Here is a 115437-nt window from a genome sequence, read left to right on the forward strand (position 1 = left end):
AGTATTAATACAGTTTTACAAATGTCATGTTTTACAGTATACTAGCAGGAGATATCCATATACAGTTTCTAGAAAATATAGTATATAGTATTTTCAGAATGCCATAACCACAAAACCATAACACTCAGTTATTTAGTTATTCAGCCAGATATACAGATTATGCATATCAGTTTTGAAATGTTATGATTATTTCAATTTCATGGCAAAAACAGCAAGATAATTAAATATATATTAGTACTAAATAGTATCAGACTCTGTGGAAATATTCAGTCAGATTCAGAAAACAGAGCATGGTAATGTTGCTATTTTAGATCAGAGTGCAACCACATATCTTAGATAGCGTGTGGATTTTGTCTAACCGTACCAAGAGAGATTGCAGTCTCTCCAGAAAGCTGGGTTGAGGTGGCCGGTTTGACGAGGTAGGGTAGTAGCATGCCCGGAGAGACTGCAGTGGGCATTCTTTTTAGGTTATATCAATTGTTCCTCTACTCTTAAGACTTAAAAATTACTTTTTTTTGGCTCAAAAGTATATTACATTTATTATAAGTCTTATCATTATCACGAGATTTAAATTAAGTTATATACAATTACTCGTCCTTGGGTTGAAGGTTTTACTAGTTGAAGTCAAGTCAATCTTTGGCCGTATGATATTTGTGCCAAGCAAGCGGGAGCCTTTTGGCCAAATATATTTGTCTTTTTGCTGAGCACCTCATTGGACCGAACAGATGAGCCTCTTGTGTAGGGCTCATCAAGTGGGTGTTACGAGGACTTGATAAGCGGTGCTCTTCTGTTGTGAAAAATGTCTCTCAAACAATGCACAACGAAATATGTATATTGTGTAAAGGATCAAACAAAACCAAATGCAACAATATATGTAACGACCTCAAAATTCATACCTTTTATATATATATATATATATATATATATAAATATATACACCACAAACAGTCCTACGCAGCGGAAACATATATCATGAAACCATTTATACATAAACTGTACAATACCAGATTCTAGAATATACAGACCATACAAAAATGCCACTCCAGTATCATTTATCCCAAAAACATACACAATTCTTCCAAAAACTCACCCTATAACCAGGGTGACCAAACACTCTCTCTATCCACGAGCCTGATCTGCTCGCCTATCTGGCTCACCTGAAAAATGTTAGAATAAAGGGGTGAGTCGACGCTCAATAAGTGGAAACATGCTATTACTAGTGTGTGGCAACTAAGTTAAGAGTACTTTTTAAAATAATGACTGAACTGTAATGCAATAAATCATCTATAAATCATATCTTTCAAGCATATCTTTCTTTCTTTATTTAAAACATATTGTATCATCTGTTTTCTACTTTTCATACTGGTAATATCATACTATACTATAAAACTGTAAACATATAAATATCTGTACTTTATCCTTGGGACTCTATACGTCATGATTTGACCCCTCATGACAGGGTTGTGCGGCCCGTAGGCGGGACTCTATCTAGTCGGCCCTCTAGATAGGTCATCATACTCTACACAACCTCAGCCCGGCCAAACTACATCCTCTCCTAAGCTCGGGACTAGCTACTACCTTGTCAAATTGGCCCCCTTAACCCAGTGTACTAGGGAGCTGTATACTCTCCGAGCACGGCTGACGGTACCCATATACTATCTGAGATATATGGTTGCACTCTATCTGTATCTAGCAACGGTACCGTGCTCTATAATCTGTATCTGTCTGTGTAACTTTCCTCAAGGATCTGATACTATATTCATATATACATATACATACTCTTTTACTGTTTTCATCGTGTTTCCAAAATTACCATAACTCTGTCTTTTTGTACTGTAAACACTGTATCTGTAGCATCTTGATGCTACCTCTGTATATCTATCTGTGCATTCTGTATATGTACTCTGTCTGTGTTCTGTATGTTATGGTAATAGGAAAAACATGGCATGTTATAACACTGTATATATGTATATACCGTTCTGTAATAAACTATAATATAAAATACTGATCTGAGTATCTGTATACATGTATTTAGATATATGTATATAACCGTTTCATGAACTATTCATATAAAACTGTATATGCATGTACATTTCTTCGCGAATATAAATCTATCTCTGTATAATCTCATATGCTGGAAAACCATATCAAATGTATATATCTCTGTATAATCTCATATGCTGGAAAACCATATCAAATGTATATACTATCTATATCTTTGTATTTAGTATAATATGATGTTTCATAACCACTGTATAAATTCATTCTTCACATGAAAAGTTTACTTAGGCCACACAAACATTTATGCTCATTTTCTATAAAAACTGTATAATAGAATGACATAAAAATATGCTTATGAAATCTCTATTAACTCTATTAAAACTCCTAGCATAGCATATTTCCCTTACCTCAACTTTGAAAAATCCCTATAAAAATCTGGCTGTATACCCGCAGGATTCCTAACCCAACATCCTGAAAACGTAATCCCCTAGAACAAAACATCAACATTTCCTAGTCTACATCATTTTCTATAATTGTCAGGAAGTCGAAAACTCAATAAAAGACCTTACCAAGAATTTGGGATAAAATCCAACTTTGTTTTCTCGACGATCCGCTCCGGCAAACTTGTAGGGAATTCCACCGGGAGCGTTATGGTAGCCTCGGATCATCGATCCGGCGACTGGTGGGGCCCAAAATGAAGAGAGAAGGGAGAGAGAGTCGTAGAGAGAGAGAGAGAGAGAGAGAGAGAGGAGAGAGAGAGCTCGGAGGAAAATGATAAAAATCCCGGATTTCAACTATTTATGGAATAGGGGATTTTGTCAACGAGTCCTTCACAGATTTCGTCGACGAGGCCCTATATTCGTTGACAAAATTCAGATTGCCTCAGAACCCCTCTCGGTATTTTCTCATCGACGAAACCCTTTGTTCGTCGACGAAATTTCTTAACCACTCATCGACGAATCCCAGGGATTCGTCGACGAGTCCTTGTAATTTCTTGAATTTATTTTATTCTCCAAAATGCAATGTCGTCGACGAATGCGGTCTAGGACCTCCTTCTGTTTCTGTATCTATTTTCCTTTCTTTTTAATATTTGAATATGAATATCTTTTGGGTCGTTACAATATAAATGGTGATTATCCAAAATTATTCCACAACCACAACAAATAAACAAAGTAATAATAAGAGCAACAACACCAGGAATTATGTGGTTTGGCAAAACCTACAACCACGGGAGCAATCGGTAAAAGTTTCACTATGAAAATCAAAGATACACAATACAATGATTTTCAATGATCTTCTCTCATCATTCTCCTTCAACATACCTAGAATGACATATTTAACAACCCCACGGAGGCTTCCCTCCAAATACCCAATTGTCCCAACGTTCATATTTAAAATTTGAAATCATCCCCGTAGCCCCAAGTCCAATTGTCGATGAATAGGATTAATTCGTTGATGATTAGGGTCCATTCATTGATGAATCAGGCCCATTTGTCGACAACTTCTGAATGTCTGAATTTTTATCTCCACTCGTCGACGAATGAGACCCATTCGTTGACGAATGCTTGCTGCATAGCACCAATGACTTCAACATATGTTTTCCTTCCTTTTGTCTATGCACTCCACAAAGTATAAGCGCCACAAAAACATAACAATCTCCACCTTGGCGATTATACGCCCCTTAGGAGAACCTGAAAAACATATCTGATTGCTCCACCTTAAACTTAGAGCGTTCGGTTGGGACCGTCTCCCCACTAGCACTCGGAGACAAACATAAAGTCCAAGCAATGTTGCTTGAATGGTAGCTTTCGCTACTATCATCAACCCCAATACAGTTGTAGAAGCAACACTCGAATACTTCACCTTAGGTTTCCAACAAGAACATCCCACAACTGTAAACACAAAAATTGCTGCAAGCCTTATGTAATGTCCTGCTAAATTAATTGAGATTTTTTTTTAATAAAAATTACTGTGAAATTCCACTGCTCTGATACCTGCATATACAAAACTAACCATCCACCTAAGTAGCAAGAAGCTAAAATCACATAACCACCACCATATATAAATATGTACAATACCAGAGTGCTAGAATACTCCCAAAATATACATATAAAGTTGCACCTCCAAAATCCCTCATTTGATACTAAAACTATACAGAGAAGACCTTTCCCAAAAATACTCACTCTATCGACAGGTAGCACTGAAACCCCTCTATCTGTGAGCCTGATCTGCTCGCCTCACTGGATCACCTAAAAAATATAAGTTAAATGGGATGAGGCAACGCTCAGTAAGAAGAAACATGCTATTGCTAGTGTGTGGCAAATGAACTACATGCTTGCAAAATCTGATTTAGAAAAATATCATAAATAACATAACTGAATGAAATCTGTATACCCGCTGCAAAATACATCATACCTATATTACTTAACATAAACTGAATTTTCTGAATATCTTATTCATACTACTACTAATAACTATAAGTATGTATATTTTCTGTAAATATGCTTATATATATATATATATATATATATAGATATAATAATTGAGAAAATTCCCTAGATGGATAACTAAAGTCATGAATTAACCCCTCATGACAAGGTTGTGCGGCCCGAAGGCGGGAGACCTAACCTGGCTGGCCGTGTGATGACCTGAAAAATAATGATATTTAAATAATAAAGAGGAAGGGAAATGGAAACAGCAACAGAAGGATACAACCGACTTCGTCGACGACATTGCACTTTAGGAATAATAACTGAGGAAATTTATCAGGTTCTCGTCGACGAACACAGGGGATTCGTCGATGAGAGTACAAGAGGGCCTTGTCGACGAAGACAAGTTTCGTCAATGAGAAGATACTGAGAGAGGATTTTTGGGGAAGTCTGAAAGTCGTCGACGAAGGTGCAAGTTCGTCGATGAAGGTGCAGGTTCGTCGACGAACTTTCTATAGGACTTGTCGACGAGGTGACGTGTCTCGTCGACGAATCTGACCCTATAAATAGTAAAAACTTGGATTTAAATGCAGTAAATTAAGAAAAATCATACTCTCTCTCTCTCTCTTTCTCTCTCTCTCTCTCTCTCTATTTGGTTTCTCTCACCTCTCTCTTCGATTTCGGTTCCATCGCTCGCTGGATGGACGATCTGAGGCCACCATGACACTTCTAGGGAAGTTCTCTCCAAATCTGCCGGAGTGGATCGTTGGTGGAAGCAAGTTGGAATTCATCCTTGAGTTGAGGTAAGAGTTTTTATGCCAAATTTGGTCTTACTGTAGTTATAGGAAATGATATTCATGCGAAAATACCGAAGTTTAGTTTTGCGAGTTATTTTTTTCAGGGAGTTGAATGAGGAACCCTGCGAGTGTTGGACCATCAATTTTAGGGGGGGGGGGGTTTCTTTCAGTGTCAGGTAAGGGAATAAACTAAAGCAGTTATTTTTCATGCAAATTATTATTATTTATCAGTTAATTAATTTTTAATAAAGCATGTATTATATCAGTATATTATGAAGGAAATGCACATTTGGGAAAATACTACTATTATGTTGTAATGTATATATATATATATATATATATATATATGTGTGTGTGTGTGTGTGTGTGTGTATGAGATACCAGAAATTATGATTTTAGAATATAAAGTATGGTTTTATATAGCAAATGTGTGACATGAATACTACTATACATGAGAAGTATTATGATATGACTATGTTATGAATGAAACATGTTTTCAGGAATATGAAATATTACAGTACAAAATGATGTTCAAAATATATGATAATTGATTTATTATTCAAAATGATACGTATGAGATATTCGGTGTAAGACCATAATTGATAGCCGGCGCGAGGCCGTGTTTTACGTATGATTTCGGCGCGAGGTCGTATTTATGAAATGTTCGGCGCAAGGCCTTATTCACGAAATGTTTGGTGCGAGGCCATATTTATGAAAGTATAGAAATGCTATCAATCCATTTATGTTAAATGCTATATTATCATGTACTATATGTTATCAGAACCCGGATGTTAGTTTAGTTCAGTTCAGGAGCATGGTACCGTAGCTTATAGATTAGATATTTATGTTCAGATTGGTGCTAACCACCCCATGAGGGGGTGGGAGATTGATAGTCAATATGGCTTTCAGTGTAGAGTTGTAGACGTCCACCTGACAGTCCGAACCAGGGGTGTGGCAGGCCCATCATACTTACAGACATTTTTGACTCGGCAGTGGTCGGCCAGCCATTGTCGGGTCCTGCCTTCGGGCTGCACAACTCGTTATGGGGGGTAATACATGACATCAGCTAGCTATTCATCTTGGGTATGTTTTCAGTATTATCAGTTATAACAGACATTTCATGATTAGTATGAATTATTAGAAAATATGAAAGTATATGATTATTCTCTATGTTATGATGTATGTTTTCAGATATATGAAATGTACTGAATATATATAACTGCATTAAATATTCATGTTGTTACACAACTGTATTTAGTTTATTTTTCCTTACTGAGAAGTGTCTCACTCTCGAACATTAAATGATTTTCAGGAAACCTAGAAGGATAGGCGGGTCGTGGCCGCCGTTGAGTTTATTGAGTTACCCCGCTAGGAGCGTAAGTGTTGTGCTAGGATCATTGGTTTTGTTCTAGGATCCTAGGAAATACTTTTTGGTGTTTTTGGGTATTTTGGAGATTGTATATAAATATAAAACGTGATGGATTTTAGTTAACTCTGGTATTATGTATTCTATGGTTTTAAGAATGTGATTTATATTTACTGCTGCTTAGGTTTCCACTGTGAATGACAGGTGTCCCCATTACCCACGGGTTCAGGTTGACTATTTTATTTACTATGTTCTATTATATGATATATATATATATATATATATATATATATATATAAGTAGGTCGTTACAGGCCGACCAGGGTAAGTCAACTGAACTCTGACAGTCAGATCATGCCCCCTCAACCCATATCTGATGGGGAGCCTATCCACAACATAGGCACGACTGACTTCTGAATACCACTTATTATCTGAATAGGGGTTGCACTCTGAACTGAATATAGCTACGGTACCTTGCTCTACTGCTGAATATGGTCCATCAGGGTATGATACTATATACATAACTGGTATTTCTAAAATACTCTTTTTATCAGGATTTTGTAACAACTGAAATAACCATAACACAATAAATACTGAGCTGAATAAATTGTAATAACTGGATAGTTGATATGTCTGCATAACTGAATACTTGAATTTTTTGTTTAACTGTATAAACTGAATGTTATGGTTTTGAAATGACTATATCATAATATTTTGAGAAATACTGTAAAATACGAGTTTTTGTGCGTGTGCTGAAAATCATGGTATTCTGAAAATTATGGAAACCTTGTATTGGGCTAATAATAAACTCATGCCACACAATTAAACATTAATATTATCAGGTTCTGAAATCACACAAATAATCTGAATAATAATTTGCTGAAAAACATATAATTTATACTGAATCAAAACAAGTTTACCTAGCATAACATATTTCTCTTACCCGATTCTGGCTAAAATCCCCTACTGTATTGGGTCCTACACCTACAAGGCTTCCCACTCAACATTCTGAAAATCATATATCCCAGAACAAAATATTACTATTTCTACGTCTACTGCATTTCTTACAACTGCTAGAAAGCCAAATTTAAACAAAAAAGGCCTACTCTGAATCTGGGATGAAATCCAACTTCGTCCCACCAACGATCCGCTCTGGCAGACTTAAGGAGAACTTCCATAGGAGCGTCGTGGTGGCCTCAGATCGTTGATCTGGCGGTCGATGGCGTCGAAATTGAGGAGAGAGGGAAGAAGAACCATAGGGGAGAGAGAGAGAGAGAGAGAGAGAGAGAGAGAGAGAGAGAGAGAGAGAGAGAGAGTTCCTAGTAGTTTTCTGTGGAAAAAACTGCATTTCACACTATTTATATCGTGGCCTTCGTCGACGAGCCACGTCATCTCGTCGACGAGGTCACGAAGGATGTTCATTGACGAATACCACCTTCTCGTCAATGAAATTCAAAGTTTAGAAAATAGCCTCTCGGCATCTTCTCGTCGACGAAACATGTCCTCGTCGATGATACCCTCTTGTACCCTTGTCGATGAATCCTCTGTGTTCATCGACGAGGCCATAAATTAATTTCTTGGGTTATTACATCCAAAGTGCAACGTCGTCGACAAAGTCGACTGTCTCCTTCTATTTCTGTTTCCATTTCCCTCTATCTTTATTATTTAAATACCTTTATTCTTCGGGTTGTTACACCTTATATCATCAAAGCCCCTACATAGTCTTCAATAAAACTTACAACTGATGGTCCACTTTGTTTCCTGGCAAAACACCTCATTGTACAATTATGGGAAACCTTTGACATATCCTGGACATCACAGCTCGTTCTTGGGTATTGAACAGTAGACATTCCATAATGATTCTCTCCATAACCCCCTTGAGATAGCAAACAAAGTTTCCTTACGGTTCCATCCATAAAGCCACCCTAAGATAACACCAATCTCCCTGTAACCTTGTCTACAAAACCACCCTGAGATAACTCTAATCTCCCTGCAATTTTGTACATGCGAATAAACAAACCAAGACCCATCTTGGCCATATCCAACATATTCATGTCAAAAATTTTCAACAAAATTCCCAACTTATTAGGCTCTGTTAAAGTCTCTCCAGCCAATAACATATCATTCACACACTCGTAGGGGACGCTCTAGCAAATATTTAGTAAGGATTCATATTATAGTGAACTGATAAATTTTACGCTGATTGTCTGCTACTTAACACAATCTTCCTTTACCCGTGACTGTGTGTGAACAAATTATGATATTATTAGCATTTCTTGTTTTTAAAATTTTTATTATAAAATAAATTTGATTTTGTGTAATGAATATAGATTCAACCTTATGTGGACTGAAATAGTAATTCTTCCTCTCATAGAAATTGTAATTCGATCAAAATATGATTTTATATTTTTGCATATAAAATGAAGTAATATAAATTTATTTTTAAAATTTAATTCCATTTCAGTTTGATTACGGAAAACAAACCCGGGACTTGGGGTTTAAGTATCATTTATATAAATTTAGGGCATTTATAACTTGAAAATGTATTTTAGATAAGGAGAGAGAGAAAAGAGAGTTGAAAAATGTAGCAGCAACCATGGAGTCCGTGAACCAGGCATCAATGGGTGTATTTTGAAATTTTGATCTCAGCCTCGTCGGGGAAGATCACTTGAGACAATGGAGTGCGCTGGGAAGGGGCGGGGTACGAGGTGCAAGGGCCCGCCCTCAAGACGCTGCGCTCGCTGCGGCGCCGTTGCCTACTGTTCTGTTTCTCACCAGGTTCTCCGACTACAGTCCGTTTCTTCCTCTTGCTTTTGTTTATTTCCCTTATCCCCTTTTAAACTACTGATTTGTGGGGCTTCTCAAACTTGGATTCCAATTTACACAGGGGGTTTGTCTCCGATATGTTTAAAAAAAAAAAATGTTTGCAAGTATGATAGAGCTGCGATGAGATACTGATTCAACGCGTTCAAAATTTGCCCCTAGATTGCGCACTGGAGTGTTCACAAGGAAGAGTGTGAAAGATTTGAACAACAGATGGAGAAGGTCGATGTCTTGAATGATTTTCCCTTTACGTTTTCGGAGGAAGCTACACTTCGGGTAGAGTGGCAAGCAGCTCGATGTGAATGGGATATAATGCACTGGGCTTTCGACATTTGTATTATTTTGTTTGTTTTTTTGGGCGACTGCAGTGATGGGCTGTGCTTACTTTGCTTCATTTGTGTCAGGTGTGTGAAAAGCAGGAGACCAGGTGTTCATTTTTGGGCAAAAGGGGCATTCACCAAGCGGGAATGTGGATGTCAGAGTGCTGCTGTGGGGCTTTAGTTCCATTTCTTCATCATTCAAGGTTGTTGTTGTTGTTTGTTTTTTTTGTTTTTGTTTTCGTTCTCTATTTTTTGATACCCAAATTATAACAATTGTTAGTGAAGATATCATCTTCAGTTGGTCCTTCTAATGATGTGTATTCATGCATGAATTTGCAATAAAACACAGGGTGTCCTAGTTGCCCAAACCATCTGAATTGAAGGGAGGATTATTTTAAATTCCATCAAATTTTATCATCCGTTTACCCAATAGATTAAACCCTGTGGAAGATGAATATTGAGTCGCTGAATCAATGAAGATATTGGTTTGCCATGAACTACTCTTGCAATTTGAATAACTTATGCTGGTAAATCTTTTGCTTTGGTTTATTTTTCTTTCTAAAATTTTCCAAGCAGGTTGAATGAAGGTTGGAATCTTTCGAGTGACTTGTGCCCATGTAAAGGTATTATCTTTTGCTTCCAACTCACTTTTATCCCAAATTGACTGCTGTTTCTAGAAATTTACTTCATATGAATGTGCAGAGCCCCTCTCTCCGAAATCAAAGCATTTAAGTAGTTGGAAGGACTATTATGAGTGGAGGTGTATCCCGCTACATTCGCCTGTTGCTTTGCTTCTTCATTGGGTATGGTACATGCAATGCATTTTAGTAACTAGTGTTAAAAGTGTTATGTAAGTTGGAACACCTAATCACAATATAGATCTCCCTCTTTATTTATAATGTGTGTCATGACTCATATACATTACAATGACCATTATGCATTTGCTGATTCATGCTTACTAACACACATCAATACTATTAAGTAATTGAGACTAAATAACTAGTAATTAGTAAGACTCCCCCTTAAGCTAGAGCATATTATATGTTTTTAGCTTGTTACAATTGGATTTGACTTGATCTCCCCCCCCCCCCCCTAAAAAAAAAAGAGCTCTAGTGAATACATTAGGAAGATGGAAATCAATATTCACATGAATGATTGCAATGAGCTTTTGCACTAGTTTCTCTTGAACAAATTCATTATCAACTTCAATGTGTTTATGCTAATGGAAGACTGAGTTGGTGGTAATACGGAAGCAACTTGATTATCACACACATCAACTCCATAGGTTAAGGATGTGGAAAATCAAGTTCTTCCAACATGTTCTTTAGCTAGACCTATTACATGTTGTGTGTATCATGGTCCGATACTATGACTTAGCGCTTGATTGGGCCACAAAAATTGTTTCTTACTCTTCTAGGATATACTTGTGGGACCTTGATCCTAGTATAGGAGGCCTATCGCAATTTGCAAGTGCGCCTTTTTAGGTGTTGCAAAACACAAATGAGAACATCTCAATGGCTTATCAAGGAATCAAGAAACAAACTCATAATACTTGTTGCAGAAAAAATGTGTCTAATTGTGGGATTGTGAGGTAGTTTAACTTCCCAACAAGTTTCTGATATTGACTTAGACTAGCCAACATATCACCCCTCATTTCGTAATAATATGCTGTCAGGATCTGTAGGTGTATGAGCGGGTTTGAATCCCAAGTGCCTAGTCTCCTCTTAAAGCTAAGTCTCCGATATTGTTTTGGACAAACCAACAAATCATCCTTACTTCGTACTAATTTGCTGCAAGGATCTATAGGTGTTAGAGTAGATTTAAATCCCAAGTGCCTAGTCTCGTCTAAAAGATTGAGAATATGCTTTCTATTTAATAAGGCACTCCTTCTACGAGATATAGATAATTCCACACCCAAAAAGTAGTTTAAGAGACCTAGAATTTTAGTTTGAAACTTTATCTAGAGAAATCGCTTTAGAGTGTGAATATTTTGTTCATCATTTCTTGTAATCACAATGTATTCTATGTACATAATCAGTAAATACAGAGTGACGTATTGCACATTGCTCAAGGCCAAACTTAAGCCCAATTGCATTGAATCTGCCAAACCATGCTTTAGGAGATTGCTTCAGATCATATGAGAAATTTTTTTTAGACGAGACACCAATGCTTACTCCCCTTAATCAACAAACTTGGGTGGTTGCTCCATATAGACCTCCTTGGGAAGATCACGTAGGAAGATATTCTTTACATTTATTTGATGCAAAGGCCAATAATGGCAATGGCTATGGAGATATAATCAAAAGAATCGAGGCAAGTTTGACGATCGGGGAGAATGTGTCAGAATAATCCAAACCATACATGTGAGAGTACATCATTTAGCGACAGGACATACCTTAAGATGATCCATAAAACCATCAAGATCGATTTCACGGTATACAACTAGCAACAACCAACCAATAGGAAGATGTATGAGTTCCCTAGTGTCATTATTAGCATGCATCTTGTCAACCATGTTGTCACTTCACCCAAAATGGGACAAGGCTTTTTTGTTAGATTTGGAAATAACTACAGTCGATAGAGTACTAACGAAACAAGGTGAAAAAAACTCATAATAAATGAAACTGGAGATTGGATGCTGGGTATAGGCTTTAGTGTTTTACTTTTTGGGAAAACACTATAAAGATCAACATCTTAGGAAACTGGATCATTAGATAAGGAAACCAAAGGCATACCAGTAGAAGTTGAAGGAGACTTTCCTCCCTTGAGTCACTATTGTGTGTCACCTTCAAATTACAAATTAGGATGATCTAGGCAATTAAAAGGACTCAAACTAGATTTACGATATAGGAGAATGCTTGGCAGAGATAATAACTATAATCTTGAAGGGAATCTAGAAGGTTAAATAGAGGAAGGGAATTCATCAAGATTAGCATGGTAAAGGAATCAAAATAGCATGACACAGACTTAAAGAATATTAACATCATAAATAACAAAAAAGTGATGCCTAGTAGGACTATTATGGTGATGCCTTTCATGAGGAGCCTAGAAAAATATATTTGATAGCACGAGGATCCAACTTATCCATCCCTAGTGTTAACTCAACACCCAGGAAACACTCACCCTTCCAAAAGAGCAATGCGAGAACTTCTCTACCCGCGAGCCTGATCTACTCGCCTAGTTGGATCACCTGAAAAATGTTAAGTCACTAGGATGAGATGACGTTCAGTAAGAAGAAATATGCTATTACTAGTGTGTGGCAACTAAGTTACACATTTAATTTATTGATATAATGCTGAAATTGTATTATTAGTGTATGGCAACTGAGTTACACATTTAATTTACTTATATAATACTGAAATTGTAAAGCTGATAGTCTAGTATACTGTACAGATCACATTTATTATAATTTAAAATACAATTGTATATCTGAGTTTTCTAGTTACACATAATTCTAATATTATTATAAAACTGCTGCTGCACTGTATATCTGTATATATATATATATATATAGAAACATCTGTAATAATACCCTGGGAACTGAATGTCATGATTTAACCTCTCATGATAGGGTTGTGCGGCTTGTAGGCGGGACTTAACTCTGGTTGGCCTACCAGGCAAGTCAATCCGAATACAAGGAGTTAAAATGAGAATAAAGGAACATTTGTACGCAATAGGATAGTTTACCACCAAGAACAAAGGATGACATTTTGTTGACAAGAGAGGAGGTAGTGAGAATGGCATCACTCCATAACACTTTATGAACATTCATTTCACATATCAGGATATGAGTGATTTCAAGGACACGTGTTTTTTCCCTCTTTGCAACTCCATTTTGTTTTGGGTGTGGGCATAAATGGCTGATAAATGTTAAATCATACTAGACTTGATCATATAGGTCTTGAATTGGGTAATGATGTACTCCTTAACATTATCAAAATGAAGTATAAATCGAATTGAGTTTGTATCTTAGAACAAATAAAAGATATGAAATAACTAAGAGCAATCCATTATTGAATAAAGCCAAGTCATTCTTGAGTAGTCGTCTACAACATGGACTAACATGACCCCAAACACAAAAATGGAATGACATGATAGGACTTTCTGCTCATTTATTGACTCTCAAAGCAAATAGAGCATGATGATGCTTTCCTAATTGTCAAGATTCACACTCAAGACTAGACATAAAAGTCGTTTTTTTTACTTGTCTAACCAATGCAACAATGGATTTGAAGTGGTGTAGCAGTAGCATTATAGGTTGTAGAAGGACCAATCTTAAAGTGGTGAAGTCCACTGGCCTCATGCCCTTTACCAACCATCTTCATTGTCTTCAAGACTTCAAATATGAATTACCACATAATAAGGAAAGATTGTTACAAAACAATTCCTGGATTTGTAATCTTGCTAATTGCCATAAGATTAAAGGGAACTTAGGAGCACACAAAATAGAAGAAAGATAGACCAAAGGAGTAGGATTTACTGTCCCTATTCCTTAATGGTCGTAGTGGGTCTGTCAGCAAGTCTAACATGAGGTAAGTTTTGAGAATACTAGAGGGTGGAAAAGAAATTGGTTATAACATGAGGTGTGCTTTTAGAAAACTGGAGGGTGGAAAAGAAATTGTTTATACATGGTCAGTAGCAGCTAGATCTAAAACCCAAGGACAAGTTGGGGAATCACTAGATGATAGGCAAGCTCTAAGGTACCTATTTCAGCAAGAGATGCAATGGGGAGAGAAGTTTGGTGTTGCACTTGAACTTTGAATACTCTTCCTCTAAAACAAGTATATTAAGCTCCCTTTAATGCTTGGGGTTTTACTGCAAAGATCCGAACTTTGCCCAATTGTATGACCTTCTCGTCCACAATGGGTACACTTGCGTGGCAGGCCTCTACCTCATCCTTTTTTTTCCTCACGACCACTTGGATCACTTGAGAACTTCAACTACTACTTGGTCTAACCAGAATCACATGGTTGAAGCTAGAGGTCGAAAGACTGGAACCAAAGGTTGAGGAACAGGTGTTGGAAGAAGCACGAATGACGCATGTGAGTAAACACCAGCAAAGGGTGGTAACTCTGCACCACTGGGACCAGAATGCTTCGAATTTGGGTTTCAAACCCATTACGTCCCAAAGGATTGTTATTTGCTCCTCCCCCCTCTGCATCTTATGGACATCAACTGTTATGGGTTGCTCAATGTTGTGTTCCTCATGGATGCCCTTCATCTTTGCGAAGTACTCCATGATGCTTGTGTGTTTCGCTTGCAAATGAAGGTATTCTTGGGAGATATTGTACATACTAGTAATGTTATTGGAATAAAAGAGTGTGGCATAATTCCAAATCTCCTTGCCTACATCTTGATGCATTCACATTTGTGCAATCTTGGATTCCATTGAGTTCCACACTAGGGAGACAATCAACGCAGCTTCCTGAACCCATACTTCTTTCCATTTGTCACTAGGCTCGGATTGAAACAAGCGTTCTGATTTCCCTAAGCCTATCAAATAGATCTTGATAGCCTTTGATCACCGTGCACAGTTCTTTCCATGTAACTTCTCGACTGTAATCTATGACAAGAGGAGGGAAATCTTTTGGAATTCATGAACTCCATCCCAGAACAAGATAAACAACCAGCACAAATAAAAAACACAGCAACATAACTGTTTCAAGCCCCAATAAAGTCGGCTACCATTGACGAAAATCCTCTAGCAATGCCATACAATCATTTCCTGATTGGCATGCATGAACAACTAAAAGCTGGTTTTTTTGCACAAAAATCCATCACCAAAAACGTGATAATATGATTTCTAGAGTTATTCAAATGTCATGGCTGTATGAAGCCTTACGCACTGACATGTGGAGTTGGCACTGCCAGCCTTCAATTTGCATACGAGGGAGGCTCCAGTGATGGGATTTCAGGGCTTGGCATATTGGCAGTGTCTGTGGGTGTCTATGGTGTTGGTTTTGCAAGATCTCAAGTGGTTTTGGTGTTCCTGAACATGCAGTGTCGGTAGGAAGTTTCTCGCAACTGCTGTGTCTTTTGGTTTCTGCTAGACTGGTTTTCAGGCCTACAGTGGTGCTACTAGCTCTCCTACAATAGTAGACTAGATATGCTGAGGATTATGGCTTCTAGGGCTAGGTTTATTGGTGTCTTCGCACTTAGGGTTTAGGTCTCGGTACCATGCTAACACTTTTGTGTAAATTGGAAGACCCAATCACAGAGTAGGTCTCCCTCTCTAGTCTTTATTTATCATGTGTGTGATATACATTGCAATGACTATCATACTCTTATCCACTCATGCTTGCTAACACACAGAAATACTACTAAATAAATGAGACTAAACAACCACTAACCAGTAACAATTAGTAATACTTGGTTTTATCCAATAACGGTTGTGCATTGGATGAGTAGAGTAGTGTGGTAATTTGCAGCAAAGCCTTTCTTCAGAAGAGAAAAATCTTTTGTGTTAAAAAACACTTATTTTGTTTAGAATCTTTGATACTCATGCATAAGAATAAAAATCTTTTGTACTTACACCAAATATATGATGCTGAAAAAATGAATAAATTAGGCCGACTGTTCTTTTGGAATGCTTAATTTTTAAGATACCATTCTCATCATTGAGTGTCAGCATGCTATAGCTGCTATGTTTGCTTAATTGTTTTTGTCCTTCCTGATTATTCAGCCACTTACTATATATTGGGCCACACAACTTGCTGCTAGCAGAAGCTTGATTCCTGAGAGTAATAATGAACTGCGCATACACTATCTTGGTAAACAATCGTGTTTGATTTCCTATTGAATTTTATTTTGGAACTGTTTTATTAGTGTTACGGCTTTATACTGTATGGGCAGCTTATGCTAATTCCTTTCTATACTCAATTGTCCTCTGTTAATGTTAAGTATATAAAACACTATATACCTGTTCTGGTCTTTAAGGCAATTGAAGAAATATCTTAAATCAAATTCTCAAAACATCAATTGCAACATTTTTTTTTTCTCCGATGAGTAATAAGATTAGTATGCATTAAAGGGGATGCCCCCTTGCAAAAAAAAATCGATGTTTGAAAAATATAGACATAAAAAAATTTTAGTCCTGGATAAAAGATCTAAATGCTGAATTCTGGTGCCCCAAAAGAACAGCATCTGGGTTACTAAGTTTTTCAATTTTTGACCTAACAACTTACCTCGATAAATAATCTGTTGTTTCTTTCCCTCCATATAAACCAAAGAGGCGGAGAGGAGCCAAATTCCACAGTGTATTCTCTGAGCTCCAGTATTGCAGCATGGTCTGAATGCTGCTCAGCATGACACAATCTATTCCAAGCCACTGCGACATGAAGATCCAAAGCTTCTATGCCACTTAACAATGGAGGAGGAGGTGGTTTGAAGATTCTCCATTCTCCTTGCACATGAAGTTTCTAAGATTGTCTCATGGTAAGAATTGCCTCCCAGGTAAAGAAATGGAGGTTATGTTTGGTTCACGTAATGGCTATTCCTAGAAATAGAGTGAAATGGAATAAGAATGTAATGAAAATTGTATAAGGATGTAATAATTTAGGAAGAAGCTACTCAGGCACAAGTTTGTGTTATTCCATCCTACATGGAATGAGAAAGGAATTGCAATTCTTGGGAGTAATTCTTCCATGTTTTGGAGAATAGAAAATATATGCATTGTTATTGCTTTATAATGACAGCTCATTTTTCAGTGTAAACTATCAAATCCTTATATTATAACCATTCTTTTCTTAGGAATTGGAATTCCGTGAATCAAATGTATCATTACCCTTTTTCTTTTTTTGGAATTTTAGGGTGCATTTGGTTTGGTGGTTAAGGCTTACAAGCCTGGGTTGGATTGAACTGGATTGGCTATGATTATGATCCTGTTCCATATTTGGATGTTAACACCCATAGGATAGGCTAATTGTTAAAGGACCAAAAATCCGTTTAATTTTGGGCAATGCTGGGGACATATAGAGCCTCAAAGTGAGCATTTTGTAATTCTACATGGGGAGGTTTCTGTTTATGGTGGAGAGGCAGAGGTGTTGGGCAAGCCTAATGTGCACAATCTGCACGTCATATCTGCTGCTGCCTGTGGCATGGAGGCAGCTGTAGGATTTCATTGCATGGTGCTTACAGAGGGAGCTGATGAAGAGATGGACGTTGGCACAATTGCTGCAGCATCCAATTTATATTTGGGAACCCCAGAGACACACACAGCCTGATTTTTTTGTCTCATCAGCTTTTGCCTCCCAGTCATTGCATCATCCTTCTTCTCATTGATTTTGATTTCTCCTCCCCCAACTTGTGTTGCGATCACTTTTGCATCTGTTTTCTGTAAGTTTTGGGGTTCCTATTTTGATTTTTAGAAAGAATATCAGGGAAATGTTTCGAGCGTCAATCAGCAAATCAATTAGCAACCACTCAATAAGTCCTTGATAATGCTTTAGCACAAGAGAGAAAATCTGAGTTTTAGCATTGGAGCTTGGGTTTCTGATATTGAATTTCATCATTTTGTTTTATAGTTTGCTACTGTTTTTTGAAAATTTTTTAATATGGGAAGCAACAAGTTGAAGCTGTGATGACCGCCACTCCCAGCAGAGCTTGGCGTTTCCTTCACTTTCTTCTCCCTCTTCACTGTGCTGCCTTGCCTACATCTGCCCACCTTCAAAGAACTCCTGCAGCAATTTCTGAACCACGCCGGAGGATTTCGCCAAACCTGCACAAGTGGATTCCCTATGAATGCAACCTTGTGTTTCACCTCCATGAGGTGACAAAGTTTATGGGGAGCACTGGCATGATCCGACAATTGGGGGGGGGGGGGGCAGTTGTGCTGAAAAAGACAATCCAGGGGGCATTATCGCCCCCCCATTTTTTTTGTTGGCTTGGTCTCACCGGTGTGGTGGGATCCAACTAATACAAGTGATAAATGAAATAAAAATAAAATGAAATAGAAGGAAGAAGGGGGTTGGAAGTTGACTCTTGCATGGGGCATAAATGCTTGGTTGCCATAGCAAGCTTGCTTTCAAGGCTAACTAATTAGTCTTGGTTAATGGCATACTTGATTTACTTTTTTGCAACATGGTGGTTTCTTTTTTTACGACTCCTTGATTGATGTGTATGACCTAACTTCCCAAGCATGCAACAATATATTTTCAAAGTCATGCATTGACTTTAAAGGCAATTGTCTTGACAATAGTGACATGGTCATTTATTGGATGGTTGGATTTTATATGAATGTAGTATCTATATGAGTAGTAGGGTTTCATTGCCATATGATGAGAGAGATGGAGTAGAGTGGAGTGGGGGTTTAAGTTCATGAATGAGCAAATTGTAAAAGGTTTGACCTTGGGTTCTTCTTCCTTCACAAAAATATATTTTCTTGGGTTTGAAAAGGGTTGTGGGTTTTCACAATTATGGGGAGAGGAGTGATACTCTATTGTTGTATTTTCTCTATACCTTGATAGTAATTAAATTCTTGCCGGATTGGCCATGGATGTAGTCCTAGTGCCGAACCATGTGACTTTCTTATATTCTTTTATATTGTAATGTCGTTGTCTCTTTACCAATTAGGGTGTGGATGGTTCTTGTGGCCCAACAAAGTATCTCCACCTCATGACCGTGTGGTACCATCACCAAGCTCATATCCTCCACCTTGATAAAGTCTCCTTTGGCTAACTACCAAACCACCAAATTTACCTTGGCTTGAAACATGGAGACCCATTTGGCTTACCTTTCTCTATTGGAAATGCCATCACTTTCTCCCCAAATGAACTTTCGGTTTGTTGGCCCTGCTACCTTTCACTTACTTGGAAAGAACATTCTTTTTCCATGCACTTGAACCATCCACATCTTTCATTAATGTGGTACCAATTAACTTGTACAAGTTCCTTATCGAGATACTCTCATCACCACAAGTGCACCTTTTGAAACTTTAATACACCCACTTTGACCAATGAACCTATACCCTCTTGAATCTAATACCGAGAGTGAAATCAAGTTTTCTTTCAAGTCCAGTATGTGCATAACATTTTCAAGAGTTCTCATAACATCATTATACATTTTTATCTGCACACAACCAACTCGCATTACCTTAGATTTTGAGTCGTTCCCTATTGTTACATGACTATCCTCACATAAACCATAAGAATGAAACCATGATCTATATGAGCACATATAATGAGTTGCACCACTATCAAGAACCATTTTTCTTGGGTAATAGGATTCTTACTAGTAACGTACAATTCACCATCACAAACGGTAATGGACTCTCCAACTTGATTTGCTTCGCTCCCATGTTTGTTGTCTTCATTCTTTCAATTCCGGCATTCCTTCTCCACGTGACCTTACTTTCCACAATGTGATGCAGGGGCAACATCAAGGTTCTGCAGCCATGGAAAAATTAGAAGAGAGGAAGGAAGGGAAAGGGAGGAGGAGAGAGGAGATACCAGGGGAAAAACTCACATTCAACTTCAATTCAAATTCATTAACAACTAACTTATGATATGGCTTTCACACACTATTTACAAGAAAGCCTAAACACATAAAATTACACACGTACCCAAAAAATACATGAATTACAAAACAAACCCATAATTTACACAAATATTACAAGTAGGCCCCCAAAATACACATAATATTATACTTAATTAAACTAATACTTAATAAACTATTAATTAAACCCAACAGTCCCTTAACCCTATTCTTCTTAATTATTCTTCAACATGGCTCTTCGCCTCTTTCCAAGGTCTTGCTTCTTGTTCAACATCACAATGCCAACAAGCAAGTCAATTATTTCAAAACTTTGAATGGCTTGTCCCTTGTTTGCTTGACCATCCTCTAGTAACAAGAACTTCATTTCCACCAAATCTGGAGCTTTCTATGGTTGCACTCTTGCAAATTTCATTGTCCAACAAATGCCTTTGTCGCATCATCTAATTTGAGATTTTCCTTGGAGTAACTAAAGTTCATGAGAAGACTTCATAACTATTCGATAATGTACGAAGCAAAGTCATTGCCTTGTCTTCATCTTTAAACATTACCCTAATGCTCTCTAATTAGCTTAGAATGTCATGGAAAGCATTCAAGTGATCCAAGACTTTGACCTGCATTCATTTTCAAGTAAAACTTCTACTTTAGGAGAATTTGATTGAAGAAAGATTTAGCTTGATACCAGCTTTCTTATCTTTCCCATAAATTCACAACCGTCTTCTCACTTTTGATATGGAACAAGATATCATCTGATAAACATGAATGGATTGTAGAAACTGTTCTCATGTCCATTTCTTACCAATCATCATTGGACATTTTTTTTTTCAAAATTTTCTTCTTCTCGAGCATGGCTTTGTTTTGCACAAGTTGTACCAACATGTCATGAACCTTCAACTTCCATAGTTCTTCTTTTGCTGTCAAATTTCACCGCCTTGAATCGATTGCTCGCAACCTTCACCACCTTTTTCTTCAAGCAATTTGTCAAACTCCTCATCAATGAAAACCACAGCTTTGATACTACTTTTTTATGTCACAAGAACCAACCACACCGTAATTGGTAAAGAGATAATGAAATTACAATAAATAAGAGAATACAAGAAACTTATGTGGTTTGTTGCTAGGCCTACGTCAATGGGCAATCTGGCAAAGATTTAATTACTATTAGAGAAAATATAACTAGAGAGTATCACTCCTCTCCTCACAATTATGAAAACTCACAACCTTTTTTTAACTTAAGATAATTTGTGTAGGAGGAAGAACCCAAGGTGAACCCCTTCTACAATTCACTCTCTTATGAACTTAGACTTCCATTCCACTATTTCTCTTTATTCCTTATATAGATACTACATGTATATATATAATGTCCAACCACCCAATAAATGACCATGCCACAATTGTCAAGACAATTGCCCCCAAAGTCTCATGACTTTGAAAATACACTCTTGCATGCTTGGAAAGTTAATTCATACACATCAATCAAGGATGACCACTAGGTTGCAAAAAAGTTAATTAAATATTCCATTAACTAAGACTAATTAATTAGCCTTGAAAGCAAGCTTGGTATGACAACCAAGCATTTATGCCCCATGCAAGAGTCAACTTCCAACACCCTTCTTCTTTCCATTTTATTTTTCCAATGTGGGATAAACTCATAAATGAAATTCTCAACAATCTTCCCCTTGAGCAGAAATTTTCTCCCATGTGGGAGCTAGCCCAATTCTCTAATAGTTGCTTAACTGGGCCTTACTCTCGTGCCTTACGTGCCTTGGATTGCATTGCATGTGCCTCCAAACCAATTGTACCTCCTATATCTTGACTCTATTCGAATCCATCTTCCAGGCTTAGATAATCTTTATTGGCCTTGGTCATGCACTTTGTCCTTCAATTGTTAGCATTAAGGGTGAGCATTCGGTCGGTCGGTTAATTCGTTTAATTAATCGAATTAACTAAAAAATTTCGGTTAAAAAATTTCATTAACCGAACTGACTGAAAGTTCTTATTTAACCGAACTCAAAAAGTGACCGAACAAATTTTGGTTAAATTGGTTAATCGATTTTAACCGATTTAATATTTTAATATATATAAGATATAGATTTTTAATAAATATAAATATATATATAATTTTAATATATTTAATATATAAAAAATAAATAAAATTTTAGTATATATATATACTATATAAAATATTTCAATATGTAATATATTTAATTATTTATTATTAATTTATACTATTTGGTTAATTCGGTTAACTGAATTAACCAAATCCAAAAACCGAACTAAAAACCGAAAATCGAAATTCAAAGAAAATGAAAACAGAATCAAATCAACCGAATTTACTCGGTTAATTTGGTTTTAACCGAATTATGCTTACCCTTGGTTAGCACGTTAGGATAATTAGTGTCACATCTTGAACTTTATGATGTCATACACCCAAAGTTATGAACCATCGACTCTAATACCAGTTGTTAGTACCTAGAGAGTCCATGAATGTGTTTGATATTATATGGGTGAGTACCAGCTAGACTCAAAAGCTTAAGCCTAATGGGTGTTGGGCCTAACCATGTATATAAACACCCATCATCTACTTAGTTTTTCTAATGTGTGACAAGCTCACAAGTGGAATAGGGTCAAAAGTGGGAGGTAGGATTGGTTTGGAGGCATGTAGATAGGGCTGCAAACAAACGAAGCTGCTCATGAGCTGCTTGGGAGCTCGCCTTAAGAGCTTGTTTGGGCTTGTTTATATTTAAATGAGTGATTCCCAAGCCGAGCTTGAACACAGTCAAGCTTAGCTCGTTTCAGCTTGTGAAAAACTTGATTAGGCTTGGTAATGAGCTCGAAATTTAGTACTTAAAATATTTTATTTTATTTAAGTTAATAAATTAACTATTGCTTCAAACAAATCCACTAAACAGTAATAAACTTCAAAGTAGCTAATAGTTATTGGTTTATTTATTAATTAAACAAATGTGGTAAAGGAGACTTATATAGAAGAGGGGAGACCTAGGAAGAGTTCAATTTTCCGACATGGGATATGGAAATAAGGGGTTGAAGTGGGGAAAAAGCATGGGGGAGAGAGGCAAGGAGCTGCAGCCTACATGCTTGCGTCCCACATCGGAAATCCAAAAAACATTTTCCGCCTCAACAACTTATAAAAGTCATTGCCCAGCTCCCCTTTTCCTCCACCTTCCCACAAGGCTGTGGGCCAGCTCCATTGTGGGCTTGCTTAGTGTATAATTAAAGTTATGGGTCTCTATTCTTGTGGGTTCTCCTTGGGTATTTCTCTTTGCATTTGGGCTTGTTTACTGATGGGCTTACTTTAATATTCTGTTTTAAGCTTAGCTGGGCATGAATGACCTTTAAAATTTTAAATATTAAATTGGCCGGCTTTGTGAACTGTTCAGTTTGTGGTCTAGACTAGGGGTATACAAAAATTACTGAAAAATCGAAAACTGGACCAAAACAGAACCGTTTGACCTTTTGGTACAGTTTTTCAGTTTCAGTGCTCGTTTTGGTTTTCCAATTTTAAAAAACCGATTTTTGGTTTCGGTTATATAGGCAAACTGAACTGAAAAAACCGAAAAACCGAATTATATATTTATCTAAAAGAATTAGCCTAATTTATCACTCCTAAGTTATTAATTTTACAATCATCATTTATTTATTAAATTATATTTATGAAAATATGCTCAAGTACTTAACTTTTGCAAGAGAAATGGAAGGATTTTATGCATAAAGGTGAGGGCTTTTGTCCCATGTATTACCGATGTGGGACAATGGTCTCTTTGAGATAATGCCTTCAGCCCGCTGCCCAGTCAACACCTCCACAGCCCACCCTTCAGCTTTTACCCCATGTACTTACCGGCTGTACGCTACAACATATTTCACATGCTCCAGGCATTGCCCGCATCCCAGTCCCACATTGGTTGGCATGAGCTTTGGGAGAGCATTCTCCACTTATAACACCAAGCCTCCTCTCTCCATTCTTTCATCAATTGGGCTGCAAGCAATTCAAGCTTTTACTTGGCCCTCTCCAATAAAGGCCCGCTTAATGATTTGAAATGGGCCTTGACTATGTATTGGGTGAGGTTCAGTTCGATTAGAACCTGGAAACCAGACCAACGAATTTTTTTTTTTTTTTTCAAACCGAACCGTCAGTTTATGGTTTGGTAATGATTTTTAATTATAAAAACCGATATGTTTTGGTTTGGTGTTCGGTTTTGGGCAAAACCAGACAAAAAAAAAAACCGAGTAAATCCCTAGTCTAGATTGAGCCAAGCTTGAGTCAAGCTCAAGCCTATGATTAAATTTTCAAGGTAAGCTCGAGCTTGATTTTTGGATCTCGAATTGAACCGAGCTCAAGCACAAGCCGAGCTATTCTTCTTCTGAGCCAAGCCCGAACATGTTCAAGCTTGGCCCAGCTTGGCTTGTTTGTACTTTGTAGCCCTACACGTGGAATGCAATTCGAGGCATGTAAGGCGCGGTGGTAAGGCCCACTCGAGCAACTATTGGAGAATTGGGCTTGCTCCCACAAGGGAGATGGTCTCTGCTCAAGGGGGAAAGTTCGAATTGGGCTTGAGTGTTCATGCATGTGCTCCTGTGGATGTAGACAAGTGCAAGGACTTTCCCAGTGCTAACAAGTGGTATTAGAGCCAATGATTTATAACTCTGGGAGAAAAGTTTAAGGTGTGAAGTTAATTCTCTTGACATGCTAATTGTTGGAGGACCAAGTGTGTGATCGAGGCCAATAAGGATCATCTAGGCATAGAAGATGGATTCGAATAGGGTCTAAACATGGAAGGTATGATTGGTTTGGAGGCGTGCGGAATGCAATTTGAGGCACATAAAGAGGGGTAAGACCCATTTGAGCAACTGTTGGGGAATTAGTCTTGCTCCCACAAGGAGACAGTTTTTGCTCAAGGGGGGGAATTCGAATTGAGCTCAAGTGTTTATGCATGTGTTCTTACGGATATAGGCACGGGGAAGAGGAGCGGTGTTGAGTGGACTCCCATGATTTCGTGCCCTTTCCCATTGTTGAGTAATGGCTCCTAGTTGGTACTTGGTTGCATGACAAGTAATGACTTCCATTCAAGGGGGAGTGATTGGAACTCACAAGTGAGGGAGAGATTGTTGGGAATTCCACTTATGAGTTTATCTCACATTTTAAAAACTAAGTAGATGATGGGTGTTTATATACATAGTTGGACTCAAAACCTGATAGGTTTAAGATTTTGGGTCAAGTTGGTGCTCATCCATGTATATCAAGCTCACCCATGGCCTCCCTTGGCGTTGACATTTTTTTTCCCTTCTTTTTGTTGGCTTGCTAGGCTGGTTGATTGGGGTTGGTGGGGTGGGGAACAGCCAGCCTATCCCACATCAAGTGGCTTAGTGCCCCTTCTTGGCTAGTCTTATTATGTGTTGCCCCAAACATAGGTAGCGATTTGAATGCACCCTTTAGGGGTCCAAAAAACCTTCTTAGGAAATAGTGAAATACAGTGGCCTTTTTCACTAGAAAGTTGTAAAAAGATTTAACAGAAATACTGCTGTTCTTCTTTCCATTGTTCCATATGATAGCATCCTCTTAATATTTTAAATCTGTACAAGATGCCCAAACTTTCCATATCTTCGATCTCCTTGTCATTGCAAGCCTTGTGAAGCTAAATATCTTAAGAAATTGATTGATTTCTATGAGGAATAGTCTTGGTTACCATAGTTTGTTGGGGATGTGGCTCATATTTTGAGTGGAATGCATGCATCGAGGGAAAACATCGTGAAGTGAGGAACAAAGAGAGAAGGTTGCAGAAGGCAAACTCTCGATGGTGGCCAAAGCGTCGACGGTTTCAGGATGTTCTGCAGGGAATTGCTCTTGGGTTAAAATCGTCGATGGTTTGGCTGAAACCGTCGACGGTTACGCTTGCACACGTCACAGAATTTCGAATTGGAGATTAGTAGATTGAGAGTTTTTGGAGGATTTTCCTCCGAAGGATTGCTACAGAAGTGTTTTAGTTATAGTAGAAGTCTTCTGTACGCATAGGGTTAGTATTTAATCATTATTATGTAACCCTAGTTTGATAAGCTTTGTAAGCTTCATTGTGATAGTGAAAACAGCTGCTGCTCCCGTGGATGTAGGCAAATTGCCAAACCACGTAAATCTTGTGTCTTTGATTATTGCTTTCATTGATTCTCTTTGTGAGTGATTGCTTCTTTCGTATTGTTCATCATTGAGTGATTGCATTGCTTGTTCCGTGATTGTTTTGTGGGTTTGTCTGAGGGCTTCCACTGCGCACTCGCGCACAACAATTGGTTTATATCATGGAATCTAAATTTCCTAATAAATTTTACCCACTGTGTTGGCACCAAGTCCTATAATCAAATTTGTTGGTTTGTAATCCTGCAAATATAGGGACAATATAGCATGTACACGTGGCAAGCAATTTACAAGAGCAAAACCTCCTAACCGTATATTTTATTTAAGACAAGGAAATGCACTCAATAACATGTAGGAACACTGAAACATGAATTCTTTGTCGTTTCTGGAATGCAACATATCAATTTTAACCAGTTGACACCATTCGACTGTCAAGGTTTTTGTCATTGACAACCCTAACTGCATAGGCTGTGTTGGATGCAACTAGCATGAATGAGCCACCGACCAACTCTGTCTGCATTTGCATGGCTAGAATGTTGCCAAGTGTCGAAAGCCCACAAAACTACCCTCAGACAGGGGACTGCAAGTCAGCCTTTACAAGAAACCACCAATTAACTGCCCCACTTGGTCAATCATGTTAATCAACTGCTATGTCATTGACACTACACATGGCCTATGGATGCAACCCTTGTGTTGTGCACAATTTCCCCTCTATTATGACACACCCTATACATGAGCATGCACCATGTGACCTTGGAGCATTTGACGTACGACCGAGTTTATCATCTCAAACATAACTGAAACTAGTTAATTTAGTAATGCTGTCAAAGACCGTGGCCAAAACATGTCCATCTTTGACTATGTTGAGCATCTATTCATGCATCTCAAGATTCTCAACTAGCATGTGCTCCCTCTTTGGCAACATAGTATGTGGACCCACATGACAACCCATGACAGGCCACCCTTGATGCTGCCATGGCACATAGCTTAAGGGAACCACATGCCTTGGCAATGTCAAGTGATCAAGGGGCTAATAGTCTATATATTTTTTGACACTTTGACAGTCCATATGGGTGCATTTGTTTCATGGTTTAAGAGTTGCTAGGCTTGGCTAAACCAGATTTAGCCCATGTGTGTTGCAGCAAAAGTAGAGGTAGGAATGTCGGACACTCTCTCTCTCTCTCTCTTCAATAAGAGGGGAAAAAAGGGGGGGGAAGGGCTGCTTTGCCCATGCACATGGGGTAGAGCTGGCCGATGTCCCTGCACTGGCTACCTTATGCTCAGCGTCATAGGTTGAACACTTCATACCTCATGAAGGGCTGTGTGGCATTACTTGAACATGCTCACTAATATCAAATACTAAATATGCGATGAAGTATGAAGTATACATGAGAGTCATATAGCGCATCTCATTAACCTTTGTAGGCTACACGTGCTTAAACACGAGTCATATAGCGCACCTCATTAACCTTTGTAGGCAACATGTGCTTAACAAATTAAACAAGCTGGCTAAACACCTTTAAAATAACTAGTGAATTATATAATGTCTTTTCCAATAACTAGTGAATCATATAATGTTGATGAACACTCACCCAGGCACCCATATTTCTATAGAATTCCTACTCTAGCACAAACATCATTATGCCTGAGGAGTCATGCTCTCCTTTTTTCTCACTACTCAACATGATGGTTACCCACCAGATGAGTATAAGATAAGTGGTCATAGGAAAGCATAATGTCTTAATGCTCTTCTTTTAAGCAGATTGAATAATCGTCATTGGCTGGTCTTCACACAGATTGACCCCCTTCTCTTTGCATGAAAATTTGCTTCTTGCAATTCGTTTTTCAATTTCTCCATGCAAAATAATTCTTGTTGAAATTTTTTTCCACTTTGTAATGTCTTGCAAATTTTCTATACAACCATGCTCATGGAGTTTAGCATACAATTTTTCAGCATGGTCATGGCTATTTGAAATTTTTTGTGCAATTTCTCTTCAATTTCAGGTTTCCTACTGTAATGTTTGTGCAATTTCTTACGATTCAATTTCAGATGGTTGGGCTCCTTGTGTGACTTGTGCAGTTTGCAATTTGGGTGCATGCTTCAATTTCTGTTTGATTAATGAGAAAAACGAAATGAAAAAGAAAAGAATATCTTTGTACTTGTTTGTGATTTGTAAAACAAGGTTACAACAGAAAAAATACACATTAAGATGTTTACAGAATTCAGTTATAGAACGTATATAAATGATTCAGTGTTCTGATTTGGAATTTCAGATATTTGTCTTTGATCTTGTTCCAATATTGACTTCAGTGTTCAGAACTCATCACTTAATTTTGTCAAGCGTACCTATGCCCCCAGAGGGGGGGGGGGGGTGTTGTGTGTGTCTTCCGCTCTATTTATTCCTCCAGATTTGGACAAATTCCTCGAAGCCCTCTTTCCTAAGCCACATGTTTTCAAAATGAAATGGACTACTGCCTCTCGAAAGCTTGCCAAAGTCAACAAGTAGGGGGTAGAAGCCAGAGATTTGCTTAGGGAGGCAGGCTTGAACTTGGTCAGGCTTCATCTCCTTCCCCTCTGGAAACCCAGAATCTGTTGATCCTTGAGAAAGCTGCAAGTTCCTTGGTACTAGACCTGGTGTACAGTCCTCACTCTAAGGAAAGTAATGAATTGCAAACCATAAATGAAGGAACTGAACTTTCTCATGAGTCACGGCTGGCGTAGCTCCATTTACACTCTTTCTCTTGCCAATAGACCTGATATTTAAGTCTCCTTCAATGCACTAGGGCAGCTCCCATCTGGACATTATCAGCCTCAGGTCAGATTGCATCACTTGTGGGTGAAGGCTTATAGAGTTTAAACTTTGCTAGTTCCAACCTTCATGGTACTTCTTTAGTGCATTGAAGAAGTAAGATACTGTTAACATATGATGAAGGCTTGATCCTAATATGGAAGAGTGCCATTTTTTCCCTTCTGGATGAGAAAGTGGACCTTGTTCTGGTTTTGAATCAAATTCTAGCTAGTGAGACTAGTTGAAAAGCTGTAACTGTTGGTTTTCAAACTTATTATGTGCTAAAACTAATTTTGAGTATTTGCGTATGTAGACATGTGATTTTGAGTATTTTCTTATTAAAAAATTTTTTCATAATAAAAATCGTTGGAGTAGTTCCTCGTAAAAAAAACAAACATGTCTTAAGCCGAAGCTGCGCTTCTTTAGGAAATATTTGTGCATATTTAGTATGACATTGTGGTGATGATTACTGTATTAGATATTTAGATTTCTTCAGACTATGAGGGATTGATATAATCATCTTCTGCAATTCTTTTTCTGCGGTGCACGTGATGGATAAGAACTATTATGGTTGGAATCAGAGGGATATTTATAATTTCCAATAAAAATATCAATAGAGATTGCATCTAATGATTTAATGAATTTGCATTAGACAAGGTTATTTGAATAATGCTATGAAAAAAAAATTGAAGCCTGCCTTAGATTCAAACAAAAACCTACGGCTATTTCTATATAAAATTCTAGAAGAGCTTCTTATTTTCGTTCTTTGTGTGGTAGGATGATATTCTGAAGGAGTCTTGATATTTATTTATTTAAATGTGTTCATCATTCTCTCTTTATTCTTACAGTGCTTTTGGTAATTACAAACATGACTTTAATTTTGCATAGGGCCTGACAAAGAGCTTCTTCAACTTGCTGCCTTTGGGGAATTGTATGCACTTTTTCCTGGTGTACAGGTGCATATAGAGTTTGTTGGACCTGCAGTTCCACAATACAGGTCAGTTTCATAAAATGATGGATGAGTTGAACACTATGTTTTGGTTACTGTTGCTACAAGTGTGAGTCAGGCAAGCTGGTTTTGAGATGGGATTCAACTCAAGCCTATGCCAAGTCCAAAACAGTCAGCCTATAGCTTGGCTATGTATGCAGTTAGTTCAGATGATTAAGCTCAAAAATATTAGATTATTATTCTTGGATTTTGTGCAGGTGTACAACTTGGTTTATATTGGTTCTCTTGTTAGATCACTTCACCCTTGATTGTTGTATGTTTATAAGTATTCTGGTCAAAACAAATTACAAGGTTGCATAGGAATTGCAGGGTACATGTTTTGGTGCTAGGGAAAAATTTGAGTTGATGCTGCAAACCAAACACCGTATGAACCTTGTTAAGGTTGCAACTTCCTTCATAGAACCTTGCCTTGACTCTAGAAAAATTTACCCAAGCCTTTAGTGTAATTGCTTGTATCAGTTGAATTGTTGAGCCTGAGCTTAGATGGTGTATCTTTCCATGAAAGTATATACTGTTTGTCACCTGTTGAGGAGATCTTCTTGTATTTTAGAGCATCCACCATAGGTCATTTAGCCCTTTTTGTCTCATTGTTTTTCTGAGATTGTTGAATGGTGTTTTTTTGGCATGTTGTGATGTTGGCATTTCATCATGTCTGTCAACATGATTGTTTTTCCCCTTGAAATTTTACTCCTTAAGGATGTTATCTGCTCCTTCATCTTCCATCTTTATATTTCTTTCATGCCTTCTTTACTTTTTGCCTGGGAGCATTGATTTCTCTGCTTTGTTGGGGACAAGTTATGGTACGACAATTGCCACAACGAATTGGGTGGGCGTATTTGGGTCACTGTTTTGACAAAATCCCTTATTTAAAATTCCATAGTTTAATGAAGTGCTTAAGATCTTATGAATTAGTAAAATGACATTGTTATGGAAGTGAATTCAATGGTAATTGTGAGAAGATGATGGTAATTGTTGTGCTTAGAAATGGTGGTGGTAGTGGGTGGTGGTGGGGGCAGTGGCAAGTTAGTGGTGGTTGTGCAATGGTGGAACAAGTAGTGGCAGGGGTGGTAAGGTTGTTGTAGCAAAGGTGGGAATGGTGGATGGTGGCAACATAGCAGTTGTCATAATGGTGGAGGTCTGGTGGTAAAGGTGATGGCAAGGTGGTTGGTGGAGATGGTGATGACTGTGAGGTGGTGGTGGTATCGTTGTAAAATGTTGTTTCCCTGCTTTGGCGCAAGTCATAGTATTTTGCATTGGTCTGCATTTTTCTGGTAGGTTTGGAAGGAGGAATACACTCTCCCCTCCCTTCCCTTCAAATTCCTAGAATTTTTGGTGTTTCCAAATAGTGAAAAGTCGAGAAGGATTTTAAAATCCTTCATAGCCATTCAAACTCCACCATGAAAAACTATACTGCATCAAACTTGCGCTTGAAAGACAAGGGAACATTGATCATGATGGCTTTGCATGCTAAGTTACATGTTTTGAATTGAAGGCTTGACAAGGGAAAAGGGGAAGCCCATAATAATGTTTTTCAGGGTTGTCAATATTCACAAAAAAAACATAAATAAAGTGCCAGCATTATTTATGGCCTGTCAAGTAGGGCATAGTGCATACAGATGTCTACCTTTGACCCCTAGTATGTTATTGAGGCGTCATTGCTTGGTATTTTTTCCTTGCCGGTAGAAGATAATAGAGATGTGGCTTAGGTAGTTTGGACATTTAAAACACAGGCCAAATAATGCACCACTGAGGAGTGAGCTGGACATTGTTGTTAGTATTAGAAGGGATAGGGGTAGATTTAAAATAACATGGAATGAGATAGTGAGGAAGTATTTAATAGCAGAGGAAAATGCCCTCGATTGTGTGAATTGGTGGATAAAAATTCATTTAGCCAACCTCACCTAGTGGGACATCAGTCTGCTGCTTGTTATTGGTTAACTTCTATCAGTAATGATATTATAAACCTTATTCTCTCTCCCTGTTCATGCACTCATGCATATGTTTGCACCCATGTGTGCATGAATGTATTTGATAGTTACCTAGTTATTAGTTTGATATTTATGTATTTTGAACAGGGATGGTGAGGTGATTGATCTTCACGGGTATGCTTATTGCATTGAGACGGCCTGTATTTGCAAATCTTCAAGTGAAAATGTCAACTGGCATCTATCCACTGAACGAGCCTCAGCAGTGACACTAAGGCTTCACAAAGGTTATTATCATGACCGATGCAGTGACATAGCAAAGGTTTCTCTCTCTCTGTCCTCACACACACACACACACACAAACACACGTAATCCACCCTATCATCATTGAGTCTGCTTGCTGCTTCTTAACAATAGCCTATCATGGCTTCATGGATAGGATTCCTTCCCTCATTTAGTGATTGCTCCAAATGCTGGTATTGCTGCTTATTCAAGCTGGTTGCCAACTATTGTACGTCTGGGATACTTGAACTCTCTGTGCATACCCTGCCAAGCGTGATGCTGGTGCCTCACTAAAATGCACTTCGTGGGCATTTCAGGAGCAAATAAAGGAGCTGAATGTCCCAGCATTTTTTTCTGATTACTGTGAAGAAGCTTCCCATCTGGCAGCTTGTTGCATAAGCTCCATAACTGGCAACTCGCTCACATTTCCTGTATGTTTGTTGCTACTTCTGTCTTCAACAGTGTATAAATTAGCATTATAGTTATTTGAGTTATTTCTCTAATCTGTCTGTCTTGCAGATTCAATTAAATCCATTCAGGCAGCCGTTGGTGGCGGAAGAGAGTGCTCTGCTTCTTCCTTGTTATTCAAACTGCTTTCTGTTTGGAATGTGAACTGTTTTTAAGGTTTAAAATTTTTGATTACTTAAAACTAATAGAATGCAGGAAGCCAGGAACTCATAAATGAGAATATTCTGTTCAGCTTGGTTCTTCTGGCACTCAAGTACTCATAGAGGATTCTAAAGGTCTTCCTCCTAGGGGTTCATTAAAGTTTTGATCTGGGGTCGTGCTGCAGTGCTCTACCTATTCCAGATTCCGAAATCCTTTGTAGCAGCCTAAACCCAAATGGCGGCATCTACGAGCTTGAGACAATCCTAAGCAGCAGTGATACTAGCCATGTCCAACTGTGGGTTTGGCTGCTACAATGCCAGTTTTTTTTTTTTTTGGGCTCAGATGGTACTGAGTTACGCTTACCTTTTCAAGTTGAAAACGGGCATTAGAGTTTACTTTCCTATTCTTTCTCTCTGTAAAATTGATTTTGAATTTTTTGTTTATCTTTAGGAGGGTCTAACGATGTATTTTTCTTGTTTTCTTCTTTAAAAAATTAAATGTCATTTCAACTTTCAAGTTGACTAGGAATTGAAAGGACACCATTTAACATTGAAACAAAATTGTTCTAAATCAAATCCTTTTTCAACCAATAAAAGGAAACAAGTTTTTCAAGCAAAATGAAAATTTGGTGATATTTTGCCGAAGAGTTGGCGAGGAGATTGAAGAGGGAAATGCATTCACTAAGGTTCTATTTTGAACTTAAAAAATGAGAGAAAGGAAAAGAAAACATAAAGGAATTTAATTCTCATGTTTGGTTATTCAAGAAAATTTTTTTAAGTAAAAGTAAAACATATCAAATCAATGAATAAAAATTTGGTTTTATACACTTCGTATTTAATTTTTCTTGATTTTTTCTTTCCTTTCCTCACCAAATCTTTGACCCTAAAAGAATGAGAAAGGGGATATTACCATTGATAGAGTTGGGCAATAAGCTTTGATGCTTATTTATTTTTATACATTAAAATATTATTATATAAATATTTTAACAGTAATTTTTTGAAAAACAAGTTCATATTGCATGGAATTAATCAAATAAAATCATCCTATTAGCAGGAATTTTGAGATACTAAAAATGTAAAAGATGGTCTTCAACAATCATCAACAGCGCTGCAACTGCAAACACAAGTAACCTGGAGCTGCCTACAAAACTACAGGGGGTTAGAGGCCCGATCAGATCAGTGACCAGTCAATAGGAAGACCGGAAAACAACCCAAAAAGATAGGAATGGCTTCCGTTGCCGGGAATCGAACCCGGGTCTCCTGGGTGAAAGCCAGATATCCTAAACCGCTGGACGACAACGGATTTGCGACAGCGTTGGCAGTTTTTTTTTATCAGAATACAATAAAACACGGGATTTGAAATTACAAAGAAACGGGACAACCACAAGACGTACAGTGATTGAACCCAATACAATCACAAAATATAATTACTAATTTTTTAATGATTCTAGAAAACCTGAGGTGGTCAAGGTGTTTGAAAATTTCTATAAGGAGTATCTTCCATGCAATTAACTCATCTTTTCTTTTATTCTCGATGATTCATTCTGATGAAGATTTTTATGGACCTTGGTTGAGTAGTGAGAAGGACCAAAAGTCCTATATAGAGAAGAATTTCATTCGTGACCCAATCCAAATCCAACAAAAGCTCGGGAACATATACGATGAATATATCTTAATTAAATGTGAAACACTCCTCAATGATGCATAAATTATGAGATCTATAACTTTGGTCAATATATTTTAGGAAACTATACATTAATCATATACATGATCTTATATGTCAATAAATAAGATATTTAACTTCGATCATTATACTTTTATGCATTCATTAATAAGTTACGATAAAGGTTCATATTTAATTAATTATTAATACGTAAGCACAAACATCTTCTGCTCGTGTCCTTAACTTTTTACTAGAATTTAAAGGCGTAGGCTTGTGCCCCTTCAACATATTTGAATTAAGTCCTAAAAAAACTTACAATGACATACTCGAATTCGAGACCTTACAGAAAATTAAAGTCCCAATTACCACTTGAACTAGCTTCAATATCAATTGAGCGTCCATTCACATCACATTTGCTTAAAAGAGTTAGATAAAACAAAATGATAAAAAAATGCAAATTCAAGTAATAAAAATTCCATTTATTTTATTTTTGCCTTGTGATTGTATAATTATATAGATTGAGATTGAATTTATTACTTCATTTTTATAATTTTTAATTTAATTATTCTATTATGCAAATCGAGTCTACTATAAATACACATAATTTTTGTATGATTTTCAGATTATATATTATATATGCGAGTATAGATTTTAAATTTTAAATTTAAATTTTATAAACTTAAACAAAATTTAATATAATTTACAAATTCATATTAAAGTGTGCATAGGAATAATGTTTTTGAATATTAAGAATTCAGGAACAGCTAACACCTGAATTCAAAAAAGATGGCGTGATTTTTTAATCAATAAAATCCCTTTAATAAATCATCATCGTCACAATAATATATGGTACAAGACAGGGGAAAAATAAATAAATAAATAAAGAAGGGCGATGGAAGAAAAATTAAAGCAGATAGAGGAGGAGAGAAGGCGAGCTACGGTGGGCATGGCTGGGAGATTTAATTAATTAATCCAATGGACGCTCACCGACGCGCATTCCTTATACTACTTCTTCACGCCCGTGGAGGCCGCCGCCTTGGTTTTCATCAGCCCGTCCCCCACCTTCTTGGAGTACTTGGCGGTGGCGCTTCCGCCCCTCTTGCTTTCGCTGCCCCCCCGCCACCGACACCTGCGGCGGGTCGTGGTGGTCGTCATCGTACTTCCACTGGTCCGCCCACGACGACGTCGTCCCATGCCCTTCCGATCCCTCTTTCGTCTCCATTCTCTAATTTCGCCGCTGCTTCAATTCCGAACCCACAAATAAAAATATATGAATTTGATGGAGAAATTTGATGGAGAAGTGGCATTGCATTTATGCCAATCCTTTCTTTTTTATTAAATCAATTTATTAAATTTGAATAGTGCGAAAAAAGAAAAAAAATATTAAAATAATATTTTTAAGCATGAAATAAAGCTCATGTCGCTTGATGTTCGTTTTGAATAGATAAAAAATTCCTCCTTCAAAATCGTCCCGTGTCACCAACACTTAAATACCCTACACCTTTCTTCTTCTTCTTCTCGAAGCAATCGAGTTCTGCAACCCTAAATCACCATGTCTCCCACCTCCAATTCACCATCCCTATTTTCTCTTGCCCTCTTCCTCGTCTTCGGGGCCTGCCCAATTCTCGCCGAAAAACCCCACATCATCAACTTCCGGTCGCCCAACCTCTACCCAGAAGGCATAACCTGGGATCCCTCTGACCAGCACTTCCTCGTCGGCTCTCTCCACCACCGCTCCATCTTGGCCGTCTCCGACGCCGGCATCGTCGAAACCTTCATCGCCGACCACGCCCTCCCCGTCAACGCCAGCATCCTCGGCCTCGCCGTCGACTCCACCCACCGCCGCCTGCTCGCCGTCGTCCACGCCGCCGAACCCCTCCCCCAATTCGACGCCCTCGCCGCCTACGACCTCCGCACGCGCCGCCGCCTCTTCCTCGCCCACCTACCCCCTTCCGACCCTGCCCACCGCCCAGTCGCCAACGACGTCGCCGTGGACTTCCTCGGTAACGCGTACGTCACCAACTCCGAGGGCAACTTCATCTGGAAAGTCGACGTCGAGGGCGAGCCCTCGATCTTCTCCAGATCTACGGTCTTCTCGGCCTACCCCGTGGAACGCGACGCGCCCTACAGCGCGTGCGGGCTCAACGGGATTGCTTACATCAGCAAGGGTTACCTCCTCGTGGTCCAATCAAACACCGGGAAAATGTTCAAAGTCAGCGAAGACGGAACGGCGAGGATGGTTCCGTTGACAGAGGACTTGCCGTTGGCAGACGGGATCGCGGTCAGGGGCGACGGCGTAGTGGTGGTGGTGTCGCCGCACACGGCGTGGTTCTTGAAGAGCGACGACAGTTGGGGACAGGGGGTGGTGTATGACAAAACTGCCCTCGATGTCCCGAGGTTCCCCACGTCGGTGGCGATGAGAGGGAGGGAAAGGGCGTACGTGTTATATGGGCACGTGGAGGAGGGTATTATGGGAAATTCGGAGAGGGAGTGGTTTGGGATAGAGGAGATGGGGTCGGAGAAGGAAAGTGGAGAGGAGCATGTTTGGGCGTTTCTGATGTTGGGGTTGGCTTTTGCTTACTTCTTGTTTTGGAGATTTCAGATGGGGCGGCTTGCTAACAACATGAATAAGAAAACAGATTAGGGCTTGCTCTGATTGATTCTTATTTTTGATTTTTTTTTTTTGTCAATCTTAGTGGCTCTTGAAATGGTGTTTTGATATTCATAATTTGTTTTGGTATTTTTGTAAATTATGGCATCGTTCTGAATAAAATTTTGAATTTTGCTAATCAGGTTTTGATGTCATGTATGGCTTCAATCGATTTATGAATGAGACTACTTATTGTTCGAGACTACTTATTGTTCGAAGTTGTTTGATAATTTTTTATTTGACGTCTCAAAGAGACTTGAAGTTGTTGGATAATTAACATTTGAATAATTATCTTTTATTTATTTTAATCAACTATGAGATTATTTGATTAAATTTAATATAAAATTCAAATATATTCATGTGTTTAACATAAACGTGCATCACAAATAGGTTCATCATATAAAAATTGTACTTTTATTTATTTATTATTTTAAGTTGTGGTTACTCTTGTGATACCTGGAAGCTCGACTCAATTTTTTAAAAAAAATATTGTCAAAATAAGTTATAAAAATTTAATAAAATAAAGAACTTTAAATAAATAAGAGAGAGAGAGAGAGAGAGAGAGAGAGAGAGAGAGAGTTAGTATCCCATATGGCAGACTAATTGTGAACGATACCTAATAAATGTTAACAGATATCTTCTGATTTCTTACTGAAGATTACTAGTCAATTCTGTCACTATAGAATAATGCTATGTCATATTTCCATACAAAAATATGGACACCCACTTCACAAGCAGTGTATTGAGTAAATTATCAAGCCATTTCTAATTAGTGCAGAGGTTCAAATTGCCTTTATTTATCCTCCAAAGCGGGCTAGTTATAAAAAAAAATCAAGGAGAAACACACACCTGCACATTCACACCGACTACTGGGCTAAAACTTGTTACATTGAAAGCATAACTCAGTAGCATCTGAGCAAAAAAAAAATAGGCATTGTAGCAGCCAAACCCATAATTGGACATGGCTACGATCGCTTCTGCTTAGGATTGTCTCAAGCTCGTAGATGCTGCCATTTGGGTATTAGGCCACTACAAAGAATTTCGGAATCTGGAATAGGCACTGCAGCACGACCCCAGATCAAAACTTTAATGAAACCCTAGGAGGAAGACCTTTACAATGCTATACATCAGTCGATATGTACTCAAGTGCCTCAAGAACCAAGCTGAAGAGAATATTCTCATTTATGCATTCCTGAATTCCCGCATTCTATTAGTTTAAGATATCAAAAGTTTTAAACCTAAAAAACAGTTCACATTCCAAACAGAAGCAGTTTGAAAAACAAGGAAGAAGCAGAGCACTCTCTTCCGCCACCAACGGCTGCCTGAATGGATTTAATTGAATCTGCAAGACAGACGGTTAGAGAAATAAGTCAAATAACTATAATGCTAATTTATACACTGTTGAAGATGGAAGGAGCAACAAACATACAGGAAATGTGAGCGAGTTGCCAGTTATGGAGCTTATGCAACAAGCTGCCAGATGGGAAGTTTCTTCGCAGTAATCAGAAAAAAAAATACTGGGACATTCAGCTCTTTTTTTCGCTCCTGAAATGCCCATGAAGTGCGTTTTAGTTATGTACCAGCATTTTAGTGATGCACCAGCATCATGATTGGGTGGATAGGGTGGATTACGTGTGTGTGTGTGTGTGTGTTAAGACAGAGAGAGAGACCTTTGCTATGTCACTGCATCGGTCATGATAATAACCTTTGTGAAGCCCAGTGTCACTGCTGAGGCTCTTTCAGTGGATATATGCCAGTTGACATTTTCACTTGAAGATTTGCAAACAGAGTCTGTCTCAACGCATTCAGCATACCCGTGAAGATCAATCACCTCACCATCAAACTACAAACTAGGTAACTATCAAATATATTCATGCACACATGGGAGCAAGCATATGCACGAGTGCATGAACAGGGGGAAAGATAAGGTTTATAAGATCATCATTTATAGAAGTTGAACAATAACAAGAAGCAGCCTGAAGTCCCAATAGGTGGGGTTGGCTAAATGAATCTTTTTCCACCAATTCGTATGTACTACTTGACAGGCCATAAATGATGCTGGCACTTTATTTATTTATTTATTTTGGTGAACATTAACAACCCTGACAAACATTATTACGGGCTTCCCCTTTTCCCTTGTCAAGCCTTCAATTCAAAACATGTAAATTAGCATGCAAGGCCATCATGATCAATGTTCCCTCATCTTGTCTTTCAAGCAAAAGTTTAATGCAGTATAGTTTTTTCATGGTGGTCTACGAAAGATTTTAAAATCCTTCTCAACTTTTCACTATTTGGAAACACCAAAAAGTCCAGGAAATTTTTTTCTTTTTTTTGGGGGGGGGGGGGGGGGGGGGGTGGGGGGGGGGGAGAGCCCAATGCACAAGACTACAACTCACGCCAATGTGTCACAAGCTAAGCTTGTTAAGGGCATTATGCTTGCCTGTAACTGCTTATCTCGTGTGCTTGGGATGAGTTTCCATCATGTAAATACTAGTGTAGGGTTATTTTCTACTAGTAGTGTCTTTGTATGCCAAATAAGGCAATATGACTCCTAGGTCACTTTGATGTTTCCTAGTGTCATAATGATAATTACATAAAAACCTCTTTAGGGGAGGGTGAGTGTTCATCAGTCATTGTAAAACTCACTAGCAATTGTCAACGTGCTTAGCCTACTTGCCTCCCTCGCTAAGTACACCATTTCAACGGAGGATTTGTTAATGAATTACGTTTACTTCAATGTTTACTGCTTGCTTGCCATGGCTTTCATGAATTGATTACTTTTTCCGCTGCTATTTGAATGAATGCTAATGAAAGTACTTTGTGGATGAATGTTGGTAAACGATAGGCTAGCTAGTTAAACAAGAGTGCTTTAGCTAGCGCTGCACGACCCATTCACAACGGTGTGAAAATAGTCGGACCGTGACACAATGCAGGGTAACTACATTTTACAATGACACCACCGCCACCTCATAGTCATCACCATCTCCACCAACCAACATGCCATCACCTTTACCACCAGACCTCCACCATTAGCACAACTACTATGTTGCCACCATCCACCATTACCACTTTTGCTGCAACAACCTTGCCACCCCCGCCACTACTTGTCCGTTGCACAACCACCACTAACTTGCCACCGCCTCCACCATCACCACTACCTTCACCACCCACCACCACCACCAGTTCTAAGCACAACAATTACCATCATCTTGTCACAATTACCATTGAATTCACTTCCATAACAATGTCCCTTTACTAATTCATAAGATCTTATGCACTTCATTAAACTATGGAATTTTAAATAAGGGATTTTGTCCAAACTGTGACCTAAATATGCCCATGCAATTTGTTGTGGCAATTGTCGTACCATAACTTGTCCCCATGAAAGCAGAGGAATCAATGTTCCCAGGCAAAAAGTAAAGAAGAAATGAAAGAAGCGTAATGATGGAAAATGAAGGAGAAGATACCATCCTTGAGGAGTATTAATTCAAGGAAAAAAAAATCATGTTCACAGACATGATGAAATGCCACAATCACAACATGCACAAAACACCATTCAACAATCTCTGAAAAACAAGAAGACAAAAACGGCCAAATGGCCTATGGTGGATGCTCTAAAATATAACAAGATGGAGGTAAAAAATATTCAGACAATTCCTGCTCCTCGACAGGAGACAAACAATATATACTTTCATGGAAAGAACAAAGCATCTCAGCTCAGGCTCAACAATTCAACTGATACAAGCCATTACACTAAAGGCTTGGGTAAAATTTTCTGGAGTCAAGGTAAGGTTCTATGGAGGAAGTTGCAACCTTAACAAGGTTCATACTGGGTTTGGTTTGCAGCGTCAACTCAGATTTTACCCTAGCACCAAACCACGTATCCTTCAATTCCTCTGCAATCTTATAAGTTGTTTTGATTAGAATACTTATAAAAATACAATAATAAAGGGTGAAGCTAACAAGAGAACCAATATAAACCAAGTCGCACAGCTACACAAACATCAAGAATAATAAATCTAATATTGAGCTTAATAATTTGAACTAAATGCATATATAGCCAAGTTATAGGCTGACTGTTTTGGACTTGGCATGGGCTTGAGTTGAATCCCATCTCAAAACCATCTTGCCTGACTCACACTTGTAGCAACAATAACCAAAACATAGTATCCAAATCATCCATCATATTATGAAACTGACCTATATTGTGGAACTGCAGGTCCAACAAAATCTATATGCACCTGTACATCAGGAAAAAGTGTGTACAATTCCCCAAGCAGCAAGTTGAAGAAGTTCTTCGTCAGGCCCTATGCAAAATTAAATTAATGTTTGTAAGCACCAAAAGCACTGTAAGAAGAAAGTGAGAATGATGCACACATTTAAATAAATAAATATCAAGACACCTTCGAAATATCATCCTACCACACAAAGAACAAAAATGAGAAACTCTTCTAGAATTTTACATAGAAATAACTGTGGGTTTTTGTTCAAATCTAAGGCAAGCTTCAATTTTTTCTCATCGCATTATTCAAATAGCCTTATCTAATGCAAATTCATTAAATCATTAGATGCAATCTCTACTGATATTTTTATTGGAAATATAAATATCCCTCTGTTTCAACCATAATAGTTTTTATCTATCACCTGCACAGCAGAAAAAGAATTGCAAAAGATGATAATATCAATCCCTCATAGTCTGAAGAAATCTAATCTAATACAGTAATCATCACCACAATGTCACACTGAATATGCACAAATATTTTCTAAAGAAGCACAGCTTCAGCATAAGACATGTTCGTTCTTTTATGAGGAACTACTCCAACAATTTGTATTCTGAAAAAACTATTTAATAAAAAAAATACTCAAAACAACATGTCTACATACGCAAATACTCAAAATGAGTTTTAGCACATAATAATTTTGAAAACCAACAGCTAGCTTTTCAAGTAGTCTCACTAGTTAGAATCTGATCCAAAACCAGAACAAGGTCCACTGTCTCATCCAGAAGGGAAAAAAAAAATGGCACTCTTCCATATTAGGATCAAGATTTCATCATATGTTAACAGTATCTTACTTCTTCAACGCACTAAAGAAGTACCATGAAGGTTGGAACTAGCGAAGTTTAAACCCTATGAGCCTTTACTCACAAGTGATGCAATCTGACCTAAGGCTGGTAATGTCCAGATGGGAGCTGCCCTAGTGCATTGAAGGAGACTTAAATATCTGGTCCATTGGCAAGAGAAAGGGATGTAAATAGAGCTACTCCAGCCATGACTCATGAGAGAGTTCAGCTCCTTAGTTTATGGTTTGCAATTCATTATTTGCCTTAGAGTGAGGACTGTACACCAGGTCGAGTACCAAGGAACTTGCAGCTTTCTCAAGGACCAACAGATTCTGTGTTTCCAGAGTGGAAGATGAAGCCTACCAAGTTCAAGTCTGCCTCCCTAGGCAAGTCTCTGGCTACTAGCCCCCTACTTGTTGACTTTGGCAAGCTCTCAAGGGGCAGTAGTCCATTTCATTTTGAAAACATGTGGCTTAGGAAATAGGACTCTGAGGAGTTTGCCCAAATCTGGTGGAATAGATAGAGTGGAAGAGAAACCAACCCCCCCCCCCCCCCCCCCCCCCAAGGGCATAGGGGCCCTTGACAAAATTAAATGATGAGTTCTGAACACTGAACTCAATATTTGAACAAGTTCAAAGACAAATATCTGAAATTCCAAATCAGAACACTGAATCATTTATATACGTTCAATAATTAAATTATGTAAACATCTTAATGTGTATTTTTTCTGTTATAACCTTGTTTGACAAATCACAAACAAGTAAAAAGATGTTCTTTCCTTTTTCTTTTCGTTTTCTCATTAATCAAAAAAAAAAATGAAGCATGCACCCAAATTGCAAACTGCACAAGTAACACAAGGAGCCCAACCATCTGAGATTGAATGGTAAGAAATCGCACAAACATTGCAGTAGGAAACCTGAAATTGCAGAGAAATTGCACAAAAATTACAAAGAGACATGACCATACAGAAAAATTGTATTGCTCAACTCCATGGGCATGGTTGTATAGAAAATTTGCAAGACGTCGCAAAGTAGAAAAAATTTCAAAAAGAATTATTTTGTACAAAACAAATCCCAAGAAGCAAATTTGCATGCAAAGAGGAGGGCTTCAATCTGTGTGAAGACCAGCCAATGACGATTATTCAATCTGCTCAAAAGAAGAGCACCAAGACATTATGCTTTCCTATGACCACCTATCTTATGCTCATTTGGTGGGTAACCATCAAGTTGAGTAGTGAGAAAAAAGGAGAATATGACTCCTCAGGCATAATGATGTTTGTGCTAGAGTAGGAATTCTATAGAAATATCGGTGCCTAGGTGAGTGTTCATCAACATTATATATTTTACTAATTATTGTAAAGGTGCTTAGCATGCTTGCCTAATTCGTTAAGCAGATGCAGCCTACAAAGCTTAATGAGATGCACCACATGGCTCATGTTTACTTCATGCTTTATCGCATATTTAGTATTTGATATTAGTGAACGTGTTCATGAGGTAAGTTTGTTACAACTAATGCCACAGACCCTCATGAGGCATGAAGTGTTCAACCTGTGACGCTGAGCATAAGATAGCCAGTGCAGTGATATCAGCCAGCTCAACCCCATGTGCATGGGCAAAGCACCCCACTCCCCCCTCTTTTCCCGTCTTATTGAAAAATAAGAGAGAGAGTGAGAGAGCATGTCCGACATTCCTCCCTTTACTTTCGCTGCACCACACATGGGCTAAGTCTGGTATAGCCAAGCCTAGCTACTAACCATGAAACAAATGCATCCATATGGACTGTCGAAGTGTCAAACAATATACAAACTATTAGCCCCTTGATCACTTGACATTGCCAAGGCATGTGGTTCCCTTAAGCCATATGCCAAGGCAGCATCAAGGGCGGCCTGTCATGGGCTGTCTTGTGGGTTCTAGATGGTCCATATACTATGTCACTAATGAGAGAGCATGAAGTAGTTGAGATGCATGAGTAGATGCTCAACATAGTCAAAGATGGACATGTTTTGGCCATGGTCTTCGACAGCATTACTACATTAACTAGTTTCAGTTATGTTGTGGGATGGTAAACTCAGTTGTACGTCAAATGCTGTAAGGTCAAGTGGTGCATGCTCATGTGTAGAGTGTGTCATGGTTGAGGGGAAATTGTGCACAACACAAGGGTTTCACCCATAGGCCATGTGTCGTGTCAATGACATAGCAGTCAATTAACATGATTGACCAAGTGGGGCAGTTAATTGGTAGTTTCTTGTAAAGGTTGACTTGCACTCCCTTGTTTGAGGGTAATTTTGTGGGCTTTCAACACTTGGCAACATTCTAGCCGTGCAAATACAAACAGAGTTCGTCAGTGCCTTATTCATGCTAGTTGCATCCAACATGACCTAAGCAGTTAGGGTTGTCAACTACAAACCCTTGACAATTGAATGGTGTCAACTGGTTAAAATTTACATGTTGCATTCCTGAAATGATGAGGATTCATGTTTTTTGAGTGTTCCTACATGTTATTGAGTGCATTTCCTTGTCTTTAATAAAATATTAAGGTTAGGAGGTTTTGCTCTTGTAAATTCCTCGCCATGTGTACATGCTATATTGTCCTTATATTTGCAGGATTACAAACTAACAAATTGGATTATAGGACTTGGTGCCATCATAGTGGGTAAAAATTTGTAGGAAATTTAGATTCCATGATATAAACTACGGTAACCAAGACTTCCTCGTGGCAAACAATCAATTTCTTAAGATGTATAATTTCAAAAGGCTTGCAACAATGGGATTGAAGATGTGGGAAGTCTGGGCATCAAATGGAACAATGGGAAAAAGAATGACAGTACTTCTGTTAAATCTGTTCACAACCATCTAGTGAAAAAGGCTACAATATTTCACTATTTCCTAAGAAGGCTTTTTGGATTCCTAAAGGGTGCATTCAAATCGTTAGGCTAGGCTAGGCTAGACTAACGACTTTAGCCCATGTTTGGTGCAACACACTATAAGACTAGCCAAGAAAGGGCACTTGGCCACTTGATGTGGGAAAGGCTGGCAGTTCCCCACCTCTCCAACCCGTATCAACCAGCCCTTGCAAACCAAGAAAAACGAAGGAAAAAAAAAATGTCAATACCAAGGGAGGCCATGGGTGGGCTTGATATAAATGGGCGAGCACCAACTTGACCCAAAAGTTTAAGTCTATCAAGTCTTGGGCCCAACTATGTATATAAGCACCCATCATCTAGTTTAGTTTTTCCAATGTGAGACAAACTCATAAATGGAATTCTCAACAATCTCTCCCTCACTTGAGAGTTCCAGTCACTCCCCCTTGAATGGAAGTCATTACTTGTCATGCAACCAAGTACCAGGAACTATCACTCAACAATGGGAAAGGGCACAAAACCATGGGAGTCCACTCAAGACCGCTCTTCCATGTGTCTACATTCATAGGAACACATGCATAAACACTCAAGCTCAATTCAAACTCCCCCCCTTGAGCAGAAACCATCTCCCTTCTAGGAGCAAGGCCAATTATCCAACAGTTGCTCGAGTAGGCCTTACACCCCCTTATGTGCCTCAAATTCCACATGCCTCCAAACCAATCGTATCTCCCATGTCTAGACCCTATTCGAGTCCATCTTCTAGGCCTAGATGATCCTTATAAGCCTAGAGGATCCTTATTAGCCTTGATCACACACTTAGTCCTCCAACTATTAGCATGTCAAGAGAATTAAATTCACACCATAAACTTCACAATATCGTTCACCTAGAGTTATGAACCATTGGCTCTAATATTACTTGTTAGCACTATTAAAGTCCTTGCACTTGTCTACGTCCGCAGGAGCACATGCATGAACACTCAACCCCAATCAAACTCTCCCCCTTGAACAGAAACCGTCTTCCTCGTAGGAATAAACCTAATTCTCCAAAAGTTGCTCAAGCGGGCTTTACCCCCACACCTTACATGTCTCACATTGCATTTCACGTGTAGGGCTACAAACGAGCTAAGCTAAGTCAAGATTTAACATATTCAGGCTTGGCTTGGAAGAAGAATAGCTCGGCTCATGCTTGAGCTCGATTCAATTCTAGCTCCAAAAATCAAGCTCGAGCTCGGCTTGAAAATTTAATCATAAGCTCAGGCTTGACTCGAGTTTGACTCGATCTAGACCACAAACTAAACAATTACCGAAGCCGGCCAATTTAATATTTAAAATTTTAAAGGTCATTCACGCCCAGCTAAGCTTAAATTAGAATATTAAAGTAATCTCATCAGTAAACAAGCCCAAATGCAAATAGAAATGCCCAAGGCAAACCCACAAGAATAGGGACCCACAACTTTAATTGTACACTAACCAGGCCCACAATGGAGCTGACTCATAGCCTTGTGGGAAGGTGGATGAAAAGGGGAGCTGGGCAAAGGCCTCTATGAGTTGTTGAGGAGGCAAAATTTCCAATGTGGGACGAAAGCATGTAGGCTACAGCTCCTTGCCTCTCTCACCATGCTTTCTCCCCACCTTAACCCCTTATTTCCATATCCTACATCGGAAGATTGAACTCTTCCTAGATCTCCCCTATTCTATATAAGTTCCTTTTCCACATTTGTTTAATTAATAAATAAACTAATAACTATTAGTTATTTTGATATTTATTACTATTTGGTTGATTTGTGTGAAGCAATATTTAATTTATTAACTTAAATAAATAAAATAAAATATTTTAAGTACTAAATCAATAGCTCATTACGAAGCCTAATAAAGTTGTTCAAAAGCTGAAGCGAGCTGAGCTTGATTGTGTTCAGGCTTGGCTTGGGAATCACTCATTTAAAGAATAAAAAAGCCCGAACAAGGACCTAACAAGCTGAGCTACCAAGCCGCTCATGAGCAGCTTGGTTCATTTGCAGCCCTATCCACATGTCTCCAAACCAATCCTATATCACACTCTTGACCCTATTTTACTTGTGATTTTGTCCCAAATTGGAAAAACTAAGTAGATAATGGGTTATTATATACATGGTTGTGGCCCAACATTCAATAGGCTTAAGCTTTTGGGTCTAGTTGGTGTTCACTCATTCATGGACTCCCTAGGTACTAACAACTAGTATTAGAGCTAACGATTCGTAACTTTGGGTGAGCGACATCGTAAAGTTCAAGATGTGAAACTAATTGAAGGACCAAGTGTGTGGCCAAGACCAATAAGGATCATCTAAGCTTGAAAGATGGATACCAATTCAAGATGTAGGAGGTAAAATTGATGTGGAGACACGTGCAATGCAACTTGAGGCATGTAAGGAAAGGGAGTAAGGCCCACTTGAGCAACTGTTGGAGAATTGAGCTTGCTTTCACAAGGGAGACAATTTCCGCTCAAGGAGGAGCTTATTGAGAAATCCATTTATGAGTTTGTACCACATTGAAAAAATAAAATGGAAGGAAGAAGGGTGTTGGAAGTTGACTCTTTTCCTGGGGGATAATGCTTGGTTGCCATACCAAGCTTGTCACGCCCCGAACGCGGCAATGGGACCCAAGGTGTAATGTAGTAACCTAACCTGTCCTTGTATCATACAAAACACAAATGATACAATAATGAATGAGGGTCCGACCTAGTGGGATTCCCGCACACCCTATACACATTCACATACACGACATATACGCAGCGGAAAAGTTCATTCTATACATACATAGTACCATACCAGAGTCTATACAGATAGAGTCTAAGCTCCATAATACAAAACATAACCCAGGGTGCCAATAAATACCCAAAACGATAACCCTATTACAGTCCAAGTACTTACACTAGTACCCTACGTAGTAAATCGACCACCACGCTCCCAACACAAGGACTCTAGTTCCGGTTACTTGAAGGACCTAAAAACATGTACGTACGATAGGGGTGAGACACCTCTCAGTAAGGAAGAATCAGGTTATATCGGTGTGTGGCATATGAGTGTTATCATGACACATAAAACATACACAATTCAATACAGTTCCAGTATAATTCTCAACACCCACACACACATATGATCAAATAATCCGGTATCATCACATCCTTCGGCACGAAGCCGGCCCGCATTACACGGCGTCCCCAGCACATGGCATAGCCCTAGGCTCCCATGGCATCTTACCGGTACAACTAGTGGATCCACACCCTTCGGTGATCAGCCGGTAAGAGGCGATATTTCACGCCCTCAGATATAGAGTCGGACACTTTTGCCACTAGTAGGTAGTATTTCACACCCTCGGATATAGAGCCGGACACTCTTTCACAACCTGAAACAATTCAGAACACATGTTCCTATATCTCATTTCAGCAAACCACAACTCATACATATTCATATAACAGTTCATTCTACACTTATTTGGTAATCTCAAAATCATGATTTTCAAAATATGGTTTAAACAAGTCAAGGCACGGCCATCTCCATAACACAATATATAACATAATATATCCACGGTTTTCCAACAAAACTAGAGATGCAACCCGATGCGCCCTTTTTCCCAAAACTGTAACATGAAAATCTCATAATTTTACTCATTAGATTTCCCCAAATAAGTAGCAAAAACACACAAGATCGTGAACCACAGTTCTACCGAATCAAATTTAAAAAATAATCGACATAAACAGAATCCCCTCACCTTTCCCCGAAAAATTCAAACCCGAACTCTACGGCTCCTAAACAGCGAACCAAGTTCCCAAAACCTATAAATCACAGTACAATACATACTTACAATTCCATTCTCTAAAGGTCTACCGAAACAGAAATGAAAATCGAGTCTTACCTCGATTTTTGGGTCAAAACCCGAAAACCCTCGAAACGGAGATCTGTTCCACAAAATCACGAAGAAATTCCTTCCCTAATCCTCATAGTAATGTCGAATCGTCGATTCTAACAACAAATGGTGAAGAAATTTAGAGATAGAGTGTTCCCGCTGGTTCTAGAGAGAGAGAGAGAGAGGGAGAGTTTTGACTTTCTTAGACGAGAAGCAATGAAATAGGATATTTATAGCACCTTTGACTCGGCCAACCTCGTCGACGAGGCGGTGTCTTCGTCGACGAGTTAACTAAGAAAGTTCATCGACGTAGTGGTGGCCTCGTCAACGAGCCTAAGATTTTCGGATTTCCCAAAACCTCTCAGCTTCTCCTCGTCGACGAGCCTCTACATTTCATCGCCAAACAACAGAAAGGCCTTCGTCAACAAACTCTAGCTTCATCAATGAAGCCTGCTCAATTTACTGTTTTACCCTTTTCTTATTTATTTATTCCATTTATCATGGGTCGGGTTCTTACAACCTCCCCTCCTTACAAAAATTTTGTCCTCAAAATTTGTAATCTCTCATTTACGAACTCATCCACACAACCATATACACATACTCGACTCCAGGAAGAGCCGGCAGCTATTACAACGCAGCCCCGTCACAATACATACATACACTCGCTTATGGCGGAGGAATACCGTGGTTACATACATATACCGTCTCAGGAATTCACAATAACACATATTCCAAAAGACTAACCACCCATCACAATACAATACAATAGTAGCATCATTAACACGTACTCAACTATCTCTACTATTCAAACTACCACTCAGAACAAATGTGGATATTTCCGGCGTATCTCCGCTTCCAATTCCCAAGAAGCTTCCTCAACCCCGTAATTTCGCCACAATACCTTCACTAACGGTATATCCTTGGTACGTAGCTTCTGAACTTTACGGTTCAGAATCTGAACGAGTACCTCTTCGTACGCTAAAGTATCCTCAATCTCCAAGTTCTCGTAACTAATAACATGTGACGGATCCGACACGTACCTCCTTAACATGGATATGTAAAACACATCGTAGATCCTCGAGAACGCTGGGGGTAGTGCAATCCTGTAAGCTACCGGACCCACTCGCTCAAGAACCTCGAACGGTCCGATATACCTCGGGCTTAACTTGTCCTTTTTCCCAAATCTCATCACCCTTTCATCGGAGCGATGCTCAGGAATATCTTACCCCCCACCTTGAATTCCAACTCACAGTGGTGAACATCCCCGTAACTCTTCTGCCGACTCTGAGCCGATTTAATCCTATCCCGGATCAAACCCACCTTCTCAGACGCCTACTGCACAAGTTCAGGTCCTAAAACCTAACGTTCACCAACCTCATCCCAATACAGAGGAGACTGACACCTCCGACCATACAGAGCCTCGAATGGTGCCATCCCGATACTGGCCTAGAAGCTATTGTTATAGGTGAACTCTACTAGTGACATAAACTACATCCAGCCACCACTGAAGTCTAATACACAAGCCCGTAACATATCCTCCAAGATCTGTATTGTTCTCTCCGACTGTCTATCAGTCTGGGGGTGGAACGCTATACTGAAAGTAAGCTTTGTCCCCAATGCCTCCTGCAAGCTCCTCCAGAAACGAGAGGTAAACCTCGGTTTCGATTTGACACAATAGACACCAGTACCCCGTGCATTCTAACTATCTCATGCACGTACAAGTCTACTAGCCTACTCAAGGAGTAGCTAATCTTCATCAGTACGAAGTGAGCAGATTTCGTTAACCTGTCCACGATCACCCAAATGGCATTCTACCCGTGAAGCACTGGTGGCAATCCGGTCACAAAGTCCATGAAAATATGTTTCCGTTTCCATTTCCATTCCGGAATAGCTAAGGGCTGTAACGGCCCTGCTGGCCTCTAATGTTCAGCTTTTACCTGCTGACACGTTAGACACTACTCCACGAACTGAGCAATCACTCTTTTCATACCACTCTACCAGTAGGTCTCACGCAAATCCCGATACATCTTCGTGCTACCTGGATGTACCGTATACAAAGAACGATGCACTTCCTCCAGAATCGTCCTATTAATCTCATCGTCGTTTGGAACACACAGCCTAGTTCCAAACCTCAACACACCCCCCTCAGAGATGTTAAAATCCGCAGCCAACCCCTGCTGCACTTTCTCCACAATCTCAACCAACTCTGCATCACTAGCCTGCGCGGTTTTAATACACTTAAACAAAGTCGACTGGATCACCAAGCTAGCAATGAAAATCTGATGATCTCCGGCCACTAACTTTATACCAAGGCTTTCCAGATCCCGTCTGATATAATGCTAAGCTACAACTGCAGATACTGCCGCATGCTCCGACTTCTGACTCAACGCATCAGCTACCACGTTAGCTTTCCCCGGGTGATAACTAATAGTGCAATCGTAGTCTTTAATCAGCTCAAGTCACCTCTGCTGCCTCATGTTCAACACCTGCGTGAAAAAGTACCTGAAACTTTTGTGGTCAGTAAAAATCTCACACTAAACACCATACAGGTAATGTCATCAGATCTTCAGTGCATAAACTACAGCAGCCAATTCCAAATCATGCGTAGGGTAATTCTTCTCGTATTCCTTGAATTGTCGAGAAGTACAAGCTATTACCTTACCCTGTTGCATAAGCACACATTCTAAATCCTTCAGAGATGTGTCGCTATAAATCACAAAACCGCCATGCCCAGAAGGAATGGTCAAGACCGAAGCAATAACCAATCGGTGCTTCAACTCCTAAAAACACTGCTCGCAATCATTGGCTCGATCAAACTTCACCCCCTTCCTGGTCAATCTTGTCAGAGGCTCAGATAACTTAGAGAATCCCTCCACGAACCACAATAATAACCCGCCAATCCCAGAAAACTCCAAACCTCCTGCACATTCTTCGGTCTCACCCAATTGACCACAGCTTCAAACTTGCTAGGATCAACTGAGATACCGCCTTTAGACACCACATGGCCTAAAAATGTTACCTGATTCAACTAGAACTCACATTTCTTCAACTTGGCATACAACTTCCTCTCTCGTAGAATCTGTAGCACCAACCTCAGATGAATTTCATGCTCTTTCAGACTCCTCGAATATACTAGAATGTCATCGATAAACACCACTACAAACTGATCAAGGTATTCATGGACGGGTTCATCAAATTCATGAACACTATCGGAGCATTCGTCGACCCAAAAGGCATAACTAAGAACTCGTAGTGGCCATATCTGGTTCGGAAAGCAGTCTTCGCAACATCCTCAGATCTAACCCTCACATGATGATACCTTGACCATAGGTCGATCTTCGAAAAGACGTGCATGCCCTGTAGCTGGTCAAAGAGATCATCGATACGAGACAACAAGTAACGATTCTTCACAGACACCTTATAGATCTCACGGTAATCAATGCACATACCCATCGACCCATCCTCCTTCTTCACAAACAAAACTAGAGCTCCCCAGGGTGAAACGCTAGGTCGGATAAAGCCCTTATCCAGTAATTCTTGCAACTGCTCCTTTAACTCCTGAAATTCTACTGGAGCCATTCGATAAGGAGCTTTAGAGATCGGTACCTTGCCAAGCAGCAACTCGATCGCAAACTCCACCTCATAATCCGGAGGTAAACCGGGTAAGTCTTCTGGAAACACATCCGGGAACTCATGAACCACTCAAATATCCTCAAGCTTCAACTCTTTACGCGGTGGTTCCTTCACGCAAGCTAGGTACCCCTGAAATCCGTCCAAGAGTAGCCTCCTCGCCTGTAATGTCGATAGAACCTGTGGCGTCGAAGGCACACACAATCCTACAAACTCGTACTCCGACTCCCTAGGAGGTCTAAACACTACTACCTTTCCGCGACAGTCAATCACAGCATAACTGGAGGATAACCAATTCATTCCTAGTATGACATCGAACCTAGAAATGTCTTATACCACAAGATTCGCCGATAGCAGCTTTCCCTGAATTTCCACTGGACAACTTTCAAACATCCTCCTACAAGACGTTACACTCCCAGATGGTGTAGCTACAGATAGCCCCGTATTCATAACTTGGGTCTCAACCCCACACAACTTTACAAAGTTCACAGATACAAAAGAATGGGTTGCCCTCAAATCAAATAAAACAACAGCTCTATTTTAAAGCAATAACAAGGTACTTGTCACTATATTCCCCGTACGGTCAGCATTCACTGGAGTAGGAGAATATACCCTCGCCGGAGCTGTGTTCGCCTGGCTGGTTCCCCGAGGTATCTGATTACTACCCCGGTTCACACTAGATGTAGGTGTGTCTCTCTTCGGTGTGCGGCACTCACGAGCCATATGGCCTAGTTTGCCACAACTGTAACAGTTACTCCCAAATGACTAGCACTCACCCTCATGCCATCTGTAGCACCTAATACAACAATCACACGACTAATCCACCTAAGAACCCTGACGCTCAGTATTCCAGCAGTAACCCGAGCCCTTATTCTTCTTCTTCTATGATCCCTGACTAGATCCTGATGGCACTGGCCTCTTCTTCGGTTTCTGATCCACCTCATCCTCTCGGATGCCGATCTCGATCACAGTGGTCTTATCCACCAAAACCGAGAACTTACGGATCCGCAACATACCCACTAATCTGCAGATGTCTTTCCTCAGGCCCTTCTCAAAACTCCGAGTCTTCTCGTACTCGTTCGAGATACAACACGACGCGAAACGGGAAAGCTCTATATACCGAGCAGCATACCCCTGCACCATCATATCTCCCTATGTTAGAACAGAGAACTTATCTGCCTTAGCATCACGTGTGGAGACCGGGAAGTATCTCTCAAAGAACACTTCCTTGAAGCGGCACCATGTCATCTCTGTAGGACCAGCTATCTGCTTTTCCAGCAAACTCACCGCAGTCCACGATCGCCCAGCCTCCCCAGACAACTAGAAGGTGGCGTAGAGAACTCTCTACTTATCTATGCAGTGTAGAACCTCCAGAATCCTTTCAGTCTTCTCGACCCAGTCCTCCGCTATCATCGGATCGGGTCCTCCTGAAAATGTCGGAGGGTGCATACGTGTGAACCTCTCGATGGTACACCCCGCAGCAGTAGGAGAACGTTCGCGTCTCCGAACACTCCACCTGATTTCCCGCATAACCTGCCTCGTCAACCCTCGAGGCACAGAAGGAGACTCATCGCTCACAGTCTCCTCGGAACCACTATCCAAGTTGTTATCATTGGGCTCCATTCTGAAAAGAGAATAGGAATCGGTTAGAATCCCTATGTCATATACAGTTTACGCAATCATTAACATCTAATCATGCTAACTACCAACTCATAGGTCCAGGTCTGTCCTATCACACCGATACAAAACCATCAATGGTTTGCCGTGATTTTACTGAAATCGTTATCCCAGAAAAAACACTGAACACCGCCAACAAGTCTCTGTCTAGCAACAAAACAAACTTCAACCTATTCTACCCACTTCCTACATCCTATACCCTGGTATGTGCACATAGCTTTGCCTAACCAAGTCTACAAGACCTAACAACCTGGTTAGCTCTGATACCAAGCTGTCACATCCCAAACCCAGCAATGGGACCCAGGGTGTGATGTAGTAACCTAACCTGTCCCTGTATCATACAAAACACAAATGATACAATAATGAATGAGGGTCCGACCCCGTGGGGTTCCCATACAACCTATACACATTCACATATATGCAGCGGAAAAGTTCATTTTATACATACATAGTACCATACCAGAGTCTATACAGATAGAGTCTAAGCTCCATAATACAAAACATAACCCAGGGTGCCAATAAATACCCAAAACGATAACCCTATTACAGTCCAAGTACTTACACTAGTACTCTACGTAGTAAATCGACCACCACGCTCCCAACACAAGGACTCTAGTTCCGGTTACTTGAAGGACCTGAAAACATGTACGTACGATAGGGGTGAGACACCTCTCAGTAAGGAAGAATCAGGTTATATCGGTGTGTGGCATATGAATGTTAGCATGACACATAAAACATACACAATTCAATACAGTTCCAGTATAGTTCTCAACATCCACACACACACACGATCAAGTAACCTGGTGTCGTCACACCCTTCGACACGAAGCCGACCCGCATTACACGGCATACCCGGAACATGGCGTAGCCCCAGGCTCCCATGGCATCGTACCGGTACAACTAGTGGATCCACACCCTTCAATGATCAGTTGGTAAGAGGCGATATTTTACGCCCTCGGATATAAAGTCGGACACTCTTGCCACTACCAAGTGGTATTTCACACCCTCAGATATAAAGTCGGACACTCTTTCACAACCTGGAACAATTCGGAACACACGTTCCCATATCTCATTTCAGCAAACCACAACTCATGCATATTCATATAACAGTTCATTCCACACTTATTTGGTAATCTCAAAATCATGATTTTCAAAATATAATTTAAACAAGTCAAGGCACGGCCATCTCCATAACACAATATATAACACAATATATCCATGGTTTTCCAACAAAGCCAGAGATGCAACCCGATGCCCCATTTTTCCCACAACTGTAACATGAAAATCTCATAATTTTACCCGTTAGATTTCCCCAAATAAGTAGCCAAAACACACACAAGATTGTGAACCATAGTTCTACCAAATCCAATTTCAAAACCGATATAAGCAAAATCCCCTTACCATTCCCCGAAAATCCAAACCTGAACTCTACGACTCCTAAACAGCAAACCGAGTTCCCAAAACCTATAAATCACAGTACAATACATACTTACAATTCCATTCTTTACAGGATCTACCGAAACATAAATGAAAACCGAGCCTTACCTCGATTTTTGGGTCAAAACCCGAAAACCCTCAAAACGGAGATCCGTTCCACAAATCATGATGAGAATCCTTCCCTGATCCTTGTAGTAACGTCAAATCGTCAATTCTAACAACGAACGGCGAAGAAATCTAGAGAGAGAGAGTGTTCCCGCTGGTTTTGGAGAGAGAGAGGGAGAGTTTTGGCTTTCTTAGCCAAGAAGCAATGAAATAGGATGTTTATAGCACCTTTGACTCAACCAACCTCGTCGACGAGGCGGCGTCTTCGTCAATGAGTCAACTAAGAAAGTTCGTCAACGTAGCGGTGGCCTCATCGACAAGCCTGAGATTTTCAGATTTCCCAAAACCTCTCGGCTTCTCCTTGTCGACGAGCCTCTACATTTCTTTGCCGAACAACAGAAGGGCCTTCGTCGACGAAACTCTGGCTTCATTGACGAAGCCTACTCAATTTACTGTTTTACCCTTTTCTTATTTATTTATCCCATATATCACGGGTTGGGTTCTTATAAAGCTTGCTTTCAAGGCTAATTAATTAGTCTTGGTTATGGAATGCTTGATTAACTTTTTTGCAATTTGGTGGTCATCCTTGATTGATGTGTATGAATTAAATTTCCAAGCATGTAAGAGCATATTTTCAAAGTCATGAGAGTTTAGAGGCAATTGTCTTACAATTGTGGCATGGTCATTTATTAGGAGTTGGACATTATATACATGTAGTATCTATATAAGGAGTAGAGAGAAATAGTGGAGTGGGAGTTTAAGTTCATAAGAGAGTGAATTGTAAAAGGGGTTCACCTTGGGTTCTTCCTCCTACACAAATTATCTTAAGTTAGAAAAAGGTTGTAAGTTTTCACAATTGTGGGGAGAGCAGTGATGCTCACTTGTTGTATTTTTTCTTATAGTAATTAAATCCTTGCCAGATTGCCCATTGACGTAGGCCTAGTAACGAACCACATAAATTTCTTATGTTCTCTTATTGTAATTTCATTATCTCTTTACCAACTATGGTGGGGATGGTCCTTGTGACATTACAAAGTAGTATCAGAGTTGTGGTTTTCATTGATGAGTTTGAAAAATTGCTTGAAGAAAAAAGGTGGAGAAGGGTGCAAGCAATTGATTCAAGGCAGAGAAATTTGATGGCTAATGAAGAACTATGGAAATTGAAGTAACACAAGCCTTGCTCGAGAAGGAGAAAAAGTTGGAAAAGATGTCCAATGATGATTGGGAGGAAATGGACATGACAACAGTTTCTAGAATCCGTTCAGGTTTATTAAATGATATTTTGTTCAATATCAAAAGTGAAAGATGATTGTGAATCTGTGGGAGAGATTAGAAAGCTTGTATCAAGCTAAATCTCTCTTCAATCAAATTCTCCTAAAGAAGAAGCTTCATTTGAAGATGAATGAAGGTGCCAAAGTCTTGGATCACTTGAAAGCTTTCCATGACATTCTAAGCTAATTAGAAAGAATTGGGGTAATATTGAAAGATGAAGACAAGGCAATGACTTTGCTTCATACATTATCAAATAGTTATGAAGCGTCATCATGAACTTTAGTTACTCCAAGGAAAATCTCAAATTAGATGATGTGACAATGGCATTTGTTGGCCAATGAACTTCACAGGAGTGCAACCATAGGAAGCTCCGGATTTGGTGGAAATGAAGTTCTTGTTACTAGAGGATGGTTAAGCGAACAAGGGACATCATCAAGGAGCCATTCAAAAATCTGAAATAATTGAGTTGTTTGTTGGCATTGTGACGTAGGACAAGAAGCAAGGCCTTGGGAAGAGCCATGTTGGCGAATAATTAAGAAGAATTGGGTTAAGGGACTGTTGGGTTTAATTAGTAGTTTATTATTTATTTAGTTTAATTAGTATGATATTATGTTTATTTTGGGGGGCTTGTTTGTAATATTTGTGTGAAGTATGGGTTTGTTTGTACTTCATGTAGTTTAGGGGTATGTGTGCAATTTTATGTGTTTAAGATTTCTTATAAGTAGTGTGTGAAAGCCATGTCATAAGTTAGTTGTTGATGAATTTGAATTGAAGTTGAATGTGACTTTTTTCCCTAGTAACTATTCTCTCCTCCCTTCGCCATCCTTCCTCTCTTCTAATTTCTTCATGGCTGCAGAACCTTGATGCTGCCCCTACATCACATTGTGGAAAGAAAGGGCATGTGAAGAAGGAATGCTGGAATTGAAAGAATGAAGACAACAAACATGGGTGTGAAGCAAATCAAGTAGGAGAGTCCATTGCCTTTTGTGATGGTGAATTGTACATTACTAGTAAGAGTCCTATACTCATGTAAAATGGTTCTTGATAGTGGTGCAACTCATCATATGTGCTCATATAGATCATGGTTTCATTCTTATGATTTATGTGAGGATAGTCATGTAATGGTAAGGAACAACTCAAAATCTAAGGTAGTGGAAGTTGGTTGTGTGCAAATAAAAATGTATAATGATGTTGTGAGAACTCTTGAAAATGTTATGCGGACTCTTGAAAATGTTATGCACGTACTAGATTTGAAAGAAAACTTGACTAGTCAAGGTGGGTATATTAAAATTTCAAAAGGTGCACTTGTGATGATAAGGGATCTCGAGAAGGAACTTGTACTAGTTAATCGGTACCACATTAATGAAAAATGTGGATGGTTCAAATGCATGGAAAAAAATGTATTTCCAAGGAAGTGAAAGGTGGTGGAGCCAACAAACCAAAAGTTCACTTTGGGAGAAAAGCAATGGTATTTCCAATAAAGAAGGGTAAGCCAAATGGGTCATCTCTATGTTTCAAGCCAAGGTAAATTCTATGGTTCAGTGGTTGGCCAATGGAGACTTTATTAAGGTGGAAGATTTGAGCTTGGTGATGGCACCACATGGGCATCAGGTGGAGATACTTTGTTGGGCCACAAGAACCATCCACACCGCAATTGGTAAAGAGAACGAAATTAAAATATATAAGAATATAAGAAATTCACATGGTTTGGCACTAGGACTACATCCACGGACAATCCGGCAAGAATTTAATTACTATCAAGGTATCAAGAAAATACAACAATAGAGTACCACTCCTTCCCCCACAATTGTGAAAACCCACATCCCTTTTCTAATCCAGGAAAAGATGATTTGTGAAGGAGGAAGAACCCAAGGTGAACCCTTTTTACACTTCACCCATTCATGAACTTAGACTCGCACTCCGCTCTACTCCATCTCTTTCATCACATGGCAATGAAACTCCACTACTTATACTACATGCATATAATATCCAACCATCCAATAAATGACCATGTCACAATTGGCAAAACAATTGCCTCCTAAGTCGATGCATGACTTTGAAAATACACTTTTGCATGCTTGGGAAGTTAGGTCATACATATCAATCAAGGAGTCGTAAAATAAGAAACCACCATGTTGCAAAAAAATTATCAAGCATGCCATTAACCAAAACTAATTAATTAGCCTTGAAAGCAAACTTGGTGTGGCAACCAAGCATTTATGCCCCATGCAAGAGGCAACTTTCAACACCCTTCTTCCCTTCATTTTATTTTTTTTTAATTTTATTTATCACTTGTATTAGTTGGATCCCACCACATGGGCATGACCAAACTAACAAAAAAAAAAAGGGGAACAAGGATGCCCCCTGGATTGTGGGAGGTCTTTGAAGATGGGCAGATGTAGGCAAGGCAGTGGGGTGAAGAGGGAGAAGTAAGTGAAGGAAATGCCAAGCTCCGCTGTGAGTGGCGGTCGTCGCAGCTTCAACTTGATTCTTCCCATATTCAAAAATTTTCAAAAAACAGTAGCAAGCTATCAAATGAAATGATAAAATTCAATATCAGAAACCCAAGCTACAATGGTAAACCGCAATTTTTCTCTCTTGTGCTAAAACATTATCAAGGATTAATTGAGTGGTTGCTAATTGATTTGCTGATTGATGCTTGAAACATTTCCCTGATTCTTTCTAAAAATCAAAATAGGAACCCTAAAACTTACAGACAATAGATGCAAAAGAGATAGCAACACAAATTGGGGGAGGAGAAATCAAAATCAATGAGAAGAAGGATGATGCAATGACTGGGAGGCAAAAGCTGATGAGAAGAAAAAACCTGGCTCTGTGTATCTCTTGGGTTCCCCAATACAAATTGGATGCTGCAGCAATTGTGCCACCATCCATCTCTTCATCAGCTCCCTCTGTAAGCACCATGCAATGAAATCCTACAGCTGCCTCCACGCCCTGGGCAGCAGCAGCAGATACGACATGAAGATTGTGCACATTGGGCTCGCCCAACACCTCTGCCTCTCCACCACAAACAGAAACCTCCCCATGTAGAATTCCAAAATGCTCATTTTGAGGCTCTATATGTCCCCAGCATCGCCCAAAATTAAACGGCATTTTGGTCCTTTAACAATTAGCCTATCCTATGAGTGTTACCATCCAAATATGGAACAGGATAATAATCATAGCCAATCCTGTTTAATCCAACCCAGGCTTGTAAGCCTTGGCCACCAAACCAAATGCACCCAAAAATTCCAAAAAAAAAAAAAAAAAGTTATGTTACATTTGATTCGCAGAATTCCAATTCCTAAGAAAAGAATGGTTATAATATAAGGATTTGATAGTTAACACTGAAAAATTGCTGTCATTATAAAGCAATAACAATGCATATATTTTCTATGATCCATAACATGGAATATACAAGGAATAATTACTCCCAAGAATCGCTATTCCTTTCTCATTCCATGTTGAATGGAATAACACAAAATTTTGCATTAGTGGCTTCTTTCTAAATTCTTACATCCTTATACAATTTTCATTACATTCTTAGTATACTTCTTCCTATTTATTGGAATAGCCATTACGTGAACCAAACATAACCTCAGTTTCTTTACCTGGGAAGCAATTTTTACCATGAGACGATCTTAGAAACTTCGTGTGCAAGGAGAATGGAGAATCTTCAAACCACCTCCTCCTCCATTGAAGTGGCACAGAAACTTTGGATCTTTGTGTGGCAGTGATTTGGAATAGATTGTGTCATGCTGAGCAGTATTCAGACCATGCTGCAGTACTGGAGCTCAGAGGATGCAGTGTGGAGTTTGGCTCCTCTCCGCCTCTTTTGGTTTATATGGAGGGAAAGAAACAACAGATCATTTATCAAGGTGAGGTTGTTAGGTCAAAAATTGAAAAACTTAGTAACCCAGATGCTGCTCTTTGGGGGCACCAGAATTCAGCATTTAGACCTTTAATCCAGGACTAAAAATTTTTTTTGTCTAACTTTTCCAAACATCGATTTTTTTTTTTGCAAGGGGGAGCCCCCTTTAATGCGTACTAATATTATTACTCATTGGAGAGAGACAAAAGTTGCAATTGATGCTTTGAAAATTTGATTAAGATATTTTTTCAATCGCCTTAAAGACCAGAACAGGTATATAGTGTTTTATATACTTAACATTAACAGAGGACAATTGAGTATAGAAAGGAATTAGCATAAGCTGCCCATACAGTATAAAGCCATAACACTAATAAAACTGTCCCAAAATAAAAATCAATAGGAAACCAAACACAATTGTTTACCAAGATAGTGTATGTGCCGTTCATTATTAGTCTCAGGAATCAAGCTTCTGCTAGCAGCAAGTTGTGTGGCCCAATATATAGTAAGTGGCTGAATAATCAGGAAGGACAAAAAACAAAGCTATAGCATGTAGACGCTCAATGATGAGAAAACCTTCAAGGCTCCAAAATTAAAAGACTTATCAAATAGAGACTAGAGAGGAAGACCAATTATGTGATTAGGTCTTTCAATTTACACAAGAGTGTTAGCATGGTGCCAAGACCTAAACCTTAAGTGCGAAGCCACCAATAAACCTAGCCCAAGAAGCCATAATCCTCTGCATATCTAGTCTACTATTGTAGGAGAGCTACTAGAACCACTGTAGGCCTGAAAACCAGTCTAGCAGATGCCAAAAGACGCAGCACGACAACAACAAAAAAACCAAGCCTTAGGTCCCACTAGGTGGGGTCGGCTATATGAATCCTTTTCAGCCAATTTATGCGGTCATAAACCATTTCTTTTGACAAATTCAGGGCTATTAAATCCTTACTCACTATCTCATTCCGCGTTAATTTAGGTCTACCCATACCCCTTCTACTCCCCCCCCCCCCCCACAGTAACTAACCCACTCTCCTTGACTGGCGCACTACGTGGCCTACGTTGCAAGTGCCCAAACCATCTAAGTCATCCTTCTCTTATCTTATCTTCTATAGGAGCTACACCTAACTTATCGTGAATATGTTCATTCCTTAGTTTATCTTTCAGTGTTATACCACTTTTCATCTCGACAACTTTTACATTTTGGATATTCTATTTCTTCGTTGCCCAACATTCTAATCCATATAGCATAACTGGTCTTATAACTGTCCTATAAAACTTAATTTTTAATTTTAAGGGTATTTTACGATCAAAAAGCATACTTGAGTCTTGAAGCACTTCTTCTTTTTACTCAACCTGCTTTAACTCTATACTCACATCATCTTCAATTTCTCCTTCAACTTGCATAATAGATCCAAAGTATCAAAATCTACAAGTGCTATTTATTTCATCATCATCATCAAGTTTAACTTTATCTCCAATATTCCTCCTACCATTACTGAAATAATATTTCATATATTCTGTCTTATTTCTACTTATCCTAAAGCCTTTAGATTCCAAAGCTTCTCTCCATAATTCTAACTTAGTCTCTACTCTGCCCCTAATTTCATCAATTAATACAATATCATCTGCAAACAACATACACCATGAAATCTCATTTTCAATGTTCTTAGTCAGTTGGTCTATCACTAAAGAAAAAAAATAAGGGCTCAAAGCAGATCCTTGATGTACACCTATGCTAATTGGAAACTCTCTAGTTTCTCCATCTATAGTCCTTACACTAGTCATTACTCCATCGTACATATCCTTAATGACATCAGTATACCAACTGCATACACCTCTTTTTTTTCTAAAACCCACCATAGAACTTCCCTAGGTACCCTATCATTGCTTTCTCTAAGTCAATAAATACCATATGCAAGTCCCTCTTCTTTTCCTTAAACTTTTTCGTTAATCTTCTTAAAAGTTATATAGCTTCTGTGATAGATCGCCCAGACATAAAACTAAATTGATTTTTTGAAACCTTCGTTTTTAGCCTTAATCTTTGTTCAACTACCCTTTCCCATAGTTTCATTATATAACTCATAAATTTAATTCCAAGATAATTATTACAATTTTGAATATCTCCTTTATTTTTGTATATAGATATTAGAGTGTTTTTCCTCCATTCATCTAGCATTTTCTTAGTTTTTATAATTGTGTTAAATAAACTAGTTAACCATACAATTCCGTTATCACCTAAGCATTTCCAAACTTCAATTGGGATGTTATCCGATCCTATAACTTTACCATTCTTCATCTTTTTTAGTGCAAACTTAACTTCATTAACTCTAATTTTGCGAATAAATCTCATATTTTTAGTCTTTTCCTCATTTATCAATTCTAAGTTTAAGTCTTCTATTGGTTTTCATTAAACAACTTACTAAAGTAACTTCGTCATCTATCTTTTATGTCTTCATTCTTAACCAAGACAATATCATCATCACGTTTTATACATTTTACATTTCCTAAGTCCTTACTCTTCCTTTTTCTAGCTTTAGCAAGTTTAAATACATCTCTTTCCCCTTCTTTTGTATCCAATCTATCATACAAACTATTAAATGATTTGTGTTTAGCTTCACTAAAGGTCTTTCGCATCTTTTCTCGCCTCTTTATACTTTTCAAAGTTATCCATGTTTCTACATTTTTGCCACGTTTTATACCAAATTCGTTTTGTCTTTACGGCTTTTTGGACATCTTTATCCCACCACTAACTTTCTTTGCTATTCGAGAATCTTCTCCTTGATTCACCTAAAATCTTTTTTGCTATCTTTTTAATAAAGCTATCTAATCCACTCCAAAGAGTATTTGTATCCATCTCATCCTCTATAGTCCAATCCCCATCTTTGATCATTTTATCATTAAATTTTATTATATTTTCTCCCTTTAAGTTCCACCACCTAATTCTCTTACACTAGTGTATTTATCCTTTTTCTTCCATTTTTTAATGTATATATCTAACACTAAGACTCTATGTTGTGTGGTTAGGATTTCACCTGGATTAGCTTTACAATCCTTGCATGATAAACGATCTACCCTCCTAGTTAAAAAAAAATATCTATTTGACTTCTAATTTGCCACCTTTAAAGGTGGACGACACCGCTTGTTCAAGAACAACAAAACCCCTTGAGATCTTGCAAAACCAACACCGTAGCCACCCACAGATGCCAAGCCTGAAATCCTATCACTAGAACCTCCCTCGCACACAAATTGAAGGTTGGCAGTGCCGACTCCACATGTCAGTGCATAAGGCTTCATTACAGCCATAACATTTGAATAACTCTAGAAATCATATTATCACGTTTTTGGTGATGGATTTTTGTACAAAAAAACCAACTTTTAGTTGTTCATGCATGCCAAACAGGAAATGATTGTATGGTAATGCTAGAGGATTTACATCAATGGTAGCCAACTTTATTAGGGCTTGAAACAGTTATGTTGTTGTGTTCTTTATTTGTTCCGGTTGTTTATCTTGTTCTGGGATGGAGTTCATGAATTCCAAAAGTATGTTTCCTTCTACTTTGCCATAGATTACAGTCGAGAAGTTACATGGAAAGAATTATGCACAGTGATCAAAGGATATCAAGATCTGTTTTAGATAGGATTAGGGGAATCTAAACCCTTGTTTCAATCCAAGCCTAGTGACAACAAATGGAAAGAAGTATGGGTTCAGGAAGCTGTGTTGATTGTCTCCTTAGTGTGGAACTCAATGGAATCCAAGATTGCACAAATGTGAATGCATCAAGATGTAGGCAAGGAGATTTGGGATTATGCCACACTCTTGTATTCCAATAACATTACTAGTATGTACAATATCTCCCAAGAATACCTTCGTTTGTAAGAGGAAATACGACCATCATAGAGTACTTCGCAAAGATGAAGGACATCCATGAGAAACACAACATTGAGCAACCCATACAGTTGGTATCCATAAGTTGCTTAAGGAGGAAAAGCAAATAACAATCCTTTGGTTCCCAATGGGATTGAAACCCAAGTTCGAAGCATTTTGGTAATCTGGTCCAAATGGTGCAAAATTACCATCCTTTGTTGGTGTTACTCTCATGTGTTCTTCGTGCTTCTTCCAACATCTATCAACCCTTGGTTCCAATCTTTCGACCTTTGGCTTCAACGGTGTGATTCTGGTTAGACCAAGTAGTAGTTGAAGTTCTCAGGTGATCCAAGTGGCCGCAAGGAAAGGAAAGGGCACGGTAGAGGCCCGCCACACAACTGTACCCATTGTGGACAAGGAGGTATACAATTGAGCTATGTTGGGATCTTTGCAATAAAACCCCAAGCATTGCCAATTTCACTTTGGTTTGGCACTAGGTCACAACGCTCTCTTCAAAACGAAAGGAGCCCGCATACCCACTACTCTGCATCCACCACATGTTCTAATCTTCCCGATTCAACAAAAAAGGGAGCGTAATATACTTGTTTTAGAGGAAGAGTATTCAAAGTTCAAGCGCAACACCAAACTTCTCTCCCCATTATACCCTTGCTGAAATAGGTACCTTACAACTTGCCTATCATCTAGTAATTCTCCCACTTTTCCTTGCGCTTTAGACCTAGCTACTACTGACCTTGTATAACCAATTTATTTTCCACCCTCCAATTTTCTAAAAGCATACCTCATGTTATAACCAATTTCTTTTCCACCCTCTAGTATTCTCAAAACTTACCTCATGTTAAACTTGCCGACGGATCCACTACGACCACTAGGGAATAGGGAAAGTAAATCCTACTCCCTTGGTCTATTTTTCTTCTATTTTTTGTGCTCCTAAGTTCCCTTTAATCTTATGACAATTAGCAAGATTACAAATCCAGGAATTGTTTTATAACAATCTTTTCTCATTATGCCGTAATTCATATTTGAAGTCCTGAAAACAATGAAGATGGTTGGTACTTGGTAGAGGGCATGAGGCCAGTGGACTTTACCACTTTGAAATACCATCTCCTTCTGCAACCTATAATGCTACTGCTACACCACTTCAAATCCATTGTTGCCTTGGTTAGACAAGTAAAAAGATTGACTTTGTGTCTAATCTTGAGTGTGAATCTTGTCAATTAGGAAAGCATCATCGAGCTCCGTAGCCTCTGTTTGCTTCCACAGTCAATAAACGGGCAGCAAGCCCTATCATGCTATTCCATTTTTATGTTTGGGGTCATGTTTGTAGTAACCCGACCCCGAGAAAAAATAAATAAATAAAATTAAAAAAATAAAATTAATAATAATAATAAATAATAAATAAACATAAAATAAATAAATAAATAAAGAGATATTTTGGAGAAGATATTTTGAAAAGAGATATTTTGAGATATTTATATATAAATATCTTGGAGGAGATATTTATTTAGATTACTTAAGGGATAAGTTAGGTTTTATTCTATAAATTCTCTTATTCTCTCTCTCTCTCTCTCATTTTCTCTCTCTCTCTCTCTCTCCCTTAGATCCTTCGCCATTCGTCGTCTGTTTCCAAAAACAGAGGGTACTGCGTGGATCAGAAGAGGAAACTCTACACTTTTAGTGGATCGGATCGTCGTTTCGGAGAGTTTCAGGTTTTCCCAAGAATCGAGGTAGGAATCTGATCCTAATTTTGATAGGATATTTGGATAGCAGTAGAAAACATAGTAAGGTTATGTTCTGTGGTTTTAGGTTTTCGGGATCTCGGGTTGTCAATTTGGACCATTTTCATACGAACTTTCATTTCGAGTATAGGGTAAGGGAAATTTGATTACAACAACTATTTTGGAAAACTAAACCGCTAAAAAGCTAGTTTATGTTGTTATGTATGATTTAACTGCTTATTTGTGAAATTTTACCGAGAAAAAATGCCGGTTTGACGATTTTAGGTAAAAATGAGGATTTTGACGTGTGATCTCCAAATTTTACAAATATTGTTTATTTGTGTTTAAGCTTCAATTAAACTATGTATATTGAATTTCTATCATTTAGCGGGTTTTTGAAGCAAATTTGTGTGATATATGTTGAAATGGAAATGAATGTATTTTTCTATACTACTGATATAGAATATGGGAATGAAATTCCAATTTGTTATACTAAGAATGTGAAAAACTGAGGCCACTGATACACCGAGCTGAATCATTAAACAAAGAGGGGTAAACTGAGTGGAAAGACGCCGGTTTGAACCCGCTGGGATTATTTCTATACTATTGATATAGGGTTGAAAAATACTTTCTTTGCAGAGTTGAAATAAACTACTGTTATATGATACGGCACGATATCGTAGCTAGATGTACACGTGCAACCACACATACTAAACGATGTGGGTACCAAGATGGTCGGCTAGCAGGGTGAAACCATTGGCTGATATTGGGCCAATGGAGGCAGTCAGATCGTAAGTAGGTACTCGACAGTGCCTGCACGAACAGGGCATTGGACAAGTATCAATGCATAACCCGGGCCACGGGGTAAAACTGGCTATAGGGATATTTTGCTGTTGGTCATCTGATAAATCATTAAATGGTCGAAAGACAGATGTGAGAATTTTGTAATATGAATAATGATATACCTGATGCATTACTGTATTGAAAATATTTGATTTATATTCCAGATGTTGAATGAAAATATGCATGTATGCAATCACACACTGTTGTAACTCTTTCTTCCTTACTGAGAGGTGTCTCACCCTATCATACAACCTTTGTTTTCAGGTCCATCAGTACGTCGATCCTAATAGCTAAAAGGACTGGAGAGATTGTTTTTGGTTAGCTTACGTAAACATCTAAATCTTGTATTAAACCTAGATGAAAGTCCTATTGGAGGATTGTAATAACAATAATTTTATCCTATGTATGACTTTATGAGAAATGGTGTGGATGTATTAGTAAACTCTGGTATAAGTCTAGTAGAAATCCCAATGGATGTTTATGTTTTTCCGCAACATTTATATCATAATTATGTATGATTTACACCCGTATGTCCCTGTTTAGGGCGGGTTGTTTCATATCTTGAACAGGTATAGGTATTATGTATGAATGAGTGACGCCTGGGTCCGTATAAAGAGTTGGGTTGTTACAGTTGGTATCAGAGCCCGTAGCCAGTCGGAAGTATGATTTGATTCATGCTGCCTGGTTAGAATATGTGCTAAACTAAGAAGTTGCTAGTTGTTACAATCTAGAATATACCAGAGTATAGGACATGGATATGACCTTGAATTTTGTTTTGTATACCTGGAGACAAAAACAATTGGCAAACTTCTGTGTTTTTCTGGATCATTCAAAGGGTTCAGAAAATCGTGGCAATCTAATGATGGTGTTGTTTCCAAGTGGAAGGGCAAAACTTGAGTTAGAATGATGATGTTAAATTAATGGAGTACATCAATATTCAAGATGTGGATTTAAGGGAACTGAGTCTATAGTATGATAGTGTTAGTTGATGCTTAGGCTATTACCTTCTAATGGATTCTCGTAAATGTTTTCAAGATGGAATCCAGGGATATCACTGCCAATATAGGTGGCAGTGGTAGTGAGGGTGCCGGCCCCGAGGCTGGTAACGACTCTACTAGTGTGTTACGTGAATTCGCACAGCAGCTTATGGCTAAGGTAGTGCGTACGAATAGAGGGCAGGATCATCCCATAATTGAGTTGGGTTGCTCCATTGAGCAGTTCACCAAATTGAAGCTCTCTGCTTTTGTGGGCAATGCAGATCCAGTTCGTGCTGAGAATTGGATCCAGGAGATCGAGAAGATCTTAGATGTGTTAAACTGCACCGAAAAGCAGAAAGTCACCTTCACCACGTTTAAGTTGGCAGGGGAGGCTGAGAGATGGTGGGGGTCGGTAAAGCAAATGGAAGAGCACCGACCAATACCAATAGTGTTGACGTGGGCCCGATTCAAAGAACTCTTCTTTGAACAATATTTTCCGGCCATGGTTAAAAACGCAAAGAAGGAAGAATTTATGAACCTGACGCAGGGATCGCTGACAGTGCAGCAGTACGCTGCCAAATTCCAGGAGCTGTCTTAATTTGCTCCATTCGTAGTTCCTAATGAAGTAAAGAAAGCTTGGAAGTTTCAGAGGGGTCTGAGGAGTGAGATCCGTAAACAAACGGCGATCTTGCAGTTGCAGAACTTTGCTACGTTGGTTGATAAAGCCACGGTAGCAGAGGAGTATTTACTAGAGGATGCAGAGGTTCAGGTTACGAAGAAGAGGCCAAGGCCTCCTAATTATTCGTCTGGGGCAGGACAGGGTAAGTGGAAGAAGAACAGTAGTGGTACGTCCTAGAATGCCGCAAGTATTCCACGTTGCTCTTTATGTGGTAAGAAACACCAGGGGCAGTGTTGGTTGTCTACGGGAGCCTGTATGCGGTGTGGTAGACAAGGACATCAGATGAGAGACTGTCCAAGGCAGAGGAATGATGGAGTCACGCAGCAGCAATATAGAAGGAATGCTCCGACACAACGTGGCGATTAGCAGGGGGGTACTGCCCAGGCTAGGGTATATTCTCTGACTCCTGGTGACCCTGAGAACGCTGGTGACGTGGTCACAGGTACTATTTATGTGTTTTTTCATGAAGCTGTAGTACTTTTTGATTTTGGAGCTACGCATTCTTTTATTTCCCGTGATTTTGTTAAACTATGTGGTTTGGAGGTGCAATTGTTGGATTATGAACTGGTAATGACTACGCCGTCTGGGTCTGCAGTCGGGTGTAGTAGGTTAGCCCGTAACTTCCCTGTGGAAATTCAGGGAAGAATACTACCAGTTAACCTAGTGGTCTATGACATGCATGGTTTTGATATCATCCTTGGGATAGACTGGTTGTCGGCCAGTTATGCTAGTATTGACTACCGCAAGCGGGAGGTGTTGTTTAAACCACCAGGGGAGCAGGAATTCAGATTCTAGGGGCCGTGTGTGCGTTCTACACCACGGATCCTTTCAGCTTTGCAAGCTAGGAGGCTACTCCTAGATGGCTGCCAAGGGTATCTGGCGTTTGTGAAAGATACGCTGATTGAAGAAAATAAGTTGGAAACAATTGCTATAGTGTGCAAGCTCCCTGACGTGTTTCCAGAGGACTTGCCAGGGTTACCTCCGGACAGGAAAGTGGAATTCGCGATAGAGCTAGTTCCAGGTACGGCGCCGATATCGAAAGCTCCGTACCGTATGGCTCCAGCTGAATTGAAAGAACTAAAGGAACAACTTCAGGAGCTCCTAGACAAGGGGTACATTCGTCCTAGTGTTTCTCCTTGGGGAGCACCCGTTTTGTTTGTTAAGAAGAAGAATAGGTCGATGAGGATGTACATCAACTACAGAGAACTGAACAAGGTGACGGTAAAGAATAAATATCCGTTACCTCGGATCGATGATCTGTTTGACCAGCTTCAGGGCACGCAGATCTACTCTAAGATTGATCTACGATCTAGGTATCACCAGCTAAAGGTGAAAGCAGAAGATATTCCTAAGACAGCGTTTTGAACTCGGTATGGCCATTATGAATTTATGGTTATGCCTTTTAGTTTGACCAATGCACCTGCAGCGTTTATGGATTTGATGAACAGGGTCTTTCACGAAAATTTAGACCGATTCGTCGTGGTATTTATCGACGACATTCTAGTGTATTCTAGGAGCACTGCAGAGCATGAGGAGCATTTGAGGCTTGTCTTGCAAATGCTTAGGAATAAGAAATTGTATGCTAAATTGAAGAAGTGTGAGTTCTGGCTAGAGCAGATTGCGTTTCTTGGTCACGTCGTGTCCAAGGAAGGTGTATCCGTGGACCCGAGTAAGATTGAAGCAGTAGTGGACTGGGTGAGACCGAAGAATGTTCAGGAAGTCAGAAGCTTTTTGGGTCTTGCAAGTTACTACCGTCGTTTTGTGGAAGGGTTCTCTAGTTTAGCAGGTCCTTTGACGCGACTCACGAGGAAGAACGTGAGGTACGTTTGGACTGAGGAGTGTGAGTTGAGTTTCCAGGAGCTGAAACGGTGACTGGTTACTGCTCCAGTCCTGACCATTCCTTCAGGGGATAGTGGATTCGTTATTTATAGTGACACCTCTAAGAAGGGTCTTGGCTGTGTTCTAATGCAGCAGAGCAGAGTAATTGTTTACACTTCTCGGCAACTTAAAGAGTACGAGAAGAACTTCCCAACACATGATATGGAATTAGTAGCGGTAGTGTTTGCATTAAAAATTTGGAGGCATTACTTGTATGGTGAAAAGTGCGAGATTTTTATTGACCATAAAAGTCTTAAGTACTTTTTCACCCAGAAGAAGCTGAACATGAGACAACGCAGGTGGCTAGAGTTGATTAAAGACTACGACTGTGTTATTAGCTATCACCCAGGAAAGGCTAATGTGGTAGCTGATGTTCTGAGTCGGAAGTCTATTGATGCATCTGTTTCAGCGATTAGAGTTCAGCACCAAATTTGTATGAACCTGGAAAGGTTGGGCTTGGAAGTGGTAGAAGGAAATCATCAGGCTGTCCTTGCCAGCTTGGTGGTGCAACCAACCTTACAGGAGAGGATCCGTGTAGCGCAAAAAGAGGATCCAGAGTTAGTTGAGGTTATGGAAGGAGTTCGGAATGGTTTAAAGCCGGACTTCAGTATTTCTAGTGATGGGATACTGAGATTCCGCAGCAGGGTTTGCGTTTCGAATGATGCCGTGATTAAACGGGTTATTCTGGAGGAGGCACACCGTTCGCTCTACACTATACATCCTGGTAATACGAAAATGTACCGGAATTTGAGGGAATCTTTCTGGTGGTCTAATATGAAAAGAGAGATCGCTCGATTTGTAGAACAGTGCCTGACATGTTAGCAGATCAAAGCAGAACATCAAAAGCCGACAGGACAACTTCAACCACTCAACGTCCCTGAGTGGAAGTGGGAACATGTCTCGATGGATTTTGAGACGAGTTTACCTATGGCGATGCATGGGCAGAACGCCATATGGGTTATAGTAGATCGGTTGACGAAGACTGCACACTTCATTCTAATCAGAGTCAGCTACTCTCTAAATAGGCTGGCAGAACTTTATGTGCAGGAGGTGGTACGACTCCATGGTGTTCCAATATCTATTGTTTCAGATCGAAATCCGCATCTTACATCTCGTTTCTGGAAAAGTTTACAAGATGCCTTGAGATCGCGATTGATGTTCAGTACGTCTTTTCACCCGCAGACGGATGGACAGTCAAAAAGAACTATTCAGACGTTAGAAGATATTTTGCGGGCTTCTATACTAGATTTTGGTAATAGTTGGATACGATATCTACCACTTGTTGAATTTGCATATAACAACAGTTACCAGGCGAGCATAGAGATGGCATCTTATGAGACTTTGTACGGTCGTCGGTGTCGATCTCCGTTGTACTGGGATCAGGTAGGTGAGCGGCAGATACTAGGTCCAGAACTGATTCAGCAGACCTCTGCAAAGGTCGCATTGATCAAGGAAAAAATTAAAGCAGCTCAGAGTCGACAGAAGAGTTATGTTGATATTCGTCGGCAAGAGTTAGAATTTGAAATAGGAGATATGGTATTCTTGAGAATCGCTCCAATGAAAGGGGTGATGAGATTCGGGAAGAAGGGGAAGCTAAGTCCTCGGTATGTCGGGCCTTTTGAAATCCTTGAAAGGATATGTTCGGTTGCTTATCAAGTGGCTTTACCTCCAGTATTATCCTGAGTTCATGATGTATTTCACGTGTCTGTACTGAGGAAGTACATACCAGATCCATCGCATGTAGTAGTTACAAACCTCTACAGATCAGTGAGGCTTTATCAAATGAGGAGGTACCAGTACTGATATTAGATCGGAAAGTTCAGCAGTTACGGACTAGGGAAATACAGCTAGTGAATGTATTATGGCGTAACCATGCAGTGGAAGAAACTTCATTGGAGTTAGAGTCAGAAATATGCCAGAAGTACCCGCAGTTATTTTCGGATGGTACGTAGTTATGTATAATAGTATAGGTGGTATGGTCTTCGGGAGAGTTTTGTGTGTGTGTGTAATCTTCCGAAGCATCACATTGTAACCATGGTATTCCTCCGCCATAAGCAAGAGTAGATAATAACTTCGGGCCGGAGCTGCTTTGAGGGTGACTGCCGACTCTTCTGTAGGTCTCCGACGTAAGGTAGAGTATGCTTGGTATCAGTTGGTGAATTTCGGGGACGAAATTCTTATAAGGAGAGGAGATTGTAGTAACCCGACCCCGAGAAAAATAAAATTAAATAAATAAATAAAATTAAAAAAATAAATAAATAATAATAATAATAAATAATAAATAAACATAAAATAAAGAGATATTTTGGAGAAGATATTTTGAAAAGAGATATTTTGAGATATTTATATATAAATATCTTGGAGGATATATTTATTTAGATTACTTAAGGACTAAGTTAGGTTTTATTGTATAAATTCTCTTATTCTCTCTCTCTCTCTCTCTAAGATCCTTCATCGTTCGTCGTCCGTTTCCAAAAACGGAGGGTATTGCGTGGATCAGAAGAGAAAACTCTACACTTTTAGTGGATCGGATCGTCTTTTTGGAGAGTTTCGGATTTTCCCAATAATCGAGGTAGGAATCTGATCCTAATTTTGATTGGATAATTTGGATAACAGTAGAAAACATAGTAAGGTTATGTTCAGTGGTTTTAGATTTTCGGGATCTCGGGTTGTCGATTTGGACCGTTTTCATACGAACTTTCATTTCGAGTATAAGGTAAGGGGAATTTGATTACAACAGCTATTTTGGAAAACTAAACTGCTAAAAAGCTAGTTTATGTTATTAAGTATGATTTAACTACTTATTTGTGAAATTCTACCGAGTAGAAATGCCGATTTGACAATTTTACGATTTTTGGTAAAAACGAGGATTTCGACGTATGATCTCCAAATTTTACAAATATTGTTTATTTGTGTTTATACTATAGTAGGAGAGGCTCGAATCCTTTATTTATTCAGTTAAACTATGTATATTGAATTTCTAACATTTAAAGGGTTTTTGAAGCAAGCTTGTGTGATATATGTTGAAATGGAAATGGATGGAATTTTCTATACTATTAATATAGAATATGGGAACGAAATTCCAAATTTGTTATACTAAGAATGTGATAAACGGAGGCCGGTGATACACCGAGCTGAATCAGTAAACAAAGGGTAAACTGAGTGGAAAGACGCCGGTTTGAACCCAATGTTATTATTTGAATTTGTAAAAAAAACTGAAATTGCGCAGGTTATCATATTTGTATAAATTGAATTTATGATACACAGAAACATTTACGAGAATCCATTAGAAGGTAATAGCCTAAGCATCAACTAACACTATCATACTATAGACTCAGTTCCCTTAAATCCACATCCTGAATATTGATGTACTCCATTAATTTAACATCATCATTCTAACTCAAGTTCTGCCCTTCCACTTGGAAACAACACCATCAATAGATTGCCATGATTTTCTGAACCCTTCAAATGATCCAAAAAAACACAGAAGTCTGCCAATTGTTTTCGTCTCCAGGTATACAAAACAAAACTCAAGGTCATATCCATGTCCTATACTCTGGTATATTCTAGACTGTAACAACTAGCAACTTCTTAGTTTAGCACATATCTCTAACCAGGCAGCATGAATCAAATCATACTTCTGACTGGCTACGGGCTCTGATACCAACTCTAACGACCTAGCCCTTTATACGGACCCAAGCGTCACTCATTCATACATAATACCTATACCTGTTCAACATATGGAAACAACCCACCCTAAACAGGGACATACGGATGTAAATCATACATAATTACGACATAAATGTTGCGGAAAAACATAAACATCCATTGGGATTTCTACTAGATTTATACCAGAGTTTACTTATACATCCACACCATTTCTCATAAAGTCATACATAGGATAAAATTCTTGTTATTTCAAAAGGCCCGACATATCGAGGACTTAACTTCCCCTTCTTCCCGAATCTCATCACCCCTTTCATTGAAGCGATTCTCAAGAATACCATATCTCCTACTTCAAATTCCAACTCTCGCCAACGAGTATCAGCATAACTCTTCTGTCGACTCTGAGCTGCTTTAATTCTTTCCCTGATCAATGCGACCTTTGCTGAGGTCTGCTGAATCAGTTCTGGACCTAGTATCTACCGCTCACCTACCTGATCCCAATACAATGGAGATCGACACCGACGACCGTACAAAGCCTCATAAGGTGCCATCTCTATGCTCGCCTGGTAACTGTTATTATATGCAAATTCAACAAGCGGTAGATATCGTATCCAACTATTATCAAAATCTAGTATACAAGCCCGCAACATATCTTCTAACGTCTGAATAGTTCTCTCCGACTGTCCATCCGTCTGCGGGTGAAAAGATGTACTGAACATCAATCGCAATCCCAAGGCATCTTGTAAACTTTTCTAGAAACGAGATGTAAGACGCGGATCTTGATCTAAAACAATAGATATAGGAACACCATGGAGTCGTACCACCTCCTGCACATAAAGTTCTGCCAGCCTATTCAGAGAGTAGCTGACTCTGATTAGAATGAAGTGTGCAGTCTTCGTCAACCGATCTACTATAACCCATATGGCGTTCTGCCCATGCATCGCCGCAGGTAAACCTGTCACAAAATCCATCGAGACATGTTCCCACTTCCACTCAGGGACGTCGAGTTGTTGAAGTGGTCCTATCGGCTTCTGATGTTCTACTTTGATCTGCTAACATGTCAGGCACTATTCTACAAATCGAGCGATCTCTCTTTTCATATTAGACCACCAGAAAGATTCCCTCAAATCCCGATACATTTTCGTACTACCAGGATGTACAGTGTAGAGCGAACGGTGTGCCTCCTCCAAAATAACCCGTTTAATCATGGCATCATTCAGAACGCAAACCCTGCTGCGGAATCTCAGTATCCCATCACCAGAAATACTGAAGTCCGGCTTTAAACCATTCCGAACTCCTTCCATAACCTCAACTAACTCTGGATCCTCTTTTTGCGCTACATGGATCCTCTCCTGTAAGGTCGGTTGCACCACCAAGCTGGCAAGGACAGCCTGATGATTTCCTTCTACCACTTCCAAGCCCAACCTTTCCAGGTCCATACAAATTTGGTGCTGAACTCTAATCGCTAAAACAGACGCATCAACAGACTTCCGACTCAGAGCATCATCTACCACATTAGCCTTTCCTGGGTGATAACTAATAACACAGTCGTAGTCTTTAATCAACTCTAGCCACCTGCGTTGTCTCATGTTCAGCTCCTTCTGAGTGAAAAAGTACTTAAGACTTTTATGGTCGGTAAAATCTCGCACTTTTCACCATACAAGTAATGCCTCCAAATTTTTAATGCAAACACTACCGCCGCTAATTCCATATCATGTGTCGGGTAGTTCTTCTCGTACTCTTTAAGTTGCGGAGAAGCGTAAGCAATTACTCTGCTTTGCTGCATTAGAACACAGCCAATACCCTTCTTAGATGCGTCACTATAAATAACGAATCCACCATCCTCTGAAGGAATGGTCAGGATTGGAGTAGTAACCAGTCGCCGTTTCAGCTCCTGGAAACTCAACTCACACTCCTCAGTCCAAACGTACCTCAAGTTCTTCCTCGTGAGTCGCGTCAAAGGACCTGCTAAACTGGAGAACCCTTTCACAAAATGACGGTAGTAACCTGCAAGACCCAAAAAGCTTCTAACTTCCTGAACATTCTTCGGTCTCGTCCAGTCCACTACTGCTTCAATCTTACTCGGGTCCACGGATACACCTTCCTTGGACACGACGTGACCAAGAAACACAATCTGCTCTAGCCAGAACTCACACTTCTTCAATTTAGCATACAATTTCTTATTCCTAAGCATTTACAAGACAAGCCTCAAATGCCCCTCATGCTCTGCAGCACTCCTAGAATACACTAGGATGTCGTCGATAAATACCACGACGAACCGGTCTAAATATTCGTGAAAGACCCTGTTCATCAAATCCATAAACGCTATAGGTGCATTGGTCAAACCAAAAGGCATAACCATAAATTCATAATGGCCATACCGAGTTCAAAACGCCGTCTTAGGAATGTCTTCCGCTTTCACCTTCAGCTGGTGATACCCAGATCGTAGATCAATCTTAGAGTAGATCTGCGTGCCTTGAAGCTGGTCAAACAGATCATCGATCCGAGGTAGCTGATATTTATTCTTTACCGTCACCTTGTTCAGTTCTCTATAATCGATGCACATCCTCATCGACCCATCCTTCTTCTTAACAGACAAAACAAGCGCTCCCCAAGGAGAAACACTAGGACGAATGTACCCCTTGTCTAAGAGCTCCTGAAGTTGTTCCTTCAGTTCTTTCAATTTAGTTGGAGCCATACGGTACGGAGCTTTCAATATCGACACTGTACCTAGAACTAGCTCTATCGTGAATTCCACTTCCCTGTCCGGAGGTAACCCTGGCAAGTCCTCTGGAAACACGTCAGGGAACTCGCACACTACAGCAATTGTTTCCAACTTATTTTCTTCAACCGGTGTATCTTTCACAAACGCCAGATACCCTTGGCAGCCATCTAGGAGTAGCCTCCTTGCTTGCAAAGCTGAAAGGATCCGTGGTGTAGAACGCACACACGACCCCTGGAATTTGAATTCCTGCTCCCCTGGTGGTTTAAACAACACCTCCCGCCTGCAACAGTCAATACTAGCATAACTGGCCGACAACCAGTCCATCCCAAGGATGATATCTAAACCATGCATGTCATAGACCACTAGGTTAACTGGTAGTATTCTTCCCTGAATTTCCATAGGGAAGTTACGGACTAACCTACTACACCCGACTGCAGACCCAGACAGCGTAGTCACTACCAGTTCATAATCCAACAGTTGCACCTCCAAACCACATAGTTTAACAAAATCACGGGAAATAAAAGAATGCATAGCTCCAGAATCAAAAAGTACTATAGCTTCATGAAAAAAACACATAAATAGTACCTGTGACCACATCACCAGCTTTCACAGCGTCACCAAGAGTCAGAGAATATACCCTAGCCTAGGCAGTAGCCCCCTGCTGACCGCCACACTATGTCGGAGCATTCCCTCTGTATTGCTGCTGCGTGACTCCATCATTCCTCTGCCTCGGACAGTCTCTCATCTTATGTCCTTGTCTACCACACCGCATACAAGCTCCCGTAGACAACCAACACTGCCCCTGGTGTTTCTTACCACATAAAGAGCAACGTGAAATACTTGCGGCATTCTGGGACGTACCACTATTGTTCTTCTTCCACTTATCCTGTCCTGCCCCAGACGAATAATTAGGGGACGCTGGCCTCTTCTTCGTAACCTGAACCTCTGCATCTTATAGTAAACACTTCTCTGCTACCGTGACTTTATCAACCAACGTAGCAAAGTCCTACAACTGCAAGATTGCCGTCTGCTTACGGATCTCACTCCTCAGACCCCTCTGAAACTTCCAAACTTTCTTTGCTTCATCAGGAACTACGAATGGAGCAAATCGAGACAGCTCCTGGAATTTGGCAGTGTATTGCTGCACTGTTAGCGATCCCTGCGTCAAGGTCATAAATTCTTCCATCTTTGCGTTTTTAACCGTGGCCGAAAAATATCGTTCAAAGAAGAGTTCTTTGAATTGGGCCCACGTCAACACTATTGGTATCGGTCGGTGCTCTTCCATTTGCTTTACCGACCCCCACCATCTCTCAGCCTCCCTTGCCAACTTAAACGTGGCGAAGGTGACTTTCTGCTTTTCGGTGCAGTTTAACACATCTAAGATCTTCTCAATCTCCTGGATCCAATTCTCAGCACGAACTGAATCTGCACTGCCCACAAAAGCAGAGGGTTTCAATCTGGTGAACTACTTAATGGAGCAACCCAACTCAGTTATAGGACGATCTTGCCCTCTATTCATACGCACTACCTCAGTCATAAGCTATTGTGCGAATTCACGTAACACACTAGTAGAGTCGTTACCAGCCTCGGGGCCGGCACCCTCACTACTACTGCCACCTATATTGGCAGTGATATCCTTGGATTCCATCCTGAAAACATTTAGGAGAATCCATTAGAAGGCAATAGCCTAAGCATCAACTAACACTATCATACTATAGACTCAGTTCCCTTAAATCCACATCCTGAATATCAATGTACTCCATTAATTTAACATCATCATTCTAACTCAAGTTCTGCCCTTCCACTTGGAAACAACACCATCAATAGATTGCCATGATTTTCTGAACCCTTCGAACGATCCAGAAAAATATAGAAGTCTGCCAATTGTTTTCGTCTCCAGGTATACAAAACAAAACTCAAGGTCATATCCATGTCCTATACTCTGGTATATTCTAGACTGTAACAACTAGAAACTTCTTAGTTTAGCACATATCCCTAACCAGACAGCATGAATCAAATCATACTTCCGACTGGCTACGGGCTCTGATACCAACTGTAACGACCCAGCCCTTTATACGGACCCAAGCGTCACTCATTCATACATAATACCTATACCTGTTCAACATATGGAAACAACCCGCCCTAAACAGGGACATACGGGTGTAAATCATACATAATTACGATGTAAATGTTGCGGAAAAACATAAACATCCATTGGGATTTCTACTAGACTTATACCAGAGTTTACTAATACATCCACACCATTTCTCATAAAGTCATAAAAAAAAAAGGCCGTACCAAATGCACAAGGCTCCCACTTTGAGTGGGGTCTAGGAGAGGTGGATGTCGGCAAGCCTTACCCCCATTTTTGGAGAGGCCGCTCCCAAGTCTCGAACCCGAGACCACTCGTATCGAGGCGGAGGCACTTGCTATTAAAATCCTCCAACAGGACTTTCATCTAGGTTTAATACAAGATTTAGATGTTTACGTAAGCTAACCAAAAACAATCTCTCCAGTCCTTTTAGCTATCAGGACCGACGTACTGATGGACCTGAAAACAAAGGTTGTATGATAGGGTGAGACACCTCTCAGTAAGAAAGAATGAGTTACAACAGTGTGTGACTGCATACATGCATATTTTCATTCAACATCTAGAATATAAATCAAATATTTTCAATACAGTAATGCATCAGGTATATCATTATTCATATTACAAAATTCTCACATCTGTCTTTCGACCATTTAATGATTTATCAGATGACTAACAGCAAAATATCCCTATAACCAGTTTTACCCCGTGGCCCGGGTTGTGCACTGATACTCGTCCAATGCCCTGTTCGTGCAGGCACTGTCGAGTACCTACTTACGATCCGACTGCCTCCATTGGCCCAATATCAGCCAATGGTTTCACCCTGTTAGCCGACCATCTTGGTACCCACATCGTTTAGTACGTGTGGTTGCACGTGTACATCTAGCTACAATATCGCGCCGTATCATATAACAGTAGTTTATTTCAACCCTGCAAAGAAAGTATTTTTCAACCCTCCCGGGACTCTCAAGCTGTGGTTTCGTGTATCATAAATTCAATTTATACAAATATGATAACCTGCGCAATTCCAGTATTTTTCAAAAATTCAAATAATAGCATTGGGTTCAAACCGGCGTCTTTCCACTCAGTTTACCCTCTTTGTTTACTGATTCAGCTCGGTGTACCACTGGCCTCCGTTTATCACATTCTCAGTATAACAAATTTGGAACTTCGTTCCCATATTCTATATCAATGGTATAGAAAATTCCATCCATTTCCATTTCAACATATATCACACAAGTTTGCTTTAAAAACCCGCTAAATGATAGAAATTCAATATACATAGTTTAATTGAATAAATAAAGGATTCGAGTCTCTCCTACTATAGTATAAACACAAATAAACAATATTTGTAAAATTTGAAGATCACATGTCGAAATCCTCGTTTTTACCAAAAACCATAAAATCATCAAACCGGCATTTCTACTCGGTAGAATTTCACAAATAAGCAGTTAAATCATACATAATAACATAAACTAGCTTTTTAGCTGTTTAGTTTTCCAAAATAGTTGTAATCAAATTCCCCTTACCTTATACTCGAAATGAAATTTCGTATGAAAACGGTCCAAATCGACAACCCGAGATCCCAAAAACCTAAAACCACTGAACATAACCTTACTATGTTTTCTACTGCTATCCAAATATCCAATCAAAATTAGGATCAGATTCCTACCTCGATTCTTGGGAAAATCCGAAACTCTCCGAAACGACAATCTGATCCACTAAAAGTATAGAATTTCCTCTTCTGATCCACGCAGTACCCTCCGTTTTTGGAAACGGACGACAAACGGCGAAGGATCTTAGAGAGAGAGAGAGAGAGAAAATGAGAGAGAGAGAATAAGAGAATTTATAGAATAAAACCTAACTTAGCCCTTAAGTAATCTAAATAAATATCTCCTCCAAGATATTTATATATAAATATCTCAAAATATCTTTTCCAAAATATCTCTTTATTTTTTTATTTTATTTTTTTATTATTTTTTTTTTCTCGAGGTCGGGTTACTACAGATGTACTCACATGTATGGTTTGGATTATTCTAACACATTCTCCCCAGTTACAAAACTTGCCTCGGTTCGCTTAATCATCTCTTAGCCATTGCCATTATTGGCCTTTGCATCAATTAAATGTAAAGAATACCTTCCTACATGATCTTCCCAAGAGGTCTACATGGAGTAACCACCCAAGTTTGTTGATTAAGGGGAGTAAGCATTGGTATCTCATCTAAAAAAAAAATTCTCATATGATTAGAGGCAATCTCTTAAAGCATGGTTTGTTGGATTCAATGCAATTGTGCTTATGTTTGGCCTTGAGCAATGTGCAATAGGCCACTTCGTATTTACTGATTATGTACATAGATGACATTGTGATTACTAGTAATGATGTACAAAATATTCACAGTCTAAAGCAATTTCTCTAGATAAAGTTTTAGACTAAAATCCTAGGTCTCTTAAACTACTTTTCGGGTATGGAATTAGCTATATCTCGTAGAAGGAGCACCTTATTAAAGAGAAAGCATGTTCTAGATCTTTTAGACAAGACTAGGCACTTGGGATTTAAACCTGCTCAAACACCTATAGATCGTTGCAGCAAAGTATTACAAAATTGGGGTGATTTGTTGGTTTGTCCAAAACAATATCGGAGACTCAGCTTTTAGAGGAGACTAGGCACTTGGGATTTGAACCCACTCAAACACCTACTACAAATCTTGACAGCAAATTATTAAGAAATGAGGGGTGATATGTTGGCTAGTCTAAGAAAATATCGGAAACTCATTGGGAAGTTAAACTACCTCACAATCCCACAATTACACGTCTTTCCTGCAAAAATTATTATGAGTTTGTTTCTTGATTCCTCGATGAGCCATTGAGATATTCTCATTTGCATTTTGCAACACCTCAAAGGCGCAATTGCAATAGGCCTCCTATACTAGGATCAGGATCCCACATGTAGTCAAGGTTACAAAGATGATGATTGGGCTAGGTCACCCACTATTAGGAGATTCAAAACCAAGTATGTGTTTGTTGGTGATAAACTAGAATCCTAGAAGAGTGAGAAACAAATTTTTGTGACCCAATCAAGTGCTAAGTTATAGTATAGGACCATGGTACACACTACAAGTAATTGGTTTGGCTAAAGAACATGCTAGAAGAACTTGATTTTCCACATGCTCAACCTATGGAGTTGGTGTGTGATAATCAAGTTGCTTCCGTATTGCCTCCAACTCAATCTTCCATTAGCATAAACACATTTGAAGTTGATAATGGATTTGTTCAAGTGAAACTTGTACAAGAGCTCATTGCAATCATTCATGTGAATATTGAGTTCCATCTTCCTAATGTATTGACTATAGCTCTTTTTTTGGGGGGGTTTTGTGGTGGGGGCGAGGGGGGGAATCAAGTCAAATCCAATGGTAACAAGCAAAGAACACATAGCTTAAGGGGGAGTCTTACTAATTACTAGTTATTTAGTTTCAATTAATTAATAGTACCGATGGGTGTTAGTAAGCATGAATCAACATGTGCATGATGATCATTGTAATGTATATGAGTCATGACACACATTATAAATAAAGAGGGAGATATATCTTGTGATTAGGTGTTCTAATTTACACAACACTTTTAAGGCTAGTTACTAAAATGCATTGCGTGTACCTTACCCAATGAAGAAGCAAAGCAACTGGTGAATGTAGCAGGATACACCTCCATTCATAATAGTCCTTCCAACTACTTAAATGCTTTGATTACGGAGATAGGGGCTCTGCACATTCATATGAAGTAACTTTCTAGAAACAGCAGTCAATTTGGGATAAAAGTAAGTTGGAAGCAAAAGATAATACCTTTACATAGGCACAAGTCACTCGAAAGATTCCAACCATCATTCAACTTGCTAGAAAAATTTTAAAAATAAAAATGAACCAAAGCAAAAGATATACCAACATAAGTTATTCAAATTGCAAGAGTAGTTCATGGCAAACCAATATCTTCATTGATTCAGTGACTCATTATTCATCTTCCACAGGGTTTAATCTTTTGGGTAAAAGGATGATAAAATTTGATGGGATTTCAAATACTCCTCCCTTCAATTCAGATGGTTTGGGCAACTAGGACACCCTGTGTTTTATTGCAAATTCACGCATGAATACGCATCATTAGAAGGACCAACTGAAGATGATATCTTCACTAACAATTGTTATAATTTGGGTATCAAAAAATAGAGAACGAAAACAAAACCAAAAAACAAGAAAAAAAACAAAAAAACAACAAACAAACAACAACAACAACAACCTTGAATGATGAAGAAATGGAACTACAGCCCTACAGCAGCACTCAGACATCCACATTCCCACTTGAACACCTGGTCTCCAGCTTTTCACACACCTGACACAAATGAAGCAAAGTAAGCAGAGCCCATCACTTCAGTCACCCAAAAAAAAACAAACAATCAAACAAAATAATATAAATGTCGAAAGCCCAGTGCACTATATACCATTCACATCGAGCTGCTTGCCACTCTACCTGAAGTGTAGCTTCCTCCGAAAACGTAAAGGGAAAATTATTCAAGACATCGTCCTTCTCCATCTGTTGTTCAAATCTTTCACACTCTTCCTTGTTGAATCAGTATCTCATCGCAGCTCTATCATACTTGCAAACATTTTATTAAAAAAAAAAAACCCGAGACAAGCCCCGTGTTAATTGGAATCCAAGTGTGAGAAGCTCCACAAGTTAGTAGTTATAGAAAATTTATAAAACAAAAAATTTAAAAGGGGATAGGGGAAATAAAATAAAAGCAAGAGGAAGAAACGGACAGTATTAGGAGAACCTGGTGAGAAACAGAACAGTAAGCAACGGCGCCGCAGCGTCTTGAGGACGGGCCCTTGCACGTCGTACCCCGCCCCTTCCCAGCGCACTCCATTGTCTCAAGTGATCTTCCTCGACAACGGTGAGATCAAAATTTCAAAATACACCCAGTGATGCCTGGCTCACGGACGGCGGACGCCATGGTTGCTGCGAAATTTTTCCTCTCTCTCTCCTTCTCTTTCCAATCAATAATGAAATCATATTCATCTCAAATACACTTCGAATAAATGGATAAATTACCATTTCAATCTTAATAAACTAGAATCCATCTTCATTTCATAAAATCAAATTTATTTTACAATAAAAAAATTTTAAAATAATAATTGTAATAATAATAAATAATATTTATTATTTTATATAATAAAAAGCCAAATACTAATAATTGCTATTTTAAAAATAATTATTTTATAAAAATAATAAAAAATAACAAATACAATAAAATAGTATTTATTAAAATAATAATAACAGCAAGAGAAATAATAATAAATAAATAAAGAAAAATTAATAATTATCTTGATTTTAAGGATAAGAAATAACAAAAATAAAAAATAAAAAATTATTATTATTTTGATTTTAAGGATAATAAATATATTAAAATAGTGAAATAGTAAAATAGTAATAAGAACAATAAAAATAATAATTATACTGATAATAATCACTATTATGAAAATATTAAAAAAATAATAATCAAATAAAAATAAATAATAATAAAACTAATTTTGTTATTATTAAAAAAAATAGTAACAATTAGTAATAATTACAGCAACAAAGTTAAAAAAATAATAACAACTAATAATAATTACAATGAAAATAATATTTATTATTGTAATATAATAATATCAACAAGAGCAACAATAATAAAAAAAAAGGCAAAAATAATAACAATTATTATTTTAAAGATAATAATTATTGTAAAAATCAAAAAAAATAAATAACTATAATAAATAATAATAATTGCACTAATAACAAGCACTATTATGGAAATAGGTAAATAATAATAAGAAAAAAACAACAAGGGATAATAATGATAATATTTATTTATATCATAACAATGAAAAATAATATTAAACTAATAAAAATCACTATTATAAAATTTTAAATATATATATAAATTAAATAATTATGTATAGGAATTTTTAATTAAAAAAATGACTATTTTCATTCTTGTAGCACCCCGAATTCAATGGGGCCCAAAGTATTACAAATCTATAAATAAATTAATTTCACAATCTCTGATACCATGATAATAACGACTCGAACCCAAAGTGGGGCATCGGGTACACCTGTCTATAACTCAATTTAAAACCATGCAGTGAAAAATATTTTAAACATTGAAACTATACCAGAGTTATAATACCACCATAATTACATATGTACTTCCAAGCATTCATACTACATCCCAAATAGACAAAAACATATCTATATACATATCAGTGTCTCACAAGCACTCACCCTAAATTATAACAACTAAAGCCCCCTCCCGAAGCTCGTTAAGATCGACTCCCTATATTTCCTTAAATGTGATAAAATTATTAATGTGAGACACCTCTCGGTAAGACGAAATAGGTTATTATTAGTGTATGACAGATGAGTTTTTACATAAGTAAAACATAACCATTAATTTAACTTTAACTGAAAAATGCATTTATATACCATAACTCACATCTATGCAATTTTAAATACATATTTTCTATTCAAACATACGTTAACTTAATAGATAATTATGTTTTCATAAATCTACTTACATATATATAATTTCCCTGATGAAACTATCATATAACATCATATATAATCCCCCTTGATCGGGGTGTGCGACCCGAATGCTGGACTTAACCATGGTTAGCCTACCAGGCTAAGTCAAAGTTATTATGTCTATAGTACGATTGTCCACCCAACTTGGTCCGGACCCAGTGGGTAATGTGCTATTGCAATACATCACTTAAAGGGTCAATTGATTGCCATCGGCCTACATTTTCTTGATAGTGTGGTTGCACTGCATGTAATACTAGTTACGGTACCGTATTCTGAATCATAACTAATTCATTAGGGTTTTGCTACCATATAATACATTTCATATAATAAAACTGTAACATGATATCATTTTCATAAGTTTGTATAAAATCTTACATGTTCATAATTCTGTATAAAATCTGTCATATCATATCTCTGTATAAAATTGTCATTTCATAACTTGACATAAGTCGTTTAAATTTGGCATAAAATTGTCTGAACTATCATTTCATTACCATATAAAAATCAACATATTTAATCATATACAATAATAATTATTCTCATGTCACACGATTTAATTGACAAATCATAATACAATAACTGTATGAGAAAAATATATTTTACTGAAAACAATGGTATAATTAATTTCACCTATTCAATTTAATTTCATTATATTCAAAGAAAACCCGATATACTCTAATCCCTGTCATTTAATTTAATTATAAATTATTCCCAATAATTTGATATAATCAAATCCCTGTAATTTAATTTAATTCTAAAATATTTTAAAAAAAATATGATATAATCAAATTCATGTGGTTTAATTTAATTCAAAAATATTTATAAAAATTTGATATAAAAAAATTCCTACAGTTTAATTTAACTCAGACATATTTTTAAAATAAATATGAACATGAATATAATTAATTCCACATACTCGATTTAAATCGGACATATTTTAATTAATATAAATTTAATTAAATTCATGTACTCAAATTTAATCAGGAACATTATTAAATAAACATGACATAATCTATTCTCCTAACCTTATCCCTGGAGTGGTGTCTATGATATCCCAACAACAAATTTACTCCGATTAAAGTGTTGAAAAGCGGAGTTAGGACTCGGATATGATGTTCGTTTTTCAATTTGATCGGAAAATAGCCAAGAATTTTAGAGAAAGAGAGAGAGCTTGATGAGAGAGAGAGAGAGTGTGTGTTTAAGGAGAGAGAGAGCATGCAATTTGGCTTGGGGGTGGGGAATTGGAAATCAAATTTCAATTTTAAGGTTCTAATATTATAATATTATATTATATTTGTAACGTCTCTCAATTTCTTAACATAAAATATCACATAATAAATAAAATGGTCAACCCGAACCCGTGGGTAGCGGGGACACTTGTCAAACACAGCGGAAAACCTAGCAGCAATAAACATAAAATCTCAAACATCCAATCATAAAACATAATTCTATAGCTTTCTATAACATCAAAATACTGTTATGATATACAACCACCAAAAGTCAAAATAACACTAGGATTAAATAACAAAAACTCCCGATCCTAGTTCAATGCTTACCCTTCTAGTAGGGAAGCTCCAATCACTCAATGGCGGCTCTAGCCCGCCAGTATCACTGGATTTCCAAAAAATCATTTAATGTTCGGGGGTGAGACACTTCTCAGTAAGGAAAAATAAACTAAATACAGCTGTGTGGCAACGTAAATATTTAATGCATTTATACGTATACAGTACATTTCACAATTCTATAAACATCATCATATCGTACTGGGTAAACATATATTTTCACATATGTTAATAAATCATAACATACATAAGATCATCTGTTATAACTGTAGTACTGAAAACAAACTCAAGATGAATAGCTAGCTGGAGTCATGTATTACCCCCCATGACGGATTGTGCAGCCCGAAGGCAGGACCCGACAATGGCTGGCCGACCACTGCCGAATCAAATATGTCTGTAAGTACGATGAGCCCGCCACACCCTGGTCCGGACTGCCAGGTGGACTTCCATACTCTACTGAAAGCCACATCGACTATCCATCTCTCATCCCCTCGTGGGATGGTTAGCACTAATCTGACGTAGATATCTAATCTACACATATAGCTACGGTACCGAGCCCCTGAACTGAACTAAACTAACATCCTGGTGGTGATAACATATAATACATGATCATATATATAACATCATTACGGCCTCGTGCCGAAAATATAGTAATTACGGCCTCGTGCAGAAAACATAAATACATGGCCTCGCGCCAATAACATAAATACGATCTCGTGCCGATAACATAAATATGGCCTCGTGCCGATAACATAAATATATGGCCTCGCGCCAATAACATAAATACGGTCTTGTACCGATAATATAAATATATGGTCTCGGGCCAAAATTTTTTCAAGTATATATATTCTGAAAATACATCATTTATCACATAATCGTCAAAACCATCACAACATAACTCATATTTTCATAATACCTGAAATCATGCTTTGTTCGTAAAATCTTTCACATCTTAATACATTTCACATAAAATAATATTCATGCCACACATGTGCTGTTAAAAGTCATACTTCATATTCTAAAATCGTGATTTTTCGGCACCTCATACATACATATATATTTTAATCATCATAACAGTATTTTCCTAATCGTACATTTCATTCGTAATACATAATATAACATATGCTTTTCTGGAAATAAATTTACTCATAATTAATAATAATTTGCATGAAAATTTATTATTTTAGTTTATTCCCTTACCTAACTACTGAGAAATTCGTTAGGACGCAAAATTTTACGCCTTTGGCGCTCGAAATTCAATTTCTGAAATTTACATTTTTCCCAAATTAATTAATTTATTTCTCCAAAAATAATACTCATCTAGCCTTTCCTATACTCCATATACCTCAAATTAATATTTAAACAATTATTTAACATTCCCACTTAATTTTTTAAGTTTTGCATGCGGGTCCCAAAATTACACCCACGGCGCTCACCCGGGCCCTTAATTCTAAAAATCCTATTTCAGTCATAGATGCTCAATATTTTAACATTTTTAAATTAATGCTAATTAATTAAAAATAAGCCCCTTAATAACCGCCGCACCCCAAATTTGGGGTTTTGGTCCGACACCCCCACGAGAATTCCGTCCCACTAGACTTGTAGAGAATCATCCCTAGATTCTCGTGGTGGCGTCCGTTCGTCAATTGAGCTTATATTTTGCAAGAAATTAAAGAAAAAAGGAAAAATGACTTACCCCAAGGAATACGCTTACGTCGCTCCTACCACCGATCCGCTTCTGTAGAAATGACGGTAGCAGCAAATGGAGTCCAGTGGTATCTTCAGATTTTTTATCGGACGAAAATCCATCACGAAATCGAGGAAAGAGGGAGAGCGAGAACGTGAGGGGAGAGAGAGAGATTGCAGGTTGCAGAGAAACAGAATAAAGAAAAGAAAAGAAAAGAAAGAAGAAGAAGAAGATAAACAGGGGGGGCATTTTGAATTTTAGATGCTTCTTGAAGGAAGCTTTAATTTTTTTTTTTTTTTTTTCTTATACATATATATATATATATATATATTATCATAACCTTTACATATATATATCTATATATATAATGTATATTATTGTATTATTATTTAATTAATAATAATAATTCATTTAATTAATAAAAATAAAAATTAATTATTATTTTTTAAAATTTTAATTTAATTAAAATTTTAAATTTCTTATTAATTAATTAGTTAATTATTATTTATTTATTTTTTTTTTTGAAATCATTTCACTAATCTTTTATATTTCTTTTTGGGGTTTTTACAATATTATATCATATCATATCGTATTATTTAATTAAAATTTTTTATTAATTAAATTTAATTTTTTTTAGGATCACTATAATTCTAATATAGAATCTATTGAAAAATACCAAATGTTGTAAAGAAATTGAAATTAAATTCTTAACAATCATTCAATGTTACTAATTAAATGCAATAATTGCATTTTAAAAGCAATTTCATTTTTTATTTTTATTTTTTATTACATAAGAACTCCAGCCACCCCGATCAATTTTATTCTTGATTATATTCCTCAGTAAGAGTTATTGTTTTCAAATTAAATAGTCTTTTCTATCAATGAATAATTGTAAAATTTAATAGATTTATTTTTTCTTAGCAAAAAAACACTTAATTTCATATATATTATATGTGCATGCTCCATGGCTCCTTATTTTTAAAAACTTTTTTAAAAGTTAAAAATTAAATGGTATAAGGTTATTTGTGGATAGTTTATAAAAATATTTTAGAATAATTATGAGTAGTTATAAAAAAAAAAACAAAAGATAGTCCAGTGCATAAAGCTCCCATGTATGCAAGGTCAAGAAAAGAGGGGACCATAATAAATTTATAGTATGCAGCTTACCTTAAAAATGATAATATAAATTTGTATTAAACTCTATTCAAATTTACATGTATCAAATTGAAGATATAAAATTTTAACTTTAATATATAATTGAACAAAATATTTTCTTTTTTTTGTGTACGTAGAATTAAACTAAAAAGAGGGTGAATATCACTTCTTCTAAAGAGGTTATGATATAATTTATGGAAAGTTACAATATTCAGCTATACTTAATAGCTAATTTTCTTTATATAATTTGAAGCATAAGTGAATTCATATTCTATAAGGAAAATGCATTTAGAATTTTTAAGAATATTTTATTTATTTACAATAACCTCTAAAAATACAGCACTTTCTTAATTTTAAACGTATTAAGTTAATCTATGGTATTTGGTTGTTTTTCATAATAAGCTCATAATTAATGCTTTTAATTTGTTAAATTTTATTATTTTTAATGATATTATTATTTTCTAATTAATAATAATATATTATGGTTGATTATAAAATATTAATGATGAATTATACTAGTTAAAAACGCTATCAATGAATAATACTATTACTAACATAAATTATTTATATACAATATTATTATGTATTAATACTTGAACTGCATTAAAATTTTATAAAAATTATCGCATCTAAAGTCCTTCCTTTTGCTCCCAACCAAGAATTCCTCGCTCCCCACCTGATCGGCCTAATTTGGACACGGTGGACTGGGCCGGGAAATTGCTCTTGCACAGCCCCTAAGCAAGCCCAATTAAGCTCAGTGTTAGGGTGTGACAATGTAATGGGGAAAATGGGGGAGTGAGATACTCTGCTATAATTGTATTCTTCAGGGATTTAGAATGAATATATGAATATCTGTGTTATCGTTTGTATGGTGATTCTCTTGTAGATGAATAATACAAGTAGTTCTTTTCATTGTGGTGTTTTGTTGCCTTGGATTATGATGTCTCTGATTGTCATAGTCTTATTCGGTGTATAAGAATATATTGCTCATGTGAAATCCTATTGTTCCTTGTTTTCCTTGAGTATTGAGACTCACCTGGTGCTCGTGCTTGCAGGCTTGAACGTGTGAGAGTTGGCTGACTTGTCGAGGGAGAGCTCTCAACGAATGCTACACGGCCCTTATTTGAGTCCCATTTTAGGGTCCGTGACACTCAGCACTCTCCAATAATGTCTTGCGGGTCCCAGAGCCTGAGCCACACTGCAGCCGTCCACGTCGGCGCGTCGCAGTCCAAAAATGCAACAATCCTCCATGCAAATATCTCAGCAAAAAATATCTGCACGCATACAGCGGAAAGGTCGGCCTAACACGTTTCACGATGAACAGAAAGTTCCGGAAGCTTCCTGAACGCCGTCCCCTGCCCCAAATGAACAGTAGCATAGAGATATTTTCCTCTAGCTCTTTTTACCGTTTCTAGAAAATCTGTAGTAGCTTCCAGTAACCGCCATTCCCCCCTCCCCTCCTTTAAATATAATCATCTCTCTATTTCTCTCTCGTTCAGAACTCCGCTGCCGGAATCAATCCTCTGATAAACTGGACTATTTCTCTTTTTCTGCGTGAGAAGCAGTAGCGGGTTTGTGGCTTGCGGGTGAAGAAGAAGAAGAAGAAGAAGAAGAAGAAGAAGAGGGAGGATGGACATGAGCCAAACGGCGCTGTCTTATTACAGCGTGCTCGGTGTTGATATGAACTCATCTGAAGAAGATATACGCAGGGCGTATCGGAAGCTTGCTATGGTGTGTGTTCTTTCTGTGATCTTTCTTTGGGTGCTGGGATGAGGTTTTTTAATGTGATTTGAGACTGTTTTTGTGATTTATGTAGAGTTTGGGTAGCATTTTGGAAGGGAACTATGTATTGATTGATGAACTTCTGATTGATTTTCTTGATTTCTTGTCGTTTTGATTGTTGGTGCAATGGGCAACGGCTTTTGGTGGTGCTGAAATTGGTTGTTTGCGACGTTCTTGTTAGTTTTGATGTATTTCTCATGTTAATTTAGGTGATTGAATCTGGGTAATTTTTTATTATCGTTGTTTATTTTGTGGTGGCAGCAATGGCATCCTGACCGCTGGACGAGAACTCCTTCTCTGTTGGGTGAGGCCAAGCGTAAATTCCAACAAATTCAAGAAGCTTATTCAGGTAATAGATCATCTCAATGTTTCTTTCAACAAGAAATTCTTGGGAAGGAGAAAAAAAAAAAAAAAAGAGACCGACTTTTTATTTTTGTAAGTTGCATAAAGTTTGTTTACTGTTTATTGAAACAGTACTTTCAGACCAGAGGAAGAGAACTATGTATGATGCAGGCTTATACGACCCTGATGACGAAGAGGACGAGGTGGGTATTATGGATGCAATAAACATTATGCGTGGATTAGCTTTTCACGTGTTAGCAATAATTTGGAAATTATCTGTGTTTCAGGGCTTCTCTGATTTTCTACAGGAAATGCTCTCTCTTATGGCTGAGGTTAGGAGAGAGGTACGCATTCATTAAGAGTCTTCTTCTGATTCGTCTGTGTTTCTTGCTTGAAATTATGTGATTTCTATTGAGATGTTGGCCTTGTAAATTTGTTTTTAATTAACAAGAAATCAGCATAATCTACTATTTCCCTTGAATTAGTGTGCCCATTCAAATTTGATTGTGCTCCACCTTGCTTGAAATAGACTGGGCAGGAAGAAATGAACGCCAAAAAGTAACACCAGAATTGTTGAAAAAAGAATGGTTGTTCATAAGGGCTACCGTTGCCCTGTAGCTTCCATTACGTTCATAGTCTATAGTTTTCTCTAATGTTGGTGTTAGGAAAGGAATAGGAGGTGATGGTGAAATAACAATAGTCTTTGATAATCCTCTCCCTTGTTCAAAGCCACTCTTTTTTTTTTGGGTAAAAGAGGGCACACCTCCTAACTTTATTAGAAAACCCCTCACTTATAGCGTAGGAAAACCGTGGTTACAATTTTGAGACTTTGAGACAACACAAGCAAATTCCAAGACCCTAAAACTAACTTAACTAACATAAACCAAACCAAAAAATCAAACACCAGCAACCAAAAAATTAAGAAACTAAATCACTAAAAGTGTAATAACACAAAATATCATGAGTGTAAAGAAGGAAAACCCAACAAGTCCAATCGAATCATTCCCCTGACTTGCTGAGGAAGATCATCTTGACAACTATATGATCGAGAAATACCAGATTCACCCTGTTTAGCAAAGAAATTTGCATTTTTATTCGCCTCCCTGTAAACATGTTTCACTTTGAACTGTATGCTTCTTAATGCTAGCATAAGATCTTCTCACAATTCTCATAAGTTCCAAACCGAGCACTTCCCAAAATTTATCCACTGAACCAACAAAGCAGAGTCACATGCAATCTTCACTTGATCAAAATCCGAAATCTTTGCACAAATTATTTCCTAAAATTATCGCCTTCAATTCAGCTATGTTATTTGTTCCATAACCCAGTAATGAGGAAAAAACTGCTTTAAATAAACTTTTTTCATCTCTTATCACGCCTCTATCACCACAATTTCCTGGGTTACCTCTATAGCTCCCATCCACATTCAACTTAACCCAACCTATCTTAGGTTTACACCATTTGACTACACAAGGAAGATGAACCCTCACATTTTTTACTTGAATATCCAAAGCACGAGGACTGCAATATCCGTGCAAGAAGCAGGTGCACATTTATTTAACTTGTCTAAAATGGATCTCAGCCAATATTTAATATCAAACACACAGTTCAAAGCCACTCTTAAGTAGAATAATCAATAACAAAATATTGCAATCGATTACAAATGAAATCAACATTATAAAATCAGCAGAGGGCACCAAGATTTACTTGGAAAAGCTTCTAGTGTGAAGGGAAAAACATAGTACTGAAGTCTGCTTCTTTTTCTCCACTATGCCAAGATAATGGGATTATAATGAGTATTCCCTAGTTGAAGTAGAGGTATACAGCCACAATAATCATCAAGAATAATAAGTTCTTGGTACACAATACAATATAAGTTATCACCAATGGGGAAGATTCAAGAGAGTGATAAAATGTATAGAAGTTGCACCATAAAATAAGGTTTGCTGTTCAAGCATCGTAAAACAACTCAAGAGAGGTCCAAAACACAATCACATAGTCCAAAATGAAGGACAAGTCATGATACATTGTCGAAACAAAATTTAAAAGTCAAATTACCCTAGAAATCACCAAGAAGGTGGCTGTGAACCTCCTTTCAGCCAAGTATATTCAGCAAGCTTTTTACTCTCATTCTCACTCTTCTTGGTGTTAAGAGGCTTGAAAATTGGAGCACTTTCCATATTGTACTCTTAAGACTTTCTTGTGCTTGGAGAACTAAGTTCTCCTTAATCCAATCCAATTGAGCATATAAAATAACAGAATAGAAGAACTCAAGACAGAGATGAGAGTAAAGGCACTTCTATTGCTCACTTTGCTCGGATGATTATGAATGAGGTTCATACCCCTTTTTATACCACTTCATCTCAGAAAATGGTGAAGGTTATTTTGTTTGACAATTTACAATGAGCACCTGGGGTACTCTGTCAAATTACTTACATCATCCATACTACAATTCTCTAGATCCTTTATCAAGTAGCATGTAAAGACTGCAGGAAAACTACTTGGACATTATGCATCCACTTAGCACTTTGTAAGGGATGTGTTCAATCTATTCTTCCCTGCCTATTATGTCAATATCCTCACTATAGTATTTATGAAACTTGGCTATCTTGTTCTTGAATTGAATAAATTCTTTATGTTTCCCAACTTGCTTCACGATGTGGTTATCTCTTCCATTTCACCAAGTACTCCATATAACTTTTTACCATCCCCTATTCTAGGAGTACCTGATGATCAAGTAGTTATGGAAGTAGGAGCTCTCTATGAAAACCTTGAGCAAGGCCCTTCATACCTCTTTATCAACCCCTTGTGCAACTTCAATGCTCGAGATTGGTGAGGAATGTTGGGCTTTTGTGGAGCCTAGTTGTGTCTTAATTTGGATGACGACTTGACCTCTGTTTAATTAGAGATTTCTATCCTAAGGCTTAGTCCAAAATTTTTGGAGCCCATTCGGAACGGAACCCTAGGCGCAACATATAAAAAGGGTGCTTTTGGGTGATTAGGGTTAGAGTGGTTGTATCCGCGAGAGAGAGCGAGAGCGAGAGAATTGTATCGCCACACTCTCTGTGCTTTCTTCCTGATAGTATTGAAATCCCTGCAACTCCGTGGACGTAGGCTAAATTGCCGAACCACGTAAATATTGTCTTGTGCGTGTGATTGAATTTTTCTTTGGCGTTATTCTTTCTCCATTTGTTTCTCACAGGTTTCGGGAATTTGTTCATATATTCCTAACAAGGAAGGCAATTCACCAAGACGAGGTCTCCTTGATATTCCATGTGCTATCATTTCTTATATCCACTTAATCTTCTTGGCGGCTTGGTCAAGAATGGTTTGGCAATGTTGGTTTGCTTGTGTGAACCTTTTGAAAAGTAGTATGCTGTTGGACTCCCTGTACATCCTATAGAAATGTTGGTGGATGCTAACAATTGTTGTTTCGTGGCTAGCTCAAAAGGGCTTCGATGTGTGAACTTGCTTCTTTGTAAATTGTAGGAGAATTGAGCTATGTGAAGTAATTTCACTGAATCCTTTTTGTTAGAAGTCATATGATGCCTTAAGTGTAGCTTTAGTAAAGCATTCACCTTCTTAGTTTGGCAAATAGAGGTGTGGGAGTAAGAATATTCTTGTTGCTCACTTGGGCAGTTATAAAGAAGGTCCGTAATCCTATTTATTCTACTAAACCTCCTCAATCAACGTAAATTTATTTGATCCTGCAATTTAAAGATCATACAATGTACAGACGGCATCTAGAGTACTCCATGGAACCATCTACATCCTCCATAAATATGTGTGTACTTTTGTACTCAGCATGTAGAAGACTCTAGAGGAGAACCACGTAGATATTCCAATAATGCCACAGTGGACGTCACCTTATGGCAATGAGGTGGCAGGTTGTGACACAAAGTCATGCATAAACCAATGCTGCAAGTAAGCTTTTGCTTCCTGAAGAATTAACTTTGCTTCTCCAAAGGTGACTTCTCTTCCAAAGCAAATTGCAACTATGCTACTAAACAAATTTCCATTGCATAGTTTTTTAACTAAGAGGGTGATCATAAATATCATCTTCCCCTTGGGTATAGACTATAGACCATGACATCCAAGGGGAGCACTCCAAGTATACATGGACCGCCATCCACCATCTGTCCTCCACCTAAGACGAAACCCAAAATGTGGGACCTGAGGCCCTCCTCCATTAGGTTACTAGATGAGCTAGTGAGTGAGCTACATATCTTAAGACATTGTTCTATAATCGTCATGGCAAATAATGTTATCTCATGCTCATTCTACCAGGGTGTTATGTGCATGCATTGCTTACATTCAACTGTTTAAAAGGGAATGGTGTTTTATCTCATCAGCTTGGGATTGGCTTCTTTGCCAGCAGTCAACCATTTTTAAACAGAATCTGTTTTGTTTTCTTTCATGACTGCTCAAGTGGAATTTGCTAATGGCCTCTGTAAGAGGGATGATATTGATAGGGTCTGCCTCAGCAGACAATAATGGTTTATTTTGGCCAACCATAACAATTACTAAGCTTAAACATCTTCTGTTGTTTTAGTGACCATTTGAGAACTGAGGAGACCACAGGGTATCGGTACCAAGCGCAAAGGGGATCTACATTTATGGTGCATTTGGTTCAGGGGATTTTCTAAAATTATTGGTCTGTTTAGCTTAGCCGTGACATTTGCCAGCCCGAATCTCTGTTATACCTTTTGTTTGGGTTGAGTGCAATTTTCTAGCAGTTGCATTACCTTGGGTCCCAAGGTAAGTTTCTGGCTAGAAGTATTTCTTTCAGAGGGGAGTATCCAATCATAAAATTTGATTGTGAACGGCCATTTTAGTTGCCTTTATAAATAGTTTGGCTACAATGTTTGGGTTTCAATCTCTGCAATACTGAATTTCTGTTACATTTTGGTGAGATTGCAGGCTGTTGCTGCGACTGTTCAACTAAGACTCATTCATGGCAAGTGAATTTTGGGCATTGAATTCGGGTTTTTGTGGATTTGAGCGAATTCAAAACACGCTATTACATTTTATCCAAATCCACCCAAATTCAAATTCAAAATCTGAATCCAAGCTCTAAATTCAAATGCATGGTTATCATTCTGCATTTAATATTAGAAATTTCCTCCTGCTTTTACGTTTTTCTGCCCCCCTGCCCTTGTATGCTTATGTGCCCATCAGACATTGAGAAACTGCTTTTTCTGGCTTTGTTTTTACCTGAACAGGATAAGAGTTACAGCACGGAGGAGTTGCAGGGGATGTTGATGGAGATGATGGCGCAGGGATACGACACCCCGCAGTGGCTCTGCGGGTCTGCAATGGTGGATGACCCTGGAAAATCAAAGACAGCTATGTGGGACAGGAAAACGAATTCAATGACCGACAGAGGTTCCCCTTTTCGTGTATCAGGGTTGGAGATGTATGGAGCAAGTGGGTATTATTACAGTTAAAACTTTTGTTTTAGTTTTGTTTGGAATGACCAGTGATGAATGGAGAGTGTGAATACCACGGGTGAAAACCCTTTCATCACCCTTCAAAGCTCTCTGAATTTTGGCTGCTGCTGCTAGTTTTGGGATGCACTGAATTGCTGATGGTGATGAGCCAGGCGCCAATTGTTTGATTGATGCTAACGGTTGGTGGAAAATTGAAAATGATCCGTACTTTGATTTTCAAATAATGCACTCTATATTTGTGTTGGCAATGTATACTTGGGCTATGCGCATTAATCAAATTTTTCTTTTAATTTACTCTCCATTATAATCGAATCGATTGAATTATATTTCTTAATTGAATTATATCTGATCGAACTGAGTTTTTGGTTAATTTAGTTAATGGAATTTAATCAAATTAAATTATTTCTTAATTGAATTATATCTGATCGAACTGAGTTTTTGGTTAATTTAGTTAATGGAATTTAATCAAATTAAATTATAATTAATTATGAAAAAAATATATTTGTATTATTTGTATCTTTTCAAAATTTAACTTAATAATTTATATTTAATTATTACTTTATTACTTAATTAATTAATTACGAAATTTGGGAATTTTATGGATTTAAAGAATTATGGGGACTTAAATTATATAGTTTATATTTAATTATTAATTAATTATATAATTTGGTTAAATTGATTAATTGAAAATTACTTTTTTCATAATCAAATAAAAAATTGTATTTAAAAATTAATTGAACTGAATCAATAGGTTGGTCACCCCTATTCCGTTGCAATGAAATCAAATTTATTATTTTATTTCTTTTTTACTCATTTCATCCACAATCGATGTATCACATTTATATGATCCCTTTCATCCAGAATTTTTAAACTTTCAGTGAAAGTTTTTTTTGTTTTTTTAAAATCAAATTTTAAGGAAAATGAATGTCTTTTACCTGAAAATAAAAGGAGAGAAGGTAAGGAATGGAAAGAAATAAACACTTAATAATTGTATATATAAATGCATGAAGTTTTAAAAAATAATATTAAAATTTAAATTTTGACAAAGCCATTTGAATATCAATGTTAATATGATTTTTGAAAGAATCAAAATTAAGTAATACAAAATTTTAAACTGCATCACAATTTAAATCAAAGAGAGTTAAAAAGAAAAAAATTAGTCTCGAATTTTCATGTAATTTACTTAAAAAAATATTGAATCATTCATTTTTTTTATCATTATTTTATAATTATTATTTTTTAAATAAGGAGGGCGGTACCTTCATTTAATTATTTGATATGTCCTCACTTTTAGCAGAATAATACTGTGATTACAATACAAGTATCAGGAGATTACAGATAAAAAAAAAATTAAAGGCCTCTAAAAAACAGTACCAACAACCAACCAAAATAAGATTACAAATTCAAATAAAGTTAAATAAGAAACAAATTTAAACAGACTTATCAAAAATAAAAATAATAAAATTAAATTAAATTAAAAAATCAAAAATCTAAACTTGCCAAATAAAAAACGAGAGGTTGAACTAATGAAGAAAAGAAGTGATTCCCAACTTATCCATTCAAATGATACCTTTCAAAGAATATGGTAAAAGATGTTTTTCATAAATGACATTATTTTCCATTTTTTTTTTTTAACGAGAAAATCAACCGTACTATTATCTGTCTTATATTGATGGATCATCATGAATCATTCATTTTAATTTGTTATTTTGTCTTTTAAAAAATTAAACATAAAACCTAACCAAACGGTTTCACCATTATTGCAATCAAATTGCTTAATTGTCCTCACCAAAAATTTGATCCAACCCCATGGCCGGTCTGTTCATGATTAGTGACACACCACCACAACCAATGTTCTTCGAAAAGAAAAAAAAAAAATTTGTGAAAAGTGAAAAGGACAATCAACCTTATCTTAGATTCTGATTGACCACATTTATTTCATACTTCATACTTTATATTATAAATATGTAAACCTCCCCATAAGTGACCTCTCATATTTTGGTTACAAAAGTCAGCCAATTGTTTATACTTCTATTCTTTTTTTTGGACACAAAGTCTTCCAGTGTCTACCTATATTTGAAATGTTTACATACCTATTCATGCACCCACACACATATAGAGATTCAACAAATGGATAATCACGGAATTTCATGGTTGTATTTCTTGTATTTCTTCTTCTATTTTATCTTATTTTATTTTATTTTATTTTTATGTGTTAGGTCAAGGACATGTGTCTTTTAATCATTAGCAACAATAAAGATAATTAATTAAAGAAATGGCTGCTCTAGAACGTTCAAAAACTCCTTTTCAAATCCAATAAGGTAAAACCTATTTATATATCTAAAAAGATCTGATAATACTTGTCTATTAGTGATGAAATCAATCCTTGATTGCGGGTTATTGAAATATCCTGATTCTTCAAGATGATATTTGGAAATATTAATTTTGGAATTTGGGTTTGAATTTATATAAGTTTTGAATAAATTAAAATAGTTTTAGGTTAAATCGATTAGTAATCCCATTGTTGTTGATAAGTATAATTTGCGATTAGAGGGACACGAGAATTATTACATATACATTTGTAAGAAGGAATAAAACAGAATCAAATTTAATTCGATTTTTTATTCATCTCATACCATCATCTAATTCTATTTCGTGAGACAGTTGATTAGAGATGATACCAGGTCAACATTAAATATAAAATGTATATATATATATATATATATATAATTGATTTAATCAAAATATTAGGGTTTTTCAAATTAATCAATCAACATGCATAATGTGTTGAACTCGAAAAATACTAATAAATCAAAACGTTGGCACTCTTAAGTCTACTAAGCAAAGCATATAAGAAACAAAATTTATAAAATATTATCAAATCAAATTATAAGATCTTTTATTAAGGTTATTTATTTCGTACATATGTATTGCAGGATTTAATGCTTGTACATACATCTAAAAGCTTTTCTTTGCATTAAAGATCTTTTATTAAGGTTATCATTTTAAACTTATTGAGCGAAGCGTCAACTAAGTTTGAGCTAACCCAAACTAAACTTTAATATATTCAAGTTTGTGGTTAAATTTTTAATAGAATTGTAGAGGTTGAGTCAAGTTTAAATCAAGCTTGGATTTGCTTATCCATCCGACCAGCTTGCGATCGAGTTTTGATTAATTTTTATACTTATTCGATAAATTTATAAAATATAGATGCAAACATTCTAGTAATGTCACTATATGAACATCTTATCCGCAACAAAATTTTTTAAAAATAAATGAGTTCATCTCTCTTGTATCTAAATTTTTCGTTCTTAAGAATAAAGAATTACGACTCACGTGGTTCGGCATAATAATTAAAGTTATTGTACAAATAATTGGACACTCATTTAAAAAAAAGTTTTAATTCAGTCATCTACAAAATGCTATACATACTGTGATAGGAGATTATTTTAATAAATAAACAATATATAGTGTAAAGCTTAGTGACTTTAGGAATTGAATCTAGCTACCACTATTCAAGTTTTAAAAGCATTATAAATATACTAACATCAATCTACGGCGACGTAGGTGCTAAGCCACAAAGGATAAGCTCATGGCTGTTTTTTTTTTTTTAAATTTATTTAATAATATAAATAAATATATAATTTTAATAAATATTTTTGGGGGTTAAAATTTTTTGTGTAAATTGGATAAATGCAATGTTGGATAGGATCAACAAGCAATAATCGCACAAATAAAATACATAACCACAATATAACACCAGATTTACGTGGTTCAGTCCACTGTGACCTACGTCCACGGAAGCACATACAATCCACTATAATTGGGAGAATTATAAGCAAGAGGAGGAGACTACTGCCTTAAACTCCACTCTCTCTCTCTCTCTCTCTCTCTCTCTCTCTCTCTCTCTCTCTCTACAGCACACACCCTGCCTCATACTACTCCGCACACCACCACACTGCACTCTGCAACTCCCTCTCTCTACACACACCACAACACACAACTCACAACCTTACCCCTATCAATTACACATACATACATCACATGTATATACACAAATGGGAGGGGGAAAGTCACATAGGGTGGCTGCAATTTCAAACATGGTAGGCAGAGTTTGGTGGAGGGATGCTGATTTTCTTAGCAAAATCAACATAAGCTGCCGGGTGGTGCGGCTGCCTAACCAATACGAGCCACATCTTAACAACTCCACCTTGGCGAGTATCAACTCCCAAGTCCACAACTCCACCTGATACGAACTCGATCAAGGCAAATCTTCATAGCTTGATTCAAACGTCTGAACCATGCAAAGAACACCGTCTTCTTCATCGGCAAACCGAACTCGTCTGTTCGTTTCTGACGATGTGTAGTTATTATCATCCGAGGTCAAACTACCAATCACTGTGGTTCCCATCAACTGATACAACCCACGAGACTCCTTCCCAATAAATATCATTGAGTCACATCAGGTCACCTCCATAACTCCACTTGCGATAGAGATTGGAAAACCCTTAGAATCTAACCGACTAAGGGAGATCAAATTTTTCGCATCCTTGGAACAAAGTTTACGTCATCCAAAATACGGACTGCTTCAATAGGTGTCTTCAGCTTCACAGATCTAATCCCTCTGACATAGCATGAAGACCCATCACCAAGTGATACCGTACTGGGAACTTCTTTGAAAGAATGAAAAAATTCTTTCTTAAAACAAACATAAATTGAACTCCCAGAGTCCAAAACTCATCCATCATCGTTTGGACTACTACAAGCATTCATGTTCTTTCTCATCAATTTTGGCACTCCCTCTTCATATGGCTATACTTCTTGCAGTATCGACACTGCACATTATTCCGATTTTTTCGATGTAAGCTATTTGCCATTACAAGGACCTCATCATTACCATGTCATGTGGCATGCTCTGATATATTAACACCATTTTGTGTCTTCTTTTATTCTTCGTATCGTTTTCGATCTTCATAGTCCCTTTTGTAGTGCCCCTTTTTATCACACCAATAGCATACAATCTCGCTCGTATCTCGTCCCCTTGATTTTGAACGCCATTGTTTACCTCCGAGCTTTCGATCTTTGCTTCTTCCTTGTCTCTCAACATTAGCCACCAAAGCTTGCTTATGAGAAGTCACAATCGGCTTTCTTAACGTCTCAGAATCTTGAAGTGATGCCATCACATCATCCAACTTTAAGGTATCCTTTCCCACGAGCAATGCAGTTGCAGACCATCAAATGAAGCTAGTAAAGATGACAAAAGTACAAGCGCCTTATCCTCTTCATCAATTTTTACACAAAGGCTCAATAACTGGGTCAAAATCTTGTTGAAATCATTTGTGTGATCGAAAAGACTACTTCCCTCGTTCATTCGGAGTTGATAAAGTTTCTTCTTTAGAAACAATTTATTGGTAAGGGACTTTGATAATACCTTTGCTCCAATTTCTTCTAGAGCTCCATCGGTGAAGTTTCGTCTAGCACCGAATATTTGATTTCATTTTTCAGACACAATCGAATTATGCTGACCGTCTTCATCTCCAAATTGGTCCAAACATCATCTTTGAAATTATCTGACCTTTTCCCGATCAACGTCTTGATCAAGCCTTGTTGAACCAAAATATCCTTCACCTTGCCACAAGCTGAAGTTGTTTCCCCCATCAAACTTCTCCACCTCAATTTTTGAAGTGCCAGCACCTGTCATTTTGGGCCAAATCTCACAAAACAGACACTGCCAATGGCTCAGGAACGATCAAAAACCTTAAAATGGTTCAAGCTGTTTGAAAAATTGACCCAAAATGACTCCAAAAAGCCTGGTCAAAATGATCAAACTCCAGTTAACACTCCATTTAACTTAACGGAATATTCCCTCCGTTAACGGAATATACTTGACGTCGTTACTTGACACTATCTACTAATGTTGCACTGTAGGGGTCACCTTCCTACGGGGTCCACTTGCTGGCATGACACTGTGGGGCCCATCTGCTGATATGGTTGTGTGGGGCCCACGTGCTGGCGTGGCGGATGATGTGGCACTACGTCTTTGGCTGCTGACGTGTCGTAGATCCCGTCTGACGTTGCTTGCTAACTCAGCGCTTGTGATGACCCAAAAATATATATATATATATATATATATATATATATGATTAAAACACAATAATAATAAAATAATAAAAATGGTCATTAAGTTAATATCAATACAGAAGTGTTTTTCTGTAGGATCCTTGATTCCATGTTTGATGTCTAAGAAATACCTTTTCTTAGCGAGTGCTTAGAGACCATAGCGGCCCAGTCGCTCCCTGGAGGTCGGCCTGGTCAAAATGGAATTTCATAGGATAAATAGGATAGACACTGTTTGTACACGTAAATAAATACATAAAATAATGTTTTGACTGACATAGTTTGTAGAAATATATGATAAAATAATAATAATATAGGTATCTTATGCGGGGCCCACAAGACTGTGTGTGGCCCACATGAGTCCCGAAGCCATGTGGAGGTTTACACGAGTCTCGAAGCTGTGTAAGGCTCATAAAATCGTATGAGGATTATTGGAGTTACGTAGGATCCGTTTGGGTCTCGAAGTGGTGTGGGGCCCACATGAGTTTTCAAAATTCAAATTTAATTCTTATTCAAAAATAAATAATATAATAAATAAATACTAAAAATAGTTTAAAAGTAAAAACAATGATAATAATGATTAAGAAAAATAATAAAATAATTAATTAACTAATTGACTAATTAATTAGGTAAGTGATTAATTAAAAATTTATTTAATAGGAATGGTGGCAAGCACTCCTACATGACCTCCATCCCCATCCCATACTCAACCCATACCTTACCCATTCTTTAATTTTTAAAAAAATTATAATTTCATCTATCTCCTCACACTTTTATAAATTTCATTTATTCCCCAAAATTTTCCTATAAATAGGGAGCTCTCAACCTTCATTTTTCACAATAATTCTCCAAGGAAGAGAAGGAATAGTAAGTGAAAGAATTTGTGGTAGAGAGAGAATTTTTGAATAAGTTCTCAATCACCCACTCTTTCTGATCTCATTTCTTAGAAATAGTTACAGTGTTCATAAGGAAGAAGATAAGTAAATTTTGATTATGTTAGTTTTTTTTTTTTTTTTTTTAAATTCATACCCGAGTTTATTTTATAAGTAAATTTCAATTATATTAATTAGTTCCATAAAATTTCCATGAGTTTATTTTTACGCGTATTTAATTATACCAGTTCTATCTTTAATGTACTTATATCTATTTTTTGGTTAAGAAATGTTTTAATCCCCTCGGGTAAATTTTCAGCATTTCTTTCTATTGAAAAAAATAAAATTATATATATTTTTAACACAAAAATTGTGTGGCATGAGTTTATTTTCACATTGCATTTTTATGAAATATGAGTAAAGACGAGATTTTCACGAGATTACTTTAAATTGCATAAATTATAATAATATGGTTTTAAAATCCCTTATGGCAAAGCAAGTTTAAAGTTACAGATGCTCGGTACGGCAGCTTAAAGTTTATACGGATCAGAGTGCACCCACACTGTTTACAGAGTGGTTATTTATGTTAGTGGATTTCTCCTGAGTGCACACCTGGTTTCGGACCAGGACTTAATAAGGAAAATCTCACTTAAAGTTTACGTACGTTGATTTAGTTTGGTCGGTCAGCCAGCTAAATCCAGTCTTCGGACCGCACAACCTAGTCATGGGGGTAAACATGACTTACAACAAACAGGCCTACGGGTGGTTTTTATAATATATGTTTATACATATTTAATTACGTGTACAAAGTTACTGATAATTTGAAGGAAAAGTGTAAGTTTACGTGAAAAGGATCATTTTGGTGCTTAAATGACGATCTAAGGAAAATGTATAAGGAAAAGTATATGTACGTTTATCATTAAATGTTTATACAGTTTTAAAGTTAAAAGTTTAATTTAATAGTTATAGTATATAATTATAAAATTTTACTATTGTAATTGATGACAAAAGTTTTATGCAGAAATTTTTAAATTTATATTTATTCTAAAAGAAATTTTGAAATTATAGTATTAAATATTGTTTTACGAAATTTTTTTAAAAAAGCTCATTTTGGCCACACACTAATAATAATCTTATTTACGTCGTCTCACTCCAATCATATTTTTATTTCAGATAACTCTGAAGAGCATGTTGGAAATTAGGCTTAGCAAACATACGGGTGGGGATAGAAAAATAAAGCTTTGCTTAGAAATATTAGTATGATGTCAGATATTTATGCTTGTGTAATTTTTCTTCTTTTGAAATAAATGATTGTAATATGGATAATTAGTGTTCTGGTTTAATAATAATTGAGTTTATTTTGCTTCTGCTGTAAATTAGTAGTAAAAAGTTAATATCCCAGGCCCCTCGGGGTTGGGGTGTTATAGCGCCGACGTCAGTGTCTTCAACCTCCATATGCTCGTCGGACGATCACCAGCACGTGGGAGAGTGTGATTCCACCTTCTAATCACTTGCCGACGTGTGAGGACGCATGAGCCCACCTGCCGATCACTTACTGGCGCGTGGCGGCGCATGTGGACACGTGGCAACATCTTTTGGCCGTTTGTGGCGCGTTCGAGCGTGTGCTGCCTCTTTTGAACTACGTTCAAACTTTGGTTACCGCCGTTGGCTTCGTATCGACGAGAGGAACATTTTGGTGGCCTCAAAACTAAGTTTTAAGCTACTGGGCAGAGGCTCCAATCTGGGAATTTTGCTCCGATTTGGCCATTTTGCTCCAACCTTGCTTTGATACCAATTGTTGGAGAGGATCAACGAGCAACAATCGCACAAGCAAAATACACAACCAAATACAATACCAGATTTATGTGGTTCGGTCCACTGTGACCTATGTCCACGAGAGCACACACAATTCACTCTAATCGGTAGAATTATGAGGAGGAGGAGGCTACTGTTGTGATACCCTGTGGAAGAAAAGTTTAAAAGAATTAGATGTTACTACTCATATCAAGAAGGTGCACCTTTCTTTTCGAGAGCAGTCCCATAAGAACTCCACGGTTAAGTATGCTTGTCTTGAAGTAATCTTGGGATGGGTGACCTTCTGGGAAGTTTTCTCAGGAAGTGTGTGAGTGAAGACAAAACACACTGAAAAGAATACGTGTTGGTATTTGGGACCAGTGATTAGTTCGATAAGGCTCGCTTCCCCTGTTGTCTAGTTTAGGTGGAGGAGGAGAGATGCAGTGCTCCCTAACAGACCTAGGTTGGGACATTACAACTGCCCTCAACTCCATTCTCCCTCTCTCTCTCTCTACAACACACACTCTACCTCACACTACTCTGCACACCACCACACCGCACTTTGCAACTCCCTCTCTCTGCACACACCACAGCACGCAACTCACAACCTTACCACTATCAATTACACACACATACATCACATATATATACACAAATGGGAAGGGGAAAGTCACAGAAGGTGACTACAATTTCAAATATGGTATACAGAGTTTGGTGGAGGGTTGTTGGTCTTCTCAGCAAAATCAACATAAGTTGTTGGGTGGTGTGGCTGCCTAACCAATACGAGTCACATCCTAACATGCAGCACCTGTTAGTTCACGTATCCTTTAATTGGACCGATGTTCCACAATGGAAGTTAGGGCATTAAATTTATTGTACAAATCCATTGGTAAAATTAGATTTAGCATATTTGATTTGATGATAAAAGTTAATGATGCTTTCAGCTAATTTATGGTTATTAATTGTTTTGATAAATATAATCTTTTGCTCTTCAGATAATATGTTAATTTTCATGGTTATGATTTTTTCTCTTAAAAAAGTTAACCACTAGTGATTTGTCTAATTATGATTTTTTATATTTTCTAAAATTTTTACAAGATTTAAATATATATATTTCATTATTTTTGAAATTTCCTATATGAAATTGTATTACAATTTTGAGCAAAATACACTATGCTCTCCTAAGGTTTGATAAAAATATAGGAATCTCTCTTAAGATTTTAAAAATTCTAAAACCTCATCTTTTGTAAAAAGACAAGTCTTTTTGGAGAGATTTGTGTCTTTTTTATAAACTTTAGAACATATTTTTGACATATTTGAAATCTCAAAAGAGGTTAATAAATTTTTTGAAATCTCAGGAAAGGTCAATGAAAATTTTAAAATTTAGGAGAGTTCTTCCTTTGTTTGCCAAACCTTACGGGAGGCAAGAGTCTTTTATCATGAATTTTACCTAAAAATCTACACAAATCTAAATTTAAAGCCTAAAAGCTAAGCTTGCAAACATATTCATATGATTAATCTATTTTTAAAACACTTGCTTCTTCTTTTTTTCTTTGCTTCCTTTTTATATACCCAACTGTTCTTGATATTTTCAACAAGTCTTTTTTGGCATATATCTTTAAGAAATTATTTGACTATATGATGGTTCTTAAGTTTCCTAACCAATAATAGATAATTTGCTTTATTTTGATCTCTATATAGAAAACTCCTACCTCATTCTAGGGACACGAATCATCCCACATCAGCATAGTTAAAGGATGATTTTAAAGGATGATTGAGACTTTCGTCAATATAATCAATTGAAAGAATTATAATCATTATTTTGATCCTCCCTATTTTCAAAAGTTAATTAGTCTGTCTATTTTATTTACTTATTCGGTTAAACCAATAATTTGTTCTTGGAGAAGATAGCAACAACCATTTCATCAGATATACATATTTTTCGTGCTCTTGCTATGGTTAAACGGTCTTTTTCGGATAATTCGTCCAACCCAAGAATAGTTATAATGTCCTGGAGTTCTTTATAACGTTATAAAGTTTGCTTAACTCTTTGCGTAGTTTCATAATGCTTCTCACAAATGATTCGAGGTTGGAGCATAGTACGAATCCTTATATTTCATAATGTGAGTTTTTCTAATTGAGAATCAATCCTATTTTTTGATAGACATAACTAAGTAACTCACTTAGTATTAGATAATCGTAGAAAATGTTTGATTTTTTACTATGAAATTATGACAAAAAGATCCCACAAAGATGTTTATTTTCTTTTATAATACAATAATGAGTATTGTATCAAATTATAAGTAGTTGATTTTAATAAATGTTGCTACCTAAATCATAAAGACATGTCCTTCTAGTTTTGTTGGCAAAATTTTATCAACTATCTTCCAAAATCAATTGATATAGTTTTTTTCTCTTTTTTGAAAAAAGTAAATCAATATTGTTAATATCGGAGGAGTCCATAGATGTGCTTGATATACATGGGTGAGTACCAACTTGATCCAAAAGCTTAAACTGGTTGGATCTTGGGCCAAACTGTTCAAGTGAGTCTTATCACTGCGTCTTACGTGTCTTGAATTGTATTTCAAGTGGGACCTTCAAACAAATCCTACCTTCCACATCTTGACTCTATTTGGATCTATCTTAACTCTGATACCACTAGTTAGTATTGGAGGAGTCCATAAGTGTGTTTGATACACATAAATGAGCACCAACTTGACCAAAAAGCTTAAGTCTATAGGTTATTGGACCTAATCATGTATATAGGCACCCACCATCTACTTACTTTTTCCAATGTGGGACAAACTCACAAGTAAAATTCTCAACAAATATCAATTTCAAATATCTGAATAAATATAAAATTAGAAAATAATTATTACTTTGGCTCAACTCATTACTCATTAGTGTTGCTTTTTTTTGTGCAAAATTAGATTGTTGATTCCATTTACTCTAGATTGTAAACTATACATTCAAAATCAAAATAAAGTTTCTTCATTTTTTTTTGTAACAATGTTTCAAAATCACTTTTCACTTTTAAACGAGTCAAAATTATAATTTTTCAACAGATCAAACATTAACTCTACTAGATGAAGTCGGTTACATGAATTCTTTTTAATCAATTTATGTGATTATGAATAATTTCTTTTAATAAATTTAGGACTATTAAATCTTTATTCGCTATCAATATTATGATTTTCTAAATTAGTAAAAATAACATTTAGTTCGTAATTTTACTAGCATTTTACTATCAATATTATGATTTTCAAAATTAGTAAAAATATCATTTAATTTTTTTTACCCTGCATCTTAACCATACGATAGCAAAATGCCTGTAAAATTACGAACACCAAAGATCGAAAAAGTTTGACATTTACAATTTAAGTTTAAAAATTCATTAGGTATGAGCATTGGGTAAATTTTTTTGGGTTTAGTATAAATGTATTGTTGCCAAAAGAGAAATATATAGTATTATCACTATTTCGTTTTTTTTTTTTTTAACTTAGAAAAATAAACGCCAAAAAATGATTCAGCGTTATCTTTCTGAGAATCCAGAAGCTATTGTGAACTAAACGTCACAAGTTCAAACTCCAGATGTTGTACGAATACAAACTGCCAAACAAGGCGCAAAGAACGAGCCTGGGAGGTGACAATTATGGAAAAGAAAAAACGAAAATCAAATAGGCGGTGAATTGGTTTCCTCCGGGGAGAACTCTGATATGATCACATTGAAATTTGGTGTGAAACGAGAACCGCGTGGGGCGACTGCCGTGACCCCCCCTGATTTGACCGCGAGAGAGAGAGAGTCCATGTGGGGGAATGGGAATGGAAATCAAATTCCAGGGATCTTCAAGATTTGATTTGCAGTGTGGAAAATGGGAAAGTCTTTTGAATTCCTTTTCCCCAGCAAAAGCCAACTCATGACATAAATTAAAAGGTCCACGGAAGGGTCCCGCCCGCCTCTAAGGTCTCATCGGGACTCCCCAATATCTCCTCCGTTCTTTGGCTCCCTCCTTAAATCCTCTCATCATCAAAATTCTACTCTTTTTTTTTTTTTTTCTCTTTCTTTTTTTTTAGGTTCGTCCAGGTGTCCACATCCGTTTTACAGTTCGTGACTAATCCCACGCCCTGTATAGTTGGTCCCACAACCCACAGACAAGGTAAATATTCAGGAGCTCAGCAGCTGAATCGAACCCAAGAGGCGGAAACCCGCTGCCCTCGTGAGAGGCACTCCGAAAATTTGCTCAACCAATTGAACCACGCCTTGGGGGGTTTTTTTTTTTTTCCTCTTTCTTTGTTTGGATGGCCATGGAATTCTTCTACCAGGGGAATGTGAAATTCATATATTTTATTTAGGATCTATTTGATATATTATTATTTTCTATTTTTTATTTATACATAGTAAAAAAAATTTATAAAAATGTTTTTATTTTTTTTATTGTTCGCTTTCAATTATTTGTAAAAAAATTGAAAATCAAAATTTATGATTTTTAGTTATTTTGAAAATCTATTGTCAAAAATTTTTATGTTCAAAATAAAAATTGCAATTAAATTATGTTAGTTTATGATTTTTTTTTTTGGGTACGTCCGGGTATCCACCTACCGTCAACGACGTCCGTTTTACGGTCCGTCGCACCGGCCAGTGACTAATCCCACGCCCAGTGGATCCGGCCCCACATCACCACGAGGAGGGTAAACCAGGAGCCCAGGGGCGGAATCGAACCCGGGAGGCTCATTGCTGACCTCGTGAGAGGCACACCTGTAGTCCGCTCAACCACCTGAGCTACGCCCTGGGGGCAATTAGTTTATGATTTTTAGTTTCTATTTATGGGTTTTTGTTTTTATTTTTATTTTTGATTTGTCTTTTCATAATTTTTAATAGTAATATCAAATGATTGCTTAGATTCTAAAGTTTTCAACAAATTATTTTGTTAAATTCTACAAAATTTTATTTTAATTTATGCAAATTTATATTTAAGATTTAAATTTCAAGTTTTGCTCATTTGTAATTTGTGGATCTAATAGACAGGAATTGATTGATATTCATGTAAAAATTGTTTGATTCCTTAAAAAAAAAATTATTGAAAAGAAAGAGTTAATACACAATATTTCATAAAAAAGTTATAAGTAGTAAAAAATTTAAAAATAATTCAAATGGATGTATATATTTTTTAAAATGATTCATGCATTAATAATTTTGTAAAGAATAAGTTGAATGACATTTCATTTTGACATTTTTTTAAAAAAAAAATAATATAATTGGTAGCTATATATTTTAATAAAACATTATTATTATTATTATTATTATTATTATTATTATTATTGTTGTTGTTGTTGTTGTTGTTGACCCTATGGGTCAAACCCTGTAAGAATTCGAACTGTGATATAGAGAATTAATTAATTAAGAGAAAGGTAAATTGGTAATTAAGTAAGTTTCGTTGATGAAGCCAAAGTTCATCGATGAAGTCTTTGTAGTTCTCGGCGACGAAGTGCAAAATCTCATCGACGAGAAGTGCAGAGTCTCATCGACGAGGAGTGGCCGGGTCAAAGGGTTATAAATAGATATTTGCATTACTCCTCAGTTGAGAAAACTTAAATTCTCTCTCTCTCTCTCTAAAAACTCAACTTACTCTCTATCTCTCTAGATTTTTTCCCCATATGTAGCGGGAATCGTAGATCCGACGTTACCACGAGGATCAGGGAAGGATTCTCTACAAGTTATACGGATTGGATTTTCGTTTCGAGCATTCTCGGGTTTTGGCCCAAAATAGAGGTAAGACTCAGTTTTCAGTTATGATTTTGTAGTCTTGTAGGTAACAGAGTTGTTAGCGAGTTTTGTGTTGTGGGTTGTAGGTTTTGGAACTCAACTTGCGGTTTAGGGGTCTTGGAGTTCAGGATTTCTCAGGGAAAAGGTAAGAGGATTTAGTTTATGTCGGTTATTTTTGAAATCGAACTCGGTAGAACTGTGGTTCATGGTCCTGCGTGTGTTTTGGTTACTCATTTGGAAAAATCTAACGGGTAAAATTATGGGTTGTTCATGTAACAGTTTTTGGGAAAAATAGGGTACTAGGCTGCATTCATTGGTTTTGTTGGAAAACCTTTGATATACTGTGTAATGTATTGTGTTAGGGATGGTCGTGCCTTGACTTTATTAAACTGTGTACATTTGGAAAATCATGATTGGTAGATTATCAAATGGGTGTGGTTTGTTTGGTTATACGAGGATGCATGGTTGTGTTTTAAAATAAAATGCAATAGGAACTGGGTTCCAAGTTGTTCCAGGTACCATAAGAGTGTGCGACTCTACATATGAGGGCGTGTGTTTATCGTCTGCCACATTGGCAAGAGTGTTCGACTCTATATTCGAGGGCGTGAGCCTTATCGATTGATAACCGAAGGGTGTGGATCTACCAGTTTGTACTGGTACGATGCCATGGGAGCTTGGGATTCCCCATGTGTCGAGGACGCCATGTATTGCGAGCCAGTTATGGGCCGACGCAGGGTATTGCGGGAAAGGTGTGATGACACCGGGTTACTTGATCGTGTGTGTGTGTGTGTGTATGCACTGTTTTGTGATAGTACTGGAAATTGCATTTAACTGTATATGTTTTGCTGTCATGATAATACTCAAATGCCACACACTGATATAACCTATTTCTGCCTTACTGAAAGGTGTATCAAATTAGTGTTTCAAAGATGCTAGCAATAATATTCAAACGGAGTCAAAAATATTTTCTCAAATGTATCAAGCACAAGAGTTGTTTGAAATCAAGATTTGTAAAATATTTTGCACATAAAAAGAATGTTTAAGAAATCTTGTAATATCAATACAAATTACCCTAAAGCAAATGAGTTTTCCCACACAAGATTTATTTATTCAAATCAATGGGACAAACTCTAGCCAAACTCTTGAGACAAAAATCAAGCAATACAAATTTCAAATGAGAGTATAAGGCTATTTAGAATGAAGCACAACTAATTTAACCTCTCTCTCTAGGTTTGAATAATCAAGAAAAGTATGAGAGTGTTCGGGAGTATTTGAGAGTAGTATGGAAAATATAGGTTTTGGAATTTTTCAGAGGATTTCTCATTAATCAATTTGCTAATTATTGACTAATCCTTGCAAATGAACTTGTATATATAGGCATAGGCAAAATTATAGTCATTGGGGACCTAAGGGTAATAATTAAAATTATTTTAAAATCATTTAAGGAAATTAACACCGTTTAACCATCTTAACTGCGGTAAAAATATTAAACAACCCAAGAGTTTCGGGTGGCTGAACCACGGTTCGATCGCCCGAACATAGACAATGAAAAAAGCTAGTTTTTGAAGTTCGATCGCCTAAGCATGGGTTCAGTTTGCTGAACCAAAGCGATTCCCACACTATCCGAGATTCGAGTGTTCAATCTTGAGTTCGGTCTGCCGAATCCATGTGTTCGGTAGCCCGAGAAAATTTTGAACATGAAGTTCGGGCCGCCGAGTTGATGGGAAAAGTTAAAAACAAGGTTTGGTCGACGGTACGTTCAAAATGGTTCAGCCGCTCGAAACCCAAGTTAACAAGTTAACTAGTCAAGGGTTCGGTCGCCCGAGGTGTTTTGAAGCCTCACAATTTTTACCTATAAGTTCATTTTCACTTCAATTAATTTCCCTAATATTATGAGTGATTTTGGGGATATCTTATGTGTTTGTGCATAGACCTAAGGTCTTTTTGAGCTTATTAGAACTTACACGAATGATATGTAGGGATTATTACAAATATTTTTCCTATGTTACTATTACATACCCGAATTAATATAGATTACGATAAAAAAGAATTCTTCTGGGTTTTTAGACTTGGAGTCTACATATGTCATCAAGTGATTTGCTCATATGGATCTGCACACAAACTTGATAGATATTAAATACCTGAGTATTTGTAATTATCAAAATCGAGTATGACCTATAAGGTCAACAATTATATTAATATATTATTAATAATTATTATTTAAAAATTTTAATTAATTAATTATATTATTATTATTATTATTATTGGAATCACTACAAAAGTTTAGTCTAGTGTGTTGGGTAAATAACTTTTTCAATTTTCAAAAGACAACTTTTAAAAACTAAAAATTAACTATGCATTCAACAAATTATTCTACTCTATCATTGTCCTAATTTTTTTTTTCAAAAATATTACAAAACAATCAATACATTTAATATATTTCCTAAAAGTACAAATCCATTTTAGTCATTTTAAATATCTTGACACCATACAACTTTTTTATTGAACACTTAAAGTCAACTTTTTTTTTTTCTTTTACAGGAGTCCCAAACATTTTAAAAATAATATCAATAAGCTCCTTTCATTTAGAAGGTCATTTATTAAGTCACAAGAGGGCCAAATTAAACCTAAATTTGGTGTTTATACATCTTATGAAAATAATCATATATATATATATATATATAATTATGGTTGTTAAATTTGAATTTGAATTGATAATTAATTCTATCAGTTATTTTTAATGATCATATCATCT

The 115437-nt window shown here is 37.6% G+C and overlaps 3 protein-coding genes, 1 long non-coding RNA gene and 1 other non-coding gene across 20 annotated transcripts; 3 read left to right on the forward strand and 2 right to left on the reverse strand.

Moving 5' to 3' along the window:
- The first annotated feature begins 9121 nt into the window (after positions 1–9121).
- Positions 9122–33510, forward strand: LOC131144125 (uncharacterized). Of its 4 annotated transcripts, XM_058092531.1 has the most exons (12): positions 9140–9370; positions 9578–9691; positions 9820–9938; positions 10312–10358; positions 10438–10538; positions 16418–16505; positions 30046–30154; positions 32242–32413; positions 32531–32602; positions 32691–32804; positions 32893–32997; positions 33074–33510. In XM_058092531.1, the coding sequence occupies exons 1-11, from the start codon at positions 9269–9271 to the stop codon at positions 32983–32985; spliced, it is 1131 nt and encodes a 376-aa protein (XP_057948514.1). In that variant the 5' UTR covers positions 9140–9268; the 3' UTR covers positions 32986–32997; positions 33074–33510. The 4 variants fall into 4 exon arrangements, 3 of the variants coding, with proteins under 3 accessions (XP_057948515.1, XP_057948514.1, XP_057948516.1); XM_058092532.1 differs by having other exon boundaries at positions 9122–9370; positions 32893–33510; XR_009133700.1 differs by having other exon boundaries at positions 32531–32567; positions 32893–33086.
- A 701-nt stretch (positions 33511–34211) lies between these two features.
- On the reverse strand, positions 34212–34284 carry TRNAE-UUC (transfer RNA glutamic acid (anticodon UUC)). Its single transcript has one exon. It is a non-coding gene; the product is annotated as a tRNA-Glu (tRNA).
- Positions 34285–35351: 1067 nt separating this feature from the next.
- On the forward strand, positions 35352–37433 carry LOC131144126 (uncharacterized). The gene has a single exon (XM_058092535.1). It carries the CDS (start codon positions 36197–36199, stop codon positions 37286–37288), a length of 1092 nt encoding a protein of 363 aa, XP_057948518.1. The 5' UTR covers positions 35352–36196; the 3' UTR covers positions 37289–37433.
- Positions 37434–38461: 1028 nt separating this feature from the next.
- LOC131144127 (uncharacterized) lies at positions 38462–84630 on the reverse strand. 13 transcript variants are annotated; one of them, XR_009133710.1, is made up of 10 exons: positions 84368–84609; positions 84035–84189; positions 83385–83925; positions 83205–83305; positions 60831–61051; positions 60047–60438; positions 41495–41601; positions 38965–39085; positions 38724–38839; positions 38462–38636 (listed from the first exon to the last, which is right to left on the reverse strand). It is a non-coding gene; the product is annotated as an uncharacterized LOC131144127 (long non-coding RNA). The 13 variants fall into 13 exon arrangements; XR_009133704.1 differs by lacking the exon at positions 60047–60438 and having other exon boundaries at positions 83205–83658; positions 83833–83925; positions 84064–84189; XR_009133711.1 differs by lacking the exon at positions 60047–60438 and having other exon boundaries at positions 83200–83305; positions 84064–84189.
- A 7229-nt stretch (positions 84631–91859) lies between these two features.
- On the forward strand, positions 91860–98469 carry LOC131144128 (uncharacterized). The gene is made up of 5 exons (XM_058092537.1): positions 91860–92292; positions 92605–92692; positions 92818–92888; positions 92973–93029; positions 97908–98469. The coding sequence occupies exons 1-5, from the start codon at positions 92191–92193 to the stop codon at positions 98130–98132; spliced, it is 543 nt and encodes a 180-aa protein (XP_057948520.1). The 5' UTR covers positions 91860–92190; the 3' UTR covers positions 98133–98469.
- Positions 98470–115437: the final 16968 nt, after the last annotated feature.

This window comes from Malania oleifera, chromosome 12 (assembly GCF_029873635.1).
Source record: "Malania oleifera isolate guangnan ecotype guangnan chromosome 12, ASM2987363v1, whole genome shotgun sequence".
In the NCBI taxonomy this organism is placed as follows: Eukaryota; Viridiplantae; Streptophyta; class Magnoliopsida; order Santalales; family Ximeniaceae; genus Malania; species Malania oleifera.

Excerpts from the sequence above, each read along its gene's own strand:
- LOC131144128 (XM_058092537.1), top strand. The coding sequence starts at position 92,191 with ATGGACATGAGCCAAACGGCGCTGTCTTATTACAGCGTGCTCGGTGTT. Across the intron at positions 92,889-92,972 it reads CTGATGACGAAGAGGACGAG|GGCTTCTCTGATTTTCTACA; the intron begins GTGGGTATTATG and ends TCTGTGTTTCAG. Across the intron at positions 93,030-97,907 it reads TGGCTGAGGTTAGGAGAGAG|GATAAGAGTTACAGCACGGA; the intron begins GTACGCATTCAT and ends TTACCTGAACAG.
- LOC131144126 (XM_058092535.1), top strand. The coding sequence starts at position 36,197 with ATGTCTCCCACCTCCAATTCACCATCCCTATTTTCTCTTGCCCTCTTC.
- LOC131144125 (XM_058092532.1), top strand. The coding sequence starts at position 9,269 with ATGGAGTGCGCTGGGAAGGGGCGGGGTACGAGGTGCAAGGGCCCGCCC. Across the intron at positions 9,371-9,577 it reads ACTGTTCTGTTTCTCACCAG|ATTGCGCACTGGAGTGTTCA; the intron begins GTTCTCCGACTA and ends ATTTGCCCCTAG. Across the intron at positions 10,539-16,417 it reads TTGCTTTGCTTCTTCATTGG|CCACTTACTATATATTGGGC; the intron begins GTATGGTACATG and ends CTGATTATTCAG.